At 38.1% G+C, this 144179-nt stretch overlaps 1 protein-coding gene across 2 annotated transcripts; it reads right to left on the bottom strand.

Annotated features, from left to right (window-relative positions):
• Window positions 1-1232: 1232 nt before the first annotated feature.
• On the bottom strand, window positions 1233-99659 carry USP6NL (USP6 N-terminal like). Of its 2 annotated transcripts, none has more exons than XM_059816468.1 (14): window positions 99587-99659; window positions 66954-67027; window positions 65540-65622; window positions 46026-46065; window positions 41129-41209; window positions 31340-31447; window positions 28546-28655; window positions 25752-25800; window positions 23800-23920; window positions 19868-19962; window positions 17192-17257; window positions 17005-17104; window positions 14814-14966; window positions 1233-3024 (listed from the first exon to the last, which is right to left on the bottom strand). In XM_059816468.1, the coding sequence occupies exons 1-14, from the start codon at window positions 99657-99659 to the stop codon at window positions 1586-1588; spliced, it is 2592 nt and encodes an 863-aa protein (XP_059672451.1). In that variant the 3' UTR covers window positions 1233-1585. The 2 variants fall into 2 exon arrangements, with proteins under 2 accessions (XP_059672451.1, XP_059672452.1); XM_059816469.1 differs by lacking the exon at window positions 99587-99659 and adding an exon at window positions 73844-73901.
• Window positions 99660-144179: the final 44520 nt, after the last annotated feature.

The following is a 144179-nucleotide window of genomic DNA, read 5'->3' on the forward strand; positions in this document are numbered from 1 at the left end:
ATACCCATTTCTATGTTTTCAGTTAACAACTCTTACAAAACAAAACAGAATAGGACAACCTTCCAAACCATCCCAAACTGGTGTTGATACCAATGTTTGGTACTTACATATTAGAAAAGTCTCTCTGTTAAGCACTCCAAGGACCTCTTCTGGCGAGATCCTTACCCGCCTCAACTCCCATTGGTTTCAATGAGAGGCCAGTGCATTCAGCACTTACTACGCAGCACCCAGCAGCTCACAGGACTGTATCCTACACATGCCACTTAACCTGCAGGTCTTTTCATCCCCAATTCACAGTCAATGAAAGGAAAACGCGAAGTAGAAAAGGCTGCAAACACTAATTAAAAATACTTACATTACCAGGAGTCTAAGCTTCCTATTAACAGTCAGGATCATTTTAGTGTAAAACACCGCACAGTCTCTCAGCAGCCTGATAGCACAGCAGCACATGCCCAATCAGACATGAACCTACCAGCTCTTTGGGGTAAAAAAGGGCAAAACAAAATGGAATTGACATGACAAAGCTTAAGAGAAGGGACACTGCATACTCACACAACTCAGGGAATGTCAAGCCTCAACCAAATCTCAGACTCCTGCATGTACTTCACGAGTGTGTTGAGGAGCTGGTCATTCTGATACCTGTGAGATTTGGCCCAGCAACCAATTTGTTTAGTTTGACAGCAGAGCATGGCAAAAAGTGAAGGGTGCAGCACCATTTCTGTATCTGGCATTACTCTCACTGTGCTCCAATATTTTGCATATAGGACGACATTCTGAAGGTAGATTTGGGTGAGAAGGTAAAAATTCTCCACTTCCTATGCACCTAAAAAACTAAAGACTGCCCTGAATTTTAAGCACCATTTCTTAGCCAGATTAGAGACATTTTTGGCTTTCTGCTTTTGCCTGCCTGCTCCTTCTCACTGAGGAAAATGACAAACAGTAGTCAAAGGAGAGGAAATTAACTCTCACGTAAGATTAAATTAATAATCCCAAAGCATCTCTCCTGCCCAGAACAGATACTGGGATGCTGAGGCAGCTGTATAAAAACGACAGAAATTCCCATTCAAAATGAATGGCTTCTCAAATAAATTACAAAGAAAAATTAATACGAAATAAAAGTACTTCACAAGCTTTGCCCAAAGTTAAATGCATTTACATTTAAACTCTTTAGCTCTTTTCCATATGTGTTTGTGTATTCTAAGTGCACACTCACACGCGTGCACACACACATCTATACAGTGCATTAACAATGTCAGTCAAAATTAAACTTGTAAATGTGTTACAGGTTTTAGGCAGAAAGATCGTAACACAAGTTATTTAAATGTAAGGAACAATGACAGTATTAATCACCTTGTGTATATGATCTTATTGCTATGTCTATGCGCGTCAGATCACTTTCAATAGCTTTAATGCAAGTCTAAGAACTCAACTAGCCTTCAATGAAAGTCTGAAACGTCTTTGAAATAGCATTGTTATTTTTCAGAGTCACACAAACTGTCCGCATTTCATAGAAGAACTGAGGTGGACTACTACTAACACAGTAATGTTTAACTGGTTTTGATTCTTGCCATTTATAGCCAGATTCTCAGAGAAGCACGGATTCGTGCATAGACAATCCATCATTTCTATTTCGATAGTGTTGGGTTTGAGCTGATGGGCTCGAATATTGGTATTGTGGTGAACCATGCTCTTCAAAGGTTGGTGAAGTCCTGTATCTTATTGGACTATCCACAGAAACAGCAGGAAGACTATGGTCTTGAAAAGGTGTTGACTGAAAATGCTGATATTTCTGGAAATTATCCAAGTGGCCTTTGTTAAAGTCTTGGCTCCAGGGCTGCCTGTAGGGTTCATGTCTGTAAATATACGCAGCATCTGGCCACTTTCTTTCTTCTTGTAAATAATCCACTGGAGGGATTATAAATTTGACACCTGTGGGGGACCTTGAGTTGCTGGTATAAGCATTGACAGGGGCTACTTCTATCTGACCAGGCATTGGTGAAAGAGGATTTTGGCGACTGGCAGGATAGGAATTCATTTGTAGTTTATCTGGAGAATAATCTACTGAAATAAAAGAACCATATGGCCTACCAGAAGGGCTGGTTCGATTCCCATGATAATGTAGAGGTACAGAACTTGTATTACCTATACTGGAAACATGCTTTGGAGAATTTCCATGGTAAGTAGGTGGATTACTATAACACGGCAGTGGCTGTTTTACATTCAGTCCATGAGGTGGTCCATCAGACTGGGATGAATATTTTGGAGATCTGGGTTGTGAAGTGAAGGTGTAATTATTGGATATTTTTAATGGAGTTGGTATTTTTTCAGTTTGCTTTCTTGGACTATTACAATATGTTACGTGCCTAGGGCTCTGTTGATGAGCTCTCTCAAGCATCTCTTCAACAAGATTCTCATTCTCATTATCAACTTCTGGAACATTGTCATACTGAGATGCATTAGACCCTCGCTTACCTTCATCAGCATCCAAAACCCTCATCTTTTGCTTTACATTTAAAGGCTGCACGTCTCCAGGACTTGGTGGTGGGCCCGAAACCGAATGGTTTATTGGCCTTCCTTTCACCTCTGCAGTAAGTTTCATTGTCTTTTCAATTATTTTGATATCAGATGGTTTATTCCACTTAGGTACAAATTCCCTTCTTGTATTTGAAGTAGCATTAGAATTTTGATTAGCAGCTGCATTATTATACTGTCTTGAGTTGTCTTGCTCTGTTGGTTGAGGCTTTCTTTTGGTATCTACCTCGTTCTTAGACATACTACTTTGCGTCTCTATTGGTCGAATCTTCTGTTGTTTTAAGGAAGGTTTCTTTTCCAGTGAATTAATTATTTTACGGTTATTTGGTGAACTTTCTGATTCTTCTCCTGGGGATGGTCTCCTCTCTGTCCTTCTTGTTTGTGTAGCAGTGCTGTTCTGTCCATTAAGCATCGGAGTGGAGTTAAGCATAGCAGGCTGAGGTCCTAATGGAATCTGCCCCAATGGCTTCTTTGGAAATTCGTCTTCTTTACCTAAAACAAAAACCGTAATAACATAAATTCACCTTTGTACAGAAGTTGTCTTTGATTTGTTGGTCGTGCAACCAAAAACAGCTATGAACTCTTATTACCTGGGCCTCTCTCTGGGTCACCATTCTGCTAAACACCACAAAGGTTTTTCTGTATACTGACATCGACCAAAATCTTGTTTAGGCTCTCATCTCAACCAGTTACTCTCGTCTTCCTTTCTACAGCTAGTGCACTCTTGCCAAGCTTTCGCTCATTCATTACACTGCTGCATAAAACCATCTTCCTAGATAATATTCTGGTTACAGTACCTACTCTGTATGTACCCCTCCTCACACTGTCCTTGTCACATTAAGTAAATTACTTTCTCTACTTTAAAAATCCTTTCCAATATCCCTCTCGCAGTCTGTTGTCTTCCATTCACTCATTTTCTAATGTTCACCTCTGGTAAGCTATACTATCAGCTCCGCACTCACATGTACAACCTTCCTAGCAGACACCTTTGAACTTTGAACTTTCATTTCTTTTATTGGGTGGAGCTCCTCAGTTAAGTCCTTGCTCTCCCTCAACCCCTGCCTAGAAATTTCATCCTCAGTATTAAAAAGCCACAGTATAATTAAAAGACTCTATGGAGATTCGTATTTTTTTCAGTTCAGTTTTCTGTCAGTTATAGAACAATTGAAGTAGCTAATACTGGTACCGGCTACATCATGATTTCAACTGAGTGTTCAATGGACAAGTTTTACCAAACACAAGGACATAATTTATAGAACCAGGATATGAATGGAAAATTCTCCCAGACTGGAGCTCAACACATCGCAACGGACAGCGGTAAACATCAGTTATGTGGGGACCCAGAACAATCCACATTACCACTACAGAAAGAATAAAGAAGTGTTTCATTGCCTGATGCTGCTCGTAGAATAAATTACATCAAATTTTCCACTGCAGTCTTTCTCCTTAGCAGTCAACGCCCTTCATGTTCCCAGCCAGTCTTTTATCATATCCACTTGCATGTAACTTAAATTGTGTAATACATTACTTTCCCATTATAAGCAGAAAAGGTCACATACTTCTCATTAAATTTATTAATCTAAATTTAATTTATTTTATGTTCAGTATTTCCCAAAAAATAAACAAACTTTTAAAGTCAGCATAACCAAACAAATCCTACTCTGTATCTATTTATTAAGCAAAAGCTCTGTTGTAAGGAAAAAAAAAAAAATGGCTACCCTTGCTTATATGTTATGCAAAATAAATTATATAAAATGGCTGTCAGTAAAATAATTTTGTTTAATTCCTGCTTTTTCCTAAGACAAGAAATGTAGAATCTTTCTCCATCATCAAAAATCATCCGGCTAGCACCTCACTCTTTCTAGCTATTTGTAGTTAAAATTCCTTTTACGTGAACCTTATATGGGTTCACAGGAGCAAATACACACAAATGTCTCTATCCCTGACATGAGTGCTGTGGTTAGAAGTGAGCTATGTACGAGCTGGTATGAGTTCAATCTTTGATGACTGGTTCATGATAGAGATACACAGAGGAAAGCCAGCAGCCAAGGTCAGTATTATTTATTATAACAGCATAACAAACTACCATCACGGATCAGTTGCTATATAAACTAAATGAAAACTTACAGTTTGTGCCAGCTAGGACATAGCAGGAGGACAGCAGAGAAGAATACAATGACGCCATGTGTCATGACAAGATAACTAAATAAAAAGCACGTAATAAAAACAGTCTGGTTTTGCCAAACAATTAAACTAGCCTTTTCTTGATTTTCCAAGTCTTCATACAAGGCCAAAGGTCATATGGAAACCTACTCTTTCCTTTAGAAATACACAACTTCATAAACCTCAGTTTACATAAAACAAACACAGCCTACCCAGGCTTTCTGCAGAAAAACCCTCCACTGTTATTCTCTCCTAGTTATCCTCTGCTCAATTATGATCATACAATTATTTAGATACACAAACCTATGCTCTTACACCGAAGATACTCATTGTCCACCTTGCTATACCTTGGCAAAGATACTCACACTGAGCCCTCTCCCCAATTGCTTGTCCCCAAATGGGAGATCCCATGTTAAATCACCTTGCAGGATTATATACCTTCCATGCTATACTCTGGGATGGGGAATACCTACACAAATGGTTGCAAGACAGTGCAGCAGGTTATATAGTGGGGTAGGGCCTCAGCATTAGGCTCCAGTGAGCGGCCCTTTGAATGACAAGCCTCGTGGTTTGCCCTCTCTCACTGCAGGGCCCCACAATTCACAAATCAGGCTAAAATCTGGAGCATGGATTTGTAGACTTGCACTCCCCAGCAGCGCACCATTGGAAGAACAGATGAGGGGACAGAGTAATGAGTTGCATGGATACTGCAAATGGATGATTTAACAGATCTGCAATATACTGTCTGCTGCATCAACCTCTTCAAAATTGTTCTTTATGACAGGAGTTTACTTTCTGAACCTGCTTCAGTTTGGCAAAAGGCATTTGTACCATTTAATTCCATTTGCATCCTCAAACACAGTGTCAGGCAAAGCTGAAGATCTTGTCTTCTAAATAAAAGTGAATTTTGCCCCTAATAAATATTCCTCATACTGGAACTATACATTACAGTGCTTTCAATCCTACTAGTTTTGAATGTTAAAAATAGAATGAAGTCTGAATTAAGAAACAATACTCAAACTACATATCAAAAACTTGTCATCTAAATCATATAGAACTAGTCTTCAAATGCTGCTAATCCATTTATAACCTTCCAGGTGATCCATAGTAGTTATGGGATAGCATAATAAAATGGCTCCTCGACATCTGTAAATTATTTCATTTCTGTCCTTGTATGCAATAAATGTTTTAAATGGTGTGGCCAGCAGGAGCAGGGAGGTGATCATGCCTCTGTACTCGGCGCTGGTGAGGCCGCACCTCGAATACTGCGTTCAGTTTTGGGCCCCTCACTACAAGAAAGACATTGAGGTGCTGGAGGGTGTCCAGAGAAGGGCGACGAAGCTGGTGAGGGGTCTGGAGCACAAGTCTGATGAGGAGCGGCTGAGGGAGCTGGGGTTGTTCAGTCTGGAGAAGAGGAGGCTGAGGGGAGACCTTATCGCTCTCTACAACTACCTGAAAGGGGGTTGCAGAGAGGTGGGTGTTGGTCTCTTCTCCCAAGTGACAGGACAAGAGGAAATGGCCTCAAGTTGCGCCAGGGGAGGTTCAGGCTAGATATTAGGAAAAAGTTCTTTACCAAGAGAGTAGTGAAACATTGGAATAGGCTGCCCAGGGAGGTGGTAGAGTCACCCTCCCTGGAGGTATTCAAGGAGCGTGTGGATGTGGCATTGTGGGATGTAGCTTGATGGACATGGTGCTGTGTGGTGTTGGGTGGGTTGGGTTTTGGTGTGTTGTGCCTTGTTGTTGTTGTGTGGTGGTTGGCTTGCGTGGGTTGTTTGTGGGGGTTTTTTTGTTTTTTGGTTTTTTTGGTTTTTTTTTTTTTTTGGGGGGGGGTTTTTTGGTTTTTTTTGTTTGTTTTTTTTTTTGTTTGTGTGGTTTTTTTGTTGTTTGTTTGTTTGGTGTTTTTTTTTTTTTTTCCCAGGTTGGACTTGATGATCTTACAGGTCTTTTCCAACCGTAGTGATTCTGTGATTTTGGGAAAATTATTTATTTTTTCCATGCTTGAAATTCAGCTATTCAAGCTATATAAAAAAAACCCTGAAGACAAGTTCCTCTAGTAGCTGCAATGCTTCCTTAATTTGTACAAAGACGTTAAAAGCATGAACTGATTTCCTTTCTTCCAGCTTTTACTCTTTAAGAAATGCATACAGAGCAATACAAGATCCTTTGAAATATACTTGGTTGTACAATAAAGGTGGGGTTTGTGTGAGGTTTGGTTTGTGGTTTTTTTTTTTTTAATTTCACACACTTAAGGTTTCTTAATTACCATTAAGCTCTAATAAAACCCAAGTGAGAATACTGCAGACATTTTTTTGAATTCTATCTAGGCTGCTTTGAAGATTACTTTCTGTCATCTTTCCTTCACATTTCAGGGTAAAAGAACCCACTGCAACTAGGTATATGTGGGCTGCACTGCCTAGATGATGTATGCCATAACGTGAATTACAGCTGTAAAATGAATGTCAGAGAAGTCTTACCAGGTCTGTTGTGAAACTGTTAAAACTCAACATTAATTCACGTACTGACTAACAAGCAAAGAGATCCAAGACAATAGTTCAGTTAGAAGAAAACCTCCGCATGATAACAGCATGATACCATGTTTATAGGCTGGTAATACCAGAGCTTGGTGCTTTCAGGGAAAGCAAAAATATGGAACAATGAGTACGTGTGGAAGGAGGGTCAGTGAGGTAAAGAAGAAATACAGCTTTAAATCTTAGCCACAGGGCTTCCATAGAACTTGGTTTAACTTGACCTCAAACAGAAATGGACACAGCTTGCTTAATCAACCACATCTGCACGCGAAACTTTAAGAAAGGCCACATTGCTAGAGGTACTCAATTCAGTAATCAAAGTTACGAAGCACAGGCCTTGCTCTGCTTCAAAAATGCTTGAGCTTTCATCACCTCTTGCCATAAAAGCTTTGGAAGGAAAGAAGTTGTATAAGGATCTATGATGATGTGGCACAAAGACATCCTGCAAACCAGTCACCTTCTAAAGGAAAACCAATTTGTTTTAAACTGCAAAAGCATACAGATCATACATACATACATACACACACACACACACACACACACAGAGCTTCACTTCCAGTGGAACTACCAAGTATCACAGAATCACAGCATGATAGGAGTTGGAAGGGACCTCTGGAGATCATCTAGTCCAACCCCCCTGCCAGAGCAGGGTCACCTAGAGCAGGTTGCACAGGAATGTGTCCAGGCAAGTTTTGAGTATCTCCAGAGAAGGAGACTCCACAACCTCTCTGGGCAGCTTGTTCCAGGGCTCTGCCACCCTCAAAGGAAAGAAGTTCCTCCTCATGTTCAGATGGAACTTCCTATGACCAAGATTGTGCCCGTTACCTCTCGTCCTGTCACTGGGCACCACTGAAAAAACACTGGCCCCATCCTCCTGGCACCCAACCCGTAAGTATTTATAAGCATTGGTAAGATCCCCTCTCAGTCTTCTCTTCTCCAGCCTAAAAAGACCCAAGTCCCTCAGCCTTTCCTCATAAGAAAGATGTTCCAGTCCCCTAATCATCTTCATAGCCCTTTGCTGTACTTTAAAAACAAATAAGAACTCCTTAAGTTCAAAAAAAGTCCACAAAATTAAACAAGTAGAGAAGAACCGAATCTATCACCATGCACATTAATACAATGAGACATTCCTCAAATGCACAAAATAGCATGCAAACTATGTCCATGAATGCTTTAGGCAGTCCACTATCAGAAAGAATAGCAAGAAAACCATAATGCTGCATGCTGGCAAGAAAGAAAGGTAATAAAAGCCAAAAGCTGAGGGGAAAAAAAAAAAATCACAATGCAAAAGCAAACAAAAGAAACCAAGTCACAACAAACATCTCTGCCTCAAGAGGTACAGAAATAGCTCGCCAGAGAAGCATGCAAAAGCACCAATTCTTCTTACAAGCCACATACCTACCAATTTTCCACTCCAAATCTGCCTAAAGACTCACACGCAGCTCTCAACTGTCATCTTTACCACTTCAACTAAACTCACTGTTCAAAATCCTCAGATCTGAGCATGCAGAAATTTTATTTGGATGTTTTAAAGGACACTCAATTGAATATCTGTTTGTGCTGTTGATCCGAAGTCTGAGTTCATTCACCTTCTGGACATATCTGTCTGACTGAGGAATGGAGAAACTTTGGAATTCTACAAGAAGTATTTCTGGGACAAATGCTTTTCTATATGATCTATGACGTTTACACACCAGGTTTAAAGGCATTTTAAAACTAGAAGTTAAGACAAAGTTGCCCAGTTCAGCTGAGATTGTTTTGGCAGCAACCATGACAGTCATCAAACATGCCTTTGTCTTCTGAAGCAAACAGGGCAATCAGATATTTTCCCAGGTTGCCAGTATTTGCATGAGATGCAGAACTGGGTAACTCTCATCCTTTTCACCCTCTCTTCCTTCAACAGAACAGGTTCCTAGACAGAGTCTAGATACTGGCTTTTCCCAAAGACAAACACAATCGCTTATAACAGAATTTACAGAGTTGGGACTATAGGATTTTCTATTTTTCCTTTAAAAGCAATGTAGTGATTTAGTTGGCTTTTATGCAGTATAGCATAAAATAACCAAACAACAACAACAACAAAAAAGGGTGAAAAATGAGTGAGGAAGGAGAGAAATGGAAGTTGAGGGAGACAATTTAAGCAAAACAAGAACAATCAGGTGCTTGTTTGCTGCTGGTAAACGTGTTACCTGACACGAAAAGGAGCAAAGCAAATATGAGCAGATCTGACTGTTCCCCAAAAGATAAGAAATTCAAGTCATGTTAAAGAAAGTTTTAGTCTACCGAATTCTTCCTGCTCTAACAAGTCTTGGTCACCACCCAGTGGAAGTCGATCTCAACTACAGGGCTTTTACAGATAATTGCTTCAGGAGGCACTAACAGCCTCATGCATTGAATAGCAGACATATAATTGGAGTAAAGTGCTTTAAGTGCTCTCTCCGGTGAATAACAGTCTAGTCCTTAATTTCAGCACCAGAATACATGCACTTTGACTGTTCTAGCACAGTTTTCAAGGATGGTAATGGTCATAAAAACAACTCTTAAAATGACATCTTGATATTTTGTGTTTATTTTCCATCAGTGACATCCCATCTTACTTCTTCAGTTTACAAGTCAAAGAGAATTTTAAAGAAATTTAAGTGCCTGTACTAGAGGCTCCAGCTGCTGTCTGAAAGTCAACCTCTGCTCCTCCTCCTTTATAAGCCATCATCAGCAAAGGAGTTACTAAAATTAAAACTTGCATGACAACTTGAATGTAGAACAAAATACGCTGCCTTTCTGCTGCTACGTCACTTTTGTAGTACTGACAGTGAGGAAAACTTACTTTATAAACAACTGCATTTAGATAAACAATAGAAATGTTAACAAATTTGATCATCAACCAGAAGATACAGGTGGCTGCTGTATGTCTGTAAGCTGCCTTTACAAAAAAATTTTCTAAAATTAACCACTTCGTTTTACACCCCTAATTCCAGGTTTCTTCCAGAAAATACACTTTCTTGAAAAGTCAGTTCAAAATAGGAATACGAACAATGACCAACATAACTATCTGCATCATATTTTAAAAAAGCATGCAAGTTTCAAACAGTAAAGATTTTTAAATTATGCAAAGCCAATGTCTAAAACTGCTGAATTTACTAATTGTATTAGTATAATTCGATATATTAATTTCCTTCATAACGTTGTAAAGCAGTTCTATCACGCAAGAAACAAGGTAGAAAAATCAGTTTAGTTGATTAAAATATGAAGTGCATTGTATGAAATAGCTACTTGTGTATTCTTCAAGCACAAGTGAAAAATCCAAAATTCCTCTGAAACAAAACACAACCAAAAGAGAGACACCATCAGAAACGGGAAAGTCAAGCTGACTTACGTATTTCTATTGTTTTGGCAGTCAAAAGGTGCACTAACAGCAGAGAACAGACATTATTTAACACAATATCAATCTAGTATATACTTCTGCACTATCACTGATAAGTATGTAAAATAAACAGATATTTGAATAAAAGCTATTGATAATAAATTTAATAAAATATACTGTTAAAGATCAATAGCAGGTTTAAAAAAAAAAAAAAATTAAAAATTAATGGCAAATGCAAGATTCAAACTTTGCTAGTTTTCCCTGAATATAGAAAAGGCTGGGAGAACTAGAAGAACTGAGTCTGAGTTTAACACAGGTGTTACCATGCACAGAGATACTTAAGATGACCACAGGATAAGAGCAGATTTCAAATTAGGCAATATTGCTTTAAAATTAAGGTGCTAGACCTTCACCTCTGATAAAGGCTGCTGTAAGGCCTATTAAACTTTCAGTCATTAAGAAAAAAATCCATCCCAGGACCCCTCTACCCTACCTTTTCAGGACATCTTGTAACAAAACGTGGGTGAGGAATTGTCTGAAGAACAGACCTGAGGGCCTTCAGACTTGAAGCTGAGCCTGATTTGTTTATGAAGCTCCAGATTAATGAACTATTTTCAGCCACATATTTTTAAGTAGAATATGAAACTTTCACTGGTAAGCACTTTTGTTTATTTGTTTATTATAGTAAGACACCATAAAAATATATGTGTGTTAATATATGAATATTGTTTATTAAACATTGCATTATTTATGTAATCATACAGGAATAACTTATAGCAAAGCCAGAAATTCTATCCATATCTCCTGAGCGTTTAAAGAACTTTGCTGCTGTCTTAAATAACAGCCAAGGAAAGAATCTGCATCAAGAAATTTTGGAAATCACTGCTGTAAACCAAGAAAATGTCTTTCACTATGTTTTTAGACATTATCCTTGAATTAAGGAAGACAGTGTCTACTCTGCATCAGATCTGTCTCCTTGAGAAGATCTAAACAGGACTCATACAGATTTAGGTAAGTGTGCTGTTGAAGAACCTGCCGTGGTGTGGACATCCTTCATAATGTTCCAGGCAATCCAGAAAATATCAATTGCCTTTTCTACTAGATTTGCCTAAGGATATGTCAGAGAAGTACCGTAAAAGGCAGTTTCTGTGGTATAACTGTCGCAGCCTGCCTCTGAGGGCTTGATAACCAAGCTGCTTGCCAATAAGAAACACACTTATCCATATGGTTTACTATCTCCACAGAGTCACTGAAACAGGGATACCTACCCTGGGTTTTGAGAACAGCACTTAAGTTGCAAGCGATTCTCTGAAGGTCATAGTTGCTAAGTACAGGCTACCCTATACTGGCCAGCACTTAGACTAGAAATTACCAGAGAGAGAAATGAAAATCTGTGGTCTGCTTTATAGAAAATAGCCCTAGTAGTGGTAAAAATATTTCACTGACATCCAAAATTAGCATAATCAATTCAGCAGTGCCTCTTAACGTCCATGCTCTGGCTGAGCATTTTAAGGATTGTATCAGTGAGAACATGTTGAACAAAGTCCTTTCCCTCCTCTCTGCTCTGAAGGCAAAAAGGAGCTCCTTAATGCAGTGGGAGAAGCCATGGAAGAAGCAAGCCAGAGAAAGCTACATCAGATATAGGCAGATATCCACTTTAAAGTAACACAAAAGTTATTACCTCTTTTAATACCCTACCACAGCTTACCATACTAGGGCAGGAAAATCTATACAGCCTAACAAAGAATGTCAGATGGAAAATTCCACTGAGTTTAATTAGCTCACTGCTATTCCTGGATGACTGATACTAATGCAACTGTAAGATGGAAATCTTTTTCTTTTTCCTAACATGCATTGTTACTTTAGTTCTTAAAGGTGTAATTGTTGCTCAATGAAAAAAAAAGTATAAGAAAGGAAGCAGTGCTTTGATTTTAGCTGAGAAAACTAAAATAAGCACTATTTTCATTTAAGTATCCACTGTAGCCTAAGAATGGTCTGGCATTTATTGTGTGTATTGCTGCATGACATACAATGGTTTCATAAGTTTTACATTAAATTAAAAGAAAAATAGTAAAAGGAGACTGAAGGTAGCAAAGACAGTAGAGTCACACAGACACGTGAGCAAAGCTGAATGTCTAGAGAATGCTGAGAACCTGTAGAAAAATATTATTGCCTGAAGACAGTGATTAGTAAAACCAAAATGAACAGAGTGGGGAAAAAAAAATAAAATAAAAAAAAAAAAATCAAAGGCTTGTGAAATTCATATGAAGAACAAATGAGGCAGCCTCACTCAACTACAGATAACAGCAGACAAATCAGCTAGATTCCCAAGGATTAGGATGAAGGCATTTTATATTTATTTTGTGAAAGGTTAAGTAATGTTCCCATTTACCCCTGGCAAAAAATATACCACACAGAGAGGCTTTCCCTGGCTACTCAAATTAAAAAGAAAAAAGCTCAATTCCTCATCCAGCACCAAAATATACTTCACTTTGCCTTTGCTTTTCCTGTTTTAATATTAAACCTCCCTCATTCATGTTTTTAAAAAAAAAAACACCACAGCATTTTATTGTCATTGGAATTGCTTTAGCTATCCAAAAGAGAAAACCAATATGGCTCAAAACAATTACCATCCTGTCAGCTAGTCATATCAGAAGTTCCACTTAAATGTACAAAGTATGAAACCAAAACAACTTGAATTGCATTGCCAAGCTGCTTCGGCAAGAAGATACACTCACTACCCTTTGCTGTTGGTCTCCACAAGAAGATTCCTCGGTGGGAGGGTGGGGAGGAACCCCCTCACTGTTCAAACAGGATCATGGAGAGCTTGGTATTTAAAATTTAACAGAAAGCACTCCAATGATCTATCTTCCTTTAACATGATGGAGTGGTGTTGATGCTGAAAGCTGCGACAAGATGTCTGACAAAGCAGACAGTAGTACTGAAAATAGCAACTTGCTCTGAAGAATAAGTCAAGACTGAAACCTAGCTTGGGGAAAGAAGATGGAGAGAAGGCAGGATGGGAAAGCTGTGATTAGAAAGGGGAAGAAGCAGTGCACACAGTAACGTGGAGAAGAAAGACCTATTGTGGGTGGGAGAAAGTGTGCTGGAGAGATGTTAGAGAAAGTCAGAAAGAGGTCAAAACACAGGAATAGGGAGCAAGAAAAATGGGAAACTCTAACAAGAAGCCAAGATGATGGGAAACAAATGTACAGAAAGTGTTTGTACTCCATAGGGACAGATCTGCTGAAGAACTAGATGAAACAGGTATCTATTTGTGATGAGTAGTCCTGAAACTGCCCAATACGGCATGCAATAAATAAGGTCTACAGAAACAGAAAAATGAAGTTCATTAATGAAAGAGCTTCAGGAACAAATTAACACAACAATGCTACATACACAGTCTTTATTCTGACACTTCTTAACTTCCAAAAGCTAACCATAGCAAATTAATGAAGTTATTTTAAGGTAATATCTGCCATGTTTTTAAAATTTTAAAAAACATTCTCTCTCACATACTGTTTTACAATTAGCAAGGTTACAATTAGCAAGGATAAAGAAAAAGGACTCTGAGTAATCACAAGAAAAATTCTAATTAAAGACTGTGGCAGTAGGGATAGAAAAGGTAATAGAATCTTAAGACAGGAAGAAGAGATCGTATGCACATTTCATAAGTAGTGCCCCAAGAAACAACCATCTCCACTCTGCAACTGAAAAGCACGAACACAAAAGCTGAGAAGAAATGAAGAAAATAATTCAGTTAAACACCCAGAAGGTCTATCACCTGCAAACAATTAAAAATCTGGATTTGACTAACAGAAGAAACTATTTGACCTGAACTTTGTTTCATAGCTAATCAAGCTACAAGAGAGGCTGGATTCTCAGACAATGTTCTTGCTTCAAATAATTTGAAATCTTGATATTTAATCTTCTATCTTAAAGATTTTATAAATCCAAGTTAATAAAATTATCAAGACATAGGATGTTTTAAAGAGCTTTGCTATTAGTTTGCAACCAGTAAGCAAAACACACACACAAAAAAGAGGAAACTCATGAAATGAAGGGTGTCAATTTTAAACTGTAAAATTGGGGGGAGGGGGAAGAAAAAACAACTATGCAGTGATGAAAAACATTTGCATAATTTTTAACAGCATGAATTAGCACTCTAAAAATGGACAATGTGTGAATAGCTCCAAATACCTAAATCTGCATGTGTACAAGTTTCTTACCAGCTACTGGTAAATCCAGCTTTGCTCGTTTCAATTCTGATATAGAATTTTGGAGCTGGTCTATTACAAAGTCATCTTCATAGAAGAAATCCTTGGCTAAAGACTCCTGCAGAAATTCTACAAGCTCTTCCATTTGTAATTTCATCAGATGCTCTATATATGAAGAAAATATTACACATTAAAATATTTTGTTTATGAACATTAAACTCGGAAAATGTACTTAAGACATTAGATACTTTTGTTTTCAAAGTAGAATGAAAAACCCTTATTAATTAAGCAGGTAACAGAACTCTACACTAGAAATCCATAAAATGCATTAAAAATTCACTTGCAAATCAGCATGGAAATCCTTTTTACTTATCATTCTCTACTTAGGACAATGTTTTCCAAGAAGGGGCACATTCAGAAAAGTAACTACAAGTCACCATCTTTCAGACTTCTTAAGTCCAACACCTTCAGGTCCTTTATTTTTCAGGTCACATCCTCAACTTACAAAATGCTGCTATAGATCTGTACAATATACACCATCTCTCTGACGAGCAGCTTTGAAAAGCAGGTCAAAAAAAAAAAAATCTACATTTACGGTATCCTCATTCACAACTGAATTAACTTCCAAGGAAATGATGATGGCAGTTGACACTTCAGAACCATTGCTTCAGGCTCTCTGAAAATTCAGGGACTTTTTGCCACTTCAGTTAATACAGGTCATATTTTGAAAGTCATTTTATAGTTAAAAGATTATTTTACTTTCCCTTTTTACACAGCAGTAAGACCATGTTTTCTACACAAACCTATAAGGCTTGCAAGGCTGCAACTGCATACGTATGCAGCTTCTTTAAGCAGGTATATGTCATCAGAAGTTCCAGAATGTACAAATTCATATAAAAAAACATCGAAAATATTTTTGCCATTGTAATAAAAATACTCTTGGCATGTACTCCACAGTGACACTTTGACTGGCTAACTATACCATCAATGTTTTTAAAGGTAGACAAGAGACTGGAAAACAAATCAGAATCTGTCTTCTGCCACCTTCTCTGTCAGTCCTCTAATCTCTTCTCTGTTGCTGTAAGGTACTCTCAGTGTTTTGATCATGGAGGAAGTTGCTAAGTACTTGCTAAGCCAGCAAACCTGCACTCGGACTTTTTCCTCAGGTCTTCCCATAAAAAGAGTAGTGAATAAAAAAATTTTCAAGTAGATGTCTATTTGCAAATAAAGAAGATAAACCAAAATGCTAAGCCTAATGACTTGCCTCTAAATGCTTAGCTTTCTTAAGAACAATAATTTAAAAAGTAACCTTTTTCATTTTACAAAGCAGTTTATGAGCAAACTAATGAATACACTCCAGTGAGACAGTGAGGTAGTATCACCACAGTTCAAGGAGGGTAAACCAGCAAGCAAATTAAGACATCAATTCTGCAGAGCTCTATGCAGACCTCTGAATTTACACAAGAGTTAAATGACTTCGCTAAGAAAGCCGAAGTCCCACAGTAAAACTGTATCAAACTCGAGCTACGAGTTTATTATCCTGAAAAATGTTCAATTATATTTAGAAGCTAACATCCATCCTCAAAAGCTTTTTGGATCCTTTGGAATTTAAGGTACTAAATCACTTTGGGGAACCAGACATAGATGCCTTGGACAATTGTTCTGTCCAAAAGCTCAAATTTTACTTTACCCGAAGGCAAGAGATGGAAGAGAAGGCCATCCAGGCAGACTACAAGAGTTCTGAATTTTAATTACATTCTTGGACAAACAATGGTATAGAGAGAGACATACACTGGTGATTCCTCATTGCTGAGCTGTTTGCTGACAGAGTTTCAGGTATTTTGTGGCACACTGGATTCTTTGTGTGCTTTTTTGATCAATTTAAATCCTGTAGGGGCCAACAAGCCATTTCCAAACTGTAGAACTACATTTTTTTCCCCATTGTTTAATCAGCAATACAGCTCACCTCATGTCAATGTTTAAATAACTTTCACAGTGAAATAAATATTTCTCTTTGGCAATCACACACATTAATAAAGCAAAGATTTTGGTCTTTTTGTGCCTAAGGAAAGAAAAATACCTGTCAGAAATAGCATAAGGCAAATGGGAAACTAAGATTTTCACACAAGGTCAGGCTACACAAAATAAGAACAAAACCAGCTGAATCTCTGTTTAGCATTCAAACATTTGAGAGATTTCTTACTTCTGTGTAGTTTCAGAATTGTGTAAGACATAGCAGTGAGAATTCGCTCTCCTTCAAGTATGTAGATATCCCATATCCTGAGGCTTAATGTAAAGGGAGTCTGCAATGACAAAATCATGCAACTCTGAAAACAGTCTGTCCCAAGTCACAATTAAAAACAGGAATAGAAAACAGAAAACATACTCACACGATCAAGGAAACACTGGAAAAACCACTTTGTTGTGTAAAAGCTAGTGGACATATCCTGGGAGTCCTGTAAAAAAAGCAGAAATATAAAAATACTCCCAAAAATCAAGTAATGCCTTGCACTGGCCATGAAAAAACATTTTCACTTTGAGGCCAATGTACCCAGTATTCACCGTAAATAATTAGTTTAACTACATGAAACACTGTTACTTCAATCTAACAACTATATTTTTTATCTTTTTTAGTTTTTCTTCATCAACTTCACCACCTGAAGAAACATGCATTTGGAGATGCAGAGGTATTAACATGTCTCACACCTCCATCTTATTCTTGGGACAGAAGTAGCAGAGGATTAAATCCTCTCTCAAGAAAATAAACCCATATTCTGGAGCAACCGAAGTTCAGGCACTGGGTCCATTTAGTCTTTCATTTCTCTAAAGCAAGGCTGCCAATTCATGCCAAAGGTTGAAAAGATTTTATGACAAGAATACCTATCTACCAGAAACCAGTCTAAAACAATTGAATTCTTCAAACACAGGACCTCAAAACACCACTTAGACTGATAAGGAATTTGATTCCTTAATTAAGGGGCCTAATTTCCCCTAAAGCATAGCTTCTTTGCAGTTTCATGGAGCTTTTCAAAGTTCTTTACGCAGACAGAGGAAAAGCCAAAGTAAAAGACAAAGAGTTAAGAAATTCTGAATTTTAACTTTGGAATAACATCATATTCTCTGCTTGCCACATTCAGCTTTTCCAAAAATTTCAAGTATACAAACACTGAATAAGCAATGGACCAAATCCCTCTGGTTTATCTGCAGGCTTTACCCTCATCTTTCAGCGAGTTAAAAATGGGCTCATCTTAGGGATACATTCACAGTAAGAAATTAGAAAAAATAATGCTTGTAACTGAAATAATCGTTGAGATTTTCATTTTGAGAGTCTTTAAAAAAAGCAGTCAGAACAAAAAACACCATATTTTGAGATTTTTCTAACCTGTAAGAATCAGCATACTGAAAGATAGATATAATGGACCATGCCTTTCCCTGATAAAAAACCTGATTGCTGTTAAATTTAACAACTCTAAACTAATTCACACAAAAATAGAATTAAGTTCTGATTTAAAACTGAAAAGAAAAATACATAATAAATATAAAGAGAAAGTGAATGTTTTCTGGATCCCTCTAAACAAGTGGCCAAGAACTCCCTCAGAAGAGGGCTATCAAAGCATTTTATTTAAATTAGCTTTTTCAGTTACGAAAGCAACTTTCTGCACTTTTCTGAAGCTTTCTTTTTCAAGTGACCCAAGGTGGGGGGGGGGGGACACAGGGATGGATGACAGGGGAAAAAAAAAAGCTCTTGATTATTAAATGCAGTAGTAAGAGGTATATAAGCAATGTACATAATTTAATAATGTGCCAGCCTCACTCATGTATAATTATTTTTGGACTTTTAGTAAGTATAAGGGCCTTTTACTATTTACTGTTAAAACCACCCAATCTTCTTGGGATTATTCTATACTTTGTTCCTGAAATGTGACAACCTCAAAAATGAGAATAAGACTATATTTCTGAACAAGAATCATCATCTTGCATGTACTGTAAAAACTAAATGCACAATTTTCATTTCAGAGTCAAGTTACTTACAGAAGTGGTCCTGATTTTTTTTTAAATATGACAAGATCATCTTGCATGACTAATTTTGACTTGACTTTTTAACAGAAGAGTGGGGTTTTTTTCCTAACCAGATCTGCTAATTCCATGTTACGAGCAGGCCTTACAGGATGTTGTTAAAAAAAGACATTAAATTCTATTTCATAATACAACAGGCACACATTAGATGCAATTCATCACGGCCAAGATGCTAGTCCGCTCCCAAATTGTCTTTTTTTAATTTTTCTAAGGAGATAAACATAGTAAACAGTAAATAATATAGTTCCGGGAAGGTAACATCTGTAAGCAGCTATCGCTCTTGGAAGATGTTGCTGCAACTGAGAATCTCTTACACTATCTTTTAAGACTTGGAGATGGATTCTGGCAGAAACAATGTGATTGTAAAAGAAAATTCTTGATGACTATTGGAAGCGCATTTTTCTCCCATTAGAAAAGTAATTTGTTCCTTAGAATAAACACAGCTAATATTAGCAAAAAAATAAAGACCATATTATTTTCTATTTAAGAGCATTAGAAGAGATAACACTCAACATTCAGCTTCGAGAAAACACTACTGAGTATCTGCAAATTTTAAAAGGACCATTAACTCCTCTTATAAAAGTTATTTTTTAAACACAGGTTAAAACTGGTTGGTTGCAAAGTCACCTTTGTCCAGAGATGACCCACCAAGCTCTACATACAATAAACTCCTGATAAAATGTTTTAACATCAGCTTGCTATACAGCAGTTTGCCCGAGGCCAGGTAGAAGGACCACACATTTTCCTTAACTCAGAGGTCAAAACTGAGACAGACACCCAATTTAATTACTCTTAGGATCCAATTTTATCATAACTGCGCCAAGAGACACCATAACTTCGTCTATAATGAAAACAACAGTACTTCCTCTTAGACCTTTGTGTTTTTTTCCTGAGGTTTGAGGTATTCTTAACCTAGTGGGTTAACCTGAACTGAAACAAGGTAGCAAGCCGTAAATTAGTATTGTTTTTATTGTGATACAAATACTTACCAAATGCTGCTGAAGTTTGGACAAAAATTTTTTCAGTATTTTGTCATGATGCTCTTGAAACCTCAACAGTTTTGGAAAGCCAGGAATAAAAAAACCTAAGAAAAGAAGTTGACTATGTGACAGGTGTACGTAGTATAAAAACGACACTAAAAAAAGGCATTCAGAGCTCTGAGAATATTATCTGTCTATAAGACCACTGGATCTGAACAGATATTCATAGCAATGTTATGATGTCCACATACAGCTATGCACATACTCCTGCCTAAATGACTACAGCAAAACATCAGTACGTTTCCCTTAGTGATTATTATTAGATTACTAATGATAGATGACAGAAGATCCATCAGTCCTACATTAGTCTACCCACTATAAGATCATGAGGAAACCAAATTTAGAATTATTCTTCAAAAAAAACAAAACAAAAACCCACACCAACTAACACTAAAAGCAAAAGAGATAAATCAGGATTATGCCTAGCAAATTCATAGTAGAAGGGCAAACAGCATAGGCAGCTAATAGAACTGTCTGCACTGAAGAAAAGACCATAAAAAAGACAAGAGGGATATTCTACCAAGAAAAGTATGAATATAAAGTAAAGACTGTGAGCTCACACAACTGAAACTAAGGGCATATTAAAAAGTCTTGAATAGTTTTAGTGATCAGACACTGGAAAAGGAAAGCACTAAGGCCCCCTTCCAATTGAGTTATCAGCGGAGTTAAAAAAAGACTCAGAGCAAACACATAGTACTAACAAAAAAAAACTTGAAATGTAAAGGAAAGCTAGTACGGCTACACAGCAGGAAAAGAAACCATTCAAAGACCCTTCAAAAGCTGAAGCTGTGTTCAGATCAGAAAAACAGAGATGATCAAACGCTGGCAGTATAAAAATGTGAAAAACAAGCCTCCCCCAAAAAAAACAACTTACAAAAGACATTAAAAAAAAATACTAATAGAACTATTTTCAAACACCTTGGAAACAGAAAGCCTGACAGAGAATTTATGCAGAAAGCCTAACAGAGAATTTGTAGGTTCAACAGTCTGTGAAGATTTTTAGAAGTGCTCAGAGAAGATCAAGTCAGACTAAAAACAAGTTAAATTTTTGCATGGAGGACACTGGGGAGGTTCCCAAGTCAGAACCCTGAACAGCTCTAAAAACTCAAAGAGCAACTAGCTGAAATATTGATTCTATGAAACCTCTTGCTTAAAATACCAGGAGCCTGGAAAGTGGCTGACATGGCAGTTTTTCTTAAAACTGGTTTTCTGTCCAATATTGGTCCCATATTCAGGCCAATACTCCAGATTAAAAAAAGCTACAAAAAAAACCCCAACAGTTTTTACTTGTAAATGATAGGCAGTATGTAAACTGGAAGAAGTATGGACCCGCAAAACACATCTCACTTAAAAAAAAAAAATTAAAAAATCACTAAAAAAGTACCAAACAAAAAAGAAAACTCTTTCTAGTTACCAATTATGTAATTCAGTTCATACTCACCAAGCTGCAAAATTTACTATTTCCGATTCACACAGGTTTAGTATTTCATAGATACAAATGCACATTCTATCATACTTAAATGTCAGGTTGCATAGTAGGAAGTTTTACTAATATAGGCAAGGTGTTCGGGTTTTTTTCTTAATGTAAACAGTGAATGACTACATCAAAGCTAGTTAGCCATCATTAATAACATTCAAAGGTGCTTTTTCCATGGGAAGTTTCTCTTTCAATTTATATATACCAACTCATTATCTTGAATTTTTAAGACTATGAAAACCCCAATGGAAAGAGCTTTCAAAAACCTAAATAATTTTCAGGGTCAGATACCTGTATTTTATCATTTAGAGACTTCACATAATCCATACAATACGAAACATCAGAGAAGCCAAATTCATCCCTTGATTTCAAGTGGCATTACACTAGAAATTAGTCTGGGTATGTATCTGAGACACATGGGTTGCACCCAAGAAGCATTCCAGGTTTCCAGATGACAGGTAGAGGAGAAAAAAAAAAAAAGATTAAAAACCTGATCTATAGGGAGGAACTTTTAACCATCCTACTCTTGTCAATATGATTCTAATTGAATTACTCAGTCCACCCTTATAATTTCCATAGAGAGATCCTGATTTCAGAAAACCACCTGATGGTCAGTGGCATCAAGTGTAATTATAAAAGTTTTCCTTCGTGAATATCGGCAATTTAGAATTGAAATTATTTAGGCTTTAAGGAGTTGGCAAACAGTACTTAAAACTACCTTCCCCAAAGAAGAACACAGAAAAAGTGCAAACAGTTATACGACACCAGTTAAGTCAGTTTTAAAGTTTCCCCTCCAGAATCTACAGTGATATTTACAGTAATGCTGCACTGTGGCATAAACTCATTTAAAAGCCTTGGGCTACTCAAAGCTCCCTCCTGCCCTGTCTAATCACTTGACAGGTATGTGCCCTGTAACTGAGAATGGAAAGGAGAAGGGACGAAATGAAGGAGGGAGAGAGGGAGGTCTGAATGGGGTATTCAGTAACAGTTACGCAGGCAGCGCGCTGACTCCCATATGTACACAAGCGACACATCTGCCTGTGTAAGTCCATCACCAGCTACCAGATGAACCCTCTGGTTCACCACAGCGAGTTCAAATGATGACTACAAAAATCAGCCTGAGAAATTCGTATTATGAGTTCTCCATTAGCATCACATTCCACGGTTAGGACTCTCCTGCTTTAAAAAAGGTGACATGGACAAAACACTAAGACATAAAACCTGGAAAAAGTTTTAAAATCCTGTTTAACAGTCTACAGCATCTTAAAAAGGCAACTACACCTACGTGAAGCTCCTATGTATCAAAACCAGATCAACTGATTTGGTATATAATGAGTTGATTTAGACTTATCCCCCAAAACAGTTAAAATTTTCTGTGACCTTTGAGGAGCTCAGCATTCTACACAGTAGCATTTGCACAGTTGTAGTTGCACAGCTTTTGATTATTATTAAATCTATAGATTTTTTTGTAAGATTATTTTAGCCTGTGTTATCATTGTGTAAAGCTCCAAGCAAGTCTTTGACTCTGGAGGAATTCAAAATTTGACTTACGACATTGTCAGATAGCACTTGGGGTTTTTTTAATAAGGCGATAGCTTTGCCGAAGTATAAACAGAAAAACAGCCAACTAGCACTTCATCTTGGGGGCAGAGAACATGCAGGAATACTGAAAAGCCAGGGAAGGAAGCTATCACAGTGCGAGGAAGTCTTAAGCAAGGAAAAGGAGCCAGAGCCTGTTGGAAATTTGCTAAAAAGCTCAAGTTCTAGATAATACTTACTTTTTCAGGCTTCCAAGAACTACAGCTTTTCTGAATCACCACATCATTAACATCTACAAAAGATGCCTAGAGTAGTTCCATACCAGTAGGCATGGAATATGCCTAGATCATACTAAATTTGGCATGGAAAGAGAGAACTACCAATAACATAAAAGTAACAAGATGGTGAGAGCAGGAAATGCTGTGCCAGGCAGAGATAAAGAAACTCAAATTTAATGCCTAGATACAGTGTCAATTTTTTACTGTGGATTCCTGTCCTGCTAAATGATAGCATAGCCACAATATTATTTAACTCATTCTGTATTAGGTTTCCACTAGTATTTTATTGCTTATATAGGTATCTACATAAGCAGTTTTCAACTGGTTACATTCCCTGAGAGACTAAGAGGAAAGAAAACATCTGATTTTCATTAAGAACTATTTGAAAGATATCACATATAAAACCAATTACTTACCATTATAAGTGAGCTTCAGTAACATCCAACAGCCCCCCCCAGTATAAAGCTCACATTATGTCTTATTTTGACTATACAGACAGAACAGCATAGTTCCATTTTCAAATAATTTACAACTTAAATAGGGCAGGTTGAAACCTAACATATAGTAGGTGACATGAAAGTCCATACCATGCATAGCATGCTTCGGACCAGACAGAAGTTTCACCAAGGCCCAGAAGGCATCTTCTTCATTCATGTACATAAGGAGTAAAGCTGTGATCTGGCTCATTCCCTGGCAGTATCCCACCTCCTGAAAAGCAGAGAGTGAAAAATATTAAAACGCTGAAAACAAAAGCCTCATAACCATAAGCTGTTAGTTTTTACTTGAGCTAGGGGAGGAAAGAGGATGCCTGTCCTGATGGCTTAAGTTCCCCAATTATGGCACCAAACACACTTAATATTTAAACATTTAAAATATTGTTAGATAGAAGGGATGATGCACAACCCTCCATCTGGAAAGTAAGCAGGAAGTCTTGGTTGTTCATTAGAACTCTCTGCTGATGCACAAAATCCTTGTCAGTACTAATAATTTCAAGTAACTGTATCATCTTATTCTCCGAATGGATGTATTTTGCATTTAGTTGTAATTTGGGGTTTTTTTCTGGGGAGAGGGGGTTGTTGCCTTGTTTTGCTTTACAGTCAGGGGAACCATCTGATAAACACAGGACTTGTCAAGAGTGACCTACAACTATAAACATGCTCAAGTTTAGCAGCCCATAGCAAGCAGATGTAATAAACCTGAAGAAAAAACACAATTTATTGTTGCAAAACTGAACCTGAGTGTTTCCTCTGCTATTAATTTTTACTTCTATGGCAGGAACCAACTGTCACTGTCATTTAGCTGCTCAGATAACCCCACTGATAAAGTATTTGTAGGGGCAATGACTTAAATGTAAACCTGAAAAAACTTACACAACAAGTTCTTAGCAGAACTTTGCTCTAGAGATAAAACCAAAGCGTAAGAACTGCTATACATTAAGAGGAAAAATGCAACAATGTAAGTGCAAAATAAAAACCTCACTGCAGTATTCCCATCATTACTCTTTAACAGTTGATTTTAAACAATATTTTTCATGCAAGTTGAAGATACTAATCCAATGTTCTATAGGAGATATATAAAGGTCCTTCCAGAGTTTTACTTCTCAGTGTGTCAAGGCTGCTTACAATATTATGTTGTCTTAAACTTTTCAAGTGAAAGACAACAAATTCCAGCAACATAAGTCCTTTTATGGGCCAACAACTGCGAGGAGACAGAAACTGAAACAGGATAGAAAGGCTGCATTTCCTAGAACTTTGAAAAATGAAACGAAGTTGTATTTAATCAGAGTAACTGCTTAATTTCACTTTCTTCTTAACTGTACATATTTTTACATTGAATTCTAGGGAGCTGCTGAGGGATATAAAATGAAAGATGCATAAAAATGATCAAAATGGGCACAACGAATGAGGGGATAATGCATAAAAAACAGTTAAATGTGGACATGATAGCATTTCTGTTTCTTCTAGTTTATGAATGCAGCCAAAAGGCATTACAAAATACATACGTTTCTAACCCTTACAATATAGTCTGGAAACCCCAGTCATAACAAATCCTCATCCAGGACTGCAGCCAAGACAGAGGGCTTAAGTAAAGAAGATGCAACCTTTACTACCATTTTCCATTTGTTAGAACCCTCCAGGTTATGAAATATGCCTGTTTACTCCAACATGCATCTCTCTGCAGTGTGTTTTCCTTCCCATCATTCAAATGAATGGGAGGCATATAATACATCAGTAGTATAAAACTCCAGCACAGCACAAATTCATTATTCTTATTAGACACAATACTTAGTTTCGGTTGAACTGTATGCACAGTGGATTCAGTCAGTCCAACAGGATGCTCATAATCAAGATGCTTTGTTTCATTTTAACTTCAGCTTAAAACATGTCAACAAACAAAGAATTTATTTCTATGTACTTCTAAAGGTCTCCGAAATGTTTGTTGGGGGGTTCTTTAGGGAGAAAGAAGATATAGTATTGCAAGTTATTATCTTATGGCACGTTCAGAGAAACCATATTAAGTGTGAAGGTACACAACTTACCGTATTATATATGGAATATGCAGCTAAAACATGGAATAAAGATTGTTGCCTGGAGAAATAAGAGTAGAAAAGGAAAATACTATAATATTGTCTTTTGTAAAAACAGAAAAACATTAAAGTAGTGAACTATGTTTTGGAAACCTGTTTCCCCAATTTAACTTGTTTAGCACTGAGGAACAGGACAAACCACACTTTACAAAGATATGCACCTCTGATTTCAAACCAACATTATACTTAGCACTTTTCTGATGTTTCACACGTTGAAAGGTCTCAAAAAATACCTATAGTACTTTGAGAAGGCAATGGTGCCAAGGTCATCATTTTTACAGATAGGTGAGTGAAACATAGGATGGGCTACATTTCAAACACTGATTTATTCTGAGTGCCAAACTTTAAACACCCCAGACCTGATTTCTGTGCTTGCAGAATACTAACAGCTGTTACTAATTTCAGAGTTGTAGAAGAGTTTAAATACACAAAGAAGCCACAAAGGTGTCTTAATCTTGGCACCCAAATTAAAGGCTGCTTTAGTGACTGCTACTGTCAAACTCAAGAAAAACAACATCAACTCTTGACTCGCGATCCTACGCTCAGTCCTCCAGAGCGTACTGATCTCCATGTACTTCAGAGTTAGAATTACAAAGAGCTTTATATAGGTCCTTTGCTTTCTGTAAAAACAGTCTAACTTGTGAAGGAAGTAAGACCAAAAAAAAAAAGCACCAAAACCAAAAGCAACCACACACAACAAAAACAAAACTCTTGTTCTTCTCCAGTTGGGATATCAAAGTAATGGTGGACAACTCTAATAATGAATTTTTAAACTCACACCTACTTTCTGTGATTTGTTGGGGAGAGAATTTGGAAGCCTGAATGCCTACTTTCATCTACAACTAAAAGTGTTAATATTTAACTGATGAGTTTTGCATATTGCCCTTTTTCTGTCCAGTGAAATTCCCTCTGCCTGTCACTAATCAAACATATAGAAATAGATATTAGCAGGTTAAAAAAAGAAAGCATAAGCAAAAAGCTACCTATTTTTTATTGGGAAGAGGAAGCATACTTGGAGAATTTTGCCGAAACATCCAGATTATGGTATTTTTGTTTGCCCTCTTGCAGAACTGAAGCTTAGCCATTCTTCAGTAACCAAAGTAAAGTGTAACCTGAAGTACTAGATATTAAGCTGGAGTCTTATTTTGCAAGGACAAACTAAAAGGTCCCAAATGGACACAGGAACGTTCTACATCTTCAGCTGACCATATGAAACTGAACATAAGTGCTCAATCTCATTCACAATAAGATGCATAAAATAATGGTAATTTTAGTACTATTTAAACTAGATGATACCACTAAAGACTGTAAAAGAATGAACCTTCAAAGACATACAGTCTACTTAAAAGTCAAACAAGCTATTGATTTACCCAGGGAACTTTATTTCATTGCTATGTGAAATGATTTCTGAATTTTTCATCAAGGCATCGCTGGAAATGCATAATATATGTACAGTAATTCCAAGATCTATTCCAAGTGTGAAATTGCTTTATGCAGCCAAAGGCTTTCCTGTGGACTCCGAGGGCATGCTTACAACACAGCTACAGGGACTGGAGCTGGCTCTGCCTGTGTTAACCCCAAACTGATGGGGTAGCAAGCTTCTGCTAACACCCAAAACGTGTGCATAAAAACTAACTGAGGCCCCGAAGCAACAGAGCCATTTTTGCATGGCACTGTGTCAGTACTACTGAGAGGCAAGGCACGTCAGCTCTAGTACAGATAGCACTGCACAAATATATCTAAACTACAGTGGCCGCATGGAATAGCTCTCAGCTTGGGAATTTCTGCTTTGTACTCAATCCTGTGTTGCAGCCATCAGAGAAATTCCCCTTATTTAGAATTTGTCCACAAAATACCTAGAATAAAAATATAAGAAAATGTTTGTTTTATTATCACATTAAAATTCACAGCTCTTTGAGTATTGCTTTTTGAAAATAGCAGACTACTGTAGAATCTGCCTTGGAAAGAAAAGGAGATTAAAAGCTGAAGTAATGCAGTCACAGAAGGGAAAAAAATACCCTCTTCATCTCAGCAGGGTGCTGATGCTGCAAGCTAGCAACAATGCTGATGTTTGTATCACCACTTATTTCACTATTAAGCATTTTTAAAGGTGACAGCTGCCTAATATTCCTTGTACAATGACAGTAAAAAAAAACCCAACATTTTGAAGAAATCCAAAAGCATTAAGGCCTACATTTGTAAATAATTAAATGCTCACATCTAAAATAACTGCTTTATTTGGTTCTGAATTAGATACTAGGAGAAGAGGAATGCAAAATCCAAAGGAAGGCTAAAATCTGAGAAGTTATTAGAGATGCAAAAAGTTATTTTAGTTTTGAAAATACACAGTTAAATAACATGATTGGGTAATAAAACTTAATTTATTAGCTTGGAATTCCCATGCTTTTGTATTTCACAGAATCACAGAATCACTAAGGTTGGAAAAGACCTGTAAGATCATCAAGTCCAACCATGTATGTTTTTATTAAATATGAAACAAGATGAGAACAGTTTAGAAATGGTTTTCTTTGGAATGCTACTGACCACCTCATAGTGAGGGAAACTACTTGGTTGGAAGTGACCATCTGGTTTTGTGGTAGTAACGGTAATTACATCACTGCACATAGACAATCCTCCTTTAAAGTTTGGAGCTTACATTTAATATTCTTGCATGGATGAGGAGGCTTGATGCAGATCAGAAGCTAATTTTAAAGACAAACAAAGCCAAACCTTTTAATTTACTTACTTAACACCATATCTGTCTCGAAACATGATATGATCTCTATACGTTCGATTTACATCAAGATCAATTTGCCTAATATCTGGCGAAGACCCTCGTGCTTGACACTTCAATTTCTGGGAAAAGAGTAAGAACAGAAATTAAGTTTAAAATTGTGAACTCTAAAATAGCAGAAACTTGCCTGACTGTACACCTGTATTGAAGTATTTGCCATCTCATGATTTAAAACACTTAATATAGAAAAGCAACTCACAAGGTAACAATTTAACTTCCAAAATATGCATGTATGTATATAAATTCTATAGAGTCAGACACATTCAAACAATATAGATGTAAAAAGACCAATCCCATAATACACATTTTTGTGACACACCATTCACTACTCATATTCAAGGCTATGTTTCAGCATTTCAAATTTCTAATTGCCATTTCTCAGGTAGGCACATTACCAGAGAAAGACAAAAAGCGAATTTTACTACTCAGGAACAAGAACCTAAGATGCAAGTGTTCCAGACTGGACGTTTTATTTAATGATTTAGTGTGGTTTTCATATTTTTCCTGCCTTTTTCTCTAAGCAGAAGTAATAGCTACGTAGCTGCCAGTTATTATCTACGTATAGATAATGGGCATTTCTCTAGTCATTTCCTCTGTCTTTCTGTTCTAATCTAATTTAGTTGTAGAATACCTCTACTTTAGCACTTGCTTTAACATTTTATAATTAAATCCAATTTTGCAATTGAACACTTGTAGGAAGCCTGCACAGGTTAGATTGTCACCTCATTTTTTGCGCTTAACAATAATTCTCTCTTGACATTCATTCATTCCTTCCCACTTTTGTCCCTAAAAGTTGAGTTTGCAAGACATTTTTAACTGGATTCAACACGGTATTTTCAAAACATTACATTTGAGTAGGCATTATTAAAGAATACCACAGACAATCAAAAGGCAGAACTCTACAGATTCTGGCTGCAAGAAAACAAAAAGGCTTAATGACAAAACCAAGAAAAATAAAGGGATCAAACAGGGAACAATGACATCCATTCAGTCTGTTGAATACAACCAGAAGCTTCAGGAATACCGAGAATTACTTGTAAATCAATGAACTAACTGGCAGCAGCCATTAACAAGCACAACACTAACCACAATCTCAGCTTCATATAATTTAAAGAACGATTTGTCCCCCAGACAGAGAGAAAAGAAGGGAAGAGAAAATTTATAGTTTTAAGGTGGCATGAGGAGCCAGAGCCTATGATTTGTTGGAATATAGGAAAAGCAGCACCCTGAGTCCTTGCCATCATGGGAGCCTCTAGCATGAGTGAAAAGAAAGGGTACCTAGAGTTTGAGAAACAGAAAGAACAGAAGATTTAAGAACTGGTAATTGCCCTGCACAGAGAACTGAGAGAACCTGTTTGACCTACAGTAAAAGTGCATATTTTCCTTCCAATTTTAAGGTGTGCAATTTGTAAGTGATACTTGTAATGAGGAGTGTTAATACCACTTCAGGAAATGGGGAAAATGGAGAGCAGTAAAATGAGCTTATTGCAAATAAACAAGCTAGGATAATGATGGAAGAAACTCTTTCTACTTCTATATCTGAACTACAAACACTCTTATTTTGCACTGAGCACTAGATGGCATTAATCATCTCTGAAGATGAATTCACCTATTTTTAAACGCTTCTAGTTTTACTCAGTATTCTTTCCCACAACTACATTATTCAGCATGAACTCTGTTTTATTCCTTTTGGATGTACCACTAGTCTTACTTATAAAGTTAAACAAAATATAATAGTCAGAAAGTGTGGCCTGTCAGACTAAAGAGTGATAAATAATTTAAGAGGAAAATCACAGAGGCCAAAATTTAGACAATATCAATGCCAACATCAATCTTTTTTCATGACCTTATAGATTCCTTGTCTACGTAGACCCAAAGTCTCGGCTCCAAAGAACTGCTATTAGAAAATGCCAAAATCCAGCAGGCAATGCATTTCCTTTAAACTCTGGACATAATTTCTTTAAAAGGCAGTGAACATTAAAATTCCTGTGGGGAAAAATTTAGAGGAACGTAACCACAGTAATTCAGAGGTTGCTTTAACTGCTACTCAGGGCGAGGAGGGGGGCTGGGGCGGAGTAAGACATAGCTATTTTCTTTATATTCGAAGGAGGAGATAAGCTTAAGTTGTCAATTTATGCCTGTAGAATTTTGTGGGGTTAACATCCTGTCATCAGGTGCACCTCTGAGAATACAATCATGTAACTAGACAGTGCTTTGTAAGGCATATCTAAGCTTCACTTGGAGATGAGATCGCAGAAAGATAGCCAGCTTGTTGTGGCTTTTAGAAGATTAAGACACCAACCTCCATACCCCTCCAGAATACTGGAACTCCTCTTACTGATACCCAGCTAATAAGGTGCTTGCTTAAAAGACATTTCTCAAAGAGAAGCTGTAGTTTCAGAGGTGTCTATCTTCTTACTGAGACAGGAGTTTTGTCTTATTTTGGTTTGCTTTGCTTTTAGAAAGCTTTTTTGCAAGGATTTAAGGATGGGAAAAGAAAAGGAAAGAAGATCCAATTAATTACATGATTTACAGAACCAAAATATAAGCTGGAAACGTGCTTTTCAATACATGGCCTTTTTCCTAGCTGAAAACAAGCAGTAGACGTCAATGTAATTTCTAATCTTTTTTTTTTTTTTTTTTTTTTTAAACACTGCATAACAAAAAAGCTTAACAAAGCCTGTTGTCTCAGTATCTGGAATTTTAAAGTTAATTCTAATATTAAATGGAAATTCTACAAACTCACATTATAAAAGTCTTTCATTTCTTCTTTCATTTTAGGGACATCAAGTAGCAAAGACCAGACTTGCCCTCTGAACTGCAGTGGGATTCCTTTATAAATTCTCCTGTGAAACTGTAAAAAGAAAAGAAGTTATAAATGCATTACAATCTACAAAGTTCTGAACAAAAGGAACAATGACACACAACATGCTAAAAAGAAAAAGACAATTATATCAATTGCCCTAGCAAAGGGACAACCACTTGGGGACAAAGTGTTGCAGTGCCTTCTGAGGCACTGGAAGTGTCCAGTGACGCCATCGGGGACCTCTGTTGACAGAATCAGCAGAGGCACAGGGAACAAGATGGACACACAGGCCAAAATATCATTCTGTGCAGGTGATGCCTACGAGCCAAGACTTTAACCTGTAAGAAGACCTATCAAAATTGTATCACCTCTGCTGAGCAGCACTTATTCTACAAATACTGGAAAGACTACTCCAAATTTGGTAATCTAGACCAGAAAAAAAAAAAAAAATCAGATTCTTAGCAACACAATATTTCAGGACAAGCCACTATAATTACAAACTATAAATGGGAATGGTGAAAGGCAATCAGCAATATCACAAAGCTTTAAATACTACCCGTAAAAAAAGCATAACTGATTTTTGAATTCTTGTAAAACTGCAACAGTATGCTGAAATGTATGTATGCATACCAAACAAACATGTGAGATCACCAAAAAACCCAGGATATGCCATTTCTAAAGCTAACAGATTTCAGACCATATTTCTAAACTAATAAACAGTTTTCGAAATGCATATTAAAACATTTGCACAAAAACAAGGTATAAAAGATATTCTAGCTACCGTTTCTAAGAATACAGAACAATCTACCAACAATGCATGCAATCCCTAGCTGTGAAATAGAAAATTAAATTCCCCATTCCTGACACATTCTGTTCTGACACATAAAGCTTGTATTAGAAACGGGTCAGAAGGGGATAACTCAGTACCTGTGCATAACTAGAGTAGTTATATAAACTATCTACTAGTCTTGCCTCTGACATGTCATTGCTTTTGCACTCTCATTTAGTCATTTGGTTCTTACTGGGCTTATTTGAAAAAATCAAGAGCACTGACAACTGTCATCTTCTGTTCTCTTTTGATTTGCATCTCTTCGTGCTGCAGTATTTAGGAGAAAGATGGATAGTCATCTAAAGTCTTGGCTTTTCACAGCCAGGAGAGACTCAAGGTAAGCAAAGCCTCAGAGCAATTGAGTCCCAGTAATTCTAAAAACACACACACAAAAAAAGTTATCATCCTTCTAGAGATGTGTCTAAGAAAAGGAAAACCAGAGAACTCTAACAAAGAACATGAACCTTTCTGAAGCTCTGTTTTTACCATTATTTTAATGATGGCACAGAAAGACAATTAGATTTAAAAGAGAACAAGACACACACAACCCCTCTTTAAACAATTAAGTATTCTTTCCATTAACCTATAACAAATGTTAGAATTTCAATTGACAAAGCTATCACTGCCTTAAAACGTTTATAAAAGTTACGTTTGTAACCTAAGAAATATTTTTACAAGAAACGTCCTCCTCAAAGACAGAATCCTTTTCTCCTTCTCGTATCTTTCTTGTCTTCAGTTTTGGAAGATTAATGAACCCCTCATTGCAGTAAACTTGCAAACCTCCTGCTGTTTGGGATATATCAGATCTATGAAGATATCTTTAATGCCTGCAAGGATTCATGTCTGGATTTTAGCATGTATGACTTACACAAGTGTTTTGTGGCTTTTGATAGAAACAAAAAACTTACAAGGGTTATGACTTTTTTTTTCCCTGTCCCCTTTTCAAATGAAAATTTTAAACTTGTATAAGATGCAACAGCAAACCTGGAGGCTGTCCAAATAGCAAATGCTGTGCTTCTTAAAGAAAACTTTGCTGCTTTAATAATATTAAGATTGCTTAAATAGCAACACTTCTAGTGTGAGCACAGTTGTGTCAGTACAGTTTCTTCTGTAAGGATAAAGAACAAGGCACAGTGCTACAAAGCACCCTTCTATAGATGTAATTCCAGACTTCAGCTCACGAAGAGAATTTCAGTGTGTGTCAACCCAGACACAAGGGTAAGTGCCTGTGAGAGAGAGGGTAATTCAGTCTTTTGAAAGCCAAGCAACACCAATTGCAGTGGAGTCATCCTGAGAAGATATTAGCCTGTCTACTGGAAAGCAGAATGAGCCAAATTTGCAAAATCTTTTCTGGGAACTTGAAAGAAAAAGAGAAAAAAAAAATTGCAGTGTTGTATGTCCCCAGTGACACGTAGCTGTATTTCTCAGACCCATGGTACAGCAACAGTGTACCTTGATAACAAACTTTTTTGCCAGTTAATTATCATACTGTAACCTGTTTTCAAATGTCTCCAACAACCATAAGATTATTAATGAAGAGAATTGGTTGAAGAATAAATTCTCAAGACTACTGTTGTTCTAAATGAATATTTTGGGAGAAGGTCAGGTGGACATCAAAGGCCAGAAATAAGCCTTTGTAATAATAGTTTCTTATTGAAATAGAATTAAAACAAATTCAAACCACCCAAAGTGTGGGGTTGTTTTGGTATTTTTCGGGAGATAAAACTGAAGAAGAACAACCAGTTTCAGAGGAGTCTATGGCATTTACAGTCTTCCCATCTTGTGCACTTCCCAGACTGAAACAGCCAAACAGTAGAAGAGCCCTTGAAGTAAAATTGTGAAAACGCTTTGAAAAGAAAAGTTTGAAAAATGAGTTGGCAAATAGAACTTTAAAAAGAGTGGAAAGGACAGAGAGACCAACAGTTTCATCAGCCCACTATAGTTATGCCAAAAAACCAGAAGGAAAGCAAACATTTTCAGTAGCTAAAATCAAAATTATTGCACTACCTGGATGGAAAAAACCCAAATAATATTCAGAGCTTCTTGCAAACCATTTTAGATCTGTATCGAGCTGACTCTACTGTTCCAACTATTCTTTTATTTAGGCGGAGAAAAAAAGCTCTCAGTCATCCCAAGTCATTACAAGATCCTGCCTACAGACTCAGCAGAACACGAGATTAAAGACTTTCGCTGTCTGCTCTGTATATGAGAGAGAAATGTAACCGAAGAACAGAACCTTTCATGGCACAGGCTCCATTACACAAACGATAACATGGAAACAAGTGTGAATAATTTTATACACAATGGAAAACTGAGAGGAGTGGCCGATATGCCAGAGGGTCATGCTGCCAACCAGAGGGACCTTGACAAGCTGGAGAAATGAGCTGACAGGAACCTCATGAAGTTCAACAAGGAGAGGTGCAAAGTCCTGCACCTGGGGAGGAACAACATACACCAGTACATGCTGGGGACCACCCAGTTGGAAAGCAGCTTGGCAGAAAAGGACCTGGGGATCCTGGCGGACAAGTTGAACATGAGTCAGCAATGTGCCCTTGAAACAAAGACGACTAATGGTATCCTGGGCTGCACTAGACAAAAGTACTGCCAGCAGGTTGAGGGAGGTGGTCCTTCCCATCTGTTCATCAGTGGTAAGGCCACACCTGGAGTACTGTGTCCAGTTCTGGGCTCCTCGGTACAAGACAGACATGGACATATTGGAGAGAGTCCAAAGGGCTACGAAGATGAAGGGAATTGACCATCTCTGCTGCAAGGGAAGTCTGAGAGAACTAGGACTGTTCAGCCTGGAGAAGAGAGGGCTCAGGGGAATCTTGTCCATGTATATAGGTACCTGAAGGGAGGTTGCAAAGAGGACAGAACCAGGCTCTTTTCAGTGGTGCCCAGTGACAGGAGCAGAGGCAATGGGCACAAATTGAAACCCTGGAGGTTCCCTCTGAACATCAGAAAACACTTTGTCACTGTGCGGTGATCGAGCACTGGCACGTTACCCAGGGAGGTTGTAGAGTCTCCATCCCTGGAGATACTCAAAAGCTCGACATGGTCCAGGGCAACTGGCTGTAGGTGGCCTGCTTGAGCAGGGGGGTTGGACCAGATGACCTCCAGAGGTCCCTTCCAACCTCAAGCATCCTGTGATCCCATGTGATTCCACAATTTTGTGAAAATGACATGGCTGCACTGCATGTTGGGAGCGGGCAGGGGAACTCACACATACTTCACAGCAAAACTCATTTTTGATAATCTTTCAGTCACTAAACAGTTAAAAGAAAAATTTAAATGAGCAAACTGATTATTAGCTAACTGAATATCTTTACCCTAAGTACCATACTACTGCCCTCTGCTGTCTTTTATTTCTTTATGTAATATAAGGTTGAAAATATTTTGAGAAATGCTGGGTGAGTCTATATACTTGCAGAACCCTAATCTTCTCTTCTGTTCTCTCTGAATTAGTAACTAAAATAAAAAGTAGAAAATTCAGCAGTTACTTTACTTTTTTTCCTACTTCTGGGGAGATGAAATAATGAGTCAATCTTTAATAAATCCTTTAAAATTAAGGCTTTCTTAAGATAATAGCTCAAAACAAAATACAAGTATATAAACTCATAGTTCAGATAATTGTATGAAAACATGCATCATTCAAAGCATGGTGTTATGGAATCTGGGATGTTTCCATCAGCATAGGACATAGAAAAAGGAAAGTCATCCTCAGTAGATATATAAACACAACTTAAATAAAAATACAGGTCCAAGTTCTGTATCACATTTCATCTGATATTTAGCCAAGGATAGCTGTCATAAACCCCTGCAATGTTACTAATATTGTTGATCCTGAAGTAGATAGGACAAGCGGACACTAGATGAGTCCCTACCACCTGGGAATTCAAAAGGAGCTTCTCATGCCAAAAAAAAAATTGGATGTGTAAATTGGACCTTCGCATTGTGAAGCAAGAGAATATACAGAATGAATTAAAAAGCTTAGAAAGCAAGGAAAAAAAAACTCTCAAATTTGGTACATTCCAAACTAGCTATCACCTCAAATAATGAAGTTCATAACATCAAACATACAATGTGGCGTCCATGCAAAAAACCTGGAAAACATACAACCTCCCCCTTCCATCCCCTACCCCATTCTCTCCAGCTCATAAACCCAACTGGTTCCGGTCAAGAAACAAGGCCACTATCACACAGCACTAGTCTGAAGAGCGGGAACTGGCATTCTTGCTGCTGCAAGATATAAACCTGGTTCTCTTGAAAATAAAACTTTCTCAGTTATGTCAGGAAGAGCTGCACAAGCAGCAGAGGGACTCTGCCACCTCAAAAAGAATCAGTGTTGAGAAGTGTAAGAATTAAAATCTGAAGTCTCACAAGAAAGTATATTTATAATGAAAAGAAAGTATATTTATAAAGGCTGCTGCCTCTGTTGGTTGCATGAAAGGAAGAAAAAGTGCAAATACAAGAGTTGCTCAATCTCATTCAAGAAAATCTCAGGAATGCAAAGAGAGTTCTTCATTAAGGCTCTGTGTTCAGACTCCAAACTAAGTGGAGACTTGATTATTATATTCTGTGTGAATGCCAGAACAGCTGGAAATTGCCAGCTACCCTGATTGTTTCTCTTCTTCCTTTCCCTCTCAATTTAGGCAACTTCAATCACAGACAGATGAAGGTAGACAGTGAAAGATAGAAATACTTTGGTGGAAATACTCAAATAGGAATATAACATAAAACAGTTTTATTTAATCCTTCCTGAAAGTTATGGTCATACTAAGCCAGGAAGGATTTACTATCTGTGGTGGTTGATTGTACCCTGGATTATTAAGCAGTAGAATACAAATAGGAAATAAAAGCATAAGCTAGAGAAAGACCACACTGAAACACAAACTTTGCTGCTCTATGACACTTCCTGAATAAGAAATGACTGATGGGGAGATGAAAGCTTTGTTCTGACAAATATCAATTACGCAAAGACACAGGGGCAGTTACACACTTCAGAGAGTGGTGTCTGTAAGAATCGTGATGACTCCACTGAAAAGATGCCTAAATAAACATATAAGAATCAAGGAGTTTTATACACAGTTATGGACTTGCACATGGGTTCATTTTATTATGTCATCCTTCATTACCTCTATATCATTACTCAAATATGGTAGAGACCGGCACATTTCCGGTCTCAACGTGACAACTCTTCATCTCTTTCCAGTTCCTCATGGTCACACATTGCTGCCCTCCATTCCTCCTCCTCCCCCCCCGCTTTTTTTTTTCAGTAGGTTTAAGCACAGAAGTTCTAATGGGAAAACAGTGTGAAGTTCCCAGACTCCCCATCTCTCTCTTGAGATATTCTTCTGCAACAGAGATCAGGGGAAGATGTAAATTTAAGCATCTCGCACGCGCACACACACATCAGCGTGTTAATGTTTTCTCATTAATTCTCCTCGTGAAGTTATGATGGAAAAAAATAAGGAAGCAGCCTATAGGCAGCTCTGCAAGAGTATTAAATGAAAACTGTATTTTGCAATTAAGCATATGACAGTTTCAGATAACATAATCAAATATATGATTCATTTACAGTATGCGTACAGTATGAACAAATTTCTTCAAGCCAAAACTCTCTCAGCTGTATATCATAAAGGCTCATTACAAACATGCTGTCTAAAGTCCTGTACTTGGTACGTACCTGCTCTATCCCTGGGACCATCACCTTCTCTGACTCTCCCTTGCTCTCTTTTTAAGAGCACAGGCATTTCTCAAGTATGCCATTTTCCAAAACCAAGTCATCACGACAATTATAAACTATAACCCTACAGCATTATTACTGTTGGTGTTGCTGCAATGTTCCCTTCAGTGCTGTTTCTAAATAACGTGATTTCAGGAGCAGTCTGACTGCACAGAAACCATAGGAATGTCAGGTGAAGGGAGTCTTTTAAGATACAGGCTGTTCATTTTATTTAGCAATTTGTTCCTCTAGTGTTAACCACTTTATCCAATCAAGTGAAGACAGAAAGCAAGAGTCAGGAATTGTTCTTGCAACTATTGCTTCCCTGCTTCAAGAAGGCGAACATGGAAAGCTGGTACATTCTTCCAACACACTTTCAGATAAAAACTGTCTTTATTCGTGAGTTTTGTACAACTCTAAGAACATCACCAGTCTTTCCTGGTGCAGTGACAAGAGCAGTGACAAATAATGTCTGACTTTCCACTGCATGCTTGGGAGGAGGAGGAGGCTGATTCTTTATTCTGTATGTTCTGGTTCACTTACCACATAAGATGTGAGAAAGAATAAGGAAAATAAACACCCTTGTTTTTAAAGTCTCGTGTGCTCCGCCAGAGTTCAACAATCAGTGAAAATTTTTCCTAGCCTCAAGCAAAGTTCATCCCCTTTATGAACATATTGAATTATTCCTGCCACTATTTATAGTTCAGTCTATAATTTGTTACATGAACTGAAACTCTTTCTGCTCAGCTGATCTGCTATACCTTCTGCGTGCTTGGTGAAGAGAGGATTATTCCGTTAAGTCAGTGTATCACAGACTGACGTCACCAACGGCTAAAGAGGAAGACCGCTGCTGCTTAGACAATGCATAGCTATTGTGATACCTGAAAGGTCATATTTAACATTCTCTTTGCAAATGAAGTAGCTGTTACACTGTTTTTTCAATCATCCATTTGACTTGGGAACATACTTAATCTTCAAATCACCCAATCACCACAGTAAAGAAAAAAGCCACAACTGTTACAACCTCTAGCTTTTCCTTCCAGAGAAGATGACAGCATAGAAAGTAGGATTATAAGAAAAACTTGGGAAACAAATTACTACTTTTTCATGCATTCACTTCATATTTTAAGAAAATGAATTGGCTAGCTTCTTAGTTATCCCCTGAAAAACATCAACCGCTGGCTTTGGTGTTTTTAACGAAAGCAAAGTGCAAGACATAGCTACCAGTCTCAAAACCAAAGGTAGCAAGCAGACGTGATGTGTAGGGGACACGCTGAGTAAATTTCTCCCTCTACTTGTAGTATCTCAGTTCCCTGCTTGTCAGGCTAACAAATATTCTGGTTTCAGTCTCTCCCTTTAAAAGTTTTCCACTTCGCACAGAATAATTTACTAAATGAAAGGCTAGTAAGAGAGTAAGCTAACGCTGCAGGGCAGTCATCCTGGCAGTAACCTGGGATGCATAACAGTTGTCCTCTAGCCCTCAGCAAAACACAGGTGGATCAGCAGCATCAGAAAATACCACCAGAACTCCCAATAGAAAAAAGCACGTTTTAAGCCTTATTGAGGAAAAGAGGGAATGTGAACTTGGGAACCTCATATTCTGTACATTATCCACCAAACAGCCACAAGAACAGTTATGAAAACTTCCCCAGAACACAGTGTTGGGAATATAGCCTCTCCAGCAAGTTTCTTCTCAGCTGAAATTTTTCCATAATTTTAAGATGACCAAGACTACAATTCCAGCAAATAAACTATTCACTTGAAAATCCCTACCTAGCTTTTAAAGCAAGTAAAAGCACTTGGCACTTAATGGCATACCTAACATAAGCCATTTTCTGTCAGTACCCCCAGACCATTATTTGTTGTCTGAGTAGGATAAAAATAATTCTGTAACTAAAAATCCCAAAAGCAATTTAAAGATTATTAATGGGCAATTCACGTTCTTAAAATTTTAAAATTCACCTGCAGCTTCACACAGAAAATAATTTTACTTTTTTTTTTTTTTTTTTTTTTTTTTTAGTCAAGAAATGTTGTAGCACTGCTAGGCACTGTTAGGTAGCTGCCAGTATATTTCAAATCTTCCATATTGATTCCAAAATAAAAAAGCCTATCAAGCTTTTTTTTCCCCAAGGTATTCTATTCAAAACTAGATCCCATTCATACCATCAAAACAATTCATATCTCTAAGATTATGAATGCTGCGTTGCATATTATTCACAGAAAAAAACAGACTTATCCCAAAGAAGACAGGGCACTGAATGGCTTCCTATACTTTTTACCTTCTAACTTACTTTTTAACAAAGCAACCATGTATCTTGGGATACCCTAAGATACCTGTGCTGGCAAGTGTGCTAATTTAAACATCAAACTATATGCCCCACATTGAGACTAATCAGTTTCCCTGGGGAGTTATTCAAGGAGTTTTTCACTGATACATGACTGTAAGCTATCCTAGGCCCTTCAGTAAACCTGGGCTGCAAAAAAAAAAAAAAAGTGAAACCATAGAAGAGATGAAGATTAATAATAAAAAACTCTCACAGATCTTAATAAGATGCCACCAGTACCTCAAAGAGTTACTTTAAATTTTAATATTAATTAGTACAATGTCCAGCATGCAAAGGAATAAAAAAAGTAAAGTTAAAATTCATAACCCTTGAAAGGGGATTTATGATTCCTGAAGAATTCAGCTATACCCACTTAAAGGTGTCCCCTCTTTTCAAGTTTATAAAGATTTTTTCTTTTTTTTCCTCCTTCGCATTCTCAAAGCATAAATCAAATACAACTTCTAGCTCTCTACGAGACAAGACGAGCAGGTCTGATGCTTCAGCTGCTCCACAGATTATTTTGCAGACATGAACACAGTATGCTGCATGATCCTAGTTCCAATCCCACAGTGCAAGCGCAATGCAGTACAGCACATAATTATTACTATGAACGTTAGAGAGCCTACGCAATACTGCCCTTAGAAATTCCTTGCATTTGACCACCAGTTTTGTTGGATTACTATTATTATTGGGTTATTATGTATTATTGCATTTGGGAAGAATAAAAAGCCTTTCTCTTTCAGTGTGATTTTTTTCTTTTTTTCCAGATTTCATAAACAGAGACAATCTAATTTAAGGTTATACATTCATTCAGAAGTGATAGCTAATGAAAAAAGCATGCATAACTTTACCTTTTCACTATTCTTGTATTTTTCCCAGCTTTTCAGCATCTTAAGCCATTTTGTAGTTCTTTCAATTTCAAGGTGCTTTTGCTGAAAAGAAATCAGAATTTTTTAATCTTTTCAAGATTAATACAATTTAGATTATTTATGTATTTCTAAAAATACTGAGAAAAAGTTTAACACAGCATCACAACTTTTTATCCAGTCTTCTAAGAACAGCAACAAAGAGTAACATCAGTTCACTTAAAACATCCAAAAAACTAGCCAACCAAAATATGAGCAGAAAACCTTAATTTCAGCTCTATGTTAAGAATTGTATTTTGTAAGAGGAGTTTAAGTACAAGATTTATAGAAGTTTCTTCTCTACACATTTTTGGCAAGTACAAAAAAATGGTTTTACTCTCAGTAAGTTTTCAGGCAAATAATTTCTGCTGCAAGCTTTTTAGAAGTTAGTTGACTCTGAAATTATCATCTTTACCCAGACTTGCCCTAATCACAATTAGCTGCTGTTTTCCAGTGATCACACAAACCATCCCTTCTTAAAGGGCACAAAGTTAAAAAGATACAAAGTACATGAACAAAAACAAGTGCATGCAAGAGTAACAATGCAGTAGCAGAAATGGGAATAAGTTCTAATTCTGGATATGGAAAGCCTTGCTATAATTCTCACCCTTGGCTTGGTACATTTTTACCTAAATGGCCCTATTTCTTAACATCAAGGACTCCTTCTGAAGGTAAGATCTAGTTGCATAAATTATATTAATGGCAAGAATATTTCAGTAACAATGTGATAAAATGAGAATTCAAAACAAAACAAACCCTATCTTCTCAAAAATAAATAGTTATATCAAGCAGTAAAAAAATGTAACATAATAAATACGTGAATTCCACACATTATTTGTATTATATACAGCTTTAAAAGCATGCGACAAACCTACTGCCTTAAAGATTGCCATTCTACCTATGAAAATCTTGCTACCATTACCATTAACTTCTTGAATTCGGGAACCAAACCAAGTACTTGGAATTAGCTATCTTAGTCCCTAGAATTTCAAGGTACTTTGGCTCTTCACAGCCAAAAATCTGTATTTCGTTGGCTCCAATGGTAAGAAGATTTTTACAGCTTAGTTATACATGCTGTGAAACAGATGAGGTCTCTCTGATTATACTACAAAGTTAATAGTTAACTGTAATTTTTAATTTTTTTTTAAATCACACTGTTTCAACTCTTTCATAATGCTTTGGAGACAAGGATCAACAATGAAAAATCTAAAGCAGAAAAACTTTGTACGTGTTTGGCTATTGCTTTCTCTTCAAAGATGAATATAAACAAATATTTAGGTTTTTTGTAAAGGACAGCCCCTCTACCTCTAACTTCAAATCCAGGGCTTAATAAAAGACAGAAAGGATATTCTGTTTCATATGGTTAGTGATGCAATCCGGTAACAATATAAGAGTTTAATTTCAAAGCTCTGCAGGATACTGAAAACTTATTAATACTTTCATTAACTGCATCTGAAACGTTGGGGAAAAATATAAGAGAGAATTATTATTTAACGTCTCAACAGAATTCTAATTTTACTTCTAGCTTTTACTCATCAGAACCTGTGCAATCTTTCTTGGCTATCAATGCAACAAAATGGGCAAAGGACTTCTTTAATCCAGGAGCTCAAAGCCTTGCACTTGCAGAAGTATAACTTGATGACTGTTTAGGTCCACCCCAACCATGATTCACTAAAATAAGTTGGTTTGGGTTCTTTAAGTTATTTTTATTTGAATCCAACTGACATAAGCATCAGAAAGTTATGGGGAAAGCAATGCCTCTACTCTCTCAACCTTAACTTATCTAACTATTCATGTTGCCATCAACTGCCCACATTTGTGATCAGGTTCCATGCTGTATTTGGCAGTATCTCAACCACTTGCGCTTTTTTTTTTTTTTAATTATTTAAAACACTTTTCTTAAGAGTTAAGTTAGAGGTAAACTGTAGAAAAACTACTGCTTCCCATATTTCATAGGTTTCACAACACTTGGATTTTCCTCCACATTTGCAATGCCTTTAAGGAATAAGCATTTCTAACATCTCTAAGGCAGATGTTCTTTAGGCATAGTTTAGATTGCAACAATAACATTTCTATCAAGTCAGGAAAGGTCTCTGCTCTCGATAGGTTGTTCAGATAATTGGTTAAGAAAAATAAAACCCTATCTGCTCCCCCAGTTTTTTTGTTTGTATGTTTGATCTACTTTCAAGATTTTTGGTCTTTTGAGCCAGAATCTCACTTCAATTGTATGTTTGTTCAAGCTTTTATGCCTTCCGTGTCAATTTATCCCAGTTCTCAAGTGATGCTACTGTAGTCAAAATAGCAATTATTTCTGTGTTCAGTTGTTAAAAAACTTTTAGATATTTTTTCCCAGTCTGAATTATGTTCACTTTCATGTCTTAACAGGTGCAACACTGAAAACACTGATAGATCTGATGCAGCTCATTGCAGAGTAGACAGATGACGCTGCTGCTTCTTCAGGCAAGTTCCATGTAGTTGTCACAAAAAAAATAAAAATAAAAATCCATTTATCTGTCTTCTGAGTACGTTTTACACTTTGAAGCATTTTTGCCGTTGGGAATAACAGAATCCCTAACTGAAGCAGAGAATGTTTCTTACTCTTGTGTCAGTAAATAATACACTACTGAAAGCAAAAAAGCATGAAGTTAAGTTGGCAAACGTCCATCTTTTGTGCAGCACTCTACCTTCCTGGAGAGTAAGTATGCTATAGATGAGGCTTAAAGTAATGCTTCAGCAGAAGCTTCAAACAAAACCAGAACTCACTGAACAGTTCCCTGGAGAATTAATAATCAAGTAAACCAAAGACAAAACTGAACAAACTGAAAATTACTTACAAAACATTTTATAGCACTTCAAAAACAGAGTCAGACACAGACTCCAGATTTCCTGAGGTCAGTTCTGTCCACTTTTATCTTATGATGATCTTTCCTCCCCTAGTTTTATCTCAGATGTGCTGTATGATTCATCTCAAGGTTAAGTACTTAATAATGTAGGACAACGATTCGATGCATTTAAGCCACCAAATGCCCAGCAAGGCAACGAAGCATCAAAATTACTCTGCATTCACAGTAATAATGCCTATTCTAGAAGTATTATGCACTTAAACACACACACAAATACACACAGAGAAAACCCAGCTTAAGCTTTACACTAGAATGTATATGAAGAAGAGAGGGATTCGAAATTCACAAGGATACACAACCCTTTACATAAGTTACAAACTAAATGAAAACATGACTTAGGAATATTTTTTAAAATTCACAAGTAAGGCAGAAGGAAAGCATAAATAGTTCTGCCAAATAAGTGACTTTAAAAGATATTGCACAGAAAGCTTTTGGTGCTAGCCTACATTAACATGACACATCCCTTATTCTACGAATGGTATCTTGAAAATTGTAAAGGTTCAAAGACCAGCGACAGAACACAGACAAACCTCAAACCAGCAGAGGTCAGGATATCATCAGGAGTATAACCAAGAGTCTAATACAGGAGTATTACTGTATGATTATAAAAAGACACTAGATTTGCAATTTAACATTGATTCAGTAAATACATTTTCTATGCTGACATTTTGTCTGAGACAGCATGAATACAATATGGGGCAGAGAACTGAGAAACTATTTTCCCCCAATAATTTAAGGCTAACTACAAAGCCACAGTGAATCAGAGCTTCAAAACACATATACCACAATAATTGCAAGCTGTCTAATATTTACGCTCATAGACTCACCACCCTGATGTGTCCTTCTGATGGAAATTAAATTATATACACACTCACTATATTATTAAATGTAATGGAACATGGCAGCAAAATGCAACTATTTCAGGCTGCGTATGCAGAAACACACATGAACCAATGCAAAACAAAAGGGACTCTGAAGTTCCCTTCTTTTATGAGAAATTCTTCTTACCAGCCAAATACTGAAGCTCAAAATAATTCATTTTTAGAAACACTGCTACTCTCAACGCTCGGGGAGCTGAGCTGCCTTCGAACAAGTAATTCCATGCACTCTACTGATTTGTGCAGCCAAGGGGGCCAACTTACAGGTTTAAATATTTTATCATGAGTTTTCTGATGATACAGATGATCAATATGGACAAACAAGAAGGATCTGAACTGGTCTCAGAGATAACAACAGGCCTGACAGACCAAGGAGAAATACCAATAGTATCTAGGCCCAGACAGGTAGAAATTCAGTTCCCGACGATTTTAATAAAAGCTTTGCATGTTCCCAGAACATCAGTTCCCAAACTTCTCCTCCAGTACCCTCCAGCAGCAGGAAGATTTGGACTAGGGCCTACACCAGCTGCAGACAGGTCTTGCATGTCCAGAATACATCTGGCTCATCAACTGAACATTACAAGGGAGGTCATCATGTTTCAGTGGCAGCCAGGATATTTGTCACCATTTACCAAACGAGAAAAGCACGCTACACTCCTCAGGGGATGGCAACGTACACTTCAGCATCAAAGCCACCACCTCACTGGGACAATCCATCCAGCCAGCACAGCTGATGACAGCTCATGACACAGAGACAATAGCTCTTGCTCTTTCAGGGCAGAGTAGTAGCTCTGTTTCCTTTACTAGGTCATATAATGGGTGAGAAAAACTCACGTCTCATTGCAACTAGTAAATGTAAGATCACTTGGGCCCCAAGGGATCTGTGGGCGAGTTAACACGGCCTCAAGGACCACAGTCCTTATGGGACTTAGAACATGTTTCTTTGGGAATGCAAATCACTCAAATGCTTCATCTCCTCATTTCGAAATGATTTATATTAAAAAAGTCGGAAGTCTGTAACGTTTACCTCCTAGTCAAAAAACTGGAAGACACTGGACTTACCTTTTCTATCGCTGCATCATGGACAGGAAGCTCCTCTGGACTGAAAACAAAGACAAAGTTCATATTACTCTTGGTTAATCTTGGCACAAAATCATTTCTGTATAGGTCCTCACAAGTAATTATTTACAGTAGCAATATGTAGTAATGAGTAAACAAGAATTTTGAACTTTAGAGAACTAAGACAATGACACACAGGAACCCTTGGAATTTATTTTCTAAACACCGTAAAACTCACAATATTTTAAGTACAGAACTAGAATTATTTCAATCTTAAACCTTCTAAATCAAAAGTAATTGTATAGCTTCAAAAGACAAGGACTTAACAGAAAGTTTATTTTTCCTTTAGTAAAAGCACCCTGTACTGTACTACTGAACTGAAACCTACTTGAATTTTTTGTTTTGTTTATTAGACCATACTACTATTAGCTGAAATACCCCTATAAAAGGTTTTCCTCCTTTACTACTGTGCCCTGTGAAAGGCACTGAGATTTTGCTTGAGTTAGGACAGTTAACTTCCATTTTCTCAAAACTCTACAAAACTCACTCTGAGTAACAGGGAGAAGGTGGTAGAAAAAGAAAACCAAGAAAAATCAGTTTTATTACTAGGTATCTAATTAATATTAAAAAAATACAGTCCTTTCACTTCTTAGCCTAACTCTAAAAAGGCCGGTTATAAATTGAAAGCTTGAAAAGCAGCCTTTACACAGATACATTTTTCAGACTATATTATTTTAGTTTCATCCTGAGGGCTCTAACTCCTGTTGTTCTTATCAAAGAAACTTGTGTTTTTCTTATCAGAAGTAACTGGACCACTGTGATGCCAAATGAGCCTGTCTTCCTTTGCCTGCATCATCTGCAGCTTCTGAAAACAGAGCAGCGAGGACATTACACCCCAGTATTTTAGACCTGTATCAAATCTGTGCAAGGGCGAAAACAACACTGGGGAAGGCTACAAAAGTAGTTGCTGCTGCAGTCTATGTAAGAACAGTCTGATGAAAATGCGTGAATTATATTTGATCTCATTCATGTCATTTAAAAGATGCAGTTTCAGATTCAGAAGTTATAAAGAAATACATTTTAATTACTTCATCTAATGGAAAAGCTTGCTCCAACCAACATCTTTTCAGAGACCACACACACAAGTCAAAGTCTCCAGTACGCAGCCTAGAAACTAATTTAAAAACCAAAAGTGTTCCTTTTGAACAGCATTGCAAAAAGCATAATCCATTTATTTAGAAGCACTTTCCAAGTATCTGAAACTCTTCTTGACGAACAACTTCAAAATCCAAAAAAATGTGATTAACATCTGTCTAATGCACTAGAAATAGCCTATATTTGGTGCTACCTGAGGTTGTAAATGCTGTAATTTTATAGTATTGTGCACATTCTCATATAACTAAATTAACAAACTGAAAGTAGGCCCTTTGTATGCCAAATATCACCTAGAAATTAAGCTTATTTGAACAGAAGTGAAAAAACAAATAGAGGGGAAGAAAAAATTCAATTTAATAATCTGCTTGGGAGGTTTGTTGTTTGTTTTAGTTTTAAGTAGAAAGATTGCTAAGCCTTTCAAACGTCACTTAAAATTTTCAGTTCTTTAGTGACAGTTGCAGGTACTGTCTACCTCCACCAGAAGCATCAGCTGCACGCAGCAAGACAAGCACACAGCAGCCTCATTCTTCGTGGCCCTACGAGGTCACACCAGCAGCTGGCTGCGCATGCAAGAAACTCTTTTTCCTCCAGCGCTGCCAGCAGCGCGCAAGACACTGATCTGACAGCTCCACATCCCTGTGGACTCACACCGGACACAGCAACTCCTCTGCTCAACTGGTACCACTTGACAGCTTATCTTCACATTTGCTAATCTGGCATGGAAGCTAATCACATGAAAGATTAATCAAATCTTATTTTATCACAAAGAATAAACTGCAACAATTTATTAAGGAATTGTTCTTTGCTAATTTTGCAAGTTACCATCAATGTGCAAACAAAAGCTATGGCTGAATCTACCGAGCAGTGAAAGAAGGCTCTTTTGTTCTAGGAAGCAGACACCGTACTCCCTCACTAAATCATTCCAGCAGCAAATTTATGACCACATTCCTCGTTATTTCTTTAGCTGCACAGTTATGCACTAATACCACGTACCTATACATTTTAAGCACTAATATTCCACAGGAGCGCATGAAGCCAGCCCCATGTTTTTGTTCCCTGAGATGCTGCTGGCAGCTGAGCACCAGGAAAACAGCGCAGAGGCTGAGAGAATTGCCCCGGGCTGCTCAGTAACTCACTGGACTGGAACACAAGAGTTCCTGGAGATCTTCCTCTCAATTAACTAGATTACACTAACTACGCCCATGTACTCACATACATAATATTCAAATCTATCCTGCAAGGACTAAGGGAAAGGCTGAGTGGGCAAATAAACTCTCTCAAGCCCCTAAAGATACTTTAAGTAAATACATTTCTATTTAGTATATATGTTTCCTATGCAGAAGCACCTTACAGATTTTTTTTTTTCTAAAAAGGATTAGGTAGGATCAGACACAAAATCAATTAATGTCTATTAATCAATGTAATTTTATTGTACCTTTTTTTTTCTCTATAATGATCAATCTTCCCCTTCCTTCCCCAGCCTCGCCAATCTAATAGTTATATCTTCATTATTTCTTTCAATGTTGAATCTTCTCCCACCATCCCCAGCCTATTTAAACTTGTATTTTTCAAAGTTTTTTTATCTGTGTACTTCACCAAGTAATAGCGTGAAGTAGTAAACAATATTAACATAATATAGCCACATCCTGCCCTAAGATGACTGCTTTCCTTTAATAGCTCAAGTAATACTCATTTAAGGGATACAGAGAAGGAGGACAGGACTGATTAGCATAATTAGCTTGGAACCATACAATATTTGAAATCCCAAAGAGCCACAGAGACAGATTTTAACTGAACTCATGTAAATAAGGTCTCACTTAGCAGGAACAAAATCTTAACACTGTATTGTCCACAATAAAGAAAGATCCAAACTAGGTAAATTCACCCATTTAATCAGACAGGAATCAAGAATCATTCCATCTAGTATGTGCCTTTGCCCCAGGCATAAAGACTCCAGCCTCCCACCTGCAGCCTGGGCAGCCCACATTGCAACCTAACAGCAGCTCAGGGGCTCTGCTTGTCACCGCCAAGCAGCTCTGGTGTTACAGCATTAAGAGAAAGGTCTGAAGATGTTGTCTACACGTTTGGGAGCTGCAAAACGCTGGGACGAAATCCTAACTCCAATAAGGAGCAGGGTCCACATGAAGGCATGCTGGGTTTCCTACTAGAAGGCTCCTCAAAGACTTTTCACTGAGAGGAAGTACTAGACTCCAAGGTTTGACTGGAACTCAGGACCTCTATCCATAGTCCTCACTGGTGGTGGTCTGCAGCACTGGCCCAAATTCTTCCTGTCTTTCAGTCTGGACTATTACCACCTTCTGGTGGGGACTATAAGGCCTACAAGTTCAAAGAAACAGGATGTCATTTTGAAGAACAAAGACTTGATTGAAAATGCTGTTTTTGTTAGATTGTAAGTGATGAATTGATTTTATGGCTTTAAATCCACCATGATGGCTAACACAGGTTTTTCATTAATTTTTCAAGATAAAAGAAATATTAATCTTCAATGCATAAATATCTGACACTTCAGAACATTAAACACACAGATCTATGGTTTTGACCATTAAGATATGTGTTGTAATAAGCCTCCTCAAGTAACAGTGGTAGTTTAAATAATTTGAAAAGTCTCAGATTTAACAAGCTTACACTCACCTACCCACTGCTGCTGTTTAAATCAGTCTTCTTTAAACAGCACTTCGATATATTTGTTCAATATAAACACAAGGAAAGACTTTCTCATATTACTCACTCATCAAATTCATTCTTTTCCTACATTTGTATTTAAATCCCAAATATGTTCCCTGCTGGCTCAAATCACAGCATTTTCCTGCTTCTAGTTCGGTTTAAATCAAATTTAAGAAATGTAAAGGCTCCTCTATTATTTGCAGCTTCAGTTGATAGAAGAAGTTTAGTGCAATAATCAGCAGTCTTCATATGTTGATAACCCCAGCACTATAAATTCCTGTCAATTTAATTCTTCACAGTTCCAAGTTGTACAAACACTGACACTCAATTTTTCATTAGGAAAACAGTGGCAAAAATTGACCATAATACACTAAAAATCTTTACCACAAAGCTTACTTGCCCCAAGAGGTGTTACATTCAGAATTTCTTTGTAAGCTCTATTTCTCATAACTTCTATTTCAAAACACACCACTTGCTTAAAAACCCTCTCTGCTTGCTGTTGTCTTTCTTACGCCAGAGAGAATTACAGGCAGTGCACTGTGAAGAACTTTGGGGTCCTTCATCCTGAAACATGTTGCAGGAATAATTGCAATATGTGCAAGTCATTATTAAATTTAAAGAAGAAAGTCAATTAAATTTAATATTCCTATATTACTGAACTCACTATAACATGACTATTAAACTCAAATCCTCATTAAACCTGTGGTGCAGTCCCTACACAAAATAGTTTCTCAAACTATTTCCAAATTATTTTCTCATGCTTTCCTCAATGTACTAAGTGCAATAGCATCACCTTGTATCACCGCATGCACATTTTAACTGAAAAGTATTTGAAATCGTATTTGGTGTCACATATTAAATATAATGTGGGACAGTTTCTTGCAGAACACTTATCTTCATGGTCTCATTGACTTAATCATGAAGAAAGAGATGCTGTGTGTTCAGTTTTTCATTTGTGATGCAACATTAAGTGTTTAAATCCATAAGGAAAACATACTTGCTACTACCCAGGAGAATTATTTTGAAGGAGTGCTTTTAAAAAAAATTATGCAGTGACATGGATTGTTTTGAAACTTCTATGATCAAGGAATATGTAAGTGAAACATCCACATAAACATTAGTAAAGCATAAAACTCAAAAGCAAAAGTGTCATGAAATCAATTTACGAAGAATGATCATGCACAGGTAAGATGTGAGAAAGAAGGGAAGAGTTCAGTTGACAGACATCTGAACAGGAAAAGCTTTAGTACAAATGGAGTTATTTTGCTGTACAATATAGAACTCAGATTGTTGAGTAACAAATTGGAACAACATTTCAGTACTCAGATTACTTGGAAAAAATAAATCTTCCCAAGTATGAACAGTTTTTAGGCTGTGTAATTTATCAGAAGTGAGTTGTAGGAGTCTATAGCTTTACTAAACAAAAAAAAAAAAAAAAAAATCAGTATCTTCACACTAGGAAACCAATTCTACAACAATAAACACACTGACTGGATGGTCTCTTAGGTCTGCCTCCCTTTCAGCGTCCAGCACACAGCACATAAAACTGTCAAAGCAATACACAGTATTACGGATAGTTACAACAGTGCTTTGCCACAGAATGACACCTTATTTTGTATATATATACACACATACTGTTTCCAGGTAGCTTTTACTGCCTCATGTCATATAATATACATACTGATCTTTGTTCTAAAGTTAGCTGAAAAGTGCTTCACAATCATCTTATAGGAGGGAAGATAAATTAGACTAATTGTATAATTCACAGGACACACAGCATTGTTACTCATAATGACACCTTTTATGTCTGCACTGTGTCACAAGATGTGCTACAAAGCAAACAGTTTTCTGAAGTCAACTGAAAAAACTCATTAACCATTATAAGTAGAAATAAAACAGTATTTCAATGTCATGCCTTTCTTTAGACCTATCATTAAGTTACTCTTTATAGGACAAATCTAAAGCACAACTTAGTGTTGAATTCAGATCCTTTAGTCCAAGCAAGTTAATTTTCAGAAGAATTCTGATTATGAATGCTTGTTTTAATCTTCCAAGCTTTTAATGGAAATTAAATGCAATAGTGTCACTTTCAAAACCAATAATACATGGAAAAGATTTCTGAAAATATTAAGGAGAAAGTAAGAAAGCTGGTTTTTAAACTAAATTATGGATTTTCCACAGATACAATTCTACAGATCACTTCCTTCTTTCCATTATACATTTTACTTATATAGCTCACAATTTTGATTCTGTCTATCAAAATAATTGGAGCTCTGCTACTGTAATCATCCACTTGGAATTTTCACCGAATAACCTCCGCACAGTATGGGGGTGGTGACTACAGTAGATTAAAAAACAGCTTTCAGAAGTTTTGTTAAAATTCATAGCCAAGCCAAAGCAATTAATTAACACATGGGAAAAGCCAATGTGATATTCCACAATATAATTATCAGGAAATATGCTGCAATAAAGAATTTAATGCTGGCAAAAGATTGAATCACATGTGATTTTGCAACTAGGTTTTTGTTACAATTATTATTTGTGGATTCTGTGGATGCTTCTGCCAATATGCAGAGCACAGTGCCACGAACATGTAGCTCCTGCCCAGAAAGTCTCAAGTAACACACACTCTCAGAGATAAGATAAAATCAAATCAAAATATTTATCAAATTCAGTTAAATCTCGCAGTGGTGACTTTTTAGTAAAGTACTTCCCTGCTTGGGAGAAGAAAACTTCACTGTAAAGTTTTTATTGCCAATATAAAAAAATGATCAAGAAATTCATAGCAAAAAAAGATGCCTGTATGTTCACTGCCACATGCTAAAATATATGCTTTCTTATGTCTTTTACTAAAGAAATGTTCTATATGCAAACTTTAAAGTCTTCCCAGCTTGGAATCAGAAAACCTTTGAGAAAAATCTAAAATCTGCATAATTGAGCACAGCAGCATTTCTAGTGATTTCTGATGTCACTTTAATTGAACATAAACACTGAGGTTAAAAATGTCTTCTCAGAATTACATTCTAAGTGTTTTTTAAAAAAAAATAAAAATAAAAATTAGTCTAAGCTACCTTAAAACTCTCAAGTAGCTAAAAGACAAATGAAAAAGAATTAATCTCTTTGCCTTGCTTCTGATTTACATTTGATATATAAATGTCTAAACCAGCTAGGATCTTTCCCTTAAGCATATATATAGAGAGAGCGCTTTTAAGTACTGCTTGAAGATTAGTTACCATACAGATCACTTACACTATATATTCATAGCAGTCCAGGACTTACATTTTGGCAGCTTCATCTGTAATAAAATTCATGTGGTATGAAAAGCGTATTCTGACATAAATGAACTAAGATGGTAGTGTTCCAGCACTATATATTTGTTCACCACTGAAGCTCAATGTTTTATGTACCTTCTTTTATGAAATAATTTTCTGCAGTCTAAACTTCTATTTTGTTGGGTCTTTCACTTGGGTTGAGAGTAGCAGCACTTTTGCACTTCTGAAAACTGTCACTCCAGACCTTTTTTAGCACTCTTAATAATCAGTGCCAGTGAAACACACTCTGGCCATTCCCTATATTCAGTTACTTTAATCTTCTATAAATGCTAAATACAGTAGGAAATATATGTGGTAGTAATGATTAAGTTAAATTCTTACATTTTAGGGCTTAAGCAGTAACTCAAAACTAATGCATATCGCTTTACGTATGTTGTATAAATTAAATCCTGTATTACCATATTCAATAATTTTTTCAGTTCTGCTACCTAATGGCACTTTTCATAAAAGGAAGTAATTCATTAATTCTTAGTACACAGTGGGTGATCTTTTACTCAAATCAAGTAGCAGCAGCTGTTAACAAAAACACACTATTTGTCCTTAGTTGGCAGAATTATCCTGCAGCTTACTTTTGTGTTTGCAATCAAATCTGTGGGATTGCATTCACCTCATTTCTTTCTTTATCTTCTGTTGAAGTGACAGCCTGGACTAACTCAGCTGAAAGAATAGAATTAAAAATTCAAATTTCAACTCTAGTCCTGTAAGAATAAGCTAAAGAAATGGGTACAATTGTGATACAGTTTTAGGAAAAAAAAAATTCCATACTGTTCTGAATGATAGCAAATACTAACAGAACATTCCTTCCTTCCATGGGAAGAACCTGCATGAAGGGAGAGTAGCAGAAGAACTGTACGCTAGATCACCGTGATAACACAAGAGGAGAAACAACAAAAATTAAAAAAAAAAAAAACCCACACCAAAAACCTTTTCAAATTATTCTTTAAAAAAATCAGCTTTCATTAAGATGAACAAAACTGAATTAAAGAGAAGAACATCTTAAATACTTTTACAGAAGAACTGAAGTTAGTAGTCCAAGCCACAGAAAAATTTACTAGTAACTTATAGACACATAGATATTAAAAAATTATTGCAACCATGAGAGCACAGCACATGGGCAAAGCTGCTTATTTTCCAATGGAAGCCAAAATTAACTAGACAACAAAACACGGCTGAGAAAGATATACCTGAAATCCTGCTACTCTCCTTTTGTGGCTATAAATACCAATCCAGGAGGTAGGTTCTTCAGCTGTTGTTTGAGTTACAGGTGGTTGGTGGCTTCTCTTCAAACAGGTCCAAAATAGGTGACTTCAAGCCTTGCATAAAATGAGTCGATTCTGGGTTCAAATAGCCTCCTTAGCTTTACGACATTCTAAAGCAAGCCTGTCTCAGACAATGACCTAGCCAAGACCAAAAGTAAGGCACTTCCTCCTTCTCCTGGTGAAGTTCTACCACCAAGAACACAAGCGGTGCGCAAATACTGTAAGGTCCTATATGACTGTGAAGCTCACAGGTGATCACCTGGGAAAGAAAGTCTGGTTTCTCTCCCTTCTGCTAGGGCTGGTTTATACAATTTTCATGGAACAGCTTTTGAATAAATGGCCACTTTTGCCATCAGGCTGGCAAGACAGACTTATTTAAATAGCAAGTGTGAGGAAAAGTGAAGAGTAAAAGCATTGAAGGGTTCCTCATAGCAACCAAAACACATTCTAAAGCAACATTTCTGACCACACGCTATTGCAAAGTAAGACATCAATTTAAGGAAGCAGTTACTGCAAATTGCCATACACATCTCATGCTTTTAGAAATAAGTTCCAATGCATCAATGCAAAGAAAAGGATCACAACACAACCACCACCACAATTGGACACGAATGCAGAGATCAAAGTTTATTGTCCATCATGGAAGCAGAGCTGCAAACTAGAAGAGTCAGAATGGATAACGACTAAGTAAAATTTACAGCAAGTCCAATGTACTCTTCTGCTGTCAGTGATGTTTAAATAAAATTGACTATTCACCTTGGTCTCTGAAAGGTCTGTCTCTGAAACTTAGCCCCATCACTTCACATTTGCATAGTAAACAGAGATTAATTTCAACTTATCAGAAGTTCCATAACTGATAAATACTAAAATTTGCAAAACCTCTTCATTAATGTTTACTATGTATCTATCACTGCCATGTTTTCAAAACAGATTTTGTCATACAGAAATGCAATTAAAATATTCTTTTAGAAGTAGTTCCCTGTGAATGTATGCAAGAAAAATGGTTTTCCGTAATGCTAGGAAGATGGATCTAAAAAAGCATTCTGAGTCTCAAATTACTAATTCAAGAAAAATCTATTTCTCTCCTTAAATAAGAGTATCTTCAGTGTACATGAGGGCAAAAGGAAAGAATGTTAAATAGAGCTGAAATTTGTGGGCTTTTAACAGCAGTTCCTCAAAACATTGATTAGCAATTAATATTTCAGAGTAAAATCAGTTCAGGGAAATGTATCACATATTAGAGAGCAGAATCCATCACACACAACGCAAGACTACAGTGGAGTTTTCACAGTAAATCTTTATAAAGCCACATGAAAAATTCTACGCAGTCAAAAAGAGGTATATTCATATGTTTAGTAAAAAAGGAAATTACGAGAAACACTTCTCTAACATCCGAGATCTGAATTATTTTTTTTTAAAATAAAGATTAGTCTTTGGCAGCTGAAAGAGACTGAACTTAGCACACTTTTTTCCCAAGCGATGGAATAGTTAAGCCACTCTCCTGACAAGTAGGTCTGACCCTGTTTCAAAGCTGAGAAGAAAGGAGGAGAGGAGGAAAATAACAGCAAGACCCTAATGAATGACCACGATATATAAAATGCAGTAAGATTTACATTTATAATTGAACTGTTAAAAATAAACATTTCATTGCTCTTTCAGCACATCATCATATCACTTAACATGTTTGGCCACACTTACTGTGTCTACAAAATTAAGGATAGTGGCTGTGTGTCACTATGAACAATAACTTCGCAACTCTCCTAGTAACCTTAGCAGTCCTTCCTTAAGCTTTGAAATGAAAATTATATTAAAATTCCTATTTTTTTTTAATACTTCTTCAATCAAATTGCAGCCACCATGCTTCTTTCTTTAATTTCTATTACCCAAAACTTTTGGCATCTCAGCATAACTGCTTTTGCTGCCAAGAACACTCAGAGACCAGTCCTTACATCTCTTATCTGGAGAGACTTCACCTGGGTACCTACTCAAATCAGCAGGGTTAGCTGTGTAAGAGCTATTGTTCTTAGACACATGGTTCAACAAGCACATTGCAGAAAGTATTAAGGAATGCACAAAGAATATTTTAGAGAAAAGGACTGTTTTCCAGCAAGGCTATGTATAAATTACCAAGAAACAGAATGAGAGAGAGGATAACTAGTTGCTCATCATATTGCTTTCTATTAGAAAGTTAGGGGCAAAATAATAATGAAAAAATAAAAATCAATAGCTTCATTTGGAGACATTTAATGGAGTACCCCACAATTCTTGATTGAGCTCTCCATTTCTTTGCTCCCCTAGCTCATTTTTGCAGCATGCTGCAGAAATGCATTACAGTGCTAATAAAAATGCAATACATTTTTTTTAAAGAGTAAAGTTTGATGGAGAAGAGCAGGTAGGCCTCTATCTTAGCAGAGTTCATTATTCTTTCTTTTGCTATTTGAAAAGCACCTCTGGCAACGCAATAATCTCCAGCATTAGCAAACTATTCTAAAAACACATTCTCTGCTCTAATAGACTCATGGGATAAAGAATAAGAGTATGAGTCAGATTCCCAGCTGCTGCAAATTGGTACAATTCCATCAAAATCAGCACAGAGCTGCTGTAAGAGTAGTACGAGAATCTAACCCAAATTTTTAAGAGAGCTTCATGTATGTAGGGGTGGGGCGGGAACCACACCTGTATTTTCTACCATTAGTACTTTTATTGTACATCTTATCCTTCACTGGGAAAAAAACCCTAACAAAAACAACCGTGCAGAATAAACCTCCAATCTGCCCAACCTCACCTCGCTGATCCCTGGATATTTATCAACATAACAGCATCTGCCACACTGCACATACATCCCCAGTTTCCATTTATTGAACAGGTAGTAAAAGAAAGACATGTCTAAGCTGAATCACCCGAGTTAAATCACAAAACCTGACAATATTGGTTATTGCTGTAAGATAATAATTACTCATACAAGTTAACGCAGACCTTGCTAACAACAAGACCTGAAACGAACTCATATTGTGCAGGTTGGAGAAATAAAAGTCTTTAAAATAATCACTGCATTTTTTTAAATGACGTCATGGCAGCTTAGGATTTTCACAGCTCATTATCGAAAGTTAACAGAACAATTCAATTGGAGTTCATCAATGAATGATGGAAAGAAAAAAGTTCTTGAAAAGTTGCAGTAAGTAAATTATAGTTTTTCCTCTTATTTCTACTTTGTATCTAATAAGACCTGAGCAATTTTAATGCTTTCCACAATATATTAGTCAGCATACATCAGTGATAACCTATGTTCCCCAATGTAGAGTAGGAAAATTGGGCCTTGAGCTGTACCTGCCCCGAATTCAAAAAAAATGTTATTTCCTTCTTACTTAGAAAAGCACAACTGTGGTCTTAAAAGGTTTTCTTATACAAGAAAACTGAATGCCTCCCTCACAGCTGGGTGATGTACAGAGATAGACAAATAAAAGAATCAAACAAGAATGATATACACACAAGTATGGCTAATGAAAGACCAGATAATATAAATCCTAATTGCTAGCTAAAAAGGAAAGGTGTGGAATTTATGTGGTTTGTTTGTTTTTTTTTTTAAACACTCCTTGCTTGGTCACTATCTGATGAAGGACTGAAATCACTAGTTCCAACAGGTACCAAACAATGATCCTGGCTGATGTCTGATCCTCGAGAGGGAATGTCATTCAATGAGTTAGAGACTTCAGTACAAAGCAGCACAGAACCTGGCAGTATATTGAACAGGTGCATATTGTGTTGAGACCTAAGCAAAGGAAGAAGCCTTCTAGCTATTCGGATCTGCTCAAATTTTAGTTTTCTGTGCCATCCTGGAAAGCCGCTGAGGCCATTTAGCTTATCCTGCTCTCTGACTTTTGGCCTGGCACCAAAAAAGAGGACCGGCTCTTTAAACATGAAATTGGTGCTGACCTTTAGAGTTGTAAAATGCTGCTTTCAGCTTTTAGCCTGTTTTAGGAGCAGGTACAAAGTTTAGGCTGTTTTGCAAACCCCAATCAGCCAATGCTTTTGTGGCCATTCAACTGTAACATTATATGGGGCAGGGAGGAAGGGGAAGGATTAAAGTTATTTTGTCCTTCACAAAAACACAGAATCACTAAGGTCGGAAAAGACCTGTAAGAACATCAAGTCCAACCATCAACCCAACACCACCATGCCCACTAAACCATGTCCCACAATGCCTCGTCCACACATTCCTTGAACACCTCCAGTGAGGGTGACTCCACCACCTCCCTGGGCAGCCTGTTCCAGTGCTTCACCACTCTCTCAGTAAAGAAATTTTTCCTAATATCCAGCCTAAACCTCCTCTGGCGCAACCTGAGGCCATTTCCTCTCATTCTGTCATTAGCCACTTGGGAGAAGAGACCAACACCCACCTCACCACAACCCCCTTTCAGGTAATTGTAGAGAGCGATATGGTCTCCCCTCAGCCTCCTCTTCTCCAGACAGAACAACCCCAGTTCCCTCAGCCGCTCCTCATCAGACTTGTGCTCCAGACCCCTCACCAGCTTCGTCGCCCTTCTCTGGACACGCTCCAGCACCTCAATGTCCTTCTTGGAGTGAGGGGCCCAAAACTGAACACAGGATTCGAGGTGCGGCCTCACCAGCACCGAGTACAGAGGCATGATCACCTCCCTACTCCTGCTGGGCACACTGTTTCTGATACAGGCCAGGATGCCGTTGGCCTTCTTGGCCACCTGGGCACACTGCTGGCTCATATTCAGCCGGCTGTCAACCAGCACCCCCAGGTCCTTTTCCACCGGGCAGCTTTCCAGACACTTGTCCCCAAGGCTGTAGCGTTGCAGGCCTTGTAGCTAGCTGGAGAGTTTCACAAAAAATAAATACAAGGATACATTCATGAAAATATATGTTTAAATATGTGCTTCAATGATCTTCAGTTAAAGCTTCAATTCTTATTTATTTACAAAACATTGACTGTCATTTGGATTTGTTGCTTACTTTTGTTGCTTTAAGACCTTTAATAATCTTTTAACTATAAAAATCATTCATATAATTGCCATTTCTAAATAGACAAAGTAATATAGGTATTATTTAAACTGTAGGCTTAAAAAAGAAATTAAATGTCTTTTATAACGTTCCTAGGAGTAGTAATAGGACATGCCACCGCCCAAGGAATAACGTATTAATTCTAGTAGCTTTTTTAAGCATCCCAAAGCAGTAACAAATCAACTAAAGAATTCAAGGAGGGGGAAGGGGGAAATCCCAGATCCCAAGGCATTACTGGAATGCCTGCTATAAGCTTCAGGACACTCAGAACTTCATGTAGGTTTTTTTCCCTGAAGTTATTTCCTTATCAATGACTGCTGCTAGAAAAACTGCAAATAGAAGTATCTACAAGGTAAAGTTTCTAAGAAAGAACAGTACACAGTGAAAAGATTAAAAACATTACTTTAAAATTTAGCCAAGCTCCAAGATAAGACAGAAAGGAACTAGGTTTTTGTGGGGTGCAGGGTGTTTGGAGTTTGGTTTTCTGGGGTAGGGGTTTTATTTTTGTTTTCTACTTGTTTGTTGGATTTTTTTAATTGCAACATTCTGGTGCTTTTTGTGTGTGTGTGTGTGTGTGTGTGTACTCTGAGCATGAAATGAGAACTTTTGATTAAACCTGGAGAAAAAAAAAAAAAGAGGTAGCTTGACACATAGTTGACCAAAAAGACACAACATATCCAAGAAAAGCAAAAAAAAAAAAGGAAAAACCCACCAAACATTATTTTTTATGAATACCAAACACATTCCATCTTTTTCATTTCCAAGAACAGCTGAAACAGTTTTTGTTATGACTATCTGTGAAGAGATCTGATGCATTTCTCCCATTCCTAAAATACTTGATTGAAAAAGTCGTATATTATAGACTAAGGCTTAACTGAACACTATGGTAGTCCCCTGAGATAGTTTGTTCCATACCTGTAGGTTGATAAAGTCTAGCAGACTATCTGCCACATGCAATTTCAAGAATGTTTTCCAGAAAAGAATATTCGATCTTATCAAAACACTGGTAGACTCTAGATACAAATGCTAGTGCTACATTTCCTGGAGGAAAAAAACGTTCCTCTTAAAAATGAATGGTATTTTTCACATCAGCCCTACTGTTCAGCATTCCTGCACCATAATGTGCAATCAGGAGTCCAGCGGGATTTTTAATGAAGAATTTACAGAATGAGGACCATGCCTGAAGTTTTTTGGGTTGGGATGTTGTTGCCTTTTTTTAAAAAAAAACATATTTTTAGGATTATAGGTAACCACAGTGCACCTGTAGAAATATACTGGTCTGTTCTCTCAAGACTCTTGTGTTCATGACTAAGACGAGCTCCCTGGCATGGGCTTCTCCTAGCCAAACGTTACATAAGTGAAGAGTTAAGTTTTAATAGGCACTACTCCATGTATAACAGCTGACTTTAGGAAGACCAATAGCACTTGATAGAAACTAGTTTATATCAATTAACAACGCTAATCGAATTAAGACTGTATGAAATGGTATTGAGATGAACCAATGCTACTCCATCTTTCTTGTATTGCTTTGCAAATTGAGTTTAACCTAACAGTGTTATAAATATTGCACTGGAAAGTATGAACAGCTATCAGCTGGGTCCAGGTGGCAAACGTACAGCACAATCTCAGCTATGAGAAGGCACACCAGCATCCGAATTGTAGCTCCCTCAGAGTTGTTATGTGCCCTTACGGTCACTTGAGACCTCTGGACTCTGAAATGGCCTTTTCCCCTTGGGAACACAGTGCACTAAAAGCATGTCTCTCAAAATACATCCTCAACCTTCCGGAAGGAAGCAAACACACTGTCGGGATGTACAACAATCTAGTAACGATGGTCACATTTACAGTGTTCTGTTACCAACATGTCCAGAAAACAGTGGTTCCCTTGGCCAATGTCTCTGCTACCTTCTTCACAAGTTAGGTTTCCAGTGCTTGACTTGTACCCAGCATGGCAGTTACATGTATTGGGTTTCAGTAGCCAGGGGCTGCAGGGGAGACCTGTGTGGGAGGAGGCCATGCCCTGCCCTGTGCCAGGCATGGCTGCTCCAGCCATCTCTGAATCCTCTACAACAAAGCCATCATGTGCCAAAACTTCAGTCAGTTGGCAGAACCCATGATCCCTCTACTAAAAACATTTTTAAAAGCACGGCAGCTGTTAGAGGCAGGAGAAATGCAGGAGATGTGGGGAAAACCAGAAGAGACACATGGAAGGAGATGTTGTTTGGGACATGGCTGGAGACGTGCTCTTAGGAGGAGGCACATCATGCCAGGGGAGGGACATCTCCAAGGGGACTGCAGCCTAGGGGTGACCCACACTGGGGAAGCAGAAAACGAGTAAGATACAAGGAGCAGTAGACAAAAACAAGTAAGAAACCAAGAGCAGCAGAAAGAAGCCTTTACGCGCAGGACCCCAACCCCATGCACTGCCTGCCACCTCACCAAAGGAACCGGGGTGAGCCAAGGGTAACCCATGGCAAAAAAACATGGGAAGTTAGTCCTGGGGGCACAAGGGAAAGAGGTGTTTCCCCTAGGTGTTCCTTAAAGTTTTATGGTTTTGGGGTCCCCCCCCAATATCCAAATCAGCAATCAGAACATTGTGTTATTTGGCAATAAATTATGTAAAAAATTCCCCAAATTGAGACTGTTTTGCCAGCAACACCATATGGCTTAAATAAACCATGATGGCCACCACTTCCTTACAGCCTCACAACAACAGTAATTGGTAAGGCCAAGTTTTCTACATTTTAGCGAAAATGAGACTCTTTCTGGTTTGTGCATTCCTCTCATATACAATTTATAAGCTATTCTACTGAAAACATGCCCTTTACAATTTAGTCAGTCCCACTGCCAATACTCCTCATAGGTACATTTTGTTTTGTACAATCTGGTCTCAAACATCTCAAGAGACAGACCCCCTCGGCTCCCCACAGGGTTATTTCGCAGCTTAGCACATTTGCAGAAACCTTCTTCTCATATCCAACTTCCCTCTAACGCTTCCCTTTATTCATTTCAAACAAGTCTCATCATTATAATGCTTTGGTACTTCTCACTGAACCTACTTTCTTGTTCCCTAAATTCATTAGGTATCAACTCAGCTTTTTTGATTTTTTTTTTTTGTTTTAAATAGCTGTTTTAATAACCTGTCCACACCAATTTCCTTTTAATATCCAAAGTCAACTAGAACTTCCATATTCATTTGCAGAACTGCAAAATAAAAAATAGTACTACAGCAAACAAATTAAATTGTGTTCTTAAGGCAGCAGCCACTAAAAATTTAAGACGGTGCTAGGTAAAGATGGTCCTAACTATTATAAACAAAAAATACTACAACAATTAGAATTGACCAAAGCTGCCCAACAGATATTTCAGCTGTGGGTCTTAAATGAAGGTTAGCCTTAAGGTGAGATATTTCACCCAAAGGGAAGTGTCATATCTGTTTCAAATCACCAGCAATTTCTACGCTGTTACATAAAAAGCCACCTTCCCTCTGCTACTCGGTATGTTCTCAGAAGAAAATCTAAACAGTTTTACCCACTTCTATTGGTATGGCAGGAAGACAATAGAAGTGTAAGTATCTTCAGGTTCCCCAAGTTTACTAATTCCCAGTTTGACACACAAATAAGGACACTGGGACACCAGAAGAATCGCAGATCTAGACCAAAACTACTCTTTAAAAGTCTCTAGTCTTTAATTTCATCCATCTTCTTGGTGGCAAGTTACACAGGCAGCTTGAGTGTTTCATCCCACCAACCTTATCTTTTCTGCCCTATCAGCAACCAGCTGAACTTTTAATGCACCTTCGCAGAGCCAAGGAAAGCTGCAGACAGGACATAGCCAAGGAGAAAGAGAAGTTTATAAACTACCAATAGTAATCAAGGCCTATTGTACTTGAACAAACAAGCCCTTATTTTCCGTCAGGTTCCCCATATCCAGCAGCCTTGTGATACAAAAGACATTTTTCAGCTACTTAGTATTTTGAAATGTCAGTGTAAACAAGATTACCAATCACTGCAGATCTCAACTTAACTAGAGTACAAGAAGTTTGATACTGTCCTCAGACTGCGTTTTCAATGTGCATCAGCCTGTTTGGTTAATTCACACTGTAAACACCTGATAGATGGGGCACAGGAAATTATGGGTCTTATGGATGATAACCATTAAGGCAACTGTTTGAGGCTTTTGTTACATAATGATTAGTTTCAAATTCTTGTAGGAATAGGAGTTTCTTTCAGAAATGGTAGATTGCACAGGCTCAGTATTGCAGTGTATGAACCCAGACCATAGTTAAAATCTACAATGCAATATAAATTGTCTTTTCAGGGAAAGACAGTTGATATGCTTATCCTAATTATATTTCTCCTATTAGGAGAGATTTTCTTTCTCAGGAAAATAAAAACATCATTTGCAATGAATTTGCTTTAAAGAATCATAAAGCAGCCTTGATGGCACTGTCAGGTGAAATCTGCCTTATAATGAGATATCATTAGCATATAAGCAAAAAATACCACACAATTAGTGAAGAGACAGACTATCTACCTACATGTATACACACAGTGTGATGTAAGAATGCCCACAGTAGCTTTAAGTTAGAGCTGCAGCAGCATGGAAACTGGCCCATGGTGCCTTGCCAAGCAGCACCTCCATAACTGCATCTCAAATATAGTTCAGCATTGGAGCCATGAAATCCAAGGCTCCTGAAAACTGTCTGCAGCAGCAACTGTAGCAGACATAAATAACATTCTTCCATGCCTAACATATAAAAAGGCAAATATCACAATACAGTAACAGGAAAAGTTCAGGAGTTCATAAGGATACCAAAATCAAGAAGCTACTTGCAAATCTGAAGGCACGGGATTCAATTTCCATTGAAGTCAGTGATGAACTTAGCAGTGGCTTCAATTACTTTTGCACAAGAAATAATTCTGACATCCTCCATTAAGAATGCCTACAACTGCAGCTACACCACCAGACACATGGTGTTGCAGCTGTAGTTTACCAACACAAAGACCACTCTGTAAAATAGAACTGTTTGGAGGTCATACACCAAATTAACTCACCCTGATGAAGCAAATGAAGTCTACAGGTAAAGATGACTGTTTTAACTGACAGTTTATAAAAGCAACGACATTACAAAATAAAAGAAAGGGGGGGGGAAAAATCCCACCTAAAACCAAAACACACACACGTCTCTCCCCCACCGATACTGTAAAAAAAGTACATAGTTATTACAATAAGTTTTCCACTCATGACTGATTTTTCTGGACTTTAATTGCACTTCATGTATTCAAACATAAATGCCAAACACCAGGAGTGGCAGAAAGTCTTGACTGGATATTATCAAAAAATAGCAAGTCAGTTTGCGTTCAGTTTCTGCAAGTTGGATATTTACATCTGCCAACCGCAAAAGTCCTAATACGATTTAATACTCTCATCTTTTATTTGCCAAAAAGACAGAGATTATTTGTTACAAAGGAGGTACCTATCAGGTAATTGGATCTGGATTCTGACATTTTCTGACTTGACTTTGTGATGCAACATTAGGTCCCAAATCAGCAGAGACTTCAGTAAGGTTACCAAATAGATGAAGTTAATTGAGATTTATCTTTGAAGGACTGGGACACATAGTTGTTCATATACAACTGTTAAGTAACTTGAAATATTTTGGGATTTTTTTTAAGGATCAACACTGTAATAAATTTTTTTTAAAATCCTTCCAAGAACTTCAATTTTGTTTATCTATAACACAATTACTTAAAATCAAAATTTATCTGCAATTTAATTCAGCTTGAAATATATTTTTTGTAGACTATCAATTTTCATTCCCAAATATTCAAAAACATTTCACTCCCTACATAGGATCAAGTTACAGAACTGAAAAACAGCTAGAAATGGAATTGAAAAGCTCAGTGAAAGACTACCCAGAACTCACACAGCAAACAGTTTCCAAAAGATCTATAAAAGGCATAAGAACACTTTCACCGAACAGGTGATACAATAAAAAGCATAAATAGTAATAGTAGCAAAGACCAGCAAAGTTCTTTTCAAGCTCGCTACTTACTGTAGAAACCCAAATCTATCTGTGACTTTGTAAAGACGATAGTCAGCATCTTCCCATGGTTCAATCTGCGCACCCTCCCGTCCCTAAAGGAAAGAATAAAAAGAAGAGCCAAATTAAGTTTTATGACACAGTAAGTCAAGACAGCATTCAACCACTCAAAGCACAATCTTTGGGATACACTGGTAGTAGGGTAGAGGAGGGAGAGGAGAACACTAATCCTAAACTGACCAACCAAGAAAAAGGAGAGTAGCACACCTCTTCCAGCCCCTACAAACAGTATTTTCATCACAGGAAATCTCTTCTAGTCACTGCTACACATAGAATAAATTTCAACCACTGATTTCAACCACAAACTCATCATAATCTCACATCTGTTGTTTATCTCCACCACAGTCCATCAAGGTCCCCACACAGTGCCCTCTACTCATTTTATTTCCATATTCTGTCTTTCCTGAACCATCACCTGGCAAGAGCACATACCGCAAACAGTCTTGAGCCAACATCCATGCTACTTCCAGCAGCTGTCAGAATGCAGCGCTGAGTCTTCCCTCAATGAAGCACTCATTCATGTTCCTCTCTTCTACTGCAATTGCCGATTTTTGTAAGACTTGTAGAAATATAAGTGTATTTCAGCTATATATTCTTCTGGTATGGGCTACGCACAAGTTACTGGGTGTGAAGAGAGGCCACCACTCAGAACAGAAACCATGTGCGTGTTTCTTCCTTATTAAAAAAAAAACCACACACAGCCACGCACTCAAGTGCACACTGTGCAAGCCACCACAAAGTCTAGCATGTAAAATGTTCCATGAACTCTACAAACAAGTCTATTGCTCAGTACTCCAATGACACTTATAAAGTCCGTAAGTGTTACAAGAATATGTGAATATGGTGTAGGTATTCTAGGCATACTCTGTGCCAGGCTTTTATGGTTCAAGAAAAAAGAAAAAATGGATATGACTAGTGTATTTCTTCAATTCCTCACAGAAATCTGACAAACAATGCAGTTCACTCATCTTTTAAGTTCTCTGTGATGATTTAAATGTTTCTATTACCATAACCAAAAATTAAATAAAAAGTAAAACAAGAGTTCCTCTGATCTCGTAGATATACTGAGCATCCTGAAACACCCTAGTTTCATTACTTCTAATACATTACACTACCCTAAAATAATCCCAAAGCAACTTCCCATACACCTGAAAAATGAGTTGATTGAGTCATTATCCAGAATATCCCCCACGGAGGGAGAATTTAATTCACCCAGAGGCCACTGTATCATGAAACCTGAAGATTAGTACTACAGAGTATTTCAAACAAAAGCTAGCGGCAACTATGATTCTTTTTTTTTTTTAAACAGACCTATTACTAAGATTAATTATAAAATGTCTTTATAATTATTACCAAGTTCACTTACTCTGTCATACTTGGCAACTATCTCTGCTCGTTCTTGGGCAAGTTTGATAGCAGCATCCTGCTCGGCATCTGCACCTGTAGAGAATTAAAGTAATGTTGCTCAGATTCTCTCACTTGTGAACAAAGAACTGCAGCTAAATACTTGGAAAATAAACTTCAACCTCAGAGAGATTAGTTGGATGGAGAAATGCCAAAACTATTGTATCAAAGCAAAATATGACCTTGGTGCGTGTCTTGAATACTGTTCAGAGTAAAATACAATTACTGGATGGTATCCCAACTGCTGAGTGTAGAATGTTGCTGATTTTCCACCAAAGCAGATATTAAATAAAGTTAAAAAAATAATACCCCACAACAACCCACTAACTGAAAGACTGAAAAAAATAGTAAAAACTACTAGTTGTTAATTCCACAAACATTCACAGTCAAAAAAAGCCAAAAAAATATACTACTGGTTTAAAACAAAAGTGTGAACTATTTACAGCATTTGTAGAAAGGGATTCAAATACTGATGAATGCTGAAGAAATACGGCACAACTTCATCTGAGAAATTGCCTAAGACTTATTTCTCAGAAAACAGGGAAGGACATCCTTATAATATCAGAACTGCAACCTGGGCAACCCAGAGTTGGAATAAGCATAAGGATGCGACCACAGGAAGGTTGACAAGCAAGAAAAAACAAACAGATGCATAGGTAAGCACTGGACATCAGCACGCTGCATACAGCAGTTTTTACTATGGTGGTGGAGTTAAGTTTAGATAAATCTGGTCTGATCAAGAGAAGGGGAAGCAGACTGTGTGCGTAACTGAGTAAGGTTCCTTGGCATTGTTCCCTTAGCAGAAACCACCTCTAGAACATGGACAGGAACATAAAGAGGGCACCATGAAAGGAAAAGTAAGAAAGATGCTGCTTTCAATATTCAACAACATAATGCACTTCCAATATCCTAAATGTGATTATGATTTCAAATGAATGAGGCAAATCAGTTTTAATCAATGATAAGTTTGTGAAAGATTCAAGAGTTGATGTTTCGATTACTAAAAAGCAATGATAAAGCAAAGGTTTGAAATAGTTTTCAAGCACACACTGTTATAAAAATAACTGCAGGCATGTGGTTTTTCGTCACTATTTAGTTCATGGCAACATAATGAACTTCAGAAATTGTACGTATCAACCATCCGGGCCACAAAATAGAAAAACAGATCAGATATTACAGTTTTCTATCATATGACATGAACACATTTATTTGTTCAAATCCAGTATTTCTTTAATAAAATTTACCTACATATTTCTCAGATATTTAGACAAGAAGTTGTGCATTCTCAGCCATCTGTTAGAGATCTAGCATGGCCTCTGCATATTTTCATTTAAAAAGTTTCTATAGGGGAATGCAGAGGGAACCCCAGTATGCCTGATCACACACACGAGCACCAGCATTTGGGCAACAGTGATGCTTGTCCCAAACTTCCCCTAATGGGAAGTCTGACTGTTTCTTTAAAGCTTCTACTTATGATGTCCAGAAGTTCTCCTCATTCTGGCCCCCTTCTGCTTGTCACCATCATTTCCCAATCATATTACTCCCATTTACTAGCAAGGTCATCGAGCTTTGTAATTTTTTTCCAGTGTGCACCAGAACCAGCACACATGTATTTACACAATTATTTGAGGAAAAAAAAAAAATAGTTAAGAATTACATCTGCCATATTTGGAAGTTATGCATCTCTGTACCGCAACACTGATAAATAATTTCCTCCCTATAACGTGAGAAGCAAGTAGAGTCATTTCATATTGCTCAGCCTTTAGTGCTGTCCAAGCAGCGCACTGTTTCTCCCGCTCCTTCAGGTGCTGGATCCACCTTTATTCCTAAACTTAAAGAGGACTGCAAGACACAAAGCAGTTTGGTTTCAGGTTTGTTTTTCTCTGACACAGTTTTATAGCAATTGCGGGATCCTGTTACCCCAGCTACCTATGTGAATGCTGACCAAGACACAACTCTTACAGACCAACCAGTGCCCTGCTAGAACCCCTCCCCAGCACTGCCACCACACAAGGGCACAGACTGAACTCTATGCAACTCTGAGTGCATTCAAGCACTATATATTTCCCGACACAATTATAACAATCTGGTTTTTTATCCTTTACTAGTTGACGTACTATGCCTACTAAACTGACAACGTCCACTAAAGCTACCAAATCTACACTGACATGAAGTAGTACATGAAGCTTAGCATTACTTTCAAAGTGAGAAGCTAAAGGAACCATAATCAAAATTAAATTGCATTTTCTTTAGTAAGACACAAAGAGAACTGTGCTTATAGTAAGTCTTCATAGAAGGCCAATTACGGGTTTTTAAAAACAAGTAAACTTCATGCTCGTTGAGAAAGCTAACATTCCCTCACAGAATTCAAGTACTGAGCAATCCTCATCTTCACTTCTCCAACAAACAGATGCGGTGGGAAAGCTTACTTGTTTAAAGTATGACTGCTGCTGGGCTTCAAGAAACAGGGGAAAAAAAACCTGCCACTTTTTCCCAGTAAAAGAGAGATTAGATCTGATTTGAGAAAGTGTGACTGAATAGTAAGTAGTCAATATTGTATAACACATAGTAGTCAATATATTCAAGTAGTCAATACATTTCTTTATTAACAATTAAAAGATAGACTACTTGTATTTAAAAATGTACTCAAAAAGGACATGCACAGCTCTTGAACACCACAGATGGAATAAGTGGCAGAAGTTGAAACAAAGTTTAAACCCTTACTTAAAAGAATACAAAACTGTATTTGCACCAGAAACTGAGTCCTGATTTACGCCAAAAATGTGGCCACGGCTTACCTTCCTTTCCTCTGCGTAAGTAACACACGAATCAAAGTTTGGCATGTTTTGTGCCTCATGACAATTCAATTACATTTAGTGTGGAAATTATCATATTCATTGCCTTTAAAGTAATCCTCTTCCCTTTTTGACAGAATCATCTTAACCTTCCAGCTGCACTGAGATAGTTTAATGTTACGTTAATCCGTCCATACTGAAAACTCAGAAAACAGCTTGAGATGGAGACAAGTGGTTATATTTTGGGAGAGAAGTATAAAATATGATTTTTCTTATAAGAGGAATTATTTAAATACCTCCAAGGTAGAAATTACACAATGATTCCTGATAAAGTAAAAGCTAAATATGGGAACAGGAAAAGTTCTTCATGAAACATCTTCCTAGGCACAAAAATACATTACTACATCACTATGAAATTAAAGACAAATAACTGGTATTCTTATCAGTTTTATTCAGTAAGTCTTATCTCACTGAAAGCAATTAAAGGTGTGAAACAAGTATGATTAAATTTTCTAATTAAAAGTTAGCATTACAGATGATCAATGTCACATAATACTGGAAACAATGCAATCTCAGACGAGGCTAACATTAATATATAGTCAATTAACTAGTACAGAGAATATGGAAACATATTATCAACGACCTAAAAAAAAAAAAACCATCAGTGATAACATCTGCCAATGATGGCATACTAAACAGTACATATAAGTCCCCCCAAAAATTGGTCAGGCTTACAAGGTACAACGAGCATGCTTAAAACCCTGCCAAGCAGCAACATTACACATCTAGCTTGTGAAAAAGGTAAATCATAAAAAGAAAGGCCAGGAAAAAAAATTTGTGAACAGTTGGCCTGATACACATAACACTCCCCATTAGAGAGTATTTTCCCCTCATCACTCTGTCATGCTGACCCGTTTTCTATATGTACAAATATTACAAATGTGTAAGTTTTGAAAAGCAGCATGCAAAGGAACTGAAGCATCATTACAGACAGAAAATCAAACCAAAAATCCCAACCTGTGATGACGTGAAAAAGGACTGACCTAACAGCCTGATTACTGCTTTTCTGCTTACCCTTGGAAATCAGATTATCTTACTTGTCAGTACTGCTGAGATGACTAGTAAACTGCTGGATTTAAACTTTCAAAAGGATACTTAAGGATGGGACTAGAATTGGTCTCATTTTGCAACTCACTGATTTTAAACTGCTAAAGAGTCAGGCCTGATAAATTAGACACCTGTGGACTGCCATCAGCCCTACAAAGCAAGAGGAAAGCATTGCCTACTATCAGTACAAGCCTTCTTCCTTTGTCACTCTAATAAGGGTCTCTCCTTACCTCACCAATTATCGAAGAATTCAAAAAGACACAATTTCTTCAGGAACTGAAAGAGGTGATGGTATGTAAGAAATGTAAGTGGTACAGGCAAAAAATTAAACTAGTCCTACACAAGGACACAATCCTAATTAGTCTCTAGTACTTATTTTCTGAGAGAAGAAATAAGTGATCTGGAAATGACAGCATTACTTAGTAGCAACAAATTTACAGACGAATTCTGGGTGTTACCCTGCTATCCATTATTAGGTGGTCTCTGTGTGTATCATAATCACATTTAAAAATAAAACCCCGCTTTTAAAGCTGGAGGTTTTTTAAAATTTCAAAAACCCTGTCCAATTCAGTCTATTAATATAAAAGTTGAAAAACATCAAGCTAAATTAAAATAAATTCCTAAAACTGACAACAAACAGGCTTCTTGCACAAACTTAAAAACTAACTGGAAACTCCCAGTTCCTACTAAGCAGCTGCAATTCTAAGTATCTTGCAAGGAATATTAGGGATAACAGTTTACTTTTCCAGAATTCCAGATACTTCCAATCCTAAAGAAGAAAGGCAAGTGCAGTAAAATTAAGCGAGGAGAAATTAATAACATTAATAGACTTAATACAAAGAAAAAAAAATACGTAATGTTCTGCTCTATAATGAATGCAAGACTAACTGGAATGGACCAACTGCCATAAGTGACGTATTTAACGGCAAAACAACAGATCCAAGTAAAAATAAACACTATTAAAGAGAAAATAAGGATGTGCCCTACAAATAGATGTAAAAATGAAATTCTGACTATTAGTAAAATTTTCTCAAGGATAGTAATCTTTGCAAGAAAACAGGTCCTGATACAGAGCTATGGTTTGACAGATCCGATCCAACTAAAAAAGAAATAATCCTGCCTTACTCTTGTCTTTGTGTCATCTTCTCCTTTCTGTTTCACAGGGAGAGACGGTAACTGTAGATGTAGGCATCTACAGACACCAGAGAACCTTTGATTCAAGGTGCCCCTATCACCCACCTAAAATACAGGGTTTTTTTAAGGGGGGGGGGGGGGGGAGGCAAAAAAAGGAAGAAATAAAATTGGTAACAATGTATTTTTGTATTAATTTAAATTGCCAAGCTAAACATTGAGGATCCTTCTTGCAGCCCCTGCAGTAACTCAGTTCTTCAAAATAAGTGAGTGGGAACAGGCAGTTCTGTCCCTCGTGTTTCCAGCAGCCAAGGAGCAGCTGAACTGCCTGTGACAGCCCGGCAGCAGCTCCACTGCTCCTGGTCAGGGGTGACTGTAACACAAACAGCCCATACCTACACCTGGGTTTCATCGCACGGACTGACGGAACCAAGCTGCTGCTGGGTGAGGAATTGCCAGAAGACAGTAAAATGCTGGTCTTTCCCACAAGAAAAAAAAGCTTCTGCTCTTTGAGGTTTACTAAGTACCTGTAGTTTGAACTCTGTTTGCCTAATCCTGCATGGCTCCTAATCCTGCTCAGCTACAGAACTGCAAATCAGTAAGGCACAGCATTTAAAAAGCGATTTTCATCTGCCATCCATTGAGAAGGCATCTCTAGACCATGCAAAAGTAGTCATACAACTTATGGGAATGATCTTTGGGGTGACTCAAACTCACTAGTGAGATTTCTCCCTGAAACTAGCCTAAAAATGCCTAGTTAGAGACAGTACCTCACCTGGAAAAGGTAACAACAGCTGAGCACTAGCTTCCTCATCAAGGTAGCACAAAATGAGTACCACCAAGAGCCTCACTCGGCATGTTCTTTACACGTATTGAAGGAGCGTGTTCTTTACACGTATTGAAGGAGCGTGTTCTTTACACGTATTGAAGGAGTGTATAGGGACATTATAGTGCTTATGCATTATCAGCAGCATAATAAGTTGCTTCTTACAGATGTGTCATAAATTTAAGTAATGCCTCTTTCCGATGTGGTCAGTATATCCTGTGTAATATTATCCCAAATTCTGAAAAGGAGATTTCTTCCCTTTCTTGTTCTTTGACCCATCATCACTGCCTCCTCAACCGGAGCAGTCTAAAAACCCCAAAGACTTGGAACATGCTAATTTGTTTTCCATTCCTTCACTCAAATTCTTGCTTGTTTGCAACATTACACATTCCACTGCACAAAGGGCTGCACTGGCACAAATTCCTGTCTGCAGGCACTGCCACCAGCTGCTACGCATCTACACATTCAAAGCACATATCAGAGCAATAAACAAAACATTTTGTAAGTCTCTGGTCATATCAGAAAGTCCCTTTAATACCCAGGCCGTTTATTTTCCTTCCAGTCCATTCCCACAGACAATGAAATAAAAGCCATGATGTACACTTAATAGTATTTTGTTGTGGTAGCCAACGTTCACAAGGAAAAATCTTGGTACATACCTGCACACAGATATTAAACCTGCTCTGAACAGACAAGATTAAGCATCATTTATTATATTTTATTTTTTCTCTTTATGCAGAGAGACCTTTTAATATAGAAGTGAAATAGTTACAGTTAGAAAGGCAATCCCGTTTACATAGCAATACTTCCTCAGGAGAAACAGTATTTCCAGAAGTTAACTGAGCTACGTTTCTTCCACCATTAAACACAATTATCTACCTTAATAGTATTAAGTATTTAAAACTCAATTATCACTAATCCGAAATGAGAGAGAAGTAAAACAGCACATGATATAAACAATTAAAGACCAGTATATAAAATAAAACATTTTACCAGTCGTTAGATTGCAATTTTCTGCCCAGTCCTTGTAAAGCTCTGTTTTAGTCTTCATGGAGTAAATCTGTTTGTTTCTAGACCATATTCTAAATCAGTTTATCAAAAATGAACGGGGGAAAGTTCTCCTCCTCCACTTGCAACATTTGCTCCACATAACTGAGCCACTTGACACGTGCTCCTTCTTTTTCAAGATATGGCCCCTCTACAGTTACACGAGCTGCAGATATTCAAACAAAGATATCGTTTGTTAATAAGAAGTGTCATGCAGGCACCATGCTAGTGTTCTCCATGGCGGCCCACAGCCCTGCATTCCAGCTAATAATAAACAAGAGGATTTGAACAAACAGCCTCAGAGGACGCAGCTCCTGTAGCACATCACTGTTACGCTCTTGGGTAAGAATTTTTACTGGAACTTACTAAGTGCTGCATGAAAAGCATCGTATTTAAAGGATTTACTAGAAATGGGGCTTGAAGTACCCTATTTCTGGCTTATTACTTAAGAAACCATGAAATTAAGTAATTCTAAAAATACAGTTTAGAGTTCTGTAACTGTTTGGCATTCCCTACTTACAGGATGGAGATTTTATATATTTCTATGTAAAACTCCTTTATTGTTCAGGATATCTTGGGGACCTGAAATACCTAGGATGTCAGGAGTTGACAAGAATGCTTTCATTGATGAAAGTATAAAAACACAAGATTTAATATTGGAAGAATTCATCTGCTTTTTGAAAGCTGAAAAACAAATCTCCATGCCAAATATTCAAGGACACACACGTCAAGCCGCTCTCCTGCATAGATGATAGTCCTTACACATGCACTCTCAAGCAAAATGTCAGCTGCTGTGTGATGCTTACAGCCAGGAGCCAGCCAATTCCATTTCTTAACCTAAGTCAGAGCACACACGCTGCCAGACCTGGCTTGGAAGACTTCCAGCTCTTTGTGAAGCCAACAGGAAGATGATTAGTGTGACTGTTCAGCCTGGAGAAGAGAGGGCTCAGGGGAATCCTATCAATGGACATAAGTACCTGAAAGGAGGGTGAAAAGAAGATGGAGCCAGGCTCTTCTCAGTGGTGCCCAGTGACAGGAGCAGAGGCAATGGGTACAAATTGAAACCCTGGAGGTTCCCTCTGAACATCAGAAAACACTTTGTCACTGTGCGGGTGACCGAGCACTGGCACAGGTTACCCAGGGAGGTTGTGGAGTCTCCATCGCTGGAGATACTCAAAAGCTGTTTGGACATGGTCCAGGGCAACTGGCTGTAGGCGGCCTGCTTGATTGAGCAGGGGGGTTGGACCAGATGACCTCCAGAGGTCCCTTTCAACCTCAACCATTCTGTGGCTTCCTTGCACCATGAAAAGTCTTAAAATGCCAGGAACTGATCAAGTGTATTGGACTATTCTTTCTTCCACAGGGACTGAGAACAAAAAAAAAAAAAATTGAAGTTCCTTCAGTTGTTTTAATCTTCCTCCACGTATCACCTGGCAGAGACAGAGCCTGGAAATGAGCAGCAGCTCCTTTGTCTTTACCACTGATTACTACTCATGGATCCTACCCAAACCCACGTGTCAATAGTTTAGTCTATGGATTCAGTATAAGTTTAGACTGAGCTAGTGTATTATCCACCACTAGGCACATTTCCCTCAAAAGTCTTACTGCTGACTTTCATGTACACACAACAGTAATCTTCTTGCTACACTAAAATTGTCTTCCATTTTTCTCATGATAGAGCCACTGAACTGGTTTTGTAAAACCAGCTACTTCTGTTTCCTTACCTGAAAGCGTATTTGTGGCGAAGATGAAAAGAACTCGCACACAATGAACATGAGCTCTTGTTCCAAGCTAACTCTCTCAACAGCTACCTTCACCACCAGAAAACAACTCGCTTTTTAACATTGCTGGTACTCTTCTACCACACACTACCCTCATGCAGCAATAAGTTAAGAGCTATATTACATCGATATTTTTGTTATATCTTTAATTGATTTTCAAGTTTAGTATGTCTATTTTTGTGGGTATTTTCAAGCAAAGACTTACACAGAGAAAAGGGAAGATTTTGGCTTAATCGAAATTTTTCTCTATTCAGAAGCAAAAAAAAAAAGCTAAAGGTGGAGTAAAACTATTTGTAAAATCAATAAATTCCACTATGCTCTGCACCAAAAAAACCATTCCAACAGCAAAACAAAAGCACCCTTCCTCTCCTTAATAATCAGCCTTTCTTCAGAGTAGTTTCACTGCATGAGGAGGAAAGGGTGGAAGATACGAAAGTAAGGATTTAACTTGCCTGAAGAAAAATGATTGAACTCTCATCTTAATGAAAAATCAAGTTTCACTACAGCAGAATACTTGCAGTTCTGCAGCATGCCCTTTGAGATGCTGCACAGTCACCAATAGAAAATGGTCACTTTGGAAATCAGTAGAATTAACTGCTACTAAAAGTTATCTCAAAGCAATTTTAAAATGAACCCCAAAAAGACTCAAAGCAAGAGCAGGGAAACTAAGGCAGCCCTGCTAAACAATATTCCACAGAGGAAGCCTGTGTCAAAACATGAAATTAGAATTTAGGAGTCTAACATATATTGCAAAGAATTTAAATCAACTACTCTTACTATCTTGCTTTTAAGCAGCAATTGTCTAAAGAACTTACAGGAACTCTACTAATATTAACGTCTATGACTTTATTTTTAATAACACAGCCTTGCTAATACCTATTAGTTAATAGAGCGCTGAAAGAACAAAACTCAGAATAAACCAGCAATAAAACAGCAAAAGAATATAATCTAATAAAACATAATTTGGGCATTTACTTAGTGTTAATTTGCAATTATTTTTTTTATGTGTTTCACATAAACAAGTACACCTTAAAATTAAATCACCCCCATTAGCTATGGCTACAACTAACCCAGCTGGAAACTGCAGTCCGAACGCTCATGTCATCACCTCACTATTAAGTCTTATGAATGTTACCATAAGGCTTACAAAGTGGAGCGACAAGAACTGGCAGGGTTCTACTGCAATTCCATTTTACAAAGCCTTGTGTGTGCAGTCATGAGCCAGAAGATAATTAATTTGCTGAAGGTTAACATAATCAGTTGCAAAGCCAGAAGAAACCATAATTGCTAATTTGCGACAAACTACACTGAAAAGAGTAAGCCCAATTTTGAACAATGCTCCTTTCTTGAAAGAAAAAGAGAAAAAAACCCCAACATACAACCCACCCTCCTGCCCAGGACTCTGTCAACACAATCCAGAACATTTATGGCAGCGCTTAATAGACTTAAATGTAAAGATTTGGGCAGGGTATAATTTGGGGCTTGCCAGTATGTAAAGACTGGCCTGACTTGTGCAACAACTAGCTAATGTCTTATGTCTAAGCTTAAGTCATCTTTTGTTGTTCTTCTTCCCAAGGGTGTAGTTGACATCTGGCCTTTTCACTAGTTTATTACTATTTTTCTCTTTCCTCACTGCTATGAAAGGGCAGCATTATGACCATTACGAAGTGGTCATTCACCTATACATTTCCTCTTTAAGGAGATGTAAACACTGTGCTGACTTAAGTAATGTCAGCCCTATAAACAGCTGTTCATCAGAGTAGATTTGCATTTTCGCTGTTCAACAAGATAGAGAAAGCCTTGTTTCTATAACACAGTATAACCCAGCAGCAAAGAAACGACAAAGATACAGTCTTCACAGAAAAACACAGGAGGTTTTCTACTACATGGAAATCATTTTACAGTCTTCCACCAAAGATTAAATTTCCTGGAACAAGTCCTGTGGCTAGAACTGATCCCCTGATCCCACTGTAACATGTAATGTTTCATCTAGAGCCCAAGAGTATTATTACTCCCACACTTCCCTTGAAATCCATGACCTTTCCCAGTACTAGTCCTAGCCTTTATAATTAATCTCTTAATAAAATATGCTGCAAATCAGCTGCTGTATTAGATGGTAAGGTCAGACACTTGACCACAGAAGCAGTATTGACAGACAAAAAGCAGGAATATGTCAGGAATTTACCCTCAACCTAATGTAAGTTAAGTCATCCGTCCCACACTAGTGCCTTTTCAGGTATTGGTTATGACTTTATAAGCAAGTTTAGCTGAAAATGCCATTTTTTTGATGCCTTATATTTTTAAAGTATATTATGTCTGCAGTCCCCAGAGGCTTTTGAAAACTAAAATATCCCTTCTGCACGTTGATGCTACTCATACTTCTTTTAACCGTGATAGGCTACTAAAAATGCAAGCAAAACAATCTTTCAGCAAGATTGAACATAACAGTTCTCTGCAATAAACTTCCTCTTCATTCTCCCAATGCCATACATCAGGATGACATATAAAAATCATTTTCCCAGCAACATAAATCGAAAGAACACTTTAAAAAAAAAATCTGAAATACTGACATAATTTCTTATTTCCTGTATTGTACATCTTCATTAGTAGTAGACCGTGAATGTTTTCATAGCACTAAGATTTGCAGTATCAATTTAAACAGTAAAAGGGTTCTAATATTTTAGATTCTGACACAAGCCAGAACATTTCATAAGAAGAGTTATGCTTTCCACATTAACAGACTTGAATGTAAGTAGTCAGATGCCACACTGCACTAATTATGTTAAGTCTCCTGATTAATCATTTTTATCTCAGCATTAGTCAAAATTAATGGAGCAAGCAATAATTATATTTAAAAATTCAGTGTTAATGATGTGAAGTCTATTCCCAGCTTAAAGCATCACCAAAACAACGCTCATGCATACTCTGGAAAAGTTTTTGAAAGGGGCTCTTCATTTTTGAGGAAGCTGTTTCATTTCTTCTTTAGAGCTGGAGAACTTACAAAACTTCTCTAATTACAAAAGTTTCATCGGTATTTGTATCATTTTACTGGCTAAAATAAAAAGGGTTGTTCCTCTACACAGACAATCTTTGAATCCTCTGACATACACACAGTCCATCTCATCATTTAATTACACAGCCATTTTAACCAATTAAAACAGGAAGAAAAGGAGGGTTTGTTTTTGCAGTAGATGTCACTCTGCCAGTTAATAAGACTAAAAAGCTCCAAGCCACCTCAGAAAAACACAGCACTGACTCAAGGTGGCAGGAGTAAAACTTTACCAGCATCATGGGGAAGAAGAAACTCCCCTCGACCTGCTCAGTGACCACAAGCTATTACCTAATGGCTGACGCTACATTCTTGCTTAGTTAAACAGGCTGCTGAAACCTTGTTGGACCTTACGTGATATGGCAAGGGAAGTGTTCGCTTCCTTTTCTCACTCATCTCAGCAAGAGATGAGCAGTTACTGATAGAAATACCTTTTACTTACCAGCTACAAATATACTTCCAGGCTTTCTTTTTTCCTGCCTTCTCCTGGAAGAGACATCACGAGGTACCCAGGGATTAGTCCTTCCCCAAAAGCATGAAAAAAACAGCCTTCAGCCTCTGTCCACACTTCAACTGGAGTCTCCCATATGCTGAGTGTGTGCTCTGCCTATTTGGGGACACCCACTGCGTCGGGAAACCTCAGGATTTATTTTGATGTTTTAAGGTCAGTATCACCCCAATGCACAACAGGAAAATAAAATCTTAATTATTCTAAGAGTTCTGGCAGGACAAAAGAGCATTTCTTGCTTTATTACAGCAAAAGCATGTTACACTAGTTACTATAGGCTCCTGGACAAGCTGTTGTGATCCATACCATACAGTGTGGATCTATGGTGTCCCTCCACCTATCATACTGATACACTGAAGGAACCATCAGGAATCACAGTACCAGTTACAGAGGAGCTGCAAGGCCCTTCTGTATTCAACTTATAATTACAATCTTAACATATTAAAAGTGTTTTCACACAAAAATACCAAGTTACACGCTACAGCTCTGTTCACCATAACTGAACAGCTTTCTTTAGCGACTCTGTCTCTGAGCTATTCATTTTTGAGTAGATAAACATTTTAACTGCAGTAATACCCTAAGTACAATCCTATGAAAAATCTGAATGGCACCAAGAAGCTCCTATGACACTAAACCTACTCTTGGTGACTCTAAGATAAGTTTGAGTAAGTCCACAAAAATACATCAAGGCAAATTTAGATACCTGCCTGCTTATAGTATCAGCCATGTCTACGCAGCATGAAGTAGAGTTGCTTTGAAAAATCTGAGTAATCAGCTACTTAAAATATCTGTTATTCACTTTATTAAAAACTAAAATGAAATTTGGGAGATGGAAAAGACGACTGAAATCCCCTCTGAACATTCGAAATTATCTTAAGTGTCATGCAGCACTATATCCATGGCTTTTTATGTTTATAAAGTGGTTATAGGAAGGGCTGGAGGCATAAGAGACAGCCAAATGAAGGGTAAACAAGTTTGCTGAGTAGCAGCAGAAACTGGGGAAGAAAATGCTATCAGTTTCTTCATCCTTGCTATGAGAAAAGGAAGTTAGACAAGCAGCTTCTGTTGTTTCCAGTTTCACTGATCGAGGACTGGTAAACAAAACAAAGTAAACAGCCATGGCATTTCCCATGCGAAACAGGAATTAGGGCCTTGAAGGCTGTCCTGTGGTCTTTGGGCCCCAACCTCAAGCTGAAGGAAAACACAGCAGAGCGGCTGCAATAAAGCTCAACAGCATACCTGCCAAATTGAAATCAGGTTACGTTCATACTGGTATTTAGCAATACCGGTAGAAATTTGTTTGCATCCATTTAGTTTGCATCAGCTAAAACACTGATTAATATAAAACAAGGCCACAGTTTGGTTAAAACAACACAAAAGAAAAAGATTAATCCTGTCAAACTTTGTGGCTGTTTATCCACAAAACACTGTAGCAGTAAGATAAACCTTCTGGCTGCATTATATCCCATCACCTTTGTTTCAATTAGGTTTTGCTAGATGTAATACCTAATTAGTTTTTAGATTTAAGCTATCCATAAACTTTAGGACAGTCTGGCAAAAAAGTCTGGGTTTTTTTTCCCCAACCTCTGCCAGGAAGATGGGACACATCAGTTAAGCACAGACAACGCTGAAATCCCATTATCACTGAGAGGTAAGCACAAAGCTGCAGTAGTACAGGACCACAAAACAAAAATGAAATGGCATTTGTCCGAATATTTGATTTTAAAGGATAACACAGGTTAATCAGAACAGTACTGTCCACAGAGGTTATACATCTCCTTCAAGTAAGAGATCACAGTGAGATGAACCATTTGGCTCAATTCTTTGGATACTCTGAGAATGTTTTACAAATATCCGGTGGTCACTTAAGACAACAATTATTCATTTATTCTGCTGTTGCACAGAAACAATGACTTTAGTAATCAGTGCATTAACAGATATATCATTAATACTGTCTTTTCACTGGATTAGAGGAAGATTACAAACAGTGAGGTACCTTAATGATGCTTACAAACCTACTGTCAAGTTTTCAATGTTAATTCTCTCAAAATCAATACTTTTCTTTCATTATTGATGCAAGATGAAGAGCTACAAGCATACGCTGCAAAGACCTTAAGAAGTTTCTGTTACAAGACAAACACAAGGTTAATTCTAGTCTAGGCCTTATGCATAGGCATCAAGCAAAAAATCCATTTATTTGTTAATGTGGAAGTCAATGATGCAGTAAACCTATTAATGAAGATCCACTTTTTTACCACTATGCTCTATTAAAAAAAAAAAAAACAAACAACAAAACACACAGAAAAATTTGACTATGTGTCATAGACTCTCATATCTCAGCAGAAAGTGACCTGAAATGGCCAAAAAGCATTTCCGAACTCAGTACACAGAAGAAAGTCTACTTCATCTAATGTGAACACTGACGCAATACTTCGGCAACACCTATTCCAAGTTACAAGGATTAGCTCTAGGATAATACACAAAGCCTTGTATGGATTTCAGTCCTGCTCAATAACCTATTCCATTCCTGAAAGACTGCTCTAAGCCTCTGCAAATTTCATATCCCTTTCAGAATCAAAATCCATAGTAAGAGTCAAGACTTTGTTGAGCCCATGGAGCTGCATCCAGCAAACAAGCATCCTGTAACCTGGTAAAAGCAGACTAACTGCAGAATCCTTCCAGAGAAGGGCAGACACAAGGTGTCTTCTCTATTAGAGAGCAAGGGGAACAGCACATCTGTACTCGGTGAAGCGCAAGCTGAGATTTAAACATAGATCCACCCACTGTCTGCACTATGCTTGTATACAAGCAATTAGGATATTCAGCAAGTTGGGGAGAGTTCAAGTTCTCATTTGTGCAGCCTGGACAGACCAGGAATGACAGGGCTGACTGGTTACCCAGTCAGCAGCAAAACACCAGAACTCAACTCTTCACAAGAAGATAGCTTTGAGCTCTAACTACAACCAGCAGCTGCAGATAGAAAACTTAGTGGTCAAAGCACTTGCTATGCCTAAATTGCCTTTAAATTCTCTTTTTGACTTACAGATATAGCCACAGTGGTTAGACAGGAAACCTTCCCATGAAGCACAACACTCATTCTAAAATTCATCAACTTCACATGAATGTTCAACCAGTTCAAGCCTTAAGTTTTCATCAGTGAAGTTAAACCCAAAAGAACTTGCAAGGGGAAAAAAAAGAAAAAAAAAAAAATGTATCTTGCTTATGAATTTTGGTTCCCTCTTACCTTACCACTGAAGACATTTCTTCAGTATGCATTACAATCCCAACTTTGCATTTCTGATGTTACTATAAACAAAGCCAAAGTATCTCCTTGAAGCAAGGAACTGTAATGCAGTAAACCAAGGCATCATCTCTGCAAAGGTAATCCCGAAAGGTCTAGCAATAGGATAGGAAACAAAGAGGTTGAACATAACAAATGTTGCTTCAGTTACGGCATTTTGGAAGGATTAAGAGTTATCACTCCAGTGGCTTCAAACTTAATGAAAATCCCATAGTCTTTCATAAACTCTTCCCTCTTCAGCAAAGTACAGTTGTCATCTGCTATCACATAAGTCTGAATATAAGTAAAAATTACCAAAAAAGTTTCTCCTGTTTTAGAATGTTTTCTGAAATTGGTTAATTTAACAGCAAACTTCTTGTTACAACAGCAGGTTTTTGAAAGAATTTACAAAGAACTCAGCTTACCTTAAGCCTGGGAGAAAAGAGAGAGATAATTTTCAACTTAAATTTATTTTAATATAATCCATACTAAAGACAACAGATTTTAGCCATCAGAACAAATTCTACTGTACTTAGTCTAGAAATTCTGCTCACTTTCTTTCTCCTTCCCTACCTCACTTTCTTCCCTGGCATAGAAAAAACAACAGGTGTAACTACTGAACACTATAAAATTACTCACACATACTCTTTATTTGCCAACACCCACTGTTTTGGAAGAGCACATGAAACCTGAAAATTTACAATAGGGACCAACAGTTCACATTATTGTGACAATGCGTGCTATAAAAATCTAGAAAAACAAAAGCATCAGAGAGTACTTTGTACCTGAGGTACAATAGGCTGTTTAATCCCAGGGTAACATTCAAGCCATCCCAGACACGCGTTGTTGACAGGTTTCTCTGGAAAATGAGTCAGATGCACATCCTGGGGAAAGTTCCCTCTCTGATTAAAACACTAGCACCTGAAGAATAATGGCTGTTTGTGATATTGAGCTGAGATAGCATTTCACTTAATCACAGGCCCCAACACAAAGTAAGTTACATTTTTTTCAGATAAACAGACGGGTCTTCAAGGAGTTTAAGCAAAGGCACAAGACAAATACATGGATTTGCAACCCAACTAATCAGGTTTTACTAAATCAAAAATCTTTGGTGGGAACGTAATGAAAGGCTACTACTGGTTTGAGTGGTCCAAAACTATTCAGATGCTGTGGATGCAAGTGACAGCTATAACACATAGGTATAGCAGCCAGAATTTCAGGGCTGATGGAAGTACAGCCTAACCGCTGTGGCTTAGCTTAAGACACTGCAACCTGTACCCTGACACACAACACACTGAAGAGGCAATGACCTGTATAATTGCTTGCTGGTAATATAACACCTTCTGAGACTAGAAAAGCAGAGGAGTGACAATTTACAAGTCATACCTAATGAAAAGTACAAATGTGAACAATACAAAAAGAGTATACCGGGGGGGGGGGGGGGGGGGGGGTGGGCAGAGAGTGTGATGCATTATTTAGGGAATGGCATTTTAAGAGGATGATGTACAAAACTGCCAGAATATAATTAGCTTTCAAGTTAAAGCATACAGAGGTCATCATCAGAAAGGGGAAAGGGACTTAAAGCCAATAGAAAGGGATTTTAAAACTATACCGTGGCTTATAGTTATTTTAATGCACAAAACTACAGGTAAGCAACCCCAAAATCAAATTAAATAAATGAAAAAATTAGTGAGCTGCTCTGAGTTTTTAACTATCTTATTACGCAACTAATTCCATCAGATTTGAGTACCAATTTTCCCATTGCCTTGCACCTGTTTTATCCTTCACACCTGTGCATTAGATCAGCAGTATTTTATACCTCCCCACATGCACAAACAGTGCTGAAATTAAAAAAAAAAATCAAAAGCCTAAGGAAAACTCATGGATATTGCCCTTCTGTGAATATAGAGGCAAAACAATTGAACAGGCTTAGAAAGATGAAGAAACAGGACACAAAAGGTTGTTCCAAAAGTTAGCACAAACGGCTCTACCCAAGTATAAGTAACTTTCTGAACATCAAAAACCCCATAAACAGAGAGAAAAGCACAGCTATTCTCCAAAGTCCACACAACTGAGACCTGTGGAAAAAAACTTATCAGCACAAAAGGGATATAAATAAGATGACTCTAAATTAGTTCCATTTTAAAAATGTTATAGCTACGTTTTAGGTAGCTCCAAGTTAATCAATAAGGATACCATACAAATAGGGAGCTACCGTATTTAGAAGCTACTGTGATGGTCTGACTGCCAGATACAATTGCTACGTGGTGACTTCAGGGCAGGCGAAACAAATTTCATATTCTTAGACCTCAGAAGTAACTATTTCCCAGTGAAATTGGTACATTACTACTGCAATACCAGGCAGTTCCCCGATAAAATACTGATGGCTAAATGATGTAAATTCAAGCTTATAAGTTCACATAAATAGAATACCGAACAGGTACAGCCTTTCACATGAGACTTCAGGACTTAGACCAAATTTTAATTGAAGGACTTCTCAGATTTGTCTCAGAATGTTTCCAACCCGTTCTTCTTCAAACTCATCTGCAGTTGCTTTAATTTTAAAGAAAAAAAAATCATTAAAAATAAAGAGAACTAAAATTCTTTTCATGTTACAGCAATTTTGTAACATCTTTGTATTAAAATAAATTATTCTCAATTCTGAAGCTGAAAGATTTTTTTTGTTTTTAATTGGAAACAATTGTTTTCCTGCTAATTAAGAAATCTATGAACTCAACTGATGAAAGCTGCATGACAGATAAAAGGCAGGCAAAAAATAGGTTGGAGAGGGGAAGCTCATATAAAATACTGCAGAAAAGTTCTTATAAATAAAAAAGGAATCAGAAATTGCCAAGAAAGGCAGCTTAGTCAAATAAACAAAGCTCAAACCAAATCACTTTTAAATAACAATTCTACAGCAGCAGGAAGGTTTAAGATGTCAAATAAATGCTGTGTCCTTCCATCCACCTGGCCTCCCAAAACCACCTCACATTCAAGTGTATTCCCATTAATCCTAATTCGATTATCTCTTCTACAAGTTTCCCATATCATGCCATTTCTGTAGCTAGGATGCAAGAGAGATAATTTGTTGCGTTTTCCTAATGGCAGTAATGACTTCAGTAGTTCTAACACTTACCAGCTAAAATTGCTCAAAAAGTCCACTGGCATACCAATAAATACTGTTTCAAAACCAATTACTACAGATCAGTAGTTGGAAATGTTAAAAAGTCGGGTTTTTATGGACAAACTCATTTATTTTTTAATATTGACAGATTATATCTAGTAGTACATTAAGAGACCATAAAGGAAAATGTAGGAGGACATAATTCAGACATCCCATCCTGGATATACAGTGCTTGTTGAACACGTCATTGCTCTTTGTCTTCGGCTCTGCTGGAAGCTACTGCTCTGGGCTCTGCTGGTAAACAGGATCATGTGAATGCACTGTAATCCGCAACAAGAAAAACAAAACTGCTGAATTAGCTCATGCTATCATCACTGGCAGTTTAAGGGGACTTGGACTGGAGAGAACTCGCAGGAACACATGCTTGCGAAGTTTAAGTTTGTGTGCGTCCTTGGGATAGCTGTAGTGGGTTGACCCTTGGCTGGCTGCCATGAGCTACTCTCACTCCCCCTACTCAATGGGATGGGGAGAAAATAAGATGAGAAAGCTCATGGGTCAAGATAGTCAGGGAGATCACTTGCCAATTACCCTCATGAGCACAACAGACTTGGCTTGGGGAAAATAATTTATTGGCAATTAAAAATAGAGTAGGATGGTGAGAAACAAAGCCTTCTTCCCAGGCTCAACTTCACTCCTTTGGTCCCAATTCTTCTACCTCCTCCCCACCCCGAGTGACGCAGCGGGATGGGGAAATGGGGGTTGCAGTGCATCTATAACACTTCGTCTTTGCTGCTCCTTCCTCCTCATGCTCTTCCCCTGCTCCAGCATGGGGTCCCTCCCACAGGACACAGTTCTTCACAAACTGTTCCAGTGTGGGTCCTTCCCATGAGCTGCTGTTCCTGCCAGAAAACCTGCTCCTGTGTGGGCTCCTCTCCAGAGCCCATAGCTCCTGCCAGGAGCCTGCTCCAGCATGGGCTCTCCACAGGCTGCAGCTTCCTTCAGGGCATATCCACCTGCTCCAGCGTGGGGTCCTCCACAGGCTGCAGGTGGATATCTGCTCCACCTTTAACCTCCATGGGCTGCATGGGGACAACCTGCTTCACTGTCCTCTTCTCCACAGGCTGCAGGGGAATCTCTGCTCTGGCACCTGGAGCACCTCCTCCCCCTCCTTCTTCACTGACCTTGGTGTCTGTAGAATTCATTCCCACACGTTTTTCTCACTCTCCTCTCTCACAACTGCTGCACTGTGGTTTTTATCCTTTCTTAAATATCGTATCACAGAGGTGTCACCAGCTTCACTGATGGGCTCAGCTTTGGCCAATGGTGGGTCCATTTTGGAGTGAGCTGGAACCGGCTGTGTCCAACACAGGGGGTAGCCCCTGGCCTCTTCTCAGACTGGCCACCTCTGCAGCCCCTGCTACCAAAGCCTTGCCACCTAAGCCCAATACAGTGGCCAACTAGAAACTTTTCCATGAACGTAGCACTTAATCTTGAGAGGCAGCGCATATACAAACACAAGTCAAATGTCAGTCTTCAATACATTAATGCACGATCTCCTGACCAATTTTCTACCCCCGAAATATCAACCCTACTAGAACTTCCACTTATTCCTAAAAAAAACCCCCCTCATTAAGATATTCTATCCAATGTCAAGATCATAAATCTGGGGTAAAAGACTACTGATGTTCCATGCAATTCTATAAATAGCATGTTAGTTTAGATTGGAAGAGCACTTTTGGAGCAAATATCCAGATCATCTATTTACTGTTCTTCAGTTCGCGCTGGGAAGCGACATGGAAGTATGTAAAACTGGATTCCTTCCAGATTAAACTATCTTCGAGATGCACTCCTAACTCTAAGTTATGTTCTGCCCAAAGAATAAGGCCAAGGTTTGAGCTAGCCTGAAAAACCTGCTGAAACACAGAGGGATGTTGGACCCTCAGTTTTCCTCTCTACATCTATTACTACATTGCCATGCTGCTTGCTAACACAGACACAGTCTATAGGCTGCTGTTATGTTAAATACACAGCACGGGCCCCAGCACAACCAGTTGTCCTTTGATTTGCCTAAGCATATTTGCTCATTTTTCCCTTTAGAGCTTATCTGCACTATTTATAGAATGGCTTTACATTCTTATTAGTTACCAGAAAATTATTTTTAATACATGTTCCATCACTACGAATAATGTTCTGTGAAGCTTTATACATTATGTAAAACAGGCAATTATCACTGCACAGTTTAGAAGGTCATTCCAACGCCTATAAACTAAATAGTAATGGGAATTGGAGTCTGTGTAGCTTTTTTATTTTTCATCCATAGATCTGGCATGCTCCAAACTAGCATTCATCCCACATATTTTAAAACCTAACTATGGTACTAATTTGTAGCACAGAATTGACAAAAACATTTTTATTGATCTACGTATCTTTGATTTGTGTAATGCGCTCTCCACACAACAGTCTGTGAGCATAACATTTTCTTTTGCTGAGTGATGAGACATGGTGGCTCCAGGACTCGATGCAGCTGCAGCATAGATGAGGAAATTTTTCAAAACATGTTAAAGTCTTTTCAATGTACAGCTGTTGTCAGAAAAAGGGAAGGATTAGTCAGGTTTTTTTCTTTTTAGAAGGAGAAAAATTAGGACACTGAGCAACAGTGCAGCCATTTATCCATCACACAGCAAAGTGCAATCCTGAAATCAGCAGTATATCACACACCGGGGACCCCTGGAAGCATCCCAAAAAAACACATAACACTTGCAAATTATGAAGAATTGTTCCACTAATCCAAACAATGTGACTTTAAATGAAAAAGAAAGTATTTCTTTATGAAAGACCACAGCATAGTCACAGTTACCAAAGTCCCCTCATTAGTACAAACAGCATTTCCTTTTCTATCAGAAAGAGGAAGTCTCAGATCAAGGCAAATTCTCACATTCCAGTTGAGACCCATGAACTGTACTATAACTATTTCCTTCAGACTACTTCTATTTCCCACCCAAAAATAAGGTTTAATAACAAAAAGCTACACTTCCATTCTAACTGTGACAGGAATCAGTGAACCAAAATTATTAAAGTTTTGAAGGATGTATTTCTAAAAACAAGGTTGAAACTTGGCCTTAACCTCCAGGAAATGCTCCTGACAAAAGGGAGATAAAAAAAAGGCATGGAAAAAGAGTGCCCTATAGTCAAAATATTTCTGGAGAAAATCTAGCACATAATGTAGACTAGCAGACATGGTGAAACTTGCCTATTCACATTCAGGTTCCCCCGCCCCCAAATGCTTATGTATCAATCTTGCCTGGTACATTAGATAAATCTCAAAAGAAAAATATGTGTCTCATCTAAAAATAAGGAAAAGAAAAAACCAAACATTTTCGCTCTCAATTTTCAGAGAATAAAAATATTTGCCAGTCAATAAAAGCAGAAAGTTTTGTGCAACCTGATTAACCCATGACTTACAAGCCTCTGACACTTGCTTTTGGAGAAATTATGGACAGAAAGATGACATCTGGAAAGCTTCACGTTCAGACCTAACTGGTGCCTGCACTCGTGCAAGGAGAGGAAGGCGCAGACATCACCAATACCACTATGACATGAATGCTGAGGAAAAAAACATTTTATTTTCATATTCTTAAATAGAAACCTATTTTTCAATGAAGAATTAAAACAAAGGGAAATAAAGAGATTTCTTTTCCTACCATCCCACTTATATTTCATTAATATCTGCATTAGACTACTATCACATAAAGACCACCTGCTAATGTGCCATAGGAATGGAGTATCTGTATTGTGATAATGTGTCATTCCGAAAGCACAACGGTGCCATATAAAGAACGGTTATGTTAATAAAAAAAGCAACCAACCACACACACAGTGGGAAGGGAGGAAGAAATATCAGCTACCGCACACAACTTTCACTCTCCAAGGACAAGTGGTTTCAACTGCATGCATCAAGATGGTACCTGGCTTAAAAGCTACAAAACCCCCAAAGTCTTCAGAACACCCTGAGACTAAAGGCACAATTAAATCCTATACGACTCTTCAAACAACTCTTGTAGATTTATTGCTCAAACTGCAAATTCCGTATTAATTATGCACTCGAGCTATTTCCAAGTGTCAGTAGAAAACACCTGCAATCCAGCAGCAGTACTGCTGCAATATCTGCCAAACAAGAATATCAAAAGAAGTCTACAAGCTGAATATCAATGAGCTTCTCCATATGGACACAAACTGCTCACAAGAGCTGCGGTCAGTGAGCCTGGATTCATTTTACAACAAAGCTCACATGCGCACACAGAGCCCTCGTAGCTGGCAGGTTTCAAGGTTTGTATCGTGCTCATCACCACCGCCTGTGGTGAAGAGTTAATTGACTGTGACTAACAACCGTGACACCTGATACAGATGTCATGCTCTCGTCCTGGAGAGGAGTGTGCGCAACCAAATGTCTTCATATCTATTGTCTTATATTTGTTTGAGTATGTTGAGTATGTAATTCTGTAGCATTATTACATATGCTACAGAAGATAACAGTAGGAAAAAGAAACCTACATCACCTGGGACGTGATGCAAAAGGTAGTAGGGTTTATTCCTCGAGGAAATCATTCCCACCAAGGACCTGCCCCCTCCAGGTACAGCTAGAAAATGCTTTGTTAGCTGCTTTATTAGCAAAGAGGCAGCAGCAGTCTTGGGCATCTGTGTACTTATTTTCTCATTTCCACCAAGAATTTAATTAACTGACATTAATTAAGTTTTCTGTTTGATCTGGAAATTCAGTTCAAATTAACATTTTTATGGATAGTTTAATACTAATGCTGACATATAATTTCTTTCAGAAGAAGCTGCTTGGACTTGCAACAAGAAGGACGGAACAGGGGAACCTATTCCACTGAGAAACCAATATTTTTATTTGCTGTTAGACATGACTAACTAAAAAAATTGGATAAGTTATCTGATTTGAGAAGTCTGGATGTTTTGCTTACAAGCTATACCAAAAAAGATCTAGAAGCTCAACAGGACATAAAAATACTTTGGAGAAGCCAGATAAGATGTCCGGGAAAGTTGTGAATTGTCAATATACACAAAAAGACTATCTAAGCCACCCGACTGCTGTAATTATCTGTTGTAGAAAATGCCTAGCTGAGACCCTGTCACTTAAAATGTGGTGAACGTTTCAAAGTTTTTAAAAACAAACAGGCAAACTTATTAGCGTTTATCTCTGCACTGTTGCTTATTCCTATTCACTGCAATTTAACAAACAAAATTGTCACCTTCTTAAGCTGTAAGTGTATTAAATAAATTCTCTGGAAGCTTCACAAGCAATAAATGCGAATGCTAGCATTCATATTTAACATTAGATTCCAAATTTCATAAGCATGAGGATAAAACACTGGAAACAACAATTTAAGGCCAAAAAAATTAGATGATCCCTCATTGCTTTAAGTGCGCACATCTCAACAGGGCAAGTTTTTCTTTAAGAAAATATATGCTTTGTAGTGTCAAATAATGTCAACATTACACTTTGAGAATCCACAAGAAAAAACTCATACATACTTGAAAACAGCATATGCACAATTGCCATGATCTTACCAAAACCAAGGTCAGAAAAATATGTTCACCTGAACTATGAAAATGCAAGACAGATAATGAGGATTGTTCTCCTAGATCCTTCATGCAGAGCTTCTCAGCCTTTTCTCAAGTCTCCAAATCCAAAACTAAAATGTCTGGGCTTAGCTGTAAAATTCATATCATGATAAAAGTACAAGAGCAGCTACAGATGGAAAGGTACAGGACACAGATGCCTTTTTGCCATATTCAGATCCAGGCTCAAGATCTCATCTCTATTCCAAACATATTGGACAAATGTCCCAGGCAAAATAGAAACCTTGTCTCAGTTGCAGTATCACCGAAACTAGAAATCCAAATACATTCATCCTACCAGCTCAAGCTCAAAACTATGTAACCCATTAACCTTCTGAAACATTAAGCAAATACTTGAATGAATCTCTAACTCCCCACACACAGCTGTACTCTTCTTTCAAGAAACCCAATAAAGCCACCTTGTTTTCAGTTGGTCTTTCCACTCAGCTGCCAGGTTCCCTCTGCTACAGCAAAATCACAAGGGCAAGTCTGTGCAAGTACTGCTGCTGCAGGTCAGCAACAGTCCCATGCTTTACACAAACTAAGAAGTCCAGATGGATTTAACAGTATACATCCACATACTGCACCAGGTAAAGATTAAATTGATCCTCAATATCACAAGTTTTAAGAGATTTAATTCGAGGCTTCGTTTCTCTTGTTTCTACTCAGGCAGTGGCTAGGACCAAACCAATGAACTGGAATTGTAAAAAGCTCTGAAGGCCACGCAGGGGCAACCCACCGCCCGCGGGATTTAAAACCACAAGATGGCCAATTACCAGAAGAGGATAAACAGCAACTTGCAACCATATATCATCATACAGTCTTTCTAGCTTGCACATAGCTTGCTTCCATTTATTACTATTTTGTGTCAATAAGTATAGCTTTGGTTAAAATTTTTATATTTGAGATTTTTGACATCAGCTGAAGAAGAGAGGTTTGTTTAGGCTCTTGCAACATCAGTGAAACCAGACCAGGGTTTGCAGCTCACTATTACTTTACATTTGACTATCCTTGGATGGACTGAAAACAGCCACAGCAGTCAGCAATTCTAGCAAGTGAACAAAAAAAACCCTGAAACACCACCAAAAGAACCCCAAACTCCTTTCCAGTATTTTTTTTTTTTTAAATGTGCTGTTTCATCTACAGGACAAGAATTGTGAGCTCTGTAGCTACGTACAAACACACACCCCTAAAGAAACAATAGAGTTTTTTCTTAGAGTTTTTTTAATTGTGGGTGTGTTTTAAAAAAAAAAAAAAAGAAAAAACCAAAACCACACACACAGAGCCCGTCAGATCAGCTTCACTGATGCCAACACAGCTGTGCTGATTTACAACAAACTGAATTTCTGTCCCATCTAGCAGAAACATCACTGTGAACCTGTTGTGGTTTTCCCTATTACGTTACTGGACTGTTCCTTACTCGTCATTCTTTTTCAAACCTATTTTTTTTATACAAGTTTTTTATGCTAAGCTGCCACATTTCCCATATGCTACAAATAAGAAACCTAAAGTTGTATTTCAGGATTATTGAGAACATTACAGTTGACTATTCATGGGTTTAGGGTCCCACCCCACAAAAAAAATACCCAACGCATATTGGAATAACAAATCACGGTAACAAAGCTGGAGATTAGTTGTCTTTATTGTGCTTTCCTTCTTGTAAATTAGCTCGTTTCAGTTGACTAACATTATTGCATAAAGAACAAGTACTACTTCATTTTTCTGTAGTTCCTCTATAGCTAAATCAAATTCAAGCTGTCTTTATTAATTTTGCTAAACCATAGATCAATTCCCAAGATACAACATCTAAATACTTGGTTAAATGATGCTACATACCTATACTCGAAGACCAAATAATTACTTGCTTTAGTGTCTATTTAACAGCTACATATGGCTAAGCAGCACTGCGACCTTTTTTTAATCACTGCATCTGGCATCACACAAATGAGAAGAATAAAGTATTTTAAGCACTTTTTTTTTTTTTAAATACAGTAAAAAGGCAATAAACTGTCAGGGTAAGAAATGCAATAGAAAAGCCACAATGTACACATATTCCATAAAAGTCTGTATCATCCTGAGGTGGAATAGCTCATACTCTTGCAGTAGCACGTCTCAGCGGCACTTTACGCTAGCATCAGCCAGCATCACCGCTAAGGCAAGCCACCCCCACTTACTACTCACATCCCACTGCTGGCTCCTCCTTTGAGCTGGCATGCATGTTTGTGAACCTGCATCAGCAACTGGATTGGTTAAACCGATTAAAACTAAGCTTAAAACTAACTCAACAAGAAAGAAAAGTATAGTTTAATTTGGATCAGCTTCCCAATTCAAATCACTACATGGCTATACAAATGCTTGTGAAGCTCTATAGGGATTTTAATTGGGATGAGGAGACAAGCTGAGCCGCAGAAGCAAGGCAGGAGTGCATCTTTAAGATGAGTCATTAATTATCTGTGAAACCACAGCCAAAAGGCCTAACTTTAATACAAATATAATAATGTCAGTAGAGCCTGTTGGAATACAGTTAAATTTTGTCACATGGGTAGAAACTTATCCATGGTCAGTAATGAATGGAAGCTGTATATATGTACTGACGAGTTGCAGAATACAATAAATTATCTTGACTGCTGTGGGCAGAATTTCATATTTAATGACACAAAAAAAATTAACTCCCTGTTGTCAGACTTGGCAGCTCATTGAACAACTTGACAAGTTCATTTTTATTTTAATTAATTAATAAATAAAATTTACTGTTCATCCACATTCTGGCCTTATGAGAAAAAAGATTGCTCTTTTCCCCTGTCCATTGTACCTCTAAAAACCAAAGTAATTCAAGAACACGTATACAGTTCTAGACTACCCATCACTTCTCAATTAAAATACCCAACCTGGATTATAATAGTATTCCTCCAACAAAAAAGATACCCTTGACTACCCAACTTTCATTCATATTCACATAAACCATAGTAACACTGGTTTTATGGAGGAATTGCTATGGTCAATAGTCCACCTTCAAGCAAGAGGTCACACTAGATTATCACAATCTCATCTACCCTTTAAATATACCCATTTTTCACATCAGCTTTTCTAGGTACACTTGAATGAGAAGACTTACTTCCTACCTCCTAGATACAGTTAAAGGAAGCTGAGTTTTTCTTAGGGTTCTTTCAACCTAAAATACCATTAGAGTACACTGCAGGGTATGAGAGGCGATTGTTTTTCAAAGAAAAAATTGAGGAAAACAATTGAGGTGCAATATCAGGACCATGGAGAAAAAAATTCTGATATAGGAAGTTGGCACCAAAGAGATACATGCAAAAAGCCAGTGTATTTTTTTTAATACTCCTGAAAAAACTCTAAACAATCTTTGAAAGCGTTACTGATTTGTTCAGCATTTTGGTTCTGGCTCAGGAGTAAGAGAGAGGCAGAAGAGCTGTCTTCAGAAAAATAATCTTCATATTGGTTTGCACCAGAAAGCATGCATATGCTTTCGTAATGCACTTCCTCAATCCAAAAACACAAAAAATACCAGTTATCATGACAGTTCTTGCATACAACCACCCTGTGTGGGACCAATCCAGAGCTCAGCAAAAAGAACATGATATTCTCCTGTGACTGAAAAGGAATCAGCATCTTCTATCACCTGGATTGAGGAAGAATCACAGAATATGCACGTGGGGTTATAATGTACACCAAAATCTTGAAAAATTGAGCCAAGCTTAGCACAAATGAGATGCTGCTCAGTGATGCTCAAGAACTTGTTCCAGAAATTCCTCAAGAACTTTCCAAGCTTTAGGCTGCATGCTACATTCAATCAACTCATATGCATGCCTGCGGAACCTTACTTGAAAGCAACTGGCAGTAACATGTAGCTCTGCTCTTAAGAGAGTCCAGGGCAAAAATCAAGAAGTCTTAAGATTTTTATTTTAAAAAGACATTTCCTACACAGTGTTCATTGCAAAGTATATAAAAGTGGGACAATTCTAAAGTAGTGAAGCAAATTCCTATAAGCAGACACTAAAAAGTAAAAAAAAAAAATTAGAAAAAGAGAAGAAAAAGGCTATCAACTATATAAAACAAAAGTCACTTAAGAATAAAATAGTAAATTTTAAAAATTAAGAAATAGAAAGGAAAAAGTATGTAATTCTTTCTGAAGGAAAGCAGGAAGTTAAAAAAGAAATTTAAAAAGAAATTCAAGTAACCCTGAAACCTCCCACAGAAGCAAAATTCTCAGCCTCCTGTGCAAAGATGTTATAACAAATAGAAAAATCATGAGACTGTGAAGAGAGTTTCCGCCATTTCACTAGTTACCTTGAGAGAATGCATTTGATTATACCTTTCCTCTAGTATTGCCAAAGGTAACGAGAAAATACCATAGCTACTTGATGTGGGACCTTCATTTTATTTTCTCCATCTTGCAACTAATCAACCTAGTCCAGTCCAAAAGAAATAAACCAAAAAAAGATGGCAGATTTCTTGCCAAGTCTAAGTCTGGAATATAAGGTTCTACCACGGTACCATCTGCAAGTGAATTCAGGCAGTAACTTCTGAAGCGTGAGCTATTACTGGCGGATTTAAACAAGATTATCCTCATCTGGCCCAACGTTTACATACCTCATAAGCCCACATTTCCAGAATGAAAATTATCTTTGAAACTGAAGATATCCATAACCTTTGTCTGAAACCTTAAAGGCTGAGGTAAGATATACTGCCTAAAGAAATATAGAGGACTCCTCATGAGTATTATCTTTGGTTTATAGCCCAAATACTGAGGTGACCTCTTGCAATCCGTAAAAAACTCAAACCAAAGTTCTCTCAGGTGTCTATCCCACCCACTAAAACACTGCCTTTTTAATTCTGTGATTTTGATTTAGTTGTCCCATCTGCCAGAAGTATTTCAATACATCTCTTTTTATATCCTAACATCAAGGTGATGTTGCCAGTTAAGCTCTGCTGTAACCGTCTGTAAAAGGAAGGAAAGGGGAAAGAAGTAAACATTAATATTTATTTATTAATTTTAAACAAATTGGATTTCAACCAGGATTTCAGTGACAGAAGAAAGAAAAAAATTAATAGATTTATACTCTACATGGACTTCTCTAGGAGAAGTAACATTTGAATTATTTCTTAAAATTCAGAAAGGTTTCAGATCTGAAATGTTTGGCTTTGAATTAGAACTCTTATCAGAGAGTTTTATACGGGCATGATTTAGGACTTTATCCAAAGACAGACTTTCAATCTCATAAATGGTAAGAAATTCAAGTCTTATAATGGCAACCTCTTCAAAATTTCTTTACTTTCTTTACAACTTCATGTTCACTCATTGCATGTATCACTAAGCAAAAACCTAAGAGGTCTTCTGAAGGATTTTCTCATGTCAGCCTCAACGGTCAAAGACTAAAGACAAAACCATAATCACAGGACTTGCAACTGGGAGACGAGGTGGATACTCATACTCTGTCTAACTATTTGCAGGATTTAGTCTTGTATTTGTAAACCACCTATTCAGCGCACTCTTAGGATACAGAAAATGAAATTTAATTTAACTAGTGGCATGGGTCACAGCCACAATGAAAACAAACTCTGGCCTGTAAAAAAAAACGAAAAGAGAAACAGTGAGATTCAGCAACTTCGGCAGGCTGCTCAACTATCCCCTTAAATCCACATCTCAACCCATGAAATGTTAAGAACCGGTTCCTTTTAAACAACATTCTGCAGGAATTTTGTTCTGCAGATTGAATTTTCTTCTCCATAGTAGCTATGCTTACCACAGACCTTGTAACAAGCTTCTGTTGTTGAACTATGGATGCAAAAAGACACCTTCTTGACTAGTAACTGTGTTTCGAGGTCTCAGCCTGAAAAGAAATGTTGGGAAAACTGAAGGCTGGAGGAATCCTTCCCCCCCATGACCTTGTGTACTATTTCTAAAAATAGTTATGCAGTTAGGACATTCATTCAATCTTAAAGAAGAAAAGTTTTAAACTAGGTACAACACATTAAATATGCAAATTAATACATTATACTACTTTGCAACATTTGTCTCCTGAGTGCAAGTTAAGCCCCTACTGAAAGCGACACTCTTCCTCCACTCCCGGCTTGCAGTGACCCTCCTGCAAGTATCTGCTCAGTTATTTTCAATTTCAGTTTCTTGAGTTCCTATTTTTCATGACAAGGGACAAAGATTTTACAGAACATTTTCACACAAGTCGAAAACAATGAATTTCAGACTTCTACCCAATAAATTATATCTAATGCTAAACACTCTTTTTCAAGGGGAAGAAAAAGATGCACCCAAGGAGCAGGATTAAAAACCTTTCCCATTTACCAACACCAATCTGAAAGCACATTGGTAAACACTTCACATATCATCCCTCATGTCTCAATGAATTCACCTCACATTCTCACTGGGCTTCCTAGCAACTCTTCCTTTACAAATACATTTTTCCATTTACTAAAAACAATAATGAGAATGAGTCATTTCTGTAGAATACAGTCCTTCATATACACCAGATGCCTAATGTTGCATGCTGTGAAAAAAAAAAAAAAACTAAAACCCTAATGTCTACTCAAATTGCTGTATTTATCACAGAAGTCTGTCAGCATTTTGCATCTTTTGTAAATGTTTTCTTCAGAATGTTTGAGGGTTTTTTAATGTTAAGATCTTAACATTGTTTGTCAAAATGTACTACCAAGTTCTGTAAGAGCTAACATCTAATTAGCTCAGTTACTAGCAGCTTGAGAATACTGCCCAAACAATGACCCAAAATTACTGTCTTTTAACAAGGGAGTAAAACAAATGGAGAGAGAAAAAAAAAACAACACTCAGAGCTTTAGAACTGAGAAAATGAGCATTTCCTCATGTTTTTCAAGGCTTTCCCTTCCAATGCCGCTGAATCTGTTCCAATATTTTTTTTTCCATTATTTTTGGTGTTATCTTTTTTTAAACCAGTTCTTACACTACTTCTATAAAAATCAAGCCTAACTAGCTAGCTACACGCAGAACAGACAAGGAGAACTCCTGTTCCCTTCATTCTTCTCTGTAACTAGTGGAGCGTTAAGTACACAAATCAAAAAATGAACAGTGAACAGAGAACTGAAATAGAGTAATTCATTCTGATGAAATTGTAAAACTGTTGGGTGGGATCTTCAACCAATCACTACAAAATCTAAAGAAGCAATTAGAAAGCTTGGTTTTATGAAATGCATGCCTTTTTTTCAGAATAAGAGGATAACAGCAGAGCCCAGTTCTACCTTTCCTCATTTTGTTTTCTTACAGAGGTGTTTCATTAACTAACTCATTAGAATTACAGCAGCCTGATGTTATTAGATGAGTGACTTAAAATAAAGGCACTTGCTTATAGCCACACATTACGTGTAAGGGAAGAACAGAACAATGACATACTAACAGGCAGACACGGATGCTGTAGCGCCTAAATTATTCATGACCTATTCAATACAAACTAAAGTGGTCCTAGAAAATTAATTCTATAAGAAAGGAATGCAATTTTTAAGATATCTACAAATTATTTAGTTCCTCTACAAACCATATATTCAGCAATTGCAAATAATTAAGATGTAAAAGTAATGATGAAAGAAAGTGTTTAATCAGTTCCTAATTAGATAAGTATGCCAGATACCACAAAGGATGGCACTACTTTAGCGAAGGAAACCCAACAAACATTTAACACACTGAAGAGAACAAGAAAAGCATTTAACATCAATTAATTTCAAACAACAATTGAGTATTTCAAGTAATGTTTTGTACATTTGCAAGAGCCATTTCGGATTTTGAAGTTGTAATCGAGAAATAATCTCATTGTAAAACCTAAACAGCAGTGCAGCTGTGTACTTTCAGTCTCTCTAATTTCCATAAGCACTAAAGCAGCCTATTTTTGCTCTTATTCTCATTTAGAGTATTAAGATTCTAAAAACTATTCTGATGGGATTCCACAGAATACAGTTGCTATTTTCACAGCCTGAGCTATCTGGACAAGAAAAACATTGTTACCACAGAAAAATAAGGAAGAGATCTTTAGAAGAACAGCAGCAGTTACAAACACTGACATAAACTCCATCTTCAGCATAATAAACGTCATCGGGATTTTCTTTGGGAAAGCTGCAGTTGCAAAATGATAATAATTAGGCTTAATATAGTTCAAAGCCAAATTATGGCAGCTGTACATACCACCACCACAAAGAACATTTTTAAGTATCAAATACACAATTTAACTACAACCAAACTCCAAAATATTTCTGATTTACAGTAAATTACTCAGAACACTGAATATATCCCAGTGCTGCTCTTACCTTTCTTAGCAGCATCTGTTCTCCGTCTCGCTGGCGACACCAGATCCTTTACAATCTGTAGCACTTGAATCATTGCTCGTTAGCAAGATCAAAGAGACTAGATGCTCCTCTAAAATTCCAACAGGTTTCATTACTACATGTTATTACATGGCTGTCTTCAGTATGCTCAGGCAAAACTGATGCAGGAACAACTCATCTACCTTCACAGAAAGATTTCTGCCTGACGACTCTATAGGCTGGGGTGATGGATTTAAAGTGACTTCAGCACAAGGAAACAAAAAACTGCAAGCAGTCCTACATGTATTTCTACAGAACATTTTAAAATTATTTACTGCAGAGAATGCATACTGATTTCTCTAAATAAAGTTTAAAAGAAACATTCACACCACAAAGTAACTAAAGAAAACACCACTTGAAATGAATGCAGACAGATGCAACATACTCCCCTAGGCTCAGTATCTAAGAAGCGCATCTGCATCCTCTTTTAAAGTCTATCTCAATTCATGAAATTTCATGTAATGCTTTAAGAGAGCTATCGGTGCAGTGTAGAGCCAGCATCAAACCTACTAACAGAATTAAAATTAAATCTAGCTTGCTAAACTCCATCAGGCACAAGCAAGCACCTGCTAAAGAGAGTCATTCAGTTCCTTTTCTTCCCCCTTGAACACACACCTCTGACACCCTTGTACGTGATGGGAATTCTTGCACACCGGGAGGCACGCTGGAAATCCTGGGAGTTATTTCAGGCGTTCTTCTCTCTCCCACCACCAGAGGCCCAGAGAACTGTTTCAGCTAAGGTATTATCATTACTTCTGTCAGGTAATTTTAAACAGATAAATTGCAATATGTGCCCCACAACAATTTTAATCCCATTTGGAAAACGTACAAAGGCACTTCAGAAATGCCTTCTGTCAAAGCCTCTACGGAGCTAACAAAAAAAAAAAAAGAGAAATCATGTTTTATACGGTCACGTTAAATAACTGTCAGCCCTGAAGAGGCTCTGTGAACACTTTAGGAAACAGAATTCCTACACAGCATTGTAAGGCCTTGCCTACACAAAGAGAGTGATTTAGGAAGCCAACTACATTTTCCAAAAACCGTAACATTAAAACAAACCACAGGCCACAACCGAGGCACAGCAAGATGTATTCTCTGGCCTTTAGACCTTCTGTTCCCATTTCTTAAGTGTTAGATCGTGGTGGGGAGAGGTCATGTCTTTCCATTTCCAGCTGCTGATCACAAGCGTTTCAGATTTTTAGATTTGCAGGCGTATTTATCCACATGCACGTCAATCTCTTGAAACACATACAGCGTGGGCACAAGCTGTTTCTGTTATGTCAGTCTCATTTACAGCCTGCCCATTAATCCACCTCTGCCAGAAGTAATAGCAACCCCAAGTACTATCCTATTTGGTTTGGCAAAACAAAGACAACTGAAATAATTCTCTCTGACAAACTGTCCAATTTCTTCTCCCACCCTGCAAATATTCAAGTGTCCACTCAATAGGAAGCTTGTAGACATACTGTGAAGCTGTAATTTATCTCTTCCCAAAAAAGGATTCTTCAAACCATTAGAAACAGAACTCCCAACTTCATATATAAGAATAATTTCTAACTCCTGTACATAAACTTAAATTCCAGATTTCAGACAAATGACTTTATACATTGAGAGGTAAGGAAAAGATTACCATAAATAGATGTTTCCAAAACAACTATAATTTCAAAACATTTAAATAAGAGATGTAAAATGCAGGGTCGTCTATGGCAAAGTTTACCTGAAGGTTCTTTACTTAATAATCCAGTCCTCAAAATTCCTCCTGTAAGAACTTTCCCAGCATTAGCTTGCCATGATGTTCTTTCTTTATTTAGGCAGGTTAACTTGAAGACAAATCGTTTGATAAAAGATATAAACTCAAAGGAACATCATTACTTACAGCTACATTACACTGCAAATTTCCTCTGAAAAGCTGACTTCTCAGTTTATGGTTCATAGAAGAACTCAACTACCTCTACAGCACTACTAAACTTTTAATGGTCTTTATATAGACATATTAAGGAGAGAAAAAAAGGAAACAGGAAAAAAAAAAAAGGAGTAAGGAAGAACAAAGTCTTCAGTAATAACATCCATTTAACCAAGTAAAGCATGAGTATACCTTGCAGGTCCTGAAGGTGGTTTTTAACTGAACTACATTATCTCCTTTCTACAGCAAGGTTCCAAGTGCTGGAATAAGGAGAGGATGGTGGACTGACAAAGAGTAACAGCAGGTAAGCGGGAGCGGAAGAAGAGAGAAAGGAAGAGAAGGCATGCTTTGTACCTCCTTTTATGTCAAAATTATTTAAAAAAAGAAATGGAGCACTTCAGTAGCTAGGAATTAATACCCAGAAAGGGTTACAGCTATTCCCTACTTCTCCCTTTTCTTCAAAACTATTCCTTGTCCTGCTGGTAACAAAGACTACTAACTGGAAGAGGACTAGCAGATGATTTCCAGGTCTAGTGGACTATGGTGAGAACATAAAACCAGTACCTACTAAAGTTTGCAGAATAGCCATTAGAAAGGCTTTCATCCCATGGTCACCAGTATCTATCTCTCCACCCATGGTAGGGCTATTTTAAATGGTTGAAGCCTGCTCTGAGCTTTTAAAGACAGACACACAAGAACTTCAGGACTAGAAATCATTTTCACACACAGCTGCCTCCCTCATCATGAAATAATCTCCAAAGATGGTGTGCACAGTAGTTTCCCTCTCTTCTTTGTCAGAGAAATTTTCATGTAGAAAGAAACTGAAAAAAACCCCAAAGCTTTAAAATTAATTTAGGAAAATGTAAACAAGTTTAGTAAACATCCTGTGTGCAACGTAAAGAAAGAAAATGGTGCAAGTCTGAAGCAGAGCCATGGTGTTGTGATAAACAATGTCACAAACTTAGACAAATCACTCAAACTTTGAAGAATTATACAATAAGCCTTGTGGCTGCTATTTCTCTTTTCTCAAATCAATTTATACATCTACCAAGAAAATAACACTAAACCCGCTTTTAAAAAGGGGCAATATTAAAAAGACTTCAAGAAACAAAACACACCAACTAGCAAAATCACATGATTTCATCTATTACTCATGAGCGATAACTTGGTTATAGTTCACTCTTACTTTTGAATCGTAAAGCCAAACTGATATTTCCATATAATCTGTCACTACAACTGCTATCTTTCAGACCACATCCTAACAAAACACAAACTGTGAGCAAGGATATTCACCAACCAAAAGTTCACAGCAATTCTGACATAAATACACAAGGTAAACCAGAAACTGTTTAGTGTAACAGTTTAAGTAGATTCTGCTTGAGGAGAAAAAGTAGTGTTACATATTCAGTGCGTATCATGTGGATTTCTGCTAAGCTTTTTTCATCTTCGACAGATAGTTTGCTACACAAGATGTGCTTGATTATGTTCTTCCAATTTGCTTTTCTTCCTTAACTTCAACATTGCAGGGAGTACAGAAGTAATGCACACGTTATCAACCTGATGAAATATATTGGTATGAGAAGGAGCAGTTAACCAGAATGGGACTTTATGGATCACCGTGTGCAGCCTTTGACCTCTCCTAACCATAACAAAAAGAATGACCTGCATCCTGATTAGTCAGCTGTCATCACTCAAAACAAAAATACTTCCATTAACGTAATTATAATTAACTGGTCTTTGAAAGCAGTTCTTTTTCATAAAGCATCTCGCCAGGAGGTAACATACATACAGCACAAAAGATGCTGCAAAATTATGGCTGAGTGGATATTTGTCAAATGACACTTGGAAAAGAAAGGAAAAAAAAAAGAAAAAATATCAGAATTTAAGTTTGAGGAAAACTTCATATTTTCTTTTTATAATCTGTAATATTTATATATTCATGGTATTCTGTCTAGGCTATTAAAAAATCATCAAGAACCCTCAGGGTAATCCTAGGCAGCATTTCAGCTCCCCAAAAAAGCGCCTGCTTGTTGTGCCCTCATTTACAGAAAGATAGATGCACAAGCTACTTAAAAAAACAAAAAAAACACCACACTAAAATGGCTTGAGGGCGTTCATTCATACGAAGAATAGGCCCCCACACATTTTATTTGAGATGCAAAGTTATTGTGACCGTTCTTTTTCCATCTCACATCAACCTGAACTGGCCAAAATGCAGGCTGCAGATTATTCCACCCCACCTCTTCCGAAACCTATGCAGATCTGTCTTCATAAGTCTACGTTATGCTTCTCACAGCCAGAATTATTTTTGTCCTTTTCCCTACCTGCTAGATTCTAAACACGTTTAAGATAGCAAGCTTTCAGGCCTGACACACCCAAAGAAATGGACAGCCTATAACACAATGACCAGCAAGGTACCAGCCTGAGATCCGGTCCTGTTGGTAACTGTTTCAATGGAAGCAGGATCAAGCCTTAAGTCTTTAAAGTCTAGAAAGCACATAAATCTACATACACAAAACACTCCTTCTGGTATCTCTTTAGTTCTGCGAAAGAGCAAAGTCTGACATTACAGGCAGGAGATGGGGATTTACAAGAGTGAGGGTCCATTTACTCTTTGGACCCTTTTTTCTATGTCTGTAAAATACAGATGGCACTTTGATATTTTACAAAGTCAATAGGGCTATTCAAAACAAGATCTATAAAAAGGCAAGTACTTCAAAAGTGAGGGCAGCTGTTCTTCATGACCAATCTGAACATTTGCTTTAAAAGGTGCTGTTTCAGAAGCCACACATGGCAGAACTGCTTTATCTTCCCTCGCAGCTTAGCAAAGGGGATCAGAAAATGAAGCAGATTTTCTCTACAGGAGCAACACTATTTCATAAGCAGAAGAAAAAGTTTTCAACAATAGATTAGCTTAAAGGATTAAGGAAATACAAGTAAGGCACATCAGCTGGGAAAAGATTCTTTAAATATCAAATAGAAGGAACAACATATTGTAAAAAACATTTGCAGAGTGAGTTCACAGTAAAAATCTGCCTATTTCTTGCAAAAAATAATAGATTCAGATAAAGCCGAGCTAGCAACTAAGTCCTGGCAACACCTTAATTATTAATAGAAACATTTTGTTTTATGATACTCCTCTGACATTTCCTGTCACAATTGGTCTTCAAATTAATATCTCAAAATAAATAGGCATTGAGCTCTAAGACAGGCAATATATCATGAGACAAATTATTGCTAAAGCAGCTATAAAGTAGGTTATCTATCCTTTCTCACTAATATTTTGAATTACTTTTCCAATCTATGAACTGAAGCCTAGAGTTTTCATTAAGTTGTAAATAACCTACTGTTGTTGGAATAGGAGAATTCTGGAGTTTCAGATCAATAACTAACCCTCCCCATAAATCTCTGAAATTTTAAATTCTGATCTTCATTATTTTCTACAGATTATTGTTTGACAGTAATGCACTAAAGGGAAACATGAAAAAGATAAACAAAGAAAACTTAATGCTCTCAAGGAATCATACGTGGAATTCTGGTAACCTTTCCTGGGAAACTGTTTGCACTAGTGATATGACTCCATCTATTATTCAAGGCATTCATTTTTCAAAGATGACTGCTTTTGGCTACGCATTCTGCAAAGCATCCATTAAAAAATTAAATAAATAAATTTCCTCACAGTCTTCTGAACGGTCCTACAGTCAGTAAATGTCAGTAACTGCTTAATTTAACAGAATTTGCATTCACTTTGAATTTTTTTTTCCTTCATTTTCAGCACTTTTGCTACCATTTTTAAAGCATGAAAGTACGGCTGCAGTTTTTAAACTGATGTAGCTATATGACCTCTTTTAGAAGAGATCTTTTTGGGAGCAGAAAGAAACTTCATCTAGAGGCTGGAGAAGTAATAAATAATTATAACAGAAAGCTATCTAAGTGAACACTAACTAAAGAGGATGAGAGGCATTTGTTCACATTTTTTTCAAAGTCTGTTTTTCTTTCTACTTCAGACATATAAGAAAGCTGTTCATTAAATTCAGAATGATGATTGAGAACTTCAATAAATGGTCAATGAAATTAATTCCACCTGTTCCAGGCAAAAAAACCTTATCAACCCAAAAAAAAGAGAAACAAATGGTAAAAACTGGGAAAGGGGAAGAGAGAAAAACATACAGCTATGTTCAGCAGGTGTTATTGCACACGGTGAAAGAAACTACACATTGCAAAATCTCGGCACTGCGCAATACTCTTACTGTTATCCTTCTTACTCAATTCACATTATTTTTTACCCCCTCAGCTCTTGCTACAACACATTCTGGAAGTGGATCTAGGTGATAACAAGACAGACAGCAACTTTGCCAGAGAGCCACAACGAAGTCAAGGGAACTGCCCGTGTAGATCACTTTTATCATCATCTGATAACAGACACTGGACGCTAATGGAAATCAGTGTTCAAAATACATCAGTGTTCAAATACATCTTGATTTAAAAAAAAAAAAAACAAAAAGCAAAAAACCCAACACACACAAAATCCACAAACCCCAAAGGATGCATGTATGTATATTTTATTTTTCCCTCCTGATAGATGTGTTTTATACATATCACCTCCACAAGGAAAATAAGGGACTGCTTAGTCTTTCCTCATATATTTACTGTAAAACTGCACCATCAGATTTAGACATACAAGTGTGTCTAAACTACACAGTTTAGCAACGGTTTAAAAGGCTTCCAAAAGCTCTTATATACTTAACCTGTAAAGACTTGTCAAAAGGAATAGCTTAGGCTACAGTGCAGAACTCCTTAGATACAACAGAGAGGTACCTCATGTCTTTTGGAACTACGTGATTAGGATTGTGTTAAGCAAGCAACACAGATGTTACGAAAAAGAGTAACTAAAAAATCACAGATTCTTATTATGGATCTTCAAATTCATCCTATTTCTTTCTCCTCTCCCTCACACTCATGCCCTTCAACAAGCAAAAGGCCACTTTATGAGGCACAATAATCTAGTAAATAAAGAAACCGCCAACAAAGCGAATGGCATTTTCCCCCAAAAAAGTTGTATCTAAGGAGCTCATTTTAAATATGTGATAAAATATGTTTTTTTAAAACAGGAGGAGGAAAAAATGTGTTAGCACAAGATCTCATCTCAGTGAATGCATACACCCCACAGAATTTCTCAGTCTCCCTCATATAACAGTCCAAATCTTTATACAGTTTTAGCTGTAAATTATGATTATTTTCAGAAGAAAGTTCCATATTAGAAGTCTCAAAAGACACCAAACATTTATGAAGTTGTAGTTATAACAGAGAAGTTCTAAAAGATTTTTCCAAACAGAATAGGCAGCATTTCCTGCATATGCAGCATTCCAAACAGAATATACAGCAATTTTGCATTTCTTAGATTTGGGTCACAGCTACAGTATTAATCAACAGATTTATCTTAAAGCTAAAGGATATTATAAAATAGTCTGTCAAACCTAAGAATGCAGAAAGAAGCCATGCTAGTCATTAGATTTTTTTTTTCATTTTTGCAATATTAAGCAAAAAATCAAACTACTACTATCTTACATGTATCAATACTGAAGTCAAAGTAAATTCATTAGTTTAATCTGGCAAAGATTAATAATAGTAAATGTGTGTTCAATTCAAAGAAGTAGTAAAAATATTAAAACCTTGCATTTAATTTAAACCCTTACTTGGTTTCCTGTTGAAAAAGAAATTAATGAGATTAATAATCTCTTACCTCCTTGAAACAAAAACTACAAAATTCTGTGCATCGCTATTTGTTAGCAGGATTAAATCCTTTACTGCATGTAACATTTCTATGTTGATATTTAATCCAAGTAATAAAATGCAGCTGTCCACAGCCACCAGGAAGAACACCAAACCTTGTTAGTCCACTGCAAAATCCACAGTACTTTTATCAACCTCATGTATTTGTAGGCTTAATTTGTGTAGCAAATAATCTATGCTATGGCTTTCTCTCTTTGCAATAAAGTCAAAATTTTTAAAACAAGTTTTTGAATACTTTGGAATAGACTAATCTAACACTAAAGAAATATCTATTCACACAAATATAGTTTACCTATTGGTAAAAAAAAAACTGTTATAAAGAGACACATGCTAGGGAAGAAAGAATGTAACACTTCAAAAGTAACTGAAAGAAATTAGCCTGAAGGTCACACAGATCCGAAGTGATCCACCCTCCTTTGTAAGAAAGCATACTTGGGTCTGTTTGCTTACTGCAATTGTGTTCTGAAGGGAGACACCATTAACTGTTCCCCTTCAGACTCCTGCCTTCTGCTCTCCTTGTACATTCACTCAGAAAATGCAGTCTCTTAAAACGTATTTTAACTTATGTATTTAAAATCCGAGCTTAGTACTTGATTATGACAATCACGTTAACCATGACTACTTAAGGTTAATGCTAGAGTTATATTCGAGCTATGTATTCTGGTTCAGTGGCTGGTTGTGGCTATTTTTACGGTTATCTCTGCTTTGCCTCTGTTCTTACGAATGGAGTTATTTAGTAGTGCGCTGTAACTAGGACGTCACACTTGCTTCACATCCAATCCAACTTCCCATAAAGCATATACATGCCTCAGCTACTAACAAAGAGTTCTCCAATTCCCTCATCAATGAAAAAACAGGGAAACACCTGGGCATCTTAGCACCCCTGCTTGCAGATAAACTATGCTAGACAGAGGCAGGAAGCAGCAGTGTGAAACAGGCTTCTTCATTCAGGTTCGCTTTAAGACAATCAAGCTATCCAGCTGAAGAATATCTTACCTACCTATTACAAGAGCAAAGACAGAGGAATTGTACATGCCTTAGTGCCTCAGCCCCAATTTTGGCAGTCAGAAGACTGTAGTACATTTACTGTTCTCCATGCTCTCTCTGTAGCTGTAGAGAATTTAAAATCATGCCAAGTTTCAGCCAAGAATTGCCCATGGTCCCGACAAGAAGGGACTGAACTGCATCACTCTACCCAATATTATAGTCAGGCATTTTAATCCACCATTTTAACTACCAGTGGTACTACACCAGTGCTGAAGGAACAGAAAAAGAAGTGTCATCATCCTCCATCTGCAGTAGACTTATCCTTAAATTTCATCTGTTAGCTTTCACTGGACAACACATGGGTAACCTGCCCATGCTATACTATTTTGTAGGACCACTGAATATGCAGCATTAAACAAAAAAACAAATTAAGAGTTAGTTCTCAAAAATGGATGTTCCACTTAATGACCGATGCATTTAAAAAAAAAACCAAACCACTCAAGAGCCTCACAGTGATTTTTACGTAAATATTATTTCTTTTAGTTTGTTTTAATGCATGGGGAATAAATAAATATTGAAATGTCACTGAAAGTAACTCATTAGCCTTTGCTCTAAAAAGTAGTACTTTTCTACCACATCAACTAAAAACTACAGACACTTTTGTCACTGTTTCCAGCATAGAAAAGAGTATGGTGGGGGAAGGAAGTGGGGAGGAAATAAAAAGTAAAAGTGACACTTTTCGGTTTGTACCTAATCTTTTCAAGGCAAACTATAAACCTAATTTTTCCTCCCCCATCCCCCAAGACCAACCGCGACGTCCTTCAAACACTCTTACAGTAACTTGATGTAAGGGCGGGGGGGGGAGGAGGTGTGGCGTGGGAGGAGAGGAGGAAGCTAAAAGCTTGTCTCATTTTTACAACCAGATATAAATATGAAATATAACCGCTCTGAAGCATGCAAGGCAAGCAGGGTCTGTAGAAGAGCCTGGACACAAAGTATGGCTGTAGCACAGCATCACTAATAAGAACAGCGAGCTGCAGCTGACGAGCGTCACCTCCAGAAAGTAAATTTGGGGGAGGGCAAGGAAGGAGGGTTATGTCATTATAGTGTTTGTACAACTCAGAAATAGCAGCATTACAAAATAATACTCCTCATATTGCTGTAAAAAATTCTACTCTCCCCCCCCCCCCCCCCCCCAAAAAAAAAGGAGAAGGAAAAAGCTTTATATTAAATGCAACAGAACACATTCTGGTGAGAGACTTATTTCCCTATGTCTCTAAAAATTCTGGGAAGTCTTGACTCCTGCTGAAAAGAGCTCTGAGTGAGTCTTTCAGCACTCTACCACGGAATTAGGCAGGTTTTCAAAGAGCTTTTCAAGGGTATAACAGAAAGACTGCATTCAAGAATCCTCTCCTACGGCAAACCAAAGTGCTTTATTAAAACAAAGTGCCCTTTTATATTAGTGATCTATTAGATTAATGACTGCACTGGCCAAAAGCACTGGAGATTCTACAGCATGTTGGTATGCCTTCCATTCCAGAGAATAGTTATGTTACACAAAATTAAACAGAGAAAAGGAAAAAAAAAAAAAAGAAAAAGAAACCGTAACACACCAGCTTCCCAAACCAGCCTTGAAGTCCTGCACAGCTTTCTGCTCGCTTCAGGAATTTTGAGCAGGATAGGTACAGGCATACCAATAGCCTTGAAAAAATTCCAGTGCTATCTTGTCAGTCTGCCACATAATTTTAAGAATTAAAATCTCTTTTGCAATGAGAGACTAAATGAACCTTATAATCAACTGATTGATAGACTATCACCTAAGTACAGCTACTTTGTTTATACAAACATCTGCAACCATTCTTTAAAGGTTGCCTGTTGTCTGAAAGGACAACAGATTGGATAGTTTAAGTAAAGAAAAGATCTTAAATTTAAACAAACACAGAACCAGTCACGGAACCAGTAATCCTGCTAGGTTTACTTGCATAACCCCACTTATAGCAACAACCCCAACTATTTTCCATCCATGCTACAAATCAAAGAAGTTGTTTCTTATCAAAAATTGGGTAAAGTATGTCAGAGTAGTTTTTCTTAAAACACAGTCAATTTAGCTTAAAATAACTACACATCTTGTAAATCAGGTGTTTTATTTGTTAAATATGAATATAAATAATGTAACATACGAAAAATAAGTAAGCCGCAGCATCGTTTTTTGTTATCTGTGATAAAGTTACACTAATGAGCAGCAACACAGTGGTGTGTATTATTCAATCATTTGTACAGAAAGGGAGAACAACATGACTCACAACAGGCAAGGAAAGCCCTCTAAATACCTCACTTAACACTGCTGTTGGAAAAGTTCTTCTTCAGCCCATTTTAATCTTTCGTCTGACTCAGCTGTGGTTTTGTGAATTCTCTAATTCAATAGGAAATTATAACACCACTAGGGAGCCTAATACTGCAGCCTCTAGAAAGTCCTCCCTGCAGTAACTAGAACAACATTGTTCTGTGTCTACACAGTGCCTACGCAAAGAGGGGAGTGCGTGCCCAAACATCTACATTTATAGCTCTCACTTTTCATCTGTATTTTAGCTGTGAGTTTCTGGGTCCTTCCCCATTTGGAATGGGCTTGAACACCATGCTCAACTTATCACAGGATGAATAGGATCCCAGAAATATGAATTGCTTACATAGTGGTGGACACTTGATATTCACTCCAGAGAACAAGGTTACAGTGTTCTTTGCTACTTACTCTTTCTGCTGCAGGAGTACCGAAGATCCACAATAAAGGCATCATTGTGCAACGTTCTGTATAAAGGAGTACAGAGATAGGCCCAAAGACTAAGATTTACATTTGAAAAAAAACCCAGCTGTAACAGGAGTATTATCATGCCAAAGGCATGTACTTCTGCGTACACCAGAAGTGTACAGCAGTCTTTACTGGCCATCAATCAAAACAGTGACAGGCAGACAAATTTAGAGAGAGGACTCTTTCCCTCCATACATACACACACATAAATAAAAGAATTGTTATATATTTTATGTAAGCATATAATTTATAACAGAAATAGAAAATAATTATATAAAAATAAATAGTACAAATGTAACATGTAACATGTTTAAATATATATAAAAATACATTTATAACAGTAATTTATATCATCTTTGCTATTTTGGGCACAAACACACAGAGTTAGTGTCATGAAGTCAACAGTGTGTAAATAACCCAACCTTAATTTTCATTGCAAACGTGACAGAGTAAATGTGAAGTGCAAGTGTCTAAAAAGGACATATGCGGGGAGCAATAAGTGTGTATACAAAAAGACTGGTCCTCCAATAACATTCCTGATGGTAACCTTCCTGCCACAACTCTCCTGTCAGTTCAAAACTAGTGCCAATATCTTGGTTTACAAACAGAAATTACAGTGGTTTAAACGTAGGTGTCATGTTGCACTAACTTATTTAGAGAAGCCCCATCAATCTGACCATCAATTTAAACCCACAGGGAGAAAGCCCAGCTGAAATAAGATAGCTTTGAAGTTCCCTTTATGGCAAAAAAAAAAAAAAAAAACACAAAACTTTTTTTAAATGTTCAATAAATGTATTTGAAATACATGCAAAGGGTTTTAAAACATTTAGCCTTATTATATATTATTAACTAATTTAAATGAAGCAGCATATACTAAGCAATACCTGTTTGTTGACAATGCCTTATAGAAAGTGAGGTTACTGAACTTGAGCATACCACCTGGAAGCACAGTTTCTGAATGTGATAAATACATTTTTAGTAGCTGCAACCTCCTGCAAAGCTTAAGAAAAGAAAGCAACTTCACTTCGGTCTATGGAGATTGAAGACTTACTTTGGTCAGTTAAAAAAGTGACAGAACAAAACTCAAAAATGTTAGACTTTATTTTTAGATTGAAGAGGAAGACAAAGTGCAAGGAAAGCCACAACTTACCAGTCCTAAATATCCTAAAGTGATCAAAAATAAAGGAAGTGTTATAAAAAAATTAATCTTAAAAGGCTGTTTAAATGCACATAAATTTCAAAAAGCTTTCATTCGTGTTCCGATATATTTAAACACCTATACTACCAGCAAAAAAAGTTACAGGGTCTCAGAAGTTGCATTATTATGTCAATTGAATAAATAAGAAATCCAACATCATAAGATGGGAATATTAAGAAAACAAGTAAGTTTTTACTAACGCGCCTACATTTCCTCAATGTCATGGATCAGTTCTGTGCATGTAAAGTATTTGGGTTTATATTTTATTGCTACTAACGCACCCTCTGTATTTAGAGGAGAGGTTTAGTTACATCATTGGTGAGAAACTGGGTCATCTAAGATCTGATTAGCCCTCTGGAGATGCCTCTCCTCATTTAGTATAGAGGAAGCCTAAAATTACAACATTCCTAAATAACTTAAAATATAGTTCTGTACATACTTCAAGCAACGGAAAAACAGCATTACCACTGGGAAGACGACAGTCTCACCCACCGACCACTTATTCTCACCCCTGCACTTCTTTCCCTCCATTACAGCACTACAACCATTTATGCAGCTATGCAGTAAACAGCTTAGGGAGCCCACCCAACTCAAATCAACCTCATGAATGCTCAGCAACAAGGAAGAATGCAGGAATTCAGACGGGGAAAGAACACCATTCCCCTCTGCTGGCAAGGGCAACATTTTAAGGGAGTCATGAAATTTTAAAGACCCTCAGTTCAGCCTTGGCTCCTACAGGCCAGACCATTCTAATGTAACTCAACTTCATTCAAAGCTTTTCCTCAAGTCCATACAAGTTTCTGTAACTCATTAACTCTGAATCTCCATTTCAAGTCAGAAAACTAATCTCCAGCTTGGTGATAGCCTCCCTTGAGCACTAGCTGCATTATATAGAGGGGACAGCCAGCAGATACAGCATTAACTAGCAGTATCTGAAGAAAATACAAAAGTTCACAGAATCACTGAGGTTGGTGCTGTGTGGTGTGGGTGGGTTGTTTTGGTGTGGGTTGTGGTGTATTTTGTGGTTTGTGGGTGGTTTTGGTATCTTTTTGTGTGTGGTTTGTTTTTTTTTTTTAATGGTTGGACTTGATGATCTTACAGGTCTTTTCCAACCTTAGTGATTCTGTGAAAAGACCTGTAAGATCATCAAGTCCAACCATCAACAAAAAAAAAAAAAAAACACCAAAACCCCACAAACAAAAAACCACACCACACAGCACCATGCCCATCAAGCCACGTCCCACAATGCCACATCCACACGCTCCTTGAATACCTCCAGGGAGGGTGACTCCACCACCTCCCTGGGCAGTCTATTCCACTGTGTCACCACCCTCTCAGTAAAGAACTTTTTCCTAATATCCAGCCTGAACCTCCCCTGGCGCAACTTGAGGCCATTTCCTCTTGTCCTGTCACTCGTCACTTGGGAGAAGAGACCAACACCCACCTCTCTGCAACCCCCTTTCAGGTAGTTGTAGAGAGCGATGAGGTCTCCCCTCAGCCTCCTCTTCTCCAGACTGAACAACCCCAGTTCCCTCAGCCGCTCCTCATAAGACTTGTGCTCCAGACCCCTCACCAGCTTCGTCGCCCTTCTCTGGACACGCTCCAGCACCTCAATATCTTTCTTGTAGTGAGGGGCCCAATACTGAACACAGTTGAGACAACACAGAAGAGTAACAGCGAAGCAAGATCAAGAATGCTAAGTGCCTCCCCTGCCTGCTAGGTCCGGGAGCCAAACAACTTAGTATGCATGTATTTTTCATGCTTCAGCCTCCCACTACAAAAAAAAAGTTACTACACTACTACTTCTGATCCAAGCGCTCCTGTGTCACTAGTTACATACAGTGTTAAATTCCCCTGACAGTTTCAAGAAAAAATAGAGCAAACATAGGATAAATACTAATGTTATTAATGAAGTAATTTTTATGGGGTCGTTACTATACAGTAGCTTACTTTAAGTATATTGTGGGTTTCATCCTTTTCCAGATAGCAGAACTGCAGGGGGGGTTTAACTCAAAACATTTTAAACGTCTTCAAACTAACCTTTTTCAAATCTGCGTTATGGCTCTTTATCCCCTATGTCCTACAATTCTTTAACATTCAGATCTTCAGTTTTTCTTAAAGAATTACTATTTCAAATTTCAGTAAAGATGACCTAGGAGACAATAGCTTCATCTATATTTCTCAAGTCACAGTATTTCTAAAGATTAGAAGATAATTGTGCTGTGAAATCAGAAGAACAATTGTTAAAGAAAACACTTCACATACCGTATCTTCAAGCTTTTATTTTATGAATCTGTTTAAGGTTCATGGTTCAAAAACAAAAACTTGGCATGTAACATAATAATCCAACATCCTTTAGCTATTCATTATTATACTTCATTATAAAGATATTTTAGCTTACTTCTAAGCTTTCCTTCCCCAGCATGCAGTTTCATGTATGAATCAGAACTTAGTCTTTTTCCTTTCTTTTAATCTCAGCTCACTAAAAAGAACTGATGACTACAAAGCCTCTTAAACTACATCAATCTACTTTCTAATTATTCGCAACACTTTACCCCAAAATACACAAAATGCGCAGCCACCTTACACTTTGTGTAAACCACAAAAAAATGTCCATTTCCCAGCACTTATATTATAGACAGATTAACTTGGTCCTCAGTTCACTACAAATTCATTTTGGCATACAATGAGGGGAGATTGGAGGTGAAGGGGAGGGGGCGGAAATCAAGCCAGCCTTAACCAAACAGACTTTTCTTAGCTTAGGAAGCTTTATAAAAGCCCAGAAAACACTTTTATCAGTTGCAAGCATGGGAATAATAACACATACTTGCTAAAGCATTATTGTTATCTATTAAGGCTGACCTTAACATTTGCTTTAATTCCCAAGTTTATTGCTCATGAACAGAGAAACTGACAGCCAAAACTATTTCTTTACACACACTATGAGAACTCAGAAAGAAAGGAAAAAGATTTTTTTTTAGAAATCACAAAACCCTAAGGTTCCTCTGTGAACACAAACTAGAAAGCCAGCTGTAATGAGAGGTCAAGAGAAATAACCAACCATCAAACAGAAGCAGCCTTTAATCACACCATTGTGGTCTTGATTTGAACTGGTGAAGCAAAAAGTTTCCCACCTCATTACCAGGCCACACTAACCAATTTTGAAATATAACATTACATTGCATAGCATCTCTCCAAACACACAAAACGCACTCCTACCCTCAGTCAATCACGAAGAAAACCTGACGAGATGATACTGAAGCACGAAGAATAGCAAGTTAACTTCCCAACTGCATGCAATGTTAAGTTTTTAGGGTGTGGGAAACAAAACTAAAAGCAGAAAGACAAAGTCAGGAAAGAATTATTCTGTACAATTTATCATGACAGCAGAATAATAAAAAAAAAGTTGGCACTGCATCCTATACATTTAAGGGGAAAAAAAATGAAGATGTCAGCAGCTTGTTGCAACAGTATGTACTAATATTTAGTTTAATTGTTTGCAAACTGAGTTCATTGCAGCAGCTCAAATAAGTTCGCTGCACTGACCTTCAAAGGAGAAAGCACAGGAAAACTCCTAAACATAAAGAGCACAGCTTATAATCGTAAGAATTCATCATGACACCACACATTTTCTGGCAGCTAAATGTCAGCAACTAGAGAAAACACAGAAGATTGAACCAACTCTTTCTGTGGTGTGTCGTTCTAGGCAGGTTACATAGAGCCAGGATTTCTCTGACAAGTCATCTTTAAATACAAAATAAATCAAGATCAATCTAACTTAGCTACACTGTCTACTCTTACCCACCCTTTAAGCACATGACTGTCCTATGGGGCACACAATGTTAAAATATAATTTGAAAAACAGACTTGCTTTATCCTTATTTATGAAAACAGACATTTTTAAAGGCATTCCACAGAAATAAAAGCCTTACTAGAGACTGCCTGAATTTTAACACCTTTTCAGATTCTCTGTGTTGCCCAACTAAAAACAACTACCACAAATGGTGGACTTTGCAATTCTGTCAATACTCTTCCCCAATACAGGAGAAGATCCAGTACAACAGGATCCGAAGCACTTAACCTACACGCCTAATAATTATTAAAAGTTATACAACAGCAGTAGTTCCCCTATTCACTTCCAAAAAAATTTTAACCAATCTTTTTTTAAAAATAAGCTTGTGTGTGCTTAAGTACCAAGATACTACAGATTTACTTCTACAAGTTATTGAAATAAATAATATGTCTAACGTAACAAACTGCTAAAACAGCAAATATGATACAAGGTAAAAATGGCTTTTTAAGCCTATGAATAAGGTTGGCAGAAAACCAAACAAATGTGAACTGCCTGTGAATAAATTTAGGACAGGTATTAGAAAATGGATTTAATCATTTTAGGACTGAGATTCTAGAACAGCCCTTCACAAACTGCAATGGAAATATATATTGCATCAAGCGTATCACAAGAAAATAACATGTAGGATTCTATAATGTAGCCTGCATGTAACAGCATTTTGGATTTTTTAACCAAGAAGTTATTAGCCTTCATAAGTCTGACATTCCTACATTTTAGATCATCAGTTTAGATAGATTTTCTGTTTGAATTACACTAGGTGATGCACAAGTTCAGAATACTAGAGATTCCCATCACTTAACACATCTAGCTATTCTAGGTGCCCACAGATTTTGTGAATAAGCTTACATGTACAGAAGTATGCAAATAAATGCATCTTTAGAAGATAAATACCTTATAGACCGAGGTATTTAGTATAAAGGAGCCTAAAACTATGTAGACCATGCTTATAGTTCAAGTTTCTCTGAAGTAAACCGTAAACTAAGAAATCCAACACCAGCTGAACATAAACATCTAATCTTCTCTAAACCGTATTTTCAAAAAAAAGCAGCATTTTCTTTTGTGCCCTTGAAGCCCATCACTTAGCATGAGCTTAAGCATCTAATCTACCACAGGAATGTGTTGTCCTGCAAAGAAGAGACTGTATTTTGAATAACATTATTATTAACCACCACAAAAAGTACTGCCGAAGTGTTATCTTCTGTTTGAATAAGGGTCTTCACTCTTGCTGATATAAAGCTAAACTCTCCAATCTGGAATCATGTCAAAATCTCACCAAAACAAATGGTGTTTTGCTTAAGTCATGACAGTATTTGTTGTACTCAAACCAAAACCATCACAGCAGCACCTTGGTGAGTCACACTTAACACAGCAACTATGATTCAAAACGTAAAAAGATTTCAGTTATGTGTTATGTTTAAGACTATACATTAGGCAATGACAGCACATGAAATACTCTATAAAACAAATTAAGATTAACATAGCAGCGTTTGACAAATCAGGATATTCAGGTACTTGAATAACTCCTTGTAAAGTTGTGATCTATGCAATACAGCAAATATGTTAAACGTCAGAAAGTAAACAAGTGTGAACAGCAATGCGAAACAGAAAACAGATATAATTCTATATAAATACTAAAATACTTCTACCTACACTAGGCACGAACCCTAGAGTTCAGCAGTTCTTTCAGTCCTTTTTTTGGCGTAGTTTTTCCTTTGCTGCATTTAGCAAGCATTTCCTCCATCATTCTTTTTTCTTCCAGATGTCAAGAGCAGTCATTTTTCATTTAGTTTGACAAGAAATTTAACCAACAACTTTCCTCACTCACTTCCTCCCAGAAAAATCAAATGGTCTTATTTTACTAACATAGGATATAATTATCCTATGAACTAGATGCTCGTTCTTCAACAGATTCAGTACAGTTGTGCTGAAACTAAGCTACCCTATAAATACAGTTCCTGTGCATATGAAGTTATATCTTTATTTCTACATGATGTAAGGCTAGGTAGTGTATCTGCCAAGAATTATATTAAGAAGTCTCACATCCGCAAAACTTATGAAAGACATTTAAATACTCAAAACAGTTCGCTAAAAGGATATTATCTTACCCATCAGATATGGGTAAAACAAAACTTCTGGTGTCTTTCATCTGTTTTTTCACCAAAACAGATCTTAAGTCACAGTTTTCTATGGCTCAGATCTCTCCAACGCATGCCAAAATTCCTTTGGGATCAGACCTTTATACTGGAATTTGAGTAATATATTTATTTTTTCCCATAAAATGAAGTCCATTCATTTTATGTTGGATTTTTACCAGCTATTTTAAGTTACTGGACAGTCACATATTTTGGAGTTCTTAGCAAACCCAAGACATTTTCCCCTCAGAGTTACGTGTGTTACTTATACTGAAAAAACAAACATCATCTTGTTACAGAACTCACCTTCTTGAAAACGATACCAGATTACTACCACAGAAGTCTTACAGAGCACTCATCAATCAAAAATTTGCAGATTAAGAATAGCATCTGCCAAATCTCAGCTTTATTTGGTTATTTTTGAAGGACTGAAGAGACAAAACTCACTATGAACATTTTTGATGAATAACTACCTTCCAAAACCCACTACAGAAGTATGTTTCTTTTGAACTACAAACTGAGGGTTTCTTTTTGCTTAAATAAATGAATCTACTCACTCATGACTGGAAACTTCTTTGCATATAATCCAAGACAGGTCTTGAAGCAAGGTATCTCGTTGGAGAAGGTTTCTCAGAGGTATACATGTCCTGACAATGGTAGGGAAATAAAGAGACAAATCATTTTTTCAACTTCAAATAACTAGAATAAATGTTTATATATAAACTGTCTTTCCTATTATCTTTTCACCCCCCTTGTTAAAAGGAACACAAAAATGTATTTGTTATGACTGAGGAACTTTATTGCTTATGGATATATTCTGCAGTTTATCAACTCAAAACCTGTACTTTCTTCTAACATTCATATTATGAACTTGTGTGCATGTACTGGTTCATAAAACGTAACTGCTCCCAAAAGATAACAAACATTCTTAAGAAGTTAAAAGTACAAGACAACAGTATGGATATAGTAACTGAAAATACTGAAGTAGTATTTTACTTCAGCAACCTCAGCTAGGAAGAAGACAAAATATAAAGATATTCTTTAAAACACAGGAACTAAAATAAGTTTACTAAGTAAGCACGGGTTGGCATTAGCATCCAACAATTCCTCCTCTGAAACAAAACCTGAGAAAGTTACCATTTCCAGCAACTGTAAACCATCCAATCAGTCAATTCATAATCAAAATGACAAAAAGCTATCCAAGTAGGGCAGCTATGGATTCACAAACAATACGCCTGGCTCTCCCCAAAGTGAAATATAGAGGACAATCTCCAACAATGACAGCACAGCAAGTACATTTTGGAATATTTATTACATAATCTCCATCCTGCTGCTAAAAGCAAGTTTATACAAATCTGATAGAACAGTTAAACAAAAGTAACTTCAACTCACAGCTGAGATGAAAAGAAAAAAACAAGCGTATCTATTAAGATATAAAGAGTTTTCCTCTAATACCTGCAAAAATAGAGTTTCTGTAAATGAAAGAATATTATGCAATTTATTTCCTCTTTTCAGAACCAATTAGAACTTGCTGAACCTGACCACCTGTGATAATCCAGCCAGATAATATCTAGTGCTGACTCAGATTACACGTCTCAACTCTGCTGATCTCTTAAAGTTTAAAAAAATAAAATAAAAGACAAAAAGGAGATTAACTTCTTCTGAAGTATGTCTTTGCATAACATTTACAGCACATGCCAAAAGAAGTAGAGGAACTATTGCAGGACTGGATTCACATCACAAAAAGGCTCCTGTATCAATTGCTAAACCAGTTTTGTTTAAAAAAAAAAAAAAGCAAGCCTTCAGTAACGCTCCAGACTGAAAATTACAACCAACTTTTTACTCATTGAAATACTAACACAGGGAAGAGGCTAAATGGAGGACAAAAATGGCATCATGCTGAAGAAATACATATGCAAATGTTATAAAAAAACCCACAGATGAACACAAAGCCATTAGATGGTGCAATCACTGAAGAAGAACAGTTTGCACTGCAGGTCCTGTCAATTTTCTATGAATGGCTGCTAAATTAAACACTTAAGCACACACAGCCTAATGAAAAATAAAGTGTGTGGTTGAAACATATCATTAGAACTGCATTCTTGTCAGCTTCGTTTTGATTACTGATGTCAAAATTAGCCAATAACTTCCATGACATTTAATCATTTACTGGACTAATTACAGTTATTATGTTAAGAACATCAAATGAGTCATACAGATGGCACTCGACCCAGGTCCAGAGCACTTTTGACCAGAGCTCCATGCTACCTTTGGGCCCAAATTGTTCTTCAGTTTTATGCAGAGTCAACTGGAAGACTGGAATCTCCTATTCAACTTGATTTTCCAAAGGTATAGTCTCACCTTAGTTTTGTAAATACGAACTAACAATACTTCGCCTCAGAGACATCACATTACATGACATTTTATTGTGCGTATGTACAGGAAAAGGCTGCTCATTAGGAAAAAACAAAACAGCAGTTCTGAAAACCACTTAAGGCTAATAATAGCCTAATTATGCACCATATCATTTCTAAAAATCTAGTCACGTAACACTAAGGAAACAAGTAGAGGAGAATATAGCAGCTACATACTACCTAAAAACACGTGTCATAACCATGAAAAGTGAATGTTTCGGTATACCCTAGCAACTTGAACTCTGACTTCCAGGTATAAGATGTTACTCCTATCTTGCCTTCTGTGTCTAAATATTTTGCTTAGCTATTGCTAGTACCTGTTTACTAGCCAATATAGACTTCTGGTTAAATTCAGTTTTGTTCTTTGAAATAACACTGCATATGTGCTTTATAAATATCCCTTGTTCACAACTTTATCATTTTGCTGAAGGCCATTTACTTGGACTATTTGAAAGTGCTTAAGACACTAAAAAAGGCAAGTTTCATCTTTTATCTGTCATTTCGAGTATAGCAACAGCAAGCAGTGTTGGAAAGTCAGGAATAGTCAACACTGCCAAGTATCAGAAAGCCTGTACTTTCTATTGCATTACAATATTGATGCTTTTCCTAAGGATGTGTTAGAAATGAAATGGTTATCACTTAAATCAGGTTGTTGGCTGAGAGCGCTATTTCAATGCTTGCAGGGTTCTCTCCTGCACAGAAACACTACCAACTATTACACAACAGAGGAAAGAAAGACTTATTTGTTGAGTGCCTTGCTGAGAGATACCATCTTGGGAAAACTGCTTTTTTATTCAAAATAGTACCTGACATCCTTTATGCTTTCCCTTGCAATTAACAAGGCTATAAAAAACCCCACACACATACCTTTGATCCTTCTCTTTTCCTGAAGAGCTAACCCTTGTATTCCATCCAGTATTTCCTCTACTAACACACATCTGCTAGCCCTTGGTGGTATTCACCTTAACTAGTTGTGAAACTATCAGCATTTTAACCAAGATTTGAAAGGAACACCTGAAGTGAGAGAACCTCTTTACAAATTCAAATTCAAGCACACTAATAATACATTCATTTATCTGTTTCCACACCTACCTCCAGGTCTCTTTTTTACCCAATACTCTGTTTCAGGATAATTAATATGAGCCAGATTGCAAGTAAATTACAGCATATTATAATTCTATGCACTATGACTCTATCCAGAGAAAAGATTTTCCTTTAAGTTGGCAATTAAAGATTCAGGTCTAGTCTGTGTGTATGTTCTGGTAGTATCTGTTTAACTCAGATGCCAAGGAGTTAACATTAAGAATTTATAGCCCCAATTCCCAAGAACTAGAAATCAGGAGCAGCATACAACTGCACTATTTAAATGCACACACAAAAGACAAAACAGTCTAAAGACAGCTTGCCTGGCACAAATCAGTATTTTACTGTCATTTACTTTCTTCTTTAAACTAACATGTTACAGCCCCTCAAAGAAAACAGATACAGTGATTTCAGAAGCACATGTTTTAAAGTTTTATAGATAGCTGGCTGGCAAAACATTAAGTCTGAAATTATTGGTTTCCATGCTGTATAATCAGAGGGCAAAAGAACAGCTGGTTAGAAGGCAGCTCTACTAAATACTTATTTTACACTGCATCCAAGTTGAATTAACTTCAAAGTTATAATCAGCAACAACAGAAGTTAAAAAAGAAGCAAAACTAAGTCACTTAAGAGCACAGCTATTAAAAAAAACATAATAAAAATTCCTAATATAGCACCAAGCTTCTGAGCGTCCCAGCTCAGTAAAATGCCCAAGACAGCGCAAATGTAAAACTTGCAACAAAATAATACTACTACTGTTTAAGAACCTACACAAAATCATTGACTGGCCACAAATGAGGAAGCACATAGAAGTACAAATGAAACAAGCACAATGACACACCCTCCCCTTTGTTCATAGCAGGAATATTTACACTACAAAGTGTTGAAGCAAATTGCTTTTAGTTTCAGGCACCGCTGATTGGCCGCCGTATTTAATATACACACGCCTAGCAGAGTTTGAGTTTCGACTGTCACACAGCAGCTCTAGATTGCAGGGTACGCATCAAGCTAAATAACCACAGAGAACAATTATTTAATAGTAGTATTCTAATTGAACTGATCCTCCACAAAATACATTTGTTGTGAACAAGGCAGATGCGCACCCGCTTTCATTCCACTATAATTCAGTGCAAGCTAAGAACTAGCTACACTCATAGCCAGCTTTCTGTGCAGCTGCCTGCTCCAAACAGAAAACGGCACAAAGAAAGTTATTCTCCAGTGTATGAGGGCAAACGACTGGTGCAGGAGTTTGGCTACAGTGTTTTAAGTCACCACTTGACTCTCATTCAGCTGGCAGTTCAATGGCTTCGGTGGTTTCCTACAGGCAACCATCCACACCGCAGAAAGAACCCGAAACATCTGATAATTGGCTCCTTTGCTGATAGTCCCAGCAGAGACCAAGGACTAAGAGAGGGTGATGGAGGCTGAAGCCTGTTGGCAGTCCAGCCTGCGGGAAGCAGGCAGGGCTGCGGACCCTTCTGTACCAGACCACGACTCTCAGCCTGGCACTTTCCACCACATACCTGAAGTATTACAAAAAGCAGAGGAGGGAGCAGGTACGGAAAGCAGTACTGCCAGAAAGGCACGTTAAAACCAGGGTTCAGCCATCCAAAACCTCCCTGCTCCCGACAGGGGTTGATATGACAGCCTCCCACCTTGACAGAAAAGGGGGGCCCTCAGGAAGGCCCCAAGGGGTATCCGACCTACAGCCGTGACCTCCCCCCCCCCCCCCCCAAACACACACCCTCTCCACAGACTCCCCTGCCCCAGCCCCATTCTGACCGCGGAGGCCCAGGCCACCGCAGCCCCTCACACCCCTGAGGGGAGCGCACCCCTCAACCCCCTGCTTGGGGGGGGTCCCTTCCTCCGGGCCGGCCCCCCCATCACCCCCACCCCTCACTCAAGCCTCACAATGGGACCCAGGGGAATCTCCAACAGCGCTTCCCTCGGGCTCCCCCAGCACACTCGGCTCAGCTGCCTCCCGCACCGCGCCGACCCCCCACAGAGCTGCCCACACGCTGCCCCCTCCGCCTCGCCCCCCCAGTAGAAATAGTAGGGACCCTCCAAACACACACACCCCCTCCGCTGGGAATGGAACAGTCTGAAGCACCCCAGTACCCTCCGGGAGCCGGCTCCCGCCTCTTCCACCTCCCCAGCCCCGCGGGTGGTGCGTGCAGCCCGGGCTCCCCCCGGGGGAGGATGGTATTGCCCGCCTCCCCTCCGCTCTCTAGGAACCGGGTCCCACCCCGCCCGCTTCAATGGAGAGGTCCGGAGCGGCATCTCCCCACACGCACACAAACCGCCCCCCCCCCCCCCCCCCCGCGCCCCGAGAATGGAAGGGTCCAGCCAGCCACCCCGCCGCGCTCGTGGCGCTTCCCCACCCCGGGGGCGCCGCACAATGGCCGGACGTCCCGGCTCGCCCCTACCTTTGCTCGGCTTCCTCCTCCTTCCGGGGCCCCCGTCCGCCTCCTCCCCAGCGGCACTTCCCTGCTTGCTGCCCCGGGACCGGCGGCCTCCAACCAGGAAGTGCCCCGGTGTGACACCGGCGGCCGCCGCTATGGAAACCCTCCCCGCCCCCGCCCCTCCCCCGCTGGCGCCGTCCCACAGGGCTGACCCGCCGCCGCCGCCATCTTGGACTCACAACGAGGCCTGGAGGTGTCCGAGCCTGCTACGGTCTCTGCTCCCACCGCCGCCATCTTGGGCTTGTAACGAGGCCTTGGCGGCGCCGGGCGGGCCGGTGCCCGGGCGGCGCAGGCAGCCGTCCGTTGCCGAGGCCGGAACTGCTCTGGAAGCCGTAGGGATGGGCGCCCGGCGAGACTCGGGCATTTGGCCCCAGGGCCAAGCGCTGCTGCGACCAACACCCAGCTCAGGCATCTGCCCAGCCGGTCACCCGCGTGCCACAGGCTGAGCCCATGCATCAGCGCTGAGGCACCTGGCAGGAGCAGGCATCCTGTGGGAAAAAAAAGGGGGGAAACCACAAAATAGGCCTTGTTCCCCTCAGATTTATCTTGGCCGCTAGGCTGTGCTGCCTGAACTACCAAGACCCTCATTTTGAAAACCCCATTGTTCTGCTTTTTTGGTTTTCTCTGGCAAGCCACCAGCATTGGCTATCGGAGGGTTGAAGTACAGGGTGAACTTCTCAGGCTCGTCTGTGAAAATACGTATGATGGGATAGGCTGCATTGCTTATTCCAGCTCTCCTGGCATGGTGCTCACATCACAAGAGGGATGACTTTGATCCCAGCCCTACCTCTTCCTTGAGCAGAGTGCTCCCACTCCCTCTGTGCAAATTACTTATGCATATACATACCTGTGCTTTGCATGGGGCAGTAAATCCAGTTACAAACAAAACTGGAAGGGAAGAAGCATAGAAATGCAACAAACAGCTGCTTGAGACTATTAGACATCTCAAATGCCACAGTGGTGTCATGACCAGAAGGAGCGAGTTTGGTTTAAAAAGAAAACTGTTGTGGTTAAGAGGGAATTTGAAGTAGGAATAAAATACGATGTTACATTAGAAGCAAGATTAAACTAAACAGTAGTTAAAATGTACTATCAAAAGACATCCAGTAATGATTCAAAAAGAGAACAATGTTCAGTACATGTTTTGAGTGTTTTAAACAATCCTGTGTTTGTGTAATAATTATATTTAAATACTTCCTATTCAAATAGTAACCAAGGAATTTAGCATAATCTCCTAAAGATAAACTCTTTAAAATAAGCAGTTCCAGACAACTTTCACTATGAGTTGTGGGGCCCTCGACTTCTGATACTAATTTTCACTAGATCTTGTAATACAAGGACATTTCATGACAATTTGTAGAAAGCACTGCTCCATTATTCCAGGGTAGATTAGATGAGTTGAATAAATATTGACTGGTTAGCCAAAGATCAGTAAATCTCCACAGATATTTACATTTTTTAACAGGCTTTCTGTCCTCAGAGTTCTCTCTCGTTTTAGACAAAAAATAGCCTGAGTAGTGTTACTTCTGGAAAAGCTAGAAGTATCATCCCCAACATGGCAAATACCCATGCCAGCACGTCTCACAGCTTCTGAGAACCTAGCAAATCTACATAGCCGTGTATGGGCATGGTTGCATATGGCATTCATTTCATGTAGGAGAAAATGGCTAAAGGCAGTAAGACGTAGTAAGCTGGGATCGCTTTTGTCTAAATGTTTCCTCTCCTTATGCAGAGGAATTGTAACAGAAAACAGAAATTATTTATTGCTTTGCGATATATTTCAGAAAGTAATTGTGATTAACTAGCCTGTCAGTATCCCATAAATCCCAAGAGGGATACTGTGGTTGGATCTGACTCCTTCCAATTTCAAGTCTTAATTGTCTTTTTAAAAATTTTAGAAGGCGTTGGAATATAAAAACATACTTAGCTTACTTCCAGCTAGGGATTTGTTTCCTCCCAAAATGGCTAATTAGTTAAGATAAATGTCTTCCACTGGGAGCTCTCTACTTCATCTGAACCATCTCATTTCTGTTTCATACATTCTCAAACTATATATCATCATTCTTGTTTCCCCATATGCTCATTGTTTCCTGTTGCACTACTATAACTAGGATGTGGAACAGTTCTAAAATCACAGCTTTGCAAGTGGCTGACAGTGATATCACACTTGTTTTATTGCTACTCCCACATACAAATCCTGCAATATCATTTCTACCAACACTTCATTTTTATTACAGTTCTTAGTCTGAGAAAGTATAATATGCAATCATTGTTATTTATAATGCTTAAAGATCTGTGTGGCATTGCAAGACCATAGAAGAGACATTGCCTGTGTCTCTGCTGTCTTTGCAGGAGTGTGCACCGGGAAGCAGGCAAATCTCAGCATCGTTCTCACCGGTCTTTGACCCCTGTTACATCTACACTGTCCTCAAAACTAGTCCTTTATGTCACCTGCCCACTGACCCCATACTGCTTGGCTTCATGCAGTTCCCAGTGTGCTGATTTATCTTCCACGTCATGTAGGTAGGATGAGCACTGTGGGTTACTCGATAGAAAACTTGCCTGTGTCAATTCCATCTGCTCTCTAAACAGGAAAACTGCAGTTTGCTCGCCGAATGTGCACTTGGACTGGAGAGATGCAAGGCACATTTGGATTTCTTTTGGGCTTGGACTCACATGAGTCTAAGTCTAGACCTTTCAATTGAATTACATTCTGAACTGGTAATACTTGTTGATGTTAGGGGACACTCAATGATTTACATGAAAAAGTGACCTGGTTTGTGTTTAATTTAGATGTATTAGCCACCTGCAGTTGTGACTGGAGATACAGAAGTGAACGCCTCACAAGCTAACACTTCATCTCATCAGGTCTGCACTTAGGGTGTACCGCATCAAGATGCTGAGCACTCAGCATGGCAGCAATACTACAAAGCCAGAGTCAAAAGAACAGAGTATTAACATTCCCTTTTAAAGTACCCTATTCCCCGTAACATTGCAATCCTTCCTACTGGACTTCAGAGGAATACCAGAATTCATATTGCAAAAATCAGGAGATTTTCATCAGCAATTATTTCTCAATGTGCTTTGCCCTTTGGTTTTTTTTAGCTATGAAGCTTATGAAACTCATTCTCTTCAATAAAACAGCATTTTAAAAGCTTAAGCAGAACGCGAAGCATATGTGCAGAATTATATGAGCTAACTGCAACATTTTGTGGAAATAAATTTGTCTGTCTTCAAGTCCTGTTTACAGTCCACCCTGACTCTACTGATGAGCTTCCTAGCTGAATCAACCCTGTGAGATTTGAGTCCTGACATGGGACAAGGGAATGAATTTGATGACCCCTCAAGGTTCCTTCTTGAGCTTCTTCCTTCCTTCCTGGAGTTCCCAAGTCTTCAGGGTACGCTCAGCTCTGCAGGGCTGTGTGCATACTGTTGCATATGTCTTTTGCCATCGACTGCCTCAACAAGTCATTAATAGAGCTATAATCCCTGGCAGAGCGAGGTTTCAGAGTAACGACGGCTTTGAAAATCAAAACCCAGGCTTTGAATTGGCAGCTGTAGACTGGAAGTCCATGAAAGTTTCGGAGCACTTTGCTGTGGTGGCCTATCCCTAAGGCAGCCCATTGGGCTAAACAGATAAATTTACACAAGGACATAGCTGCAGCCCTGAAGAGCTTGGTTTGGACTTTACAAAATTATGTATTCTGTGAACTGAAAAGACAGCAGTTGGTAGAACCTAGTTGGTCCTAAAATAATTTTTAAAACTGGTTTTGGACTGTTTCTTTTCAAATTGCTTATCTTCTTTGGTGTGTAGGATTTCAGCATATTTTCGGTGGCATATGGCATTTCCACTTCTGCTTGCAGATCATTTTTAAGGCACATGAGCTAATGTTTTTTTCTGTGTCACTCAAAATACAAACCACTTATGCACAGGCCGCCGAGAGTGAGTGGCTCAGAAGATCGTGCAGGTATCTGAACAAATACAAGCCTGTCTATTAGTCTTAAATCCAAACAGTTGCCTGTTCAACCTTTGAGTCTTGTCACTTTAAAAACTACTCTAATCATTACAAAGGGTATCACTCAAAATATCTGATTTGAATGAAGCATCTATAGGACTATGAACAATAGGTGCCAGATGGCTATTCTTTCCAGTATCATGAAGTACATCAATATTTTGTACGATTAAATGTACTCAGCTGCTATATCACCTACTGGCTTTGCTTTTGTTTATTTTCCCAAAAATGAATGTTGTGGGTGACTGTGTTTCAGGTGTTACTTTCAGTCTGTCACTTGCTTGATCACATCATAGACATTTCCAGGAGCTTAGCATCAGCCAATTCCACAGAACAGATGTTTTAGGCAGAGGTTTGCCTGTACATGTGTGGCGGCATCAGTCCACCATCTTATATTGAAACACTGCATTATACTGAGGAAGGGATGTGTTAAAAGCAGGGATGGGAGTGGGACCCTAAGCAGGAGGGTTTGCCCTTTGCTTCATTATTGACTCCTGATGTAACTTTTCTGACTGCCTAAAATACGGTTTTCTCTTCCTTTTGGTTCTGATTGTTCACTTGTCCTCACTCTGTCCCATTGTCTAGGCTCCTCCGGTTTGCTGAGGTTTAGGTTTCACTGATTCAGGCTTCTCTTCCTGCTTTTGGTGACTCCTGCCATCGGAATCGGCTTTGAATGTATGCAGTGCTTGGTGTCGCTGCCTGATAAAAAGGGATATTTCTGTCCCCTCTGTCTGTCAAGACAGATTTTCTTCATCTCCTTCCCTTTTTCCCAAATTTTCTGTTTCTAGCATTTTCTTGCCTTTTTCCATTCGCCTCCTTCTGTCTTAGTCCTTCCATTACTTCAATGTTCTCGTTTCTTTTAAATGTTGATTTAGCTTTCAGTATTCTTTTATCTATAAAAAGTACACATAGAACAAAGTTTAATACACTGATAGAGTACAATACAACTTTTTAAAATGTCTCTTTAACACCAAGTAGTTTTTCAGTGAATTGGAAAACATCACAATACTAAAAATGTGTCACTTACTTACCTGTATATCCCATGTCGTATAACTTCCTGGAGATCTCTTTCTAAATTGACTAGATAGATAATGCAAGATGGCTATGCATAGAAAATGCAAAAGTTAGAAAGCCTGACTGAAGAAGGCACGTGTGGCTGTATCAAAACTGAAGCATATGATGTGTTTGAAACATGAAATTGGGGTGTTTTCCTGAATCAGAATTTTAGATTCTTGTTAACCAGATTTGATCCTGCTCCCACAGCAGGAGAAGAGACTTGATGAGAGAGAGGGAAAAGCTATAATCAAATCACACAGCTTTCAGATCAAGGAAAGGTAGAACACAGAACAGAGAAAGAAAAGGAACAGATAAGAAGACTGAAGATTAAGTCTTACTAGCAATGATGCACAACAAAACAAAACATTAGCTTCATCTTTTGTGTGCTTTAGTGTGGTTTGCCAGGACAGTAGTTGGAAGATACATTTTTGTAAACTCTGAAGATCTGATGTAGAGTTACGGTATGACAAGGAACCTGGAATCTCATGACAGTATTTTATAAAGTCAGTTTTCAGAGCACAGTCACTATTACAGTAAAGGTTATTATCACTCACCTGTAGCCACCAGAATGTCAGAAGTAACTCAAAGTTAAAATAAATAGAGTAATTTCTTAGATACCAACAAATTTAAAAACCTCAAAGGGATACATTTTCATGAAGTTACAAGCAAATGAAAATGTGAGCTTATAATAAAATGCGTAGATGCTCTGTGCTATAATAGTGTGTCCTGCAAAAGGTGTAATTACTTGTGTAGTGTAGGGCAAAAGTTAAATCTTTATGACCTTTTCCATTTGCTGCTGAAAGAAACAGACTGAGAAGTGTAAGTGATTGATGGAGAAGAAATAAATCCAGTTCGTTCAAGTAAAGCTCCTTCTGGAAGATCAAAATAATTTTTTTCCAACAGCGTGGTATTTAGTCTTTTCCCAGCTCCACTTCATGTAGAATTTATATAGCACAACACGAAATGGGGAATGCAAGTTGCGCTTTAAAGCACGTTCTTCCTCCTCTGCCTTGAGCCATCTGTGTTCGGTCAGCCTCCTTCGGGGTAAAGCAGCATGAAGGGTTCGTATGAAGCCTTAACTGTAGAAGTAGCTTGCCAGGGAAATGGAAGTCCTATCAGTTTATTTTTTTCCCTAACCAAGCCCATATGGCAACCGTAGAGTGAAACAAGTCAACTAGAGGATGGCCAAGCTCTCTCAAGCTGTTTCACACCAGTAAGCACCTGAGTTTATTTCCCACGGTAGGGCCATGGCACAACTGGCAGTAAGACTGCCCAAATACGGGGACCGTTGGGTAATTCACATTCCTGACTGATGAAGAAGATGAGCTCACAGATACTGCTGAGGCTGGTGTTTACACCAGCTCTTACTAGGAACCAGTTACGCAATTTCATCCTGTAAGGAAGCCAGGGGACACTTTAGACAGCCACCATCATTAATAAAGGCACCCATCACCTTTGGCAAACAAAGCCAGCTTTAGGCTGTGAAGCAGTATGAAGCTTCCCAAACATTTGGCAAATACCTCTGGAGTGTAAACATGCTTTATCCTGTCACAAAATTTTTATGCAAAGAAGAGCTTTCTGAAAGCTGAGGCACCAACCTCCAAATAACAGGCTGTTTTCCTCAAAGTTTCCTTATAATCCAATAATTTACTATTACATTTGGAGTTTTTTCTCCTTTCCTAACCTCAAAATAATAAGCAGGACTCGATCTGACCACACTTCAGATCAATCACCATCATGAAAGGTGAATTTTCTTAAATACTGGGTTGAGGGGAAAGTGAATTTGTGCAAGGACACACATACCTTGAGATATATGAGCCAATCGGCTTAAAATGTTGTTTTGCCCTGACCTGACAAGGCTTGCTGTCTCTGGCAACACATAATCTCTTTTAATATACTACCAAGAAGGTGATGGCTGTTTGAAAATGCTTCTAAACTGCAGTTTATCTCGAAGGCTGACACCTTAATAGAAACTATACCATCTCTTTGGGAACCCTGTTACAAGCAGATATTAATAAGGGTTGTGTTGATTCAGGGGAGAAATGGATAAGGAAAGACTCTGAATCAACTTGTTACAGGTTTTGTGCAGAAGCTTAAAAAATTGTGTGTCGAGGATTTTAAAGCGGACACTGCCAATGGAGATACCTATTTTACTTGATAAAGTCATGAGGTTTTGTCCTGCACATCAATATGTTTTCCTGAGAGTGTGCTTCTCTATTCATCATCATCAGCATGATTTAAAGTTGTGCATTTAAGACTCAAGTAAGCTTCTTTGCAAACACTCTTGAGAATAGGATCAAAATGGGAAGAGATTACATGTAATCTAATTATGTTAGGTTCCATTTGAAATCCTTCAGTATAAAAATTAAAAGAATACGACACAGCTTTACGATATGCTATAGTTCATACGGAAACTATATGAGCATGTGTAAATGAGGCAACATATGAGAAAAGATCATGTGTTGGGTATAGGGCAATGTTTGCTTTAAAGAATCTAAATCTGAGGACTAGATTGGTTTGGGGAACTAAAAATAAATTATAAGAACTTTACCCCCTATGTCATTAATGTGAAGCTAGCCTTTGCCTCTTATCATCCAGCCACAGCTTATACGAAAAATCTGGCGATCAAAAGATCTGTATCAAAAAATCAAGACCAAACATGACATTGGTCAGCAAGGTTGTGGATGGAGCAGGACTGACACTGAAGATTAACATCTGCACATGGGACAGACAGTGAATCTGTCTTGCTAAGTGGTCTGTACATTTACACCATAACATTCACTTTATGGTGAGGGCTGTAAGGACATCCATAATCACTAGAGACTGTTTTGTGTAATTCTTCATTTTCACAGTCTTTTCAAAAACACACAAGTGAATTAAATGAACTTTGGCTGTAGGATAAGGAGGGGTAGTTTCACTGAAATTGCACCACCTTAGGAACCACACTGAATCGGGCCTCAAATTATGTATTAAATGTCTGATATTCACGTGTGCTCCAAATCTGCTTGGAGGGAGGACCTAGAAAGCCCTGTAGTCTCAGTCACCTTGTGCATTAAGTGCTTCAGATGATCTGGTGAGAGGCTCAGGTGCAGTACTTCCCCTCCACATCACCACCAATGCTCCTGATCCATGCATGATCGAATTCAGAACTGGACTATGCTTAATTTGTCACTTGGGTTTTGGAGTGGAGGCTACCCTTCCTTTTGGTTCTGGAGCACCATCCAGCTTCCCAAACTGTTCTGGGAAATTCCTCAAAACTGAGATTGTAGAAAACTCATTAAAACTTCTTGTCCAGCTATATTTCCGCTATCTTGAGTTGTGTCAAAACAGGATTCAGAAAACAGGTTCCTTTCTCAATTTGAATTTGATATATGAGCTTAAGAAGTTTCTACAAAGTCCCCTTAAGAGGGAGAAGGTTGAATTTCTCTTCAGATTTTTCTCTGATTTTAGAAAATGGATCAGGCTGCAAAATTCAGACCTGCATTTTGCCCTCCACCATAGGACTCACATTCTAATTCACTGTAAGACTACAGATCATTTACCAAGGCTATTTCTAGCCCAATTCCAAACGTTTGGGCACATCTTGATCTGATGTTGTAGTCTGGGTCTGTCTGATCACAAAACAGCAGCTAGGGAATCCTCATGTTATGTGCTCTACAACCAAAAGAAACAAATACATTTAAAACAATGAAATAAGTTCTGTACCAGTTGCTGGCCAGATGGTATTGTGAATTGTTATAATTCATCAGCAAAACAGAGGAAGGAAGTGTTTTAAAGCAAGATTATATTATTTTCCTTAAGTTCTTATGAAATCTTCCTGAAGTGAACTTTCAAAACTTGAAAACCCTTCCAGAGGGAATGAATGGAACAGGGCAAACCGGACACTCACTGGGGAGCAGTTAGAAACAAGGGAAAAGTATAGCATGCCAGGGAAATAAAGGAAGAACCTATTACCGAGTTTTCAGTTTGGGAAGACAAACAAAGAAAAACACAGGTAACAGAAAAGAGTAAGTTGTACATAAAACTATATGGTGTTTCTGTCCTCTTAATAATTATAGATTGCAAAGCACCCAGGGTCTTCCCTCCCACTGGAGGGAAATAAGCCTGAAGGCTGAGAAAGCAGGTAAGGCAAGCAGTGATATATTCACTACACAGGGAGAGAGTAAGATTTAGCAAATTACTGCCAAAAAAGTGGCCTGAGATCCTTAAGAAAAAATGCTGAGAAAAATGAATTTTATTTTTGCCGTCATTTAAGAAACAAAATACATTTGAAAACCATGAGAAAAAATGTGTCTTAAATGAAAATGACCCCTGACCATTAAGTTCACTCCAGTCAAATAAAACACATCCTGTTTTTGTAACTTTTTTTATACAAGGCAGATCCTGGTCTGTATACACTCTTTCCAGCCAAGGATTTGACCCATAGTTGAATTTTAATTAGAAGCAGGGGAGGTGATGGAAAATACAAGGTGCTGCTCCCCCTTTGGTTAAGATAAAGGGTGAAATCTGCATTTGGGAAAATGCAGAAAATGGAGTAAGTTCATTGTAAAATTAGTTGGTACAAAGAGTTTAGAAATATCCCCTGACAGGGTCCAAATATCCACTGTATCAGTTAATTAAATGACACACAGTTGGTCACTTAAAATACATCCTGGACTTCCCATACAATCATGAAAATCTGTCACACAAGCTGCATTAGCCTTTTCTTGATAATTTTCTTCTGGAACATCTGCATTGAGATACAAAGGCGTACTCATGTTGTGTCCTGCATCAGTCGCCCCACCCAAATCCTTCCCATGGGAAGAAGGAATCACCGATGAACCCCCTGCCCTTATTGAGCATAAAGGAATCTTTTTTCTCCTTGTCTAGACTTTGTGGAAGAGCTTGGAAAAGCCTGGCATGTGCAGAGTCTCTGGGCAAGCCATATGTGAGCAGGGACACAAGTATATCTAACCACCTTTTTTGTGAGACTGCTTATCCAGAAACTGCTGGATTCAGTTCTACAGCCTGTTCCATGCAAGAAGTCAGATGAGAGGATCTCCACATCTAGTAGCCGCCTAGGGTAGGATTGATCTCACTTAACCTTAGGTGTCTGCAATGTATGTGCTTATATGTAAATTAGGTGTCTAACCAATAGGTTGCTGGAGGGCTAGTCAAAGGAGTTGAGGGCATGATTCACCTCGTTGTAAAACACAGTCGATGGGATTAATCACACCCTAAGCTCCACTGACCAGCTTTTCATTGATTATACTGGGAAATGACTCAATAAGTACTCGCTCAGATTTAGATGTCTATTTTATAAATGCTTGAGATCAGGTTCAGTTTGCAGTTTGAGACACATAACAATACGTGTCTTCAAGATGCGAGTTAGGTATCTAAGCTTCCTTTCCAGATAATGGTGATCTGATCAATAGTCAGTGGATCTTGAGAGCTATCAAGCTAACCAACTGTAGGTGCCTCTGCTGACGGCGATGGGAACTACAACAGCTAGCTCACATGTAAACACCTACGTGCAGATACCTAAATTTAGGTGTCTTAATCTGTGTGCTGAGCCTAACCTTTACATTAGGTAAATGAATCTGCTTCCAGTCAGCTTTGTAGAAACACAGGTTTAAAATCCAGGTTTGAATGACTTTGGTGAACTAAATGGAGAGAAGTAAACGGTTTGGAAAATATAATCTGAACTGCATTTAGAGCTGAATATAAACCAGTATAAGAACCAAACCATATCTGCTCTGTATGCGTGGTGTCTTGACTTTAAATATATACATACCTCCTGCACAGCTGTTCAGATGCCAGAACAGGATCTGCCTTTGTAGGAATAGATCAGGATCATTTGTCCTCTTCATGATTATAAGCTGATTATCTATTTTTGAGTAGATAAAACACACTTTGTGATCATTCATCCTTACTGACCAGAAAATGTTTACCTTGCATTGAAACCTGCTGCCTGGTTGATACTTTCAGTCATTTCAACATCAAAATCAATGTTGATACATTAACAATCTTAATGATTCTTGGTATTTCTGCTGCAAATGAAAATCAAGGATTTATAGGTTTTAGTGTTCTCAGGTGATGACATTGTGTGCCCACATAGGTCTAAATACTTAGCATTAACATTAGCATTTAATACAGCGTAAAAAACATTAGGCGCCCAATCTATTTTGCCAGAGATGGTCTATATAACTAAACGTTTTCAATGCTAATTAAAACATTCTGATACAATGACGATGAGTGTTAGACATTACCTTGTAATCAGGCAGCACTCCAAATCTGCTCCTGTGCTCACACTGGATATTGCTGATAATTATCCTCTTGCCAATCATATTATCATAGAAAACATAACTGGAAAGGACACTGAGATGGGCTTATCCACTGCATTCTACCCCCAGCTGGGTCAGCTATACCTAAAGTTTCTAAGTAAGTATACCTTTTTTAAAAAAAGTATTAAAATAACATCTCATTCTTTACTGTTTTCTTTGCAGGATTAGACATTGTTTTATTTCCTTTTGGGGGACGGGAATTGTTTGGATCAAAGAAATAGGTAAAAAAAACCCCACACTTTTTGGTTTATTCAGAATCTTGGACAGAATGCAGCTACAAATTACCTGTCCATACAAAGGAAGGAGACCGGCTCTTTTGTCCCAGCTGTCATGTTTCAACGTAACTGGAGGGCGAACAGTAGGATATGGAGAATCTGGAGAGGAGAATTATTCCTCGTCAAAAGCCTGTCTCTTCCTATGAAGAGTAACAGTCTCCTAATGATAATAACAGGCTTCCAAAATCCAGAAGACTATTTCTGAGCAATATCAAGTTATGCAGGTCTAATAACCGGAACAGGACTAAATTATCCTGTTGGATGCATGTCAGTCTTTTTTTACGAATGAGTGGAAGCTGTAGGTGTACAGCTGAGCAGGATATAGTTCACAGCCTGCAACATTCCTCATACCTGAACCCCTTCCCAGTGTGAAGCTATAAAAAGAAAATGGGGATTCCTTGAGACAAATTCTAATCCCTGCTCTAGCAGATAGGAACAGATGGAAGAAACAGACAGCTCAATGTGTTACAGGAGAGCTCCCTCAGTGGAGGACAAATCCTGAGGTGGCCTAGAGCTGATGTAGTAAAGAAACAAGGGGGCATCAAAACATCTCTATTTTTATGTCACGTGATCAATGAGGCTGTGAGCAGCCAGATTCAATTTAAAACCAGCATTAGAGTTGCTCTAACTTAGCTTGTGGATACCTAGCTTTACTTCCTAAACTTGAAGATCTGGGCCAAAATTTTCAACACATTACTGCAAACGTCCCTCCATGTGTACGCTGTGTGTTTCACTCCTTATGTCTGCTTAAAAAGGAAGATCAGAAAGAGAAAAAAATAAACTATAGATGTTCTGGATCACATCTAAAATGACAGCCGTCCCCATTTCTGGGGGAACCAGGTCTCAGATGGGGGAAAAGCAAGCCATCAGAGCAGCTACCGAGGCAGGAGTGACAATCACCCCCAGAACCGTTCTGCAGTTCTGGCTCAACTTTCACCCACGTTCACTGGTTGGTTGTTCCAGCCTCTGCACTCAAAATCTCATTGCATCACCTTCACTCCACCCTGATACTGCTACTCCAACAATCCTCTTTTCAGTATCTCTTCTCCTTTCTCTTTTCTTTCCATTTATATTCTCATAACTAGTGTTACATCACCAAAATACTACACAACCTACATGCTTGCTATCAAATTGCAACCTTCACTTTCACATATACATTAAGCTGCTTTTCTCCAGCTCTGAGCTTTTTTGGAGCAGGGAGTACAGTGTCTTGTGGGGAGGAGCCTCATACTTTCTCAGCCTTAGGCACTCGTGTAATAAACATGCTTTACCTTCCTAATGTCCCTGTAATTTCACTTCTATAGATTGATCCAGACCTAGACAACTGATTAATGTTAATGTGCAGTGAAGAAAAGTAGTTGGTCTTCTACTATCAAAAAGCTGTGCAATTACGTACTTACGCTGCTCTTGAATTTTGGGAGCACTGAGGAGCCAAGGTGCTGTCTGAATTCCATTTTGTACTGTTGTGGCTCTGAGACTGCACGGACATTATTAGCACTGCATATCCAAAAGCCGAAAGTAAGTAGGTCTTCATGAACCATCATGAGTTGCCACTAGCGTCAGTGCTTGAGAATTGCTGTGCCAGGTCCAGAAAGCCGACAGATGGAAACCTGGTGCCAGTGAAGTCCGTAAGAATCCGGCCATCGACTTCAAACAGGACTGAGATTCAGCTGGCTTGCAGTGTCAGCACCCTTACATCCTCAGCAATTCAAATGAAACTTCACGCCACTGTCAACAACCAAATCTGTATGTTCATAAAAAACATGAAGAACCTGAAAAACTTCACAGCCACAGTGAATTTATATTATCATATTTCATTTACCTCAGATGTCCAAATGTATGCTGTTCATCTCCCTGAATGTTTCTCCCGAGAACAGTAGTATCAGTTGAGGTGCCCAGGCTCCTAGAGCTGAATGCGCTAAGAATCATAGCAGAAAAGTCACACACCAAGGTACTCCTGAAACAAGAAGAAATAAAAAACATGGAATTTAAATAAATTGCTACCTAGAAATGGTCTTCTTTGGCCTCCTCCAGTACTAAGCACATAAATACTGACGAAAGAGAAATGCAGGTAGCCATGTTTTAAAATAAGTGATATATTAAACTGCATTATTTTAAAGAGACCTAGCCAAACCCTCATATTTTGCATACTGTACAGATCTAATTGGACAAATAATGTACCCAGATTTAAGTAAATGAATGTCAGTGGGATTAAGTAGGATGTAAATCAGGGAAGCATTTGATTTCCTTGCCTCTGATGAGAAGGGAGGGGGAAATCGGTGTGCACACGTCTCTCCTGCTGTCTCGTGAAGCCCAAGCACAAGTTTCTCATACAAGTGGAATGAAAAAGTGAGAATAAACCCAAAGATAAACTAGTGAGTTGGCTGTTTAAAATAAATGGAACTCTAAAAATTCACTAATGTGATTAGTTCATTAAAATGTTCATTGATAATTTATAAGTCCATTGCCACATTAAGAATCTTTCCAGTGCTAATCAGCTCAGCTCTCAATAAAACAGTTACATAATGATGAAAATCTCCAGTTTACTCTAGTGTTGCTGTTGTGCAGGAGGTTATTCTTTGTGAAAACAGCGTAATTTTAAATGTAGGAGATTAACATTATTTAGGAGGAGGTTGTTTCAGTCTGGTTTCCTTTAGAAATGTGATCATACTGTTTGTCTCCTGCTACATATGACAGCAGGTTGGGGTTCTCAGCCATCTTAAGTATCCACCTCTATTAAGAACACCGATGGCCGGACAAAGACTAGAGACCCAAATTATCGCCTCTAGTAAGAGAAAAGCTGCAGAGTTTACTGGGCAATCATCTGTTGTGTTTGATCTGCCAACAACCTGCACTCTTCACACCATAACACGTCTTGCTTAGTTAATGGAGAGGATGATCAGGAAGACTGGAGGTGTGGTGGGGGATTGAGAGGGTAGGCGACAGAAAGTGTTAGGGACATAGTAACACGAGTTATTTCTTCAACAACAGAACTACTAAAGACTGTTTTCTACAAATCTTAATTCAGTCATGTACTGTCACAGTAACCCGAACTTCCCCTTATAGATAATCCCTTATCTTACAGTCTCTCTCAGCTTCCTCCCCATCGCCTGTAACTCCTCACTGGGTGAGAGGCAAGGCTGGGTCTGGCTCTGAGCAATGCATATTGATTGGCACACACATGCCAACTAATTGGTCAGTAGGTCAAACGAGAGAGTTGATCACTGAACTTGGGCTGCAGCTTTTTCCTCATAGTAAGCATTCATTTCTGTCCTTTTGTTTTCCTCAGCAATAGTTTTCCTGCAACTTTTAACTTCTCTTCCAGCCTCCTTGACAGATTTGGGTGACTGGCAGACATAATTCCCTGAACCTTTTTTTTTTCCCTTCAAAACTGAAATAATCTCTTATTATAAAAATGCCCCTTTTAATTTGTGGGTTAGTATTCGCTAAATACAGAATAATATTCTTTGGTCATTATATATTAATATTTCCTCTGCCTGGAAACAGGAACCACAAGCACTTTGACACAGAGAGTTACAGGATGTTTCTCCACAATATTGGACAGCTGTGTTGAATCAGGCCATCGCCCCTTCCTTAGTGCCAACACACTGCGAATTTAATGTGTGTGGCCTTGATAAGATAAAACGATGCAGTGGGAGTGTTGGGGCCAGCTGGCTTATGGGCAGAGCCCAAACTCCTACCTGGTGTTCCCTCCCATACGAGGGGAAGAAAATACACACGAGCTGGAGATTCCTTGTCCTGCCTCATGGCTGCCACATTTGACACAGCACAGGGGAGATAAGATGTAAGATAAGGTAAGATGTACAACATTAAGATATGTAAGTCACTGACAATCCGTTAATGAGCAGTGTTCTGGATCAAGCCCCTTGCAAGAAATGTTTCAGTGAGGACACTTGAAAGCATCCTTCTCCTCTCACCCCATTTGGGTATTGACATGCCTGGCTTCAGCTCCTAACTGAACTAATTTTTCTGTGACTGTGTTAACTTTTCTACCCAAGGTGGATTTTAACTGTGTTATCCCTGTGGACCTTCTGACTTTGGTAGTACCAAGGAACCATTAACTATTAGGATTCAGTCATTCTCCTATTTTCCTATAAAACTCACGCTCATTTGTAAGATTCTGGTATTCTTATTGGATAAAAATCCTATTTAATCGAAAATAATTGAATATTTTCCCCCGTTCTAATACGATACCTCTGGTGGTTGTTATGGGGTGAAAAGAAAAGGAATGAAAGAAAATTAAATGAGCTGAAAATTGGCCAAAGGGCAGGAAACAGGTGAACCGGAAGAGTGGAAAATAAGTTACTAGCTGAGGTGGGGACAAGGTGGGTAGAGGGTGTCATTTTGTGGTGAGAATTGTCATTTGCAGACATGGCTTGGAGCAAAGCCACGCAACGACAGTGGCTGTTCCCAAGTACGGAGAGCTTTTAGGCAAATTTTTGCTCTTGGCCCCCAACAGCAGCTGCCATTTACCTCTTCTTTCACAGCAATGTTTTTATCCATAACCGCAGGAGAGAGACACTGACATCTGGAACTGAATCCGGAGATACAGTCAGAGGATTGTCAGGCTGAGAGGATTCTGGTACTCCGTTCCTCCAGCGAGGTCCCTGGGCTGAAATCAGCATTTGTAGCTTCTGTGTGGGTGAAGGGAACGTTCACACCATCTGTGAGAGGCATCCGACCAGTTTCCCTTGGTTCCCTCTGCAACCAAGAGAGAGAAGGAGGGAGCTGGAGAGGTACTGGGAGCAGGCATCTAATTTAGACACTGACCAGCCCTGCGGAGGAGCGCACGTCTCTATTGATTGTGTAGGGAGCCTTGCAGGATTAAGTATCTAAACTGGGAACCTAAGGTTAGGTACTCTGAGGACAGGAAGGAATACCACCTTTTATCCAAGCCTATTATAGCCTCCCATATATTTCATAATTCTGATCATTGTTCACATCTTAAGAATCTCGTAACTGGAAGGCACATACGAAAAATCTAATGCTAAAGCCAGGGAAATATGAATCACTTGAAAACCTCTGAGGAAGTGAGGACAATGAAGGATGAAAAACGAGTGTGGGGAGGATAAGAGGAAAACAGCAAATAAAGAGGAACAGGGATGGGTCTAGTGACAAAAGGGGTTTGATCATTCACCCGGTTCTCAAGCTGAAGGGAGAATAAGTAGCATCCATTATATGGAGCAGTGCTGCCACACAGTGACAGGGAAAATGCTCTGAGCAGTAACTGCAAAAAATTGCAGCAGTGATGACCCTGGGAGCTTTGTGTTTAACATCAAAGCCAAATAGGACAGATTTGTCAGATAAGGACCTAACCTGAGCCTGACTGGAGTGGCAGCTGTTGAGCCTGCTTCACAGGTTATTACAAAATATCAATACCAGTCATGGAATTTAAACTGCATTCAAGTCCTTTCTTTTAGCAGAAAAATCAGTATTTTTTTTAAAAATATCACTTTCTCTTAAGAACAGGCTAAACTTTTCTGATAGTCTGCTGTACATTAAGCCTATAACTGATTTTTAATTACTACTTCTAGTAATTAAAGCCTCTCTAAAGAGAAGGTTGATATATGTCATATCTTTCTGTGACTAATGTAAAGTAGAATAATATCTTTTCAAAGAGAAAAAACAAGGCTAGGACCCAAAGAAGGTTAGGTAGCAAAGTCATACAAATTCCAGGCGTGGACAGAGTAAAGAGCCCTTAGCTTCATGCCCTTAGAGAATCCCAGCCCAAGTTACTATTGTCCTGAAGTTTCTGTGCTATTTCTATCTTAATACCAATATAGAAAACATAAATTGTCTGAGGATACAGTAAAAAAATGTTACACGGACAACACCCATCATGTGGTGCTGGGTCTCAGCTCGGAGTCCTGGCTAAACAGGAACTAAAATGCAAAATCTTTTTTCATCTTTTCTTTAGGCAGTCCTGGAGGGTTCCACATCAGAGAAACTGTAATGCACTAATCTATCTCTTTGCTAGCAGAATTCACAAAGCAGGAAAATAAATTGTTTTCCTTGGCCTGGGTGCAAGAACAGGGCCCTGCTCTCCGTGTTATCCTCAAACTACTACACATCTGACCAGAATTAAGCAGTCCTTGAGTTTTAAAGGTGCTGAACCCCTCTGGCTCCCAGTGGGATTTGAGTGCCTTCAGCAGTGTTGAAAATCAGGTCACAAGATGCTCTGGGAATGCCAATGTTTCACGAGAAATAATTTGCATGAAACTCAGCTAGGCATCTGCCTGCCTCACATTCCATAAAATAGTCCCAATTTTTCATCCCAATTAATAGGTAGAAATGTCTTATATATATATATACTCGTTTACATATGTGTGTGTATATGTGTTTTACATTTCAGCCTCATCCCAACAAGGTGTGCCTTTGCCCTGGGATGAGCTGGCATGATACTGACCTTTGGGGTGGAGCAGGTACTCCTACAAGGTGCATGTCCCATCTGGGCTCATTGAAAGCCAAGGAAATAAAGGCCCAAATAAATACTTGTGCTTCATAAAGAAGGGGATCCTGTATACTCTCTTCACTGTCCATACATGTTATCTAAGCAACATTACAATGGGGACACCAAAGTGCTTTATAGCAGCTAAGCACACTTGAATTTCAAAACATCCTTTCCTAGCACAGCGCGATACCCTGAAAGTTTCTGTAATGATCCAGCAATGAAGTTGCGTTATGTCCCTTATCATCTCCCTTTTTATTTTACATGAAGGATCAATACAGCTAAAGGTTAGAAAAGTCCCGTCTGGTACTTGCAATCCTGGATCCTAGTTGTCTCCAGTTGGAAGTGTGAGCTCAGCCGTAACCACAACGCTGCTAGCAAATGCTATAAAAAGGAAATCTGTCTGAAATTGGAAAAGTTTTTTCCAACACTTTCTCAGAGAAGGCAGCAGCACGTCTGTTTAATGCATTGGAGAAGCTGCAGCCAAAAAAAAAAAATCTGTAATGGGGGTGGGTGTGAAAGGAAACATGAGGTTGTCAATCAAAGTGAAAAAGAACAGAATTTCCAGGGAGCTGGAAACAGAAAAGGAAGCTTTTTGGAGAAGACAAAAAAATTCCTCTCCTTGGAGATGGACAGAAAAAGGACAAGAAGATGGAGAAAGAGAAGGAACTGGAAGAAAAAAAGTAAGATTGTAATTCACAAGGCCACGGTGAAAAAGGTCACTGGTCAGAGTTGCAGGGGACTGACAACTCCTGCCAGAGCTGGCACACACATTGTGTTCTCTGTGTACTGGCCTTTGCCACATCAAGCAGGGACTCTGAAAACTGCTGTGATCTCATTTTCTTCTAAATGGGCATTTTTTTGCTACAGATTCCTACCACATATTAAAAGTAAATTTTGGAAGAACTTTTCAGTGAATGACCATGAAGTGCAAATAACCATGAGAAAATGAAAATGGGCAAGTGGGGAAAGCCCAGTGCAGACCTAGTTCTCAGGCCTATCAGTGTCCTTCAACACTTTAAAATGTACATAAACCCACTATTGCTATTACAGTAGAGCCACAGACCCCAGTGATCTGATGGGTCATTGTTTTAGGCAATATAAAATCAGTAAGCAGAAAGTGCATCCCCACACTAAGCTGTTACTATCTGTGTAAGTAAATACATTATTAAACACAAAATTCAAGTGGTTCTTTTGTGAGGCTGATACTCAGAACTGAAAAGCCACAATTGCCACGACAGTTGGAAGAAGCTGCAGGAGTTCAGCAGACACTGATGAAAACTAGAGACACATTTGGGAACCTGTAAGTACTTTGCAAGAACTCACAAGAATGGGGAGATCAGGAAGCAGAAACACAGATTTACATTTACAAGGAACATATGCTGGACATCTTTATTTTAGGGTACTTACTGCTCAGCCAGAAAATGGAGCACAATGAAGACTTGCATGTGCATAAAACAGTTGCATTACTAATACCTTCCTCCAGCATTTAGGAAAGAATACATGATGAGTAGGTGTGATAAGGAAGAACAGGGAACCACGACTGGGGCACCCTGTATCTCCTTGAACAACAATGCGTGGTCTTTAGGCCCATCAGCATCTCATGGCAGATGAGATTGTTCGCTAGCTGCCTCATCTGCACAGCTGCTTCTTTCACAGGAGACTGCCTGAGCCACGTGTGAAGAAAGAGGTCATCGCTCTTGCGAGTAAACAGAGAACAGAAGAATGAAAGAAATGTGGGAGGTTATATTGCAAAGTGACATTTTCTG

The sequence above is a fragment of the Gavia stellata genome, chromosome 4, assembly GCF_030936135.1.
Source record: "Gavia stellata isolate bGavSte3 chromosome 4, bGavSte3.hap2, whole genome shotgun sequence".
Taxonomy (NCBI): Eukaryota; Metazoa; Chordata; class Aves; order Gaviiformes; family Gaviidae; genus Gavia; species Gavia stellata.

Coding starts and splice junctions, on each gene's coding strand:
- USP6NL (XM_059816468.1), bottom strand. CDS start 99,659: ATGATTCAAGTGCTACAGATTGTAAAGGATCTGGTGTCGCCAGCGAGA. Junction 23,921..25,751: donor CATATTCCATATATAATACG/GTAAGTTGTGTA, acceptor TCTGCTTTTCAG/GAGGTGGGATACTGCCAGGG. Junction 14,967..17,004: donor AATTCTGAAACTACACAGAA/GTAAGAAATCTC, acceptor CTTCATATATAG/AGCATCTGATGAAATTACAA.